The 144,179-nt window shown below is 36.1% G+C and overlaps 3 protein-coding genes and 1 long non-coding RNA gene across 7 annotated transcripts; 2 read left to right on the plus strand and 2 right to left on the minus strand.

Moving 5' to 3' along the window:
• The first annotated feature begins 658 nt into the window (after positions 1-658).
• LOC129738470 (cytosolic purine 5'-nucleotidase) lies at positions 659-97,130 on the plus strand. 3 transcript variants are annotated; one of them, XM_055729683.1, is made up of 7 exons: positions 659-1,499; positions 8,049-8,370; positions 91,439-91,726; positions 91,781-92,054; positions 92,109-92,810; positions 92,870-93,088; positions 96,351-97,130. In XM_055729683.1, the coding sequence occupies exons 2-7, from the start codon at positions 8,237-8,239 to the stop codon at positions 96,633-96,635; spliced, it is 1,902 nt and encodes a 633-aa protein (XP_055585658.1). In that variant the 5' UTR covers positions 659-1,499; positions 8,049-8,236; the 3' UTR covers positions 96,636-97,130. The 3 variants fall into 3 exon arrangements, with proteins under 3 accessions (XP_055585658.1, XP_055585657.1, XP_055585656.1); XM_055729682.1 differs by lacking the exons at positions 659-1,499; positions 8,049-8,370 and adding an exon at positions 26,978-28,122; XM_055729681.1 differs by lacking the exons at positions 659-1,499; positions 8,049-8,370 and adding an exon at positions 68,282-68,861.
• Positions 97,131-110,642: 13,512 nt separating this feature from the next.
• LOC129738474 (transferrin) lies at positions 110,643-112,720 on the plus strand. The gene is made up of 2 exons (XM_055729690.1): positions 110,643-112,130; positions 112,193-112,720. Exons 1-2 carry the CDS (start codon positions 110,701-110,703, stop codon positions 112,668-112,670), a joined length of 1,908 nt encoding a protein of 635 aa, XP_055585665.1. The 5' UTR covers positions 110,643-110,700; the 3' UTR covers positions 112,671-112,720.
• Positions 112,721-115,822: 3,102 nt separating this feature from the next.
• LOC129738478 (programmed cell death protein 4) lies at positions 115,823-140,822 on the minus strand. Its single transcript, XM_055729694.1, has 4 exons — positions 139,043-140,822; positions 137,977-138,413; positions 137,655-137,905; positions 115,823-116,822 (listed from the first exon to the last, which is right to left on the minus strand). Exons 1-4 carry the CDS (start codon positions 139,734-139,736, stop codon positions 116,747-116,749), a joined length of 1,458 nt encoding a protein of 485 aa, XP_055585669.1. The 5' UTR covers positions 139,737-140,822; the 3' UTR covers positions 115,823-116,746.
• On the minus strand, positions 122,121-122,994 carry LOC129738492 (uncharacterized). 2 transcript variants are annotated; one of them, XR_008735523.1, is made up of 3 exons: positions 122,729-122,994; positions 122,568-122,669; positions 122,121-122,464 (listed from the first exon to the last, which is right to left on the minus strand). It is a non-coding gene; the product is annotated as an uncharacterized LOC129738492 (long non-coding RNA). The 2 variants fall into 2 exon arrangements; XR_008735524.1 differs by having other exon boundaries at positions 122,733-122,993.
• Positions 140,823-144,179: the final 3,357 nt, after the last annotated feature.

A 144,179-nucleotide genomic window follows, 5' to 3' on the forward strand; every position in this document is an offset into this window, starting at 1 on the left:
TCTAGTCGTTCTAGAATACGATTTCTGCATCGACACTCGATAAACTAACGTGTTCTGGAAAGCTGTAAAATAGAATGAATTTAGAATAATAGAATCATATTAAATTAAACGCTTTTTACCATACTTTGTTTTCGGTACAACTGTTTTTTTTTTTTTGGTTACAAAATGCGGGAGAAAAGGGAAATTTTTTTGGGGTGATAAGTTCGAGCTCCGAACTTTAACTTTGGTGTATTGAGAACACCCCAAAATGAAGAAAGACAGCTGAACTTAAGTTTGGTGCCCTGGCAAAGTCATTTTTGGGTTGTTTTGATTCTGAGTATCGTTCTTTTCCACCTTCTCCAAGGACTCGATTTTCCTCCAACCACCCACCAGGCTCTCTCTCAGCAGCAGATGATGAAGCAAAATCCTACCCAACAACAGAGAGCGAACTGCGAACCAAAGCAAGGGGGCACTCTCCCTTTGTTTACATTTTTTCATCCCATGAATTTTTCCTCTCATTCAAACAGAGAGTAACTAAACGATAAGTTTTTATCGTTTTTACCCTTTGCGAGAACGGTGAAGGAAAACCCTCTCTCGCGATTTATCTCAGCCGGTTGCACAAACGGAGAGAGAAAATGGAAAAAGCAGCAAAACAACAGCCATATTTTTGACAGTTCTCCAACAAACAGAACCCAATGATTCCGGTGATTCCGGGTGCCGCGTCGATTCTTTGAAGCCTCCAAGTCTTGCTTGTGTCGTGTCGAAAGTGTCGTAAAAAGTCTTTCAAAACAACATTCTTCCTCCTAGTCGAACAACAATATCAAAGTGAGGGTGAAAGAAAACGTCAAAGCAGGCGTGAATTTTCTCCATCATTGCGTTGTTTGGGTTGGGTGCTTGGAGCGAGAACAAAAAAAAACAGACCCTCCTTCGTTCCAAATACGAATGTTACACACACTCGGTTGTGTCGGGAAATTTTCAGTGGAGATCGCGTTCGGTTCGATAAATTGCCATTTGTGTAAAAATTCTTGTTAAAGAGTCGTGCGATTTCAGGACGTGTCGGTTGTTATTGGTGACAAATTGCACACCATCCAAGTGTATCTGAAAAATAAAAAGGAAAAAGCTTGTGCATGTTGGTTGGGGCAAAATTTTCCTCACTGTTGTCGGGGTTTGTGTGAAAAATTGCAAATGTAAAATCAATTCTGTGATCCGTGTTTTCGTGTGGCTATATAAAGAGCCGATTTTTTTACGAGTCCGGTTGATGAAAATTTGTGGCTCCGGAGAGTGATCCAGCAAAGGTGACATCATTTCACTTCCGGTGAAAATCGGTTTTTCCCTTCGCCACCCATCGGCACTGAAATCATCCAGCAGCTGCACCTCCAACACCTTCACCCACATTTGCTTCCTTTGTGGAAACTTTCCACAGCTGCACCTTCTTCGTCCAATCGTCAGTCACCTTCCGTCGTTAGAGTCTTCCGGAAGCCGTCAGAAGTGCACGAAAATCAGCAGTCGGATTGCGAAAGGTAATAATCAACAATATTCATAATTACCAAAAAAAAATGATTCGAAAATTAACCAATTGCTTAATCACATTTAAGCCAATTAGCCTTTTTGATAAAACGGGTTAAAAAATTCCACATCTCACCTACCTAATGCCATATAACTGATGGATGACAGCATTGTCCACATTGGGGTAACAAATAGCGCATCGTCGTCGGTTGTCGCGAGTCACGACGTTTTATCTTATCTGTTTGACTTAATATTCAAAACAGGGCTCAGGCATTCTTTCTAAAGTACCCACCTACCTACTTACCCTATCTGGGGGTAAATGGAATAAAATGATTAATTTAATGAGATAATTGAAATCCAATTGCTATGATTTGAGGTAATTTTCAGATTTTTCTTAACTACTTAACTTGAAAGTCATTAAGAAAAAATCATAGCAAATCGAAATTTAAACTGACACCGAATAGAAAACTAATCGAAAAGTTTTTTTTAACATGCAATTCAAAATTCGAAAAAAAAACTGTATTATAAAGAACTTTTTAGACGATGTTTTACCTCAGTAGAAACACATATCTAACGCTTCATACAAAAACAGAAATTGTCTTCAGTGTTTACTCGAAATTTTGAATTCTTTCAAAAGTATCTGAAATATACCTTCCAGGAGCTTGACTCAAACTGATGTTCTATTTTCCAAAACTTTATATGACGAATAACAAAGTTTGATGACACTAGCTTTTGCTTTGATTTAGTTGCTTCATTGATTTTTGTTTACAATTCACATTTTTCCTAACTTCAACCAGGATGTATCATTCTTTTTGAATAGGTAATGAGAATACAAAATTTCAGGTTTTTCATTCTAAAGCTTAGTTCTTTTAGAAATGGGACACTTTCTATCGCTAATAACTCTTTAACTAGTAATCGGACATTCAAAATTATGACAGCGTTTTGTTGCCTGTAAAAAGTACTATCTGACCTATTTTTTTCAAAATTAAAAGTTTACTCGTTTTTGAGATATTTACAATTCAAGAGAAAGAGAAAAAAATAATTTTGCACAGTTTCCTTCAAAATCCATCATTATCAAATTGATAGCTGAACAAACCGTTGATTATTCAAAGAATAACTGTGTGTGAGTGGTGGAATAGTATGCAAACACTGTCAAAAATGTCTCCAAAGTTCAAATCATGCATTGGAGTGAAGCACGTGATCAACAACTACGGTTAAGGGTCATCAAGGAAGTCATGTCTCATACCAGAATTTTTATTTTTAAGTAAACGAAGAACTAAGTTTAGATCGCTGAAATGTCCAACATTTTTTTCTCTGAGAAGCTCAAAGTGTTGCCTAGTAATGAGTGATTCAAACCTAACCTTGAACATCCATTTTTTGCTAGTTTCAGAGCTCGTAACCTGTATAGCCAGTACCGAGGCTATGGGACAGATGATTTCTGATGAACGCAAAACTTATGAAATACCCTATTTTAAAAAAATCCAGCGTTTGAATCCTATACCATGCCTGCTCGTGGCAAGGTCCCGGGTATATTAAAGTATGTATTTTCTCGTTATTTTGTACAAAATATAATTATTTGCCAAAATTCTTCTCCTGTGGAAAAAAACTACAATTTTCAAAACGAAAATTTTTATTTTCGCTGTTTTTAAAAGCCTTAAAAGAGCAATCTTGAATGTACCCTTCGCAACCTACGATCTATACTAACCGATTATACTTTAAGTTCAATCTCATGATGGTTTGACTTCGTTATTGTCAGATTTTGCCAGCAGAAATTCCACTTAAAACGCTCGAAAAGTGGCTCAAAAATAATGAAATTTGTTAATTCCGAAACAGCTGTATTCACTAAATTGCCCTCAGTTTCTTTTAAAAGAGAAGTATTGGACCGAAAAGTAGCGGAAATTGAAGGAGGAGGATGTAGCCACTTAAAAAACAAATAAGGCGAAATATAAGTTTGAAAAACTGATCAATATCATGACTGAAAAATGTGTGCGCGGGCCGATGGGAGGTATAAAGAATGAAGTAGAGATTTTTCTTACAAAAAACGATAAATATTTTTTTTCAAATTTTTTCATGAATTATCATAAAATTACTTTCATTTCATTCATAGAAAGTATTTTGATCAAACGAATGGTTTTTGAGATACACGCATTCGTAACTGTCCCATTTCTAAAAGAACTAAGCTTTAAAGTGAAATAAACAAGAACCTAAATTATTCATTCAACAGGCCATAATTTTTTTACCATTGGGTAAACATCAACCAAGTTTTAGACACTTTCTCTGGGGACTTTCTGATATTAGTTAGGTACATGCTATCAAACTCGAAGTCGTGTTTTTCGATTCAACGAAAATGGAGGTGAACCAACGCGAGTCGAGAGAACAAATTCTTTCCAAACACCTGGAATTTCCTGACCTGTCGCACCGGCATTTGGGAAAAATGTTGAACATTCACCATTCAACCGTCTCCTGTGTGTTGAAGCGGTTCCAGGAGCGGTTGACTTTGGACCACGGCAAAGGAGCTGGAAGAAAACCAGAACCGGAAAACAAAAAGACGGAGGGAAAGGTTAAACGGATGATTAAAGCAAATCTCAACTTCTCAAGCCGTGATTTGTCTAAAAAGATTGGCATGTGGCAGAACTACATCCAGAATGTGATAAACAGAGTTGAACCACATACATACAAGGTACAGAACTTCCCAAACCGCGATGAGCGGCACCAATCGACGGCTGAAACTCGGGCACAGAAGCTCTACGAGAAGATGCTGACAAAATATGGCTGCTGTGTGATGGACGACGAAAAGTATATGAAAGTCGATTCTAAGCAAATTCCGGGGTTGGAGTTTTTACCGGCAAGAGCAAGTTCGATGGGGACGACGAATTGAGGAAGAACAAAATGTCGAAGTTCGCATCCAAATATCTCATTTGGCAGGCCATCTGCTCTTGCGGACTGAGGAGTGAGCTTTTCGTGACAAAGGGCATAAGTAAATGGCGAGATGTACAAATCGGGTGCCTCGAGAAGCGCCCTGTGCCATTATTGCAGCAGCACGACGAAGCTCCGCTGTTTTGGCCAGATTTGGCATCATGAAACTATTCTAAAAGTGTCCTGGAGTGGTATGAGGCCAATTTTGTCCATTTTATTCCAAAGGACATGAACCTGTCAACTTCGGGAGAGCAAGAAGACAGTCAAAGACCAGAAGGACATGTTAAGAAAATTTTAAAAAAACTGAGGAACTGGTACAGGATTTTGGAGTTTTTATACACATTCAGAACTTTAAATACGTTTTTCCTATCTGCAAAGCTTTCTTATGAAAAATGAAGAGTTGTGAAAAATATTTTGTCCATTTTATCCAATGCGATAGAGACAAACATAAATCCTACATAAGGAATTTTGCCGAAAGGTTCGCCAGCCAGGAATTAGGAACTTTTCTAGCAAACACAACTTTCTTTTTTATGTCCTCATCTGGAAATGCTTTAAAATAATTAATTGAATAATGAAATTTCAGTTTTGAGTCAACTCATAAACTTAGCACGTTATCTAGACAATTTGGATTTGGTGGCCAACGTTTCCCCACAGTTTTTCAAAATCCAGAAAAAATTACTTTTTTTTAAACAGTCAGAACTTGCGAAATTGATGTATTTAAAAAATAATAAAAAAAAAGCCTAATGATACCTTAAAAATGTAGAAAACCTTTCCATTGCATTTTTTTTCTTGTTATCTCTTATAGTAAAGAAGTTATACAGCAAAGAAAAAAAAGTGGCCCATATACCCCACTCTCCCCGATGTATAAACTACCCTAAAATTTTGGTTTGATTCTAAACATTATAAGAAATTGGCATGACATTTTCGGTGTCGCAATAATTTCGTGTTCGCCTTTTATCAAAATATTGAAAATGAATATCTGGCATAACATTACAAAAGGGGGAAACTGCCAAATATAAACGAATCGAGTTAACGGTCATTCCGGATGTACGCGTTGCATTTTAACTAATAAACCCGGTTTAATCTTAAAATCACTTAAAACATTCTAAAAATGAAATTCATGAATCTTTCTTTTGATGCATTTTCGTTGGAACTTGAAGTTACGCCTATTCAAAATGGGGTTGCATTTTCTATTCGTGTACACGGACAAAACAAAACTACCCACTCTACTACTCACTGCTGGGTTGAATAGCGTTAAGCCCAAAGTACGTAGTTTTGGGTGGGTAGTTTTAATTTACTTGAAGGTTCTTACATTAAAACCCAAAAGCAGTAATAAGTACCCACTCATACATATTTGACAGCTTTTGAGCTGTTTGTTTTATTGTCCGACATTTTTTTTCCTGAGTAAGACGCGTTGTGCCGGGAAGTTTAATTTTGTTTACCGCCGCAATCCGTTCATTCCTAAAAAAAAGGTACAACGTTGTGACCGGATCCCGGTGGAACACCGGGACAATATTTCGGGTAAGTTTTCTGCTGGAACATCATCACCAGAAATGACTTAAGTTCCGGCCAATCTGTGTTTAAGGTTATGGTTAATTTTTTGAATATGCCCTACTGAGAAAATGTTTTTTTAATTTTGTTCTTCTGTTGCAGGTTGCAGCCGCTGCGTATCTGCCGAGATGATAACCCAGCTGGTGCTTCTCGCGAAATATGGTGACTGGAAACTTTCCCGATTATCGTGTGTAAAACGGAAGATATTCCGGCTGCCGCACCATACCGCAGTAGCGTTCAATCAGCCGCTAGAGAAATCGGGGCGAACAACGCGGAGAGCGTCCGAAAATGTTTTTGCTTCAAGGAGACACCGGGCCGGAACTACCTGGACCATCGTGTCAGTCGAGAGCAGCGTGACCGGGACCGGGAAAAGAAACTGGAAAGGAAACCAACCGGAGAGGATGGGCAGAAACGCGAAAGAACAGGCCGCGAAGTAAGTTAGTTCTTAGTCAATTTGGTTTTTTTTTTCATGTAACCAAAAGACAAGACGTTTAAAATATACATAATTATACGAAAAAATGCACAATAATTACAGTACCTCTGAATAAATAAACTATAAATATCACACTAATTGTTTTTAATACATGATTTCATGCTAACAAAGCATGCAAAAAGTTGAAAATAGCATTCAATTATTAATTTTACAGCTTTTTACCATTTTTTTCGATTTTTTCCCAAAATTAACGAAGTACGTCGTTTTCACCCACTGGTACCTTAATGCACAACTACCTACTTTTAGGTTGTTGTGCTTTAACCTACTAGTAAGTTCCTGCACTGAAGTGGCGTTTTACGTCAAAAGTACCTAGAGTGGGTTGTTTTTTTCTGTCCGTGTAGGGCCGTGACCGTGTGTGACAAAACGTTCTAATTAGTTTTTTTTCGTGTAGGACCAAAGGGCAAAACCCAGAACAAAAACAGCCGATCAATTGGGCGAAACTTGCAGCCATAACTGGAATCGGAAAAAGGTGAAACTCGAAAATTTCTTAAATTTAGTGAAAAAAGTTCAAGTTCTTGATAACCAAAGAACCACTTATTGTAAACATAATGCACATTTCGTGATATTCTTGAACAAAAAGTGATCGATTTGTCAAATAGGATTTGATTAGATGTTCCGAAATTTCAAATGCGTTTTTCTCGTTTCGTGCTAACTGCTAGTTTCGCGGTTTTGAAATGTTACTCTAGATACGCTAAAAACGCTGGATACAGAATTCAAAAATAGAAATACCCAAGTAACATTGCAAGTTTTATAGCAAGCTTCTAGAGAAAGTTAAGGTTTTATAAGAGGCTTCAAGAGTGTTACAAAACAATTGGTGTTACTCGGGTACAACTTTGGTTATAGGAATATGGAACCAGAACCTCCGAAACGGGTTGAATTTCTATGAACAAGTGGGAAAATTTGGAAAAACTGTAGCAGAATTTGGGATTTAGGATGGGTTTTTGGAGTGTTGGCATTAGTTTTTTGTCTTGATTGTGGCTCTTAAATAACCTTACTAATGATTGTGCTTGATTCAACAAAGCAACTGTATCCTGAAGACCTAAAAATTTCAGGGCTTCGTACGAAGTCTTGCAATTATGTGCTGTATCATGATCCACAAGGTCGTCACTTAAGACCACTTATTTTGGAACATTTTTCAAGCAACGCAAATAAATTGTAAGATATTTTGAGTAATTCTTTAGTGAACAACTTAGTGAAGTATATTTTCCATATTGGTTTTTAACATTTTCATGTCGATAAATATCCCTGTCTATTGTGCTTTGCTATATATCTGATCGAACTTTCCTCGTCTCACCTTACGGTAAACATGATCCCTGTAAAGTTATTTGTATGGTAAACAGATTGCTGCCGGCAAATTGTGCCCCAATCTGTTTCGAGGTATTTTCGATCCTATAATCAATGCGTCAATAAGCCGGAACCCTTTTTTGAATCCCCGGCAAATCCCTTCTCATTGATAATGTAAACAATCTTTTTTTTCCTTTTTCACAGTCAACCTAATTTCCGACCCTTCCTTCTCTTGCGATGAAGTAAAACGGTCCACCAACAATATGGACAAAATCATACCCTAATCTGCATCCTTTTTTTCTCGTTTTACCTTCCGCAGGATCATCATCAATCACCCCCGGCGTTGGCAGCAATAATCGGCCGCCGAGATCAAATATCGATCAACTTTTCCGATCGATTTACACCACCAGAAGAGCCGTTGGTCAATCTGACGATAGTAAATTAACCGGCCAAGGCAAAAGTGAACTCACAGTAGTACCGTCTTCAGTTGATAGAAGTAGGAAAAAAATGTTCTTCGACGGCATGATGGAACCCCCGTCTCCGCTGTCGGTAGCTGTTCCGGCCAATGACAACGGCGAAAATGGTTCCAACTCATATGTGGACCCGTTCGTGAAGAAATACTATCGCAAGGCAGAGCACAGGTGAGCTTTGGTAGATTACATTAAGCGTAAATTAAGCTCATTTTTGCGACAACTGCAAGAAGGCGCCTGCATTTATACGATTCGATAACCAAACCGAGATCCATATGGAATTGATTCAACGCCTGGGGATTGATAGACATTCAATTGAGTCGAATTCCTAGACAGAAAATGTAAATGTCTCACAATTTATGCTATGCCACTTATCGAGCAAAGTTAAAGAAACTAGTAAAGTGAAACAAATGATCTAGGGAAATGGCTTTAAGAGGCGAAGGGAATCGGCAAAGCTCCCCAAAATGTTCTTCTTCGTCCACGTTCAATTATCCTTGAAAGATTTATGTACCCCTTTCCCCATCCAAAAAAGACGAGTTGAATTCGAACGAGTGAAGGAAAACCCGAAGCGATAATTTGGATGTGCCGTCACCAGCCAGATGAGAAAAGTTAAATGATTTGCCATCACAGAAGAAGTTCGCTCGCACCTCAAAGGACTTTCATAAAAGTCGAATGGTGTCGTCTTGGTCGTTCGTTCATTCGTGTGTTCAAGCTGGTGCCTCCAAAATTTGGCGGCCCGTCGCAAAAGAGTTTGGCTGCTGTTTGAAATAAATTTGAATTTACGATCTCGAGGATAGGAGAAGGCAAAAAGTAGCATAGGAGTATTGGGAGGAAAATTGGGTGGCTAAAAAGTTTCGCTGCCCATTTAGACAAGTTGGTAATTTAATATGCCAACAGATTCCGTGACACAGCGCACGAACCGTCACACGGATGCTGTTGCTGATGCTTGTTTAATCAATTGAAAGCCTCTTGACTGAAGTTAAACAATTGAGGGATCAGTTTTCAAAAGCGAGGTGAGGTACCCGGCCATTCAAAAACTGGCTCTCGGAAGTTGAATGGCTTTTCAAACAATATACAAACGTCATTGGATGAACCTTGAAACTAATTTTAGAAAAATATAATTCCAAGTATGATTTGAAGTCAGATAGACAAAAGTTTATTTTATAACCAAAAGTTTTAGATTTACGGGTCTAGACGAGCTAGATTCAGTCTTCAAAAACGAAATTGTTCTCATTCCGCTTTACAATTGAAAAACTTCTTTAGACAAATGTAGGGTGGCCACAGAACATTTCATAAACGCCTTGAGTGATGTTAAGAAAACTGGATGAAATTGTCAACATCAACATTTGTTGTTGTTGACAATTTCATCCATTGTTTTCTATTTTTGTCACTCTTGTCATTTTCGTCTTTTTGTCATTCTCTTTTCTTTGGCGTTTTTGCAATTTTTGTCATTTTATCCTTTTTTGATTTTTGTCATTTTTGTCACTTTTTTCAACTTCGTCCTATTTTTCATTTTTGTAATTTTTGTTTAATTTTTTAATTATTTTTCAAAATTTTTGTCATTTTTTTAATCTGTTTGTGCTTTTTTTTCGTCACCTTTGTCGTCTCAGTTATTTTTGTCATTTTTGACACTTTTTCCAATTTTGATTTAACTTTTTTTATTTAAATCATTTTGTGTTTATGTAGGTTATCATTTAAGGTTTTAGTATTTTTGTTGATTTTCGGCTTTTTTTCTTTTCTTTTCAAATATGTTATTATTTACTTCTTCCCTTTTTTTAATTTCATGTGTCATTATTATTATTATTCTTATTATTGTAATTTTTGTATTTTTTTTTTTAATTTTTGTCATTTTTTTTCCACATATGCGCTTTTTTTATTGTTTATATTTTTCAAATTTTTTTCTATTTTTGTGTCTCTTGTCATTTTTGTCTTTTTTTTATCATTCTGGTCAATTTTTCCATTTTTGTTGTTATTGTCACTTTTGTCATCTTTTTATTTTTTCTATTTTTTTTTTTTTATTTGTCATTTTTGTAATTTTTCACCATTTTCATCATATTATCCATTTTATTTAATGTCTTTTAAGTTATTTTTGTCATTTTTGGACTTTTTCACATTTTCCATTTGGATTCAATTTTCTAATTTTTGTCTTTTTTATGGTTTTTGGTTTGGTTTATGGTTAATTTTCGACACTTTTGTCGTTTTTCTAAATTTTTTGGATGTATTTTTTTAATCAATGCATGGTATGCAGGGTAAATCAATAGAAGTACTGCTAAAAATGAGTTACCTCGAACTTCGTTTTCTGATTAATTATAAAACTTTAAAAATGTTCTAAACCAAGGTTTTTTTTTCAAAATCAATGCTCAAAAATAATTAATTGGTGAATTTTGAGCAAGTAACTACCGATACATAGCACATCGAATTTTCAATTTTTACGTTTGGATTCGCGCGCGTTCCTCAACAAGTTAACAACAATTGCTATAATTCGAGTAAAATGTGTTGAAAATTGTTTTCTAAAACAGTAACTTGAAAATCGAAAACCGTGGAAACTGAAAATTTCAAACTAAAGTAATTGTGACCCACCCTGAAAAAACGCAAAACCTTTTAGCAAATCAAAATCGCGAAAACGCACGGCTGGTTTCGGACAAAACTACCTTCTTGTCACGAGTTTTGAATTTCAAAAGCCGGATTGGAGAAAAACTTTTTCCCCCGAGGGCAACAGCTTGACAATCAGTCAGTCTCGCTAGGGAGAGCAGAAACGAATCTCGGATTCCAAATCGGAAACTTTTCGGATGACCAACGTGCCCGAAACAAGATAAGGTTCCCCTACTCCTGCGCTTAGTTTCATGAATGGCTTAATTGATTTTTTTTTCTCGGTTCGGGTCGACCTGTTGTGCAATACGAATTTAATGGAAATTTTTCGGTTGAATTTTAATAGAAGCTCACCGAGGCCCACGTCAAGTCAAGTTTAACGAGTTCTGCTGATGAACTTTGAATTAGAGATTAGATACCTTGTTGGGACTTTTTTTTTGTCAATCTGTAGGAAATTTTTGCAACCTGTCTGTGGGGTAAAAATAAATTGAAAGCGTTCCAGAAGTTGATTCATTTGTAATTCTAGCCGGTAAGGCCATAAGGACAATTTATTGATCAAATGGCAGAGGTTAGTAAATTTAAGAAACTTTGCTAACGTTTTATACCTTTATTTTATTTTTTTGGTCATTTTTCTCATGAATAAATTTTCTAGTAAAAAACCTTCAAAATTTACCAGAATTCAAACAATTTTGAAGAGCTTGCGCCAATTTGCCAAAGCTCTCTCGAGTGCCATGCGAAATCATACTTTCTACCCACCTTCATCATTAATGATGCTCGCTCGTTCTGGTCAATGAATTTCCACCCCTCCCAGCCACGTTTCCAGAGATAAATGACTGCAGGCTCAATTCCATCATTTAACATGTAAATTGAAAACATTTCCAGTAAACAATTGACGCCCGCCGCCGGTGCCGCATCACTTTGCATCTAATTAACTACGTGGATAAGTTTGGCTCAATTGAGGGCAAACAAACACTACATATTGATAAAAAATAACTTCGGTATTACAGATTCAACTTTGGAATCGGAAGCACACAAAAAAAACTCCGACGCACCAAAAATACAAAAAATTAAAAACAATCGAAAACATTATGTGCCTGTTCCGGAAAAGTTGCCACCAATCTGGACTGTTGGTCGTCAATCACCATATTTGTTTTTTTTTCTGCTGATGATTGATGAAAAAATCCATTGTAGTGCACCTATTTGTTGATTATGTCAAATTTCAATATCATATTGACCCGAGCTTATGTGGAACGATTCTATTGTTTTTCATACAAATATTTTTTTAATCGAGCTCTTTGGCAACAATTCAATTCAAATATTGCGCCTCGCGAAAACAATCAAGTGTTTTAAAATTTGTGACCTTGTTTTCCTTTATCATTGATACCTGCAGCTTGTATGTCAAATTTTAAATGCATGTCTTCATGAATTCCAGAAAATAATTCAAATCCAACATAACTTCGAAGCAACAGTCACATTCAGTAGTAGTACACGAAGCAGTTTTATACACAACCATTTTCGGACGCTAGGAAGCGAATAACCTATTTTATAATTAATGATTTATGTAGCTGGGGAAATGACATGACATTTTAGGATTTGAAGTCTTTCTCACTTTGAGGAGGAGGGCTTAAATTAGGGTGGCAATGGATGTATAGGAAAAATTTCATCATCGATTTGCTTTGGTTCCCCCTTTGGTGATTTTTGAAGGTCAGAAAAACGATTCTTTGAGGGCTGTGAGGCACCCCTAAATCTAGTCAGAATAAGCTGAAATTTTGCATTTTTGGTTCATTTCAAGTGGAAGGCGTCCTAAAGCATACCTGACGAAACTGCGCTGGATTCGCTCAAGTCGATATCATTGTGTTGTTTGAGCAAACATGAAATCGTATCAGAAATGATAACTTAAGTCGTTTACAATGCTGTTGCGAATCGCAATTCCAACTGCATAGTGGAAAGATCGTATAAAATTTCGTCTGAAGTCAGTTTAAATCGGATATGAAAGAAAGTCCGCTATGTTTGTAAATTTTGCTCTTATGCGGGCTTCAAGGGAAAAAATCATCGTCATGTTCTCTCTGCAACCAGCAGTGCATCCAGATAGCTATAAATCAGATGGGAATTGAGTGATATGGACCAAAAAGCGAACTATAAAATAATGTCACTGGCAATGATTTGAAGGATACGATAAGAGAGCAAAATCTTGCGCTCTCTAGCATTCTACCGATAGAACCGAATAAGGTGTCGGATAGCGCCCAATTGGTGTAGTTTTCGTCGCTTAAGAATGATATGAAATTTATGTATGTATATGGGAGTTGTAACCAAACCTACCTACCTACCTAAGGGTCCGGCGCCGATTGACCGACGCATAGGGCTGAGATAAAAGATCTCCACTACTGGCGATCCGGAGCCAGCGTCTTCACTTGCTGCCAGCCAAGGTTCTCGTCAACTGTGCGGTTTTCAGCGGCTAGACTTCGCCGCCACGAGCTTTCGGGCCTGCCTCTTCTTCGATGCCCATCTGGATTCCAGTCAAGCGCCTGTCTGCAAATCTCGTTTTCATCTCTTCGCAGCGTATGTCCAAACCATCTCCACTTACGTTCCCGAATCTCGATTTCTAGCGCCTTTTGATGACATCGGCGATTAAGGTCAACGTTTGAGATCCAGTTGCCAGGCCACCAAGCGCGGATGATGTTCCGCAGGCAGCGATTCACAAAAACTTGCAGTTTTCGCGTCGTCACCAAACCAAACAGTAGCGCCATAAAGTTCTCCTCACAAAAGTTTAGAGAATTAGGGAAGCTTTCAGGAACAGGCATATAATTAAAAGGAAATTAGCTCCTAATGTTATTTTTAATAGTTATTGGGCAAAATTTTGTCATGAGAAGGTACTTGCAAGACACGCCGACAGAAATATATTTGATTATTTTTACAGAAATTTTCGAAAAATGTGCAAACAGCTCTCACATAAGAGCAGACATTTCAAAAGTGCATTTTTCATAAATGAAATACAACTCTTAAATAAATCTATAAAAAAAAATCGAAATCATTTTTAATCTTCTTCCAATACAAAAAACAACTCAAACACTCCGTTGATTCCAGAAAAAAACATCAAATTTGTTACTTTGTTACTTATGAATGAATTTTTTAGTGAATATATCACTTTTTCATACGAAAACTTTTAAAATACTTAGATGTGTTTTCAATCGCAAGAAAAACACCAGTTTTTGATACTCAATTTATCGCTTAGTAGCTATTAGTATTTTTTCCAAAAAATCTTAAAACACTAGAAGAAGACCTAAAAGTTGATTCAACTAACTTTTTAAGATATCTCTGAAGTGAAAAGCCGTAGTAAAATGAGTTTTAAATTCAAATTTTCACCTTTTCGTTTACCTTTTTTCCTAACTACAAAACGTCAAACATTAACATGGCATCGCGGATTGCCTCCATTTTAGTAGGTAAATATATAGAATATGGCTACAAAAATGTTTGCTGGGAATGTGCGCACGCTTTGACAGAGTATTTCAAAATGCTGATTACTGATGAACAGTAGTCGGCCTTCAGTACATAGATACATCATCGAAGTCGTTAGTGTTCCGGCGCAGAAATCCGAGAGTAGCAAATCTTTTTGCTGCAGTTAGAGCTACGTGCTCGTTAAATGTGAGTCTGTTATCACTCTTCATACCAAGGTCCAGAATTGAGCCCACGTTTTCAAGATTCTCTCCGGAAACTTTGTTGTCAAATTTGAAAATGATACGTACTCGGCTTAAATTGACGACTACATTTTTCACGTTTGCCAGCATTCTATTCACGAGACACCAGTTTTCAAGTCTAGCAATATCTTCTTGCAGGACCAGTCCGTCAATTTTACTGAAAATCTTTCTGAAAACTTTAAGATCATCCGCATAAAGTAGGCTTGCCAGATACTTTTAGAAAAAAGCGGGACATTTCACGAAGAAATAGCGGGACATTGACTATTTTTAATTGTGTAGCCAAACTTATACATACGTGTACCATCAGCCAAACTTGTTCATAGCTGGGGGAGGAAGACTGAAATTTGCTGTATCGTTTTCTGTATCGTTTTTTTTACTGTTCGGCAAAAAGCCAGCAATTGTTGAAAAGATTTGTAATCGTTCAAATTTTAACTTTAGATGATCAGTTTCGTGTAGCGGGTCATGTAACTCAGTTGTTTAGGTGCTAAATTTAGATTCAGCTATTTTTAGAACAACCATTAACCAAACCATTTTTATTTATCAGCTTCAAAACTTTAACGAAATTTGAGCGACGCAATACGCCTGATCATGCAAGAATTTACCAGAGCAAAACAAAACCTGATAAAATCATTGTTTTATGCAAAACAAGTGCTTTTCAGCATCAAACAAGTTTTATTAAAAATCACTAAATGAGAAAGTAGAATTTCGAACCTTCGCACTGGTCGGTAGATTGATGAGAGAAATTTGACGTTTGAAAGATTTTTTTCTTTTTTTATTCAGTCTTCCTCCCCCAGGTTCACAGAAAATACACTAAACTTTTTTTTTAAACGAAGATTGATTATGCTCAGTTTTTTTTACATGATTTCTATTTACACCCTTTTATTTGCCATATACACCGTTCATTTCCACGGTTCTCACGAAATAACACATTATTTGAGAGAAAGTATTTCAAGCCGTACATGTAATTGGCAGATTTTATTTCGTGTGAAAAACCTGTATGTAATTTGTATAAAAATTAGTTTGTTCGAAAATTAGTTTAAAAATTTGAAAACTCACGAAACCTTCATCTTTATATACTTTGAACAATTGAGTTGAAACAGGTGGTGTATAATAAAAGGCAATTTAACTAAGATTCCGGCGAAAAAATTAATTTCTTTAATTCAACAATCTTTAAAAAAAACTTAAACAATATTTTTTAATACATTTTGGTTGAACGTGTTCCAAAAACACTTAATTAAATCAGAATCTTACTGCCATAGCAGCTTTAGTGATATTCAATATTGTCTTATATAAACTATGAAAAATGCTGTTTATTTTGAGAAAAAGACGTATTTGAAACATTTTTTGTTTATCACAGAATTCTAATTGAGACTAAAATTTGATTTTTACCAGTGTTAGTCAGTTAATTTTGTAAAAGTTTCCCGAGAAAAAAAAGCGGGACATTTTAAGGAAAACGTGGGACAACGGGACATTTAACAAAAAAGCGGGACATGTCCCGCTTTTGCGGGACGGATGGCAGCCCTAGCATAAAGTAGCGTGACAGATTGAAGCGCTACACACATGTTATTCACAAAAACGAAAAACTGAAAAGGACAGAGGTGGCTTCCTTGAGGTACTCCAGACGGTGTGACAAATGTCCTCGAGCGTGAATTGTTTATTTTCGTGTAAGTTTGACGGTGAGAAAGATCCGACACAATCAACTCGAGTGACCAGGTTGGAATACCAAGTCTGTCCATCTTCGTGTCCATCTTCATTTTGTGCGAGACTCGGTCGAAAGCCGTCGCGGAGTCAATGTAAACAAAGTCATCTTGATTACCTTTCTCCAGATCCAGTTTACTGTCAAGCTGTCCTGCCGAAGTCATAGTTTTTTGAAACGATTGCTTGGAATGAATTTAAGATGCCTCCTGTTTTTAGAAATCTACATGGAGTTTTTGGAGAATCAGGTGCTTCCGTGGATTCGGGGGAGTTGTCCATGAATTTTTAACATCGGACGCAATTTTTTCGTGCTCCGTGAAAATTTTCTAAAATGATAGTTCAAATAGCCAATAATTCGTTAAATTGTGCATTAGACTGTGTCGATTTGGGGTGATTTTGAAATTTCTCAAACCCTGGGGTCTAAAAAGCTTTGCCTTGGTCCAAAACTCATCCATGATTTTTGCAAAATTTTTAAGTAACGTTTACATGAGTAAATTTGAACTTTTAGGTTTGTATGGGAAAATTAATTATTTTGTACTGAAAAATCAACATCATTCTTGTTTCGTCTATGAAACCGAGCCAACTGATGGTTTTTGTGCCAATTTATAAAATTCCGAAAGGATATTTTTCGTTGAACAACTTTGTTCAACGTTTCAACGTTCAACTTCATATATCATCAGGAAAAAAAGTTATTAGCTTTTTAACAGGGGTATGTCTTTTCGCATTGATTAACAATAAATTCAATTGACATCACTGCTTAAGCCTCGCGGAGTGTTGCATAGAAAGTAATCACGCAATACCTCGCTAGGCACCCTGCAGGGATGTCAATTGAATTTATTATTTATCAGTGCGAAAAGACATACCCCTGTTAAACAACTAATAACTTTTTTTCCTAATAAGATACGAAGTTACGGTCTTCGACAAAGTTGTTCAGCGAAAAATTTCCTTTCGGAATTTTATAAATTGGTACAAAAAACCTCAGCTGGCTCGGTTTCTCAGACGAAACAAAAATGATATTGATTTTTCAGTTCCAAATAATTAATTTTCCCATACAAACCTAAAAGTTCAAATTTACTCATGTAAACGTTACTTAAAAATTTTGCAAAAAATCATGAATGAGTTTTAAACCAGACGAAGCTTTTGAGACCCCAGGGTTTGAGAAATTCCAAAATCACCCCAAATCGACTCAGTCTATTTTGCATAGACATTATAAATGAATTGCAGTGCATATAATTAAAGTGGCATTATCAAGTTAAGGTGTGATTTTTCAACTACAGTTGTGCAAAAACGCAAAAGTAAATTCTGCTGATTCGATGTACTGAAGCCAGTACTGGAACAACGCCCTGCGAGCCTATCTTGGAAATTCCAATCCAAGACGAACGTAGACTTTCGAGATAACTGACGATGGATTTTCAGCTAAATGTTTTTTATGATTTCTATTCATTTGATTTGATTTCTCATGTTTTTGACAAATTTCTGTTAACAAAATATAGCAGTAAGATGATTCTAAACAAGTTACGAAACATTTCATAAGGGATGTTTCCCCGATGAAATTGTGTGCAATTGTAAATTTTTCAATTATATATTTAGGCATTCCCACAGTAAACTGCTTGATTTATGCATATCAAATAATCAAATAATAATTTCAGAAACTGGATGTAAACTAGGTAGTATTGTATTGTAACTTTTTTGCTTGAAAAATATCTTCGAGATTCATGAGCACAGAGATCCTTCATGGACATTTTTCTATTTATAGCTTCAGGATATTATTTCTGTCATGTTACTGTTACTTATCAATAAGTAGCAATTTAGAAATTTATTTCGAAATATAAAGGATGCATTTTATCCAGATATATTTTCAAACGTGTTTTTAAAATCGAATAATTAGCATCTTTATTTTTATCAAACAATTTTGACATTTTTTTCTATTAATTCTCATACATCTAGTTTTAATGTTCGAAATCTTTTTCATCATCTTATAAATGTGAAATTCAACTAATTATGTTTTTTTTACATTTTTTTTCATATTTTTGTCGTTTCGAAAATCAATGATGGTATAGAGATTTTAATGAGAGAAACAGCTTGCTTGTGAGAAAATTGAATGGTTGCTTTTCTAATTATTTGAGTGTTCTTAATTTGTTTTGGATTTTCAAATTAATAACACACCGTAGTCCGTAGGTATCAATAGGAGATTACTCAGGAAATGTCCAGAAGGTAAAATGAAGATCGCACCATTTTCCAAAAGTGGCTCCTGATTCAAACCTCTCCCTTACTAACACAACCCTTCCTGAGATACTTGAATATAGATTCACAGACGTATAGACGGTTTCTATAGCTGGTGATACTGACTTATTATTTTTTCAGAGTTTTTCAAACAAGCTTTTTAAGAAAACTGGAATAACAGATTTATGTGTGATCCTAAAAAGTATCTTACTAACAATCCTTCCTTCATTCCTCATTGACTACTAGAACGTGGCCGGCGCCGTTATTGATCATATTTTAAAGGGAGAGCATGAGTTTTGTGCATTGAGAATGAATTGCTAATCCCAAGCTGCATTCTTTTGGCCCTTGCACAAAATTGATGGCCTCGATCAATCACGGAGTAGCAACCATTGGCGATGTGGAACTCGTTCTACTTAGCAGCGTCAGCGATCATGGAGCTCGAAATGTATTCTATATGTTTTTTGTTTCAAATAATCAAAAAAATAGAATATTAGGATAACAATGTAAGAGAAGCATTTCGGGTTCAATGATATAGGGTGGATATGACTAGTCAAACAAGCTAAGCTCAGCTAATCAGGTGCTTCCGTGGATTCGGGCAAATTTCGGTAAACCCGAGAATGTTGTTTTTCAACTAAATGGAGCGCATGCCATGCCTCGAAACCGACCCAAAGCTGGCTGGAAGAAAATATGAAATTTTTGCCGAAGAATCTTTGGCTTCCGAGCAGTCCATATTTGAACCCCTTTGACTATCCGATACGAGCGTATGTTCGAGCGAAGGTCTGTGTATCCTCTCACCCAAGTGTCGATTATCTGAAGGCTTCCATCTCTGAGTTTTCAATGTCAGCGACTTATATTGCTCCCGATTCAGATCTCGCCTGGAGAGAGTAGTCGATAACGAAAGAGGACAAATCGATTGATTGTTTCTGAATATGTTTATCTGCTAAGGTTTGTGAACACCAATAAAAGTGTTTTTGAACTATGATGACAGATTTTCGCATTTTTAAGCGTCATACTGTATCTATTGCCTACTAGAACGCAGCCGGCGCCATAATTGATGTTCAAAGAGAGAGCATCAGCTTTGGGCATTGTGAATGTTGTACTGTTTATGACATTTTGTGATGCATTTCGGATTCAATGACACCAGGTGGAAGTGAGTATATCGTCAATCAAGCTAAGCTAAACTAAGCTTATTTTAAGAAGAACGAATCTCTGCGATGCAAGACTGCAACAATTTTCAATCGGCTTCTGAGGCTTTTTCAAAATGTTAATTAAAAGCTTTGAGTAGAATTTTAAAACAAAACAAAAACTACTGGCAAATGAACTTAGAAAAAAACAAACAGATGATAAAATTTCAAATTCACTCGAAACTTCTTGTGCACACATTCAAACCGAAAGCAATCAATATAAAAAATCAGACGAGAAAACCGAAGCTCGGGTGCTATCGATTTAACACGTTCCCAACTACAAAACTGCAAAAGTTAATTCTGATAGTATGTGCATTTGTTTATATACCTACAAAGAATTACTGGCGTATCAATTGGCAGTCATTAAAAACTAGTTATGTATTTTTTTAAAGCACTTTACATTGGCCTCGAAAAATCAACATAATCGAGCACTGGAAACCATCCTTTAAAATCGTTTTTGCCCCATAGACTTTTACTGTGCCGGGCGTGCACAAATATTGGAGGTTAAAACAGATTAAACCTGGAATCGAAGCCATTTTTGAGGGCCAGCTTCATCGATTCCTGCGAAAAGAAAAACAAGGCAATTGAGATTGTTTTCCGAACGTCGAATCCATACAGTTTCATATTGGTAGGTACCGGGGAATTTGTGCAAGCTCAGGAAGTGCACTTGTCCCGGATGTTTTGCGATGGAAGTTTCGAAACTAAACTTTTTTTGTTCCCCCAACTGATGCTGCTTTTGCTATTTTCCCTGATTTTGATTCGAGAGTATCAAATTGCAATATTCAAAATGTTAATCGAACTGATGATCGAGCTCACAAAGTTTCCAGTCGGATGATTGTAGAACGTAGGTATGTATTAACGACGAGTACATTTGCTTATCGCATCTAATCGCAAGCTTCGTTGAGTTTTGCAAATTCGAAAATAACCAAACATGTAGAGTATAGGAATAATAGTGAAACTGTTGAGCTGAGCTGATAAATTTGTTGTCCCGTTCTAATGGCCATATAACACTATCAGTTTGCTAGGAAAACATTGGCGTGTTTTGCGTCGACGACAGTGCATCAACCGTTGGTAGTCTCATCATCATCCATCATCATCATCATCATCATCATCCATCAGTTATCGATGGCTCTGTTTGTCAATCTGTCGGCTGTTTTCGATTGTTGCAGATAATTATTAATGTTAATATAAACAAACGAATGAATAGATTCATATGATCGCTTTGCCACTCGAATTTGTGCCTTTCAGTTGAGCATTGATTGTATTTGTAGAAATTTGTAAAGGAAAACGTTTGATTCAAAAATCGACTCATTTTCAAAGGTGCCCTCGTTCTTTGTTTGGTCCTGTATAAGGTAGTCCTTGTGTATTAAGTAAAGAAATTTAAAAATTGAATAGGTACTGATAGAAGCCAATGGAAAAGTTGTAGAAAACGAGCAAAGGAAATTTTTCATCACATGTCAAACTTTCGCCCGTTTTCACTGCAAGCTTACACTTCCGAAAAGAAAAATAAAACTTAAAATGTTTGTCGAGATGCTTCTATTTACATGTATGCAACACACAATCAGGTTACGCTCGACTTCATCGCCCAGCCCAAGTTCACAAACTGCGTAGATTTGGTACGCGGCTTTGTTTTTGTTTACCAACTGCGTTCTGCTGTCACGTCACGACCACGACTTGAAGGTTTTGTGCACGTATGCTGGAACTTTTATTACCATAATCACTATCATCGTGGCAACAAAACTGTAGCGACGGAGCGCCTGTTTGAAAACAAACCTGACTCTCGGATTGACCTTGCCTTGCTGCACTATTGGAATCAAATGTCTTCCCTTACATACATTCATATGCAAGTAGGAATTTATGTAAACTTAAACCATGCCCTGCACCCGATATGGTTGTGGTTTGGTTTGTTGGTGGCGTTTCGAATTTATGCTCGAGCGTTTTATGTTTGTTTGCGAATGCAAATGCGCATATCATCGTGTCACAGCGAGTTATGTTCGGTTCATGAATCACCGAGAGCGTCATTGCATTGCATTGGCTTTGAAAGATCATAGTGTTACCTACTTGTAAATATTGAAACGTATCATCTTCTTCAATTGATGCTCTCAGCATTTTGCCGTCTTTATCGCCAATTTTGGATGATAAACATTTGTTTACACGCAGTCAAGTTTGAACCAAAACATTCCAACGAACGATTGGAACAATCGTACCAATTCATACAAAGTATTCAAACAAAGGGTGCTTCTTTTCGACAAAGAAATGAGAGAAGAGAAGAGCATAATCAACTTGGCGAATATTTCGGAAATAACTGCGTTTAAAATATTACCTCTAGTGGTGGGCGTTCCTAATTTTTTTTTATTATAAAGTTATTTACGCACAAACAACCCAAATTATATCTTCTTCGTTTGAAACGGCTCTTTCCATGAGGCTTTAAGCAGCCAAATTCGTTTTGTATGTTTACAATTATTTGCATGATCTAGATCATCAGTTTTTGATTAGAGCAGGAAATAGATTAGGAATTATGAAAATGAAAAGCATTATAGACGAAGACCTATAGCTTTTAGGAAAAGGTATATTTCGAACATGTAATCAATGTCTTTTGCAGCTATAAGGTAAGGTATAATCTGAATTGCCGGACTTTGCGCTTAACCCCTGCCATCAGATTTTTTACAGCCACCTTGTCCACCTTCTTCGCCGCAGAAAGCCAGTTTGCCTTGAACTGCTGCTCGTCCTTTGCAGTTTTTTTTTTGGTCTTTGTTAGGTTCCGCTTGACAATAGCCCAGTATTTCTCAATTGGGTGGAGCTCTGGCGTGTTGGGAGGGTTTTTGTCCTTGGGAACCACCTGCACGTTGTTGGCGGCGTAACACTCCATGGCCTTTTAACCGTAATGGCAAGATGCCAAATCTGGCCAAAACAGTACGAAACAACCGTGTTTCTTCAGGAAAGGCAGCAGACGTTTCATCAAACATTCTTTCACGTAAATTTCTTGGTTGACAGTCCCGGAAGCTATGAAAATGCTGCTTTTCTAGCCACAGGTACAGAGGGCTTGCCAAACCAGATATTTCTTCGCTAACTTTGACAGTTTCATGTGCTTGAAAATATCTGCTACCTCTCCCCTTCCTTTTGCCGTATAAAACTCCTGTCCCGGAAGCTGCTTGTAGTCGGCTTTGACGTAGGTTTCGTCGTCCATCACAACGCAGTCAAACTTCGTCAGCATCGTCGTGTACAGCCTCCGGGATCGCGCTTTGGCCGTCGTATTTGTTTATCATCGCGATTTGGAGTCACTACCTTCTTGTAAGTCGATAGTTCGGCTCGTTTTTTGGCTCGATGCACGGTTGTAGACGATATACCCAGCTTAGTTGCGGCATCTCGGAGAGAGATGGTTAGGGTTTCGCTTGAAAGTACCGGCAACTCTTTTTGTTGTCTCAGCGGCTTCCGGTTTTCGATTTCCCCCCGATCCTGACTTCCTGGCTGTCGACAAACGTTCCCCAAACACTTTAATTACATTTGTAACGGTTGATTTGGCAACTTTTAGCAATTTTGCCAGCTTTGCGTGCGAGTAGCTCGGATTTTCGCGATGCGCGAGCACAATTTTGATACGCTGCTCTTCTTCCTCGGACGGCATTTTGACAACTGAAGAGTGAATTCCAAAATCAAAATAGGGGCAACATTCTACACACACACACCCCTTCAAAATGAGGGGTGTTCAGGTTTTTTAAACGCAAAATTGAAAGAAATACGTCAAGTTGATATTGACCAAATGTTGACCGTATCACCTTTTAGCATTAATAGGATGCTAACCATTATATCCTTGAAAGATGTACGTTTTAGTCTCAAGTAGACGTGATACTAAGACTTGTTCTTCCAAAATACACTTTCATCAACCAGGGTGGCTAGCGAACCGGGAAAACCGGGAATACCGGGAAAAACTTTGGAATTTCAATGTGTCACCGGGAAACCGGGAAAAAAACGGGAATTTCATCACCTCACCGGGAAAATGGTCATGTTTGAAAATTTTTCATGGATTTTCAAAATTATTTTTAAATTAATTTCGAAACGTAAGAATAGTTTTTGACAGTCTCGACATTGATTTACCTCATAAACGCTTATTTTTGTTCATTAGTAAACAAACGGAGTTTAAATCGCTTTTTTAACTAATTGCTGTGCAAATATGAGATATCTGTTTTTTCGCTCTCCGCAAATGTGCTACACTCACAAGCATAACTGAAATGTTACAAATTTGATAATGAAACTATAATCGCCAAAATAAAATAATTTTGGTAATTCAATGATATCAATTTTGTACAATTTGGTTTGGTTTCTTAAAAATATATAAAGTGTCGAATTTCTGTATTTCTCGTCACTGATTTTTTCGCGGTCTTTAATGTGTTACCTACCTACTGAATAACCTTTTATGTTATCTAGTTTCCGACTACCAGTTTTAGTTTTCAACGTCATGTCATGTACATGTTTCATAAAATTATTATCACCAGAACAATATATATTATACGGTTTTATGTTGTTGTTGTGAGTTTCGTTTGAATTGGCCTGAGGAACAAAGCCTTACATTGCAAGTGTTTTGTTTTTCATTTTCCTACTTTAAACTTTTTCTTAAAGTTTCCTACGCTGGAATATACGTCTTATGTGAAAATTGTGTCGAAAACAAGATCCTATCAAAATTGAATGTCTTAACCCTGAAACAAAATAATATCTTAAGGATACGGTACACCTCAGGTGAAATGAAAATGAAAAATCTTTTTTCGACAATTACTCAAAAAATCGGCATAAGTTGGTTGTAACATGGTGGAATCGATGGGGAATAGTAAAAAGATGAATTTCGAACTGATTTGGAGATCAAAACCTCTTCAAAATGTTTTATTTTCGATTCCCCCGATTTTCACCGCGAAAATTTCCTCATATTGTGGGAATCAAAATTAAAACATTTTTAATATGTTTTAAACTCTGAGACTGGTTCAAAATTTATGTTTTAACTATTCCCCATTTATTCCATCATGTTACAAAGCCAGTATTTATCGCTTTTGTGAGTTGTTCATAAAATAAGATTTTTCAATACCATTTTCACCTGAGGTGTATCGCGACTTTAACATTCATACGATTGAAATTTAGCTCTGTCTTATTCACGATTTTCTATATTTTCACGAATCTTTAGTTCAAGTACCTAGGGCACTACTAAAGTTATTTATGTTTTGTATACTAAAAACTATTTTTTTCCTAAACATGTGTTTAGATTTGTACAAAAAAATATAACTGCACTTTTAAAATAACTAATTTTTTTCCTGCAAACTGGAGATTTCAAGTTTTGTAAGATGAATCCCTATTCAAGTTGATCAGCTGATTTTATTTTATTTTATTACAACTCTATACAAATTCCAAAAATTAAAATGTTTACATTGGCTCGAAAGAACCACATTATAATTTCAAGATCTTGTTTTTCCAAAATTGTTGAAATTGTGGCCCATTTCGTTGGATTCGTTCCAAAAATTAAAAAACCCGCAATTTACACGAAAAGACCACGAATTAAAAGACATCAATGTAAATGTCATGATTTCTTACCGATTAACAAGTTTTGGGAAACAATAGTTTAAAATTTGGGGGCCTTACATTGATTTTTTTCACCATGATTTCAACTCGATGTAGTCAACAGAATTATAGAGCTACAGCTTGACTTGTTTACATCTGACGATTGGGCCTCTAATTATCTCTCCGACACCTTCCAGTTACGCTTGGGCCTGCTGAAAACAATAAAGCTTGCTCTTTAGCAGGGCTGGAAAACAGAAAAAAAACGCTTAAACGTAAAACTGGTCTGATTAAATCACCGACCAGTCAGCAGGTAACAAATTCTGTTTGATTAGAATGATCATTATTAAAACTTTTTTCAGGACGTTAAGAGAGTTTTGCATTGAACTGGTTTACAAATTTCACCAAATTAAGAATGCCTTATCTATAAAACAATAGATTTGTTGATTTTGTTTGGTTCCGGCACGAGTTTTCATCTTAAACGATTACAACTCTTTTCAAAAAGTGCTCAGTTTTTTTGGCGAAAAGTTAGAAAATGCTGCAAAAATGATGCAGCGAATTTCTATTTGCCTGATCTAGGCTCTTTACTCTTACACTGATTTCCATATGAATAACAGCTAGTCGTAGTGAAATTGGAGTGAAAGCGATTGCTTTCTCTGTTTAACGCATGAGAAATCGTATACCGGGATAGCGAGCGCATCCATCGCCTCTAGGCCAAATGGTCAGATTAAACAAGTCAAGTTGTAGCTCTATTAGGTATTCAGTTGACTTCATCGAGTTGAATTCGGCAACCTCGGTCTCAAGTCTCAGTCTAATGTGGCTGATGTCATGTCCGCTGTCTAAGTTCTTATGTCTTAGATCTCTGATCTCAGGTTTCAGATTTCCATGTGTCAAGTCTCAGGTGTTAGGTTTCTGATTAAGGTCAAGTGAAGTTTCAGATGGCCTGTGACAAGCCTTATGACTCAAGTCTCCCTAGACCCCGGTCTCAATTGTAGGTTTCATGCCTCGAGTCCCAGTTCTTAAGTTACATGTCTAGTTGTCTCAAGTTCCAGGGCATGTTTTTTACACGGTAGGTAGGATTTCATGTCAGTTTCGAGTTGTGAGGGCTATTCAATGTAAAACGGTATTATGCATACAGGATTTGAAGATAACCTAAGTGTACTTCAGATTATTGAACCACCATTGAATTCCTGATCTTCCTGATAAAAAATCCCGTGCAGGTCATCTCAGATTATTATCTATCAAAAATTTTCCTAAATAAACCAACAACCGTGTTCGATTTGTTCAACTAATTTTTGACGGTCGCCATGTAACTCAAAGTGTCAATCAAAAATCTATTACTTGAGTTTTGAATTTTCATTCTGAATACAAATTCTTAATTCTAATTCTTTGTAAAAATAACGCATCTCAAATTTTTCTTCGTTCCAAAGTAACATGAAAAGTCGACAACAGTGCCCACCACTGACTTCCAGCTAAAGTGCAACCGATGAATGACGACGTTCATTCTCCGGCATATGCGTTTGAGCGTTTTAAATCGTTGGGTGCCGACTGCTGCGTGCTTGTACGAATGGCGTGCTCCCTTCACGAAATCGCGCCACGTCCAAACGAGAAGACTCTTCAAGAGACCATTTTCTGTTCGGGTGCAGTGTGCGTTTTCATCATTATGTTTATTAATCACTGACCGATTGAAGAGTGCCATAAGCCTAGTGTGAGACTTTAATTTAATCAACTAACATCTAACCGCGCTGCTGCAAGGGAGCAGAGCAATCTCTTGGAGGAAACTCTTAGTTTGGCTTGGCTAGGAGTGTGTTGATATGCAGCTAGCTAGCTGACTCGAACTGAGCCAAACCAGCCCGTTTGGCTCAGCTCAGCCCCGTCAGAGTCAATCAGTAATCGGTGGAGCGCTTAGCAAGAAACAACGACGTGGTTCGAGTTCGGTTACGGGGTTTCGTTCATTGAAGTATCTGTACATAATTTACAGAGTTTGTGTGTTTTGATTTTCGAAAATTGTTTTCCAATTCTTGTGGGTTAGCGTGTTTTGATTCATCTTTAACCTTCGTCCTCATAGGGTGTGGGCTCAGGCAAGTGAAGTGAAGTTAAGTGAAGAACGTCGAACGATTTTAATCTGTTTTGTAGGGTAGTAACAGTGAATTCGTTTTTACATTTTTTCTTAGTCGAAGTCATTAGTTTTGGCTCCGATAGTGCAGTTGTGGTCTTCACTCTCAGTGCACCAGAAAGTCGTCGGGAGTTTCACACGTGTGTTTCGCATTTGTGAGAGCATCCATTTGGAGGATACGCTTCGTTTCACGCGAGTTTGGCTGCAGCGCGACTAGAAAATTGGGTTAATATTCACACAGGTGGGGCAGAAGCGAAGTGAATTGAGTGAGTGGGCGAGTGAGGTTGTGATTCGTAAATACCTGCATTTTGGACGAGGACGGCGACACGCGTGACATTGTTTATTTACCTTAGAAAAACAAGTTTCAGCGCCAAAGTTGTTTTGGAGAGAAGCTACAGCTTCAGCTGAGTTAGTCCAGCTGGTTTTGAACCAAAACCAAAATACATAAACACAGTCAGTGACTGTAAGTGAGTGAGCGTGACCTTGCCCCCGAAGATATAGACACACCCCCAGTAAGGCATTCCATTCCCGAAATCATGCCGGAGCTATCGCAGGACCAGTTTGAGGCCAAACTGCCGCACAAACCGCCGGCAACGGCCGAGGAGCTGAGGCTGCGTGCCAACTCTGGTGGAGCCGCTGCCCTGGAAGCTTCCAGACGGCGGCTGAACTCGCTGAAGTTGGCGGCAGCTGCCGGGGCCAATGGTTCCGAGCAGCCACCGGCAGAAGCAGCTCTAGGAGAATGCAAAAGTCCCCGGCGACCCCGCAAGAGTAGTGTCACGTTCCAGGATGAAACCGTAGATGCTAAGAGCGGACAGCAGCGGAAACTGTACCAGGGCGATAACAGCTTCGTGTACGAGTTTGGATACAAGCGCGAGATTAGTCACAGGTGAGGCCCTCAGGTGCAACGTTGTGAAATGCATTCAAATTGCCGTTCGGCGCGAATCGGAAATGACTAGCACGTATTTCGTGCATTATCTTTCGCGTAGATTTGAATGGAATATGCATTTTATTATTTTTTTATCTTTATTTTTCGCTTCAGTAATTTTTGGGATGCTTCTAACTTCACATATCGAGTATATTATTCAACTTATTTTCGTAACCTTTGACACAACTTCGATCTGATGTTTTTTTCTGAAAAGTGATTTGGAAATGTTGTGGTATATTATTTATTCTGAAATTCATTTCCAATTGTGAATTGTGGTCGAAAAATTTTATTTCTAAATCTAAATTTAACTCTGAGATAACAAAATAAAATACGATTCTGAACTTTGGAGCTTTTGGAACTCTACTTTCCATGATTTGCTCTTGAATTTCAAGCTCTCATCCTAGATTTTGGAATTTATTTAATTTGAAACGAAAGGAAATTTTACCACTTCGTTTTGAATAGTAATAAATTTACAACAAAGACTATACGAATAAAGTGAACAATTGTTTTTATTCTTTGAGAAACACATTATTTCCAATGTTAAAGAAATATTGAAAAATAATGACATGAAAATTCCATTTCTGATACAATGAGCGAAACAAGAATAGTGCCACTATGTGTTTTGCTTGTTAAAATATAAATGGTTGAAAATCACCAAAATTTTCTTTTACAACTTGTTTTGAATAGCTCAACGGATAAATCAATCATAAGTTAACTTTGGTTATGAAGCGATTGGCGTTGAGGACCAAAAATATGGAAGAAAGTGCGGAATAAGAAAAGTACCATTAGTGGTTTCTAAAAAAGTCAAGATTATTTCTTAAAATTAACTGTGTAAATGTTACTAAGAATGCACCTACAAATTATTTGAATAGAACCCTGCAATTAAGACGTTTCTCAGCATTGCAATGGATTTAAAGGGGTTTTTAAGAGATGCTCCACTAGTACTAAGGAATTTGAAATTTGAGCTGTAATACTTTAGCAAACTGCTTACTTAATTCCTTAACACGACGTGAAATGATGAATCAAACATTCTGAGTAAATTTTAAGTCAGAAAAAAAATAACAAAAAATTTAAAAAAATTACGAAAAAGATAAAAATGACAAAAGTGATAAAAATGACAAAATTGATAAAAATGACAAAAATGAATATAATGCCTAAAATGATGTAAATTACAGAAATGGAAAAAAAATACAAAAATGACAAAAATTACACAAATTACAAAAACGACAAAAATGACAAAAATTACTAAAATTAAAAAAATTACGAAAATGACAAAAATGACAAAAATGATAAACATGTCAAAAATGTCAAAAATGACAATAATGACAAAAATGACAAAAATGACAAAAATGGCAAAATGACAAAAATGACAAAAATGACAAAAATGACAAAAATGACAAAAATGACAAAAATGACAAAAATGACAAAAATGACAAAAATGACAAAAATGACAAAAATGACAAAAATGACAAAAATGACAAAAATGACAAAAATGACAAAAATGACAAAAATGACAAAAATGACAAAAATGACAAAAATGACAAAAATGACAAAAATGACAAAAATGACAAAAATGACAAAAATGACAAAAATGACAAAAATGACAAAAATGACAAAAATGACAAAAATGACAAAAATGACAAAAATGACTAAAATGACTAAAATGACTAAAATGACTAAAATGACTAAAATGGCTAAAATGACAAAAATGACAAAAATGACAAAAATGACAAAAATGACAAAAATGACAAAAATGACAAAAATGACAAAAATGACAAAAATGACAAAAATGACAAAAATGACAAAAATGACAAAAATGACAAAAATGACAAAAATGACAAAAATGACAAAAATGACAAAAATGACAAAAATGACAAAAATGACAAAAATGACAAAAATGACAAAAATGACAAAAATGACAAAAATGACAAAAATGACAAAAATGACAAAAATGACAAAAATGACAAAAACGACAAAAATGACAAAAATGACAAAAATGACAAAAATGACAAAAATGACAAAAATGACAAAAATGACAAAAATGACAAAAATGACAAAAATGACAAAAATGACAAAAATGACAAAAATGACAAAAATGACAAAAATGACAAAAATGACAAAAATGACAAAAATGACAAAAATGACAAAAATGACAAATTGACTAAAATGACTAAAATGACTAAAATGACTAAAATGACTAAAATGACTAAAATGACTAAAATGACTAAAATGACTAAAATGACTAAAATGACTTGAATGACTAAAATGACTAAAATGACTAAAATGACAAAAATGACAAAAATAGCAAAAATTACAAAAAAGACAAAAAATAACAAAAATTACATAAATGACAAAAATGACTAAAATGACTAGAATTATAAAAATGACAAAAATGACAAAGATGTTCAGACTGACAAAAATGACGAAAAAAGCAAAAATGACAAATATGTCAAAAATGAAAAGAATGACAAAAAACTACAAGACTGACAAAAATTACAAAAATGGCAAGAATGACAAATATGAAAAATAAAAATTACAAAAATGACAAAAATGACAAAAATGGCAAAATGACAAAAATGACAAAAATGACAAAAATGACAAAAATGACAAAAATGACAAAAATGACAAAAATGACAAAAATGACAAAAATGACAAAAATGACAAAAATGACAAAAATGACAAAAATGACAAAAATGACAAAAATGACAAAAATGACAAAAATGACAAAAATGACAAAAATGACAAAAATGACAAAAATGACAAAAATGACAAAAATGACAAAAATGACGAAAATGACAAAAATGACAAAAATGACAAAAATGGCAAAAATGACAAAAATGACTAAGATGACAAAAATGACAGAAATTACAAAAATGACAAAAATGACAAAAATGACAAAAATGACAAAAATGACAAAAATGACAAAAATGACAAAAATGACAAAAATGACAAAAATGACAAAAATGACAAAAATGACAAAAATGACAAAAATGACAAAAATGACAAAAATGACAAAAATGACAAAAATGACAAAAATGACAAAAATGACAAAAATGACAAAAATGACAAAAATGACAAAAATGACAAAAATGACAAAAATGACAAAAATGACAAAAATGACAAAAATGACAAAAATGACTAAAATGACTAAAATGACAAAAATGACAAAAATGACAAAAATGACAAAAATGACAAAAATGACAAAAATGACAAAAATGACAAAAATGACAAAAATGACAAAAATGACAAAAATGACAAAAATGACAAAAATGACAAAAATGACAAAAATGACAAAAATGACAAAAATGACAAAAATGACAAAAATGACAAAAATGACAAAAATGACAAAAATGACAAAAATGACAAAAATGACAAAAATGACAAAAATGACAAAAATGACAAAAATGACAAAAATGACAAAAATGACAAAAATGACAAAAATGACAAAAATGACAAAAATGACAAAAATGACAAAAATGACAAAAATGACAAAAATGACAAAAATGACAAAAATGACAAAAATGACAAAAATGACAAAAATGACTAAAATGACAAAAATGACAAAAATGACAAAAATGACAAAAATGACAAAAATGACAAAAATGACAAAAATGACAAAAATGACAAAAATGACAAAAATGACAAAAATGACAAAAATGACAAAAATGACAAAAATGACAAAAATGACAAAAATGACAAAAATGACAAAAATGACAAAAATGACAAAAATGACAAAAATGACAAAAATGACAAAAATGACAAAAATGACAAAAATGACAAAAATGACAAAAATGACAAAAATGACAAAAATGACAAAAATGACAAAAATGACAAAAATGACAAAAATGACAAAAATGACAAAAATGACAAAAATGACAAAAATGACAAAAATGACAAAAATGACAAAAATGACAAAAATGACAAAAATGACAAAAATGACAAAAATGACAAAAATGACAAAAATGACAAAAATGACAAAAATGACAAAAATGACAAAATCGACAAAAATGACAAAAATGACAAAAATGACAAAAATGACAAAAATGACAAAAATGACAAAAATGACAAAAATGACAAAAATGACAAAAATGACAAAAATGACAAAAATGACAAAAACGACAAAAATGACAAAAATGACAAAAATGACAAAAATGACAAAAATGACAAAAATGACAAAAATGACAAAAATGACAAAAATGACAAAAATGACAAAAATGACAAAAATGACAAAAATGACAAAAATGACAAAAATGACAAAAATGACAAAAATGACAAAAATGACAAAAATGACAAAAATGACAAAAATGACAAAAATGACAAAAATGACAAAAATGACAAAAATGACAAAAATGACAAAAATGACAAAAATGACAAAAATGACAAAAATGACAAAAATGACAAAAATGACAAAAATGACTAAAATGACTAAAATGACTAAAATGACTAAAATGACTAAAATGACTAAAATGACTAAAATGACTAAAATGACTAAAATGACCAAAATGACTAAAATGACTAAAATAACTAAAATGACTAAAATGACTAAAATGACTAAAATGACTTAAATGACTAAAATGACTAAAATGACTAAAATAACTAATATGACAAAAATGACAAAAATAGCAAAAATTACAAAAAAGACAAAAAATCACAAAAATTACATAAATGACAAAAATGACTAAAATGACTAGAATTATAAAAATGACAAAAATGACAAAGATGATCAGACTGACAAAAATGACGAAAAAAGCAAAAATGACAAATATGTCAAAAATGAAAAGAATGAGAAAAAACTACAAGACTGACAAAAATTACAAAAATGGCAAGAATGACAACTATGAAAAATAAAAATTACAAAAATGACAAAAATGACAAAAATGACAAAAATGACAAAAATGACAAAAATGACAAAAATGACAAAAATGACAAAAATGACAAAAATGACAAAAATGACAAAAATGACAAAAATGACAAAAATGACAAAAATGACAAAAATGACAAAAATGACAAAAATGACAAAAATGACAAAAATGACAAAAATGACAAAAATGACAAAAATGACAAAAATGACAAAAATGACAAAAATGACAAAAATGACAAAAATGACAAAAATGACAAAAATGACAAAAATGACAAAAATGACAAAAATGACAAAAATGACAAAAATGACAAAAATGACAAAAATGACAAAAATGACAAAAATGACAAAAATGACAAAAATGACAAAAATGACAAAAATGACAAAAATGACAAAAATGACAAAAATGACAAAAATGACAAAAATGACAAAAATGACAAAAAATGACAAAAATGACAAAAATGACAAAAATGACAAAAATGACAAAAATGACAAAAATGACAAAAATGACAAAAATGACAAAAATGACAAAAATGACAAAAATGACAAAAACGACAAAAATGACAAAAATGACAAAAATGACAAAAATGACAAAAATGACAAAAATGACAAAAAATGACAAAAATGACAAAAATGACAAAAATGACAAAAATGACAAAAATGACAAAAATGACAAAAATGACTAAAATGACTAAAATGACTAAAATGACTAAAATGACTAAAATGACTAAAATGCCTAAAATGACTAAAATGACTAAAATGACTAAAATGACTAAAATGACAAAAATGACAAAAAAGACAAAAATTGCAAAAATTACAAAAAAGACAAAAAATAACAAAAATTACATAAATGACAAAAATGACTAAAATGACTAGAATTATAAAAATGACAAAAATGACAAAGATGACCAGACTGACAAAAATGACGAAAAAAGCAAAAATGACAAATATGTCAAAAATGAAAAGAATGACAAAAAACTACAAGACTGACAAAAATTACAAAAATGGCAAGAATGACAAATATGAAAAATAAAAATTACAAAACTGACTAAAATCACAAATATTCCAAAAATTCCAATAATTCAAAAGTTGACGAAAATTACAATTTGAGCAAAAATTACAAAAACGACAAAATTGACATAAAATGACATAAATGAAAAAAAAATTACAATGACAAAAAAATGAATAAAATGACTATGACATTGAATGACAAATGTGAAATCAAATGACAAAAATTACAAAAATGACCAAAATGACATAAATACTCATAATAACGAAAATGAAAAATTTTGAGAGAAATGATGAATTATCGAAAAAAGAAAAAAATGCAGAAGTTTTTTTGTATTTTGACCTGACAGAGAATCCAATTAAAAATCAAATCAAACCTATTAATTACCCATTTTTTTTGGTCATTCTAAATCACAATAAAAAGTGAAAGTTGAATGAAATATTTCCACTTGAAGGCTGCACTAGATTTCTCAATGTCAAAAGCATGCAGCTCACATACGTTTGAACGTAGCTAGTAAGCCTCAGTAGGGTAGTAATAAGTAATCGAAATCTATCGAAGCGTGGTGGCCCCTTATCAGTACAAGAAATGATGACGAAGGAGGAATCGGGCATTCGATTTACTCACTAACTAGGTAGTTACAATTTTGTTTGGGAAACATATTCACGCTCAACAACAACAGTAGGGAATGGACGATGACCATCCGAATAAGGCGTCTCTGTTTCCGGGCGTCCATTGAGCGTCGTGATTTGTGGATTGATAATTAATTAATGAAAGCCAAATAGGTTGGCTTTCACCCTTCAATTCAAACGAATCCTCACACTTGTTCAATGAACTGTGAATGAATCAACAACACAATGAACAAGGTCGTTTCCATCCATACAGGTCTTCAATCACTCCAGCTAGAGCGTCCAGCCAGAGGCCTCTCTGTTCCAGATAGCGAAATTGTTCCTTTACTTTCTTTTCATCGACAAGGTTCTTCAACCGAAAAAGAAAAAAATAGTCGTAAATCGCCTTTCCCCGTTTGGTATTCTGTTTGTGTTGCCATTTTTTTTTTTTTTTTGCACACAATCAGTGCAGAACACACGTTACTACCTACCCGTTATAAGTGAAGACAGATAAGAGTAAGGAGCAAAAAAAAAACGAAACACTAAGAGAGGGCAGCACTTTAATTGGGTGAAGGTTACGCACGATTCTCGATTCTAGCGAGGGGACTGGGGCCTTCGACCGCAACAGCAACAACAAAGTGAGTCAATCGGATCGGATTTCCTACAAACTTATGTACGTACGTACGAGACATTTCTGGTTTCGGGATCGAATTTCCTCCAGTCCATTGTCCATGGGAAGGACCCCGACGTTTTGTGTTCAAACGACAAAGACTCGTAACTTTTTCATAGAATTTGATATCTTTGGCGAAGGTTAAACGTTTTGAAAGATGAGATGTTGGAAGTTTAGGAGCATTTTGAGCAAACACGAGACAAATCATTATCAAATAATTTTGTGTATTGACCAGAAAGTATAAAAAGTAGGTGAAAATTACAATATGTAGAAGAAAGTCCGAAAAAAATGTCAGGTAGAATTTTACAATTTTAAAAATGTAACAAATTCATTTTTTTACAAGTTTTGACAGTTCGAAAAAATTCGAAAATTTTGCCTATTTCGTCTACACTGAAAACTGACGAAATTTTTGTCCATTACAAATTTCTTCTAAGTATCTCCCCACAAGCAGTCCACATATTTTGCGCACGATTTGACCACCGGATTATGTATATTTTACCGGTGGGCAGCTTTCCCACCTTGAAGAAATGAAGCCAGGCCTATTTATAAGTCAGCTAGACGAACCAGTCAGAAAAATTTGACTTTTTACTACTTCCTCTATTCATATTTTCAGATTGAGCTTGAAAAAACCTCTCACATTCTTCTCGCTTAATGGAATTAATGATATTCACTTTTATAAAATTTTTAGCTAACTATTGGGTCCTCTAGGACTTTCTCAATGATGTACCATGTGAATTTTGCACGAATAGTTGATTTCCAGCTGTTTTCGGGTCTCCCACTGGGAACTTTGTCTATGGACTTCAATAGTTGACGCTATCTCAAAAACCACTTGACAGATTATTTTGTACACATACACATTACATCACCAGGTAGTTTCACTGAAAATTTCATCAAATTCCATTCATGCATTCAAAAGTTATTCACTAAATAATGAGTTGTATTTTTTTGGAATACTTAGTTTGTTGTTAGCCATACGCGAAAAATCGCCACTGATATTTGTAAGTAAACATCGGTTTCTTTAATAAAACGTATCCTACAGTTAAATTAAAGCCTATCGCTGACAGAACAGAGACGCATTTTATTTTGACAACAACACTCATATTTATAAATTAGACTAGCTGACCCGGTGTGCGTTGCAACACCTTCAAAAAATAAATGAAATTTAAGGAATTTGTTTAAATTTTGTTTTTTTGTAGGTATCACAAGTGCTCGGTTTATGCAAAAAAAACTTGTATAAAGCCCCCTTTCCCCTTCCCATCCGCAAAAGCTGGAAGGAGATATGAGTCCAGTTTTTTCGTAATCAAAAACTCACATATCAAATTTGGTTATATTGGTTGATAAGTTTTGAGCGATACATCAACATTTATATGGAATCCCCTCCGTCCTTCACCTCTCCACACTGCAAGACAGAAGGGTTTGATTATTTTTGCTAGATTACTTCTACACCAAGAAAATTGTATTGGACCCCCTTCCCATATCTTATGTGCTCCCTGGGAAAAAGATGGTGTTTCAAACAATCATAAAACCATTTCTTGTACTCAAATGATTTCCCATGTCATATTTGGTTTCATCTGTTTGATAAGTGCTTGGTTTGTGCAAAACAATTTTCCTCTTTCCTAACTTAATCCCCAATCAAAGGCGAAAGGAGTCTTGAATAAGTATATTACCATTTGCCGATTCCAAATGCCCTCCCATGTCAAATTTGTTTCCATTTGCTCGATTAGTTCTCGAGTGATGCGAAAAATTGTAACGGAGCCCCCTTCTCTCCTTCAAATCACCCCACTGAAAGTAGGCAATAAATAGTACCAAATATTCATAGAAACATTCCTCGTAACTACTCAAATACCCTACCAAGCGAAATTTGGTTCCGTTTGCTGTATAAAATCTCAAGTTATGTAAAACATTGTATGAGTGCACTCTCCCACCTTAAAATTTCCCTACAGAAGGGTTCCCAAAATGTCATAGGGACATTTCTCGTTCTCAAGTACCATCCCAAGAAAAATTTAGATCCATACACTCTAAAAGTTTTCCCATTATGCTGGAAAATGTGATGGAGCCCCCTCCCCCCTTTCTATCTCTCCACAAAAAGAAGAGAAGGGTATCAAATATTTATGCAACCGTTTCTCGTACCCAAATACCCCTCCAAACCAAATTTAATTCCATTTACTCGAATAATTCTCAAGTTATGCAATAAATGTATAGAAGCTGCCCCCCCCCCTTCCTGCCTTTATCCCCACTGAAAAGGGGAGGGGTCAAAAATAACCATAGAAACATTTATTGTGTTCCAATGCCCTCCCATGCCAAATTTATTTCCAATATCTTGATTAGTTCAAGAGATGTGTAAAAAATTGTAAGGTAGGCCCCTTCCCCCCCTTCCTATATCCCGATTGAAAGTAGAGAGGGGTACCTAGAAACATTCCTCGTACCCAAATACCATCACATGCCAAATTTGATACCATTTGCTTGATTGGTTCTCGAGTTATGCAAACATTTATCTTTTGTTTGGGAGGCTTCTCCCCCCTTCATGAGATAGGGAGGGGTCTCAAACCGTAATAGGAACCTTCCCCTGCCTTCAATACCCCCACCTGCCAAGTTTTACGCAAATCAGTTTCCGAGCCTATAGGGAACAGACAGACAGACAGACAGACAGATATATTTTTTATATATAGATAGATTAAAGATATAACTTTTTTTTTCAAAATTTGGACATCTCTAAGTCAACGAAAGTTTCCCTTAAAGGCGGATTATAACTCACACATTGTATTGTTGTCATAATTTTGGAACTTTTAAAACGAAATAACAGCTTTCGTCCTTCGAATAAAGAAACCCCCCTAAAGGTTTGTGTTCAGAAAGAAATTTATTGAGGGTATAATTTTCTTCGGATGCCTCCTCCCGTATAGTACTTGGTTGGTAGAGGACAGATTCGGCTTTTCCTTACCAATGCAAATCGAGCCTGAGTGGCGACAAAAACCAGTACAAATATTTTCCGACAAAATAGCAAAACCTACTTCCATCCGGTCGGAAGATTTTACAACGCCGGCAGCAATCAACCATCATCCGGTACCCGATTTTATTCCTTCTCCCGGCTACCCCTATGTTAAAATTTTGGCAAAAAGTAATGCCGATGGTTCCTTCCGAACTTGAACTGTTGAACTTTAGGACCAATCTTCCGTCCGACAAACGACCAACAACCAAAAGCCGAGTATAAAATTTAACTGACCATGGTCGAATGGTGTGTATCCAAAACTTTAGATCGAAACGATAAACCGAACAAACCATTTTTGTCGAGTTGAAAATAATGGGATAGTTGTTATGGTACATGCAAAAGTATCTTGGTTTAATTTCGTCGCCCGTAGGTACAATTTAAAAGTGCCCAGAGATTTGAGCTTTAATGGGAAAACAGAAATTGGTTTGTTGAAATATGGAGTGAAATGTTTTAATCAAGTTGCAAGAGCACGAGACCACTTTTCCTAACCCATAGAAAAATTAATTCAAAAATCTACAAAGGAAAGAAGAAAAAGTTGAAAAATCCCATCATACACATATTTAAAAGATAAAGTTTCATCCTTCACGCTACGCTGTGCTTTAACAAAATAACTTTTTCACCCCTCGTTCGTTCACTATATGTCAGAATGTATCAGAATGAAAAATGCAGCAGCAACATGCTGGAAGAAAAAGCAGAATGTAAATAAAATTTCACACAGCAACGCGCTTCCTTGTTTCGCGTACCTATTCATGGCATAGCCTTTAACGGTGGTGTCTTTTGCTCGCAGGGATATTACCATGTGCCGAGGAGTGTTTAGAACTGACATGAACAGACAAATGTAACCCTTTAAGTGTACTCTACTTATGTTTCTTGGAAGAAAAAACAAAAATTTTATTTTTTTTTCAACTTTTCCGAAGAGTCGCTAAGAGTACGCTACAATAAACTTTGTTGAAACTTTTTCTAGGAGATTGAGATGAAAACTCCTGTTTTTGCTGTTGAATCACATATCATGTTTCCGAGCCTTCAGGAAAGATTTTATTTCAAGATTTTTGAAAAATGGGTACCAACGTCTAGACAAGTCATTTCATCTTAAAAACATCCCCCGAAGTTTTTCACTACATCATGGAAATCGTATCAATTACACCAAAACGATGAAATTCTAGAGAGATTAAAATATTAAAAAAAAAAAACAAAACATTTGGCGAAAAATGACAAGAATGACAAAATTAACAAAATTGACAAAAATATCAAGAAATTTAAAAAAAAGAACAAAAATAACAACAGACTAAAATTAAAAAATAACAACAATGACAAAAATGACAAAAATGACAAAAATGACAAAAATGACAAAAATGACAAAAATGACAAAAATGACAAAAATTACAAAAATTACAAAAATGACAAAAATGACAAAAATGACAAAAATGACAAAAATGACAAAAATGACAAAAATGACAAAAATGACAAAAATGACAAAAATGACAAAAATGACAAAAATGACAAAAATGACAAAAATGATAAAAATGACAAAAATGACAAAAATGACAAAAATGACAAAAATGACAAAAATGACAAAAATGACAAAAATTACAAAAATTACAAAAATTACAAAAATTACAAAAATTACAAAAATTACAAAAATTACAAAAATTACAAAAATGACAAAAATGTCAAAACTGACAAAAATGACACAAATGATCAAAATGATAAAAATGACAAAAACGAAAAATAGACAAAAATGACAAAAATTACAAAAATAACCAAAATTACAGAAATGACAAAAATTACAAAAATTACAAAAATTACAAAAATTAAAAAAATTACAAAAATTTCAAAAATTACAAAAAATACAAAAATTACAAAAATTACAAAAATTACAAAAACTACAAAAATTACAAAAATTACAAAAATTACAAAAATTACAAAAATTACAAAAATTACAAAAATTACAAAAATTACAAAAATTACAAAAATGACAAAAATTACAAAAATTACAAAACTTACAAAAATTACAAATATTACAAAATTACAAATTACAAAAATTACAAAAATTACAAAAATTACAAAAATTACAAAAATTACAAAAATTACAAAAATTACAAAAATTACGAAAATTACAAAAATTACAAAAATTACAAAAATTACAAACATGACAAAAATTACAAAAATTACAAAAATTACAAAAATTATAAAAATTACAAAAATTACAAAAATTACAAAAATTACAAAAATGACAAAAATGACAAAAATGACAAAAATTACAAAAATGACAAAAATGACAAAAATGACAAAAATGACAAAAATGACAAAAATGATAAAAATGACAAGAATGACAAAAATGACAAAAATGACAAAAATGACAAAAATGACAAAAATGACAGAAAAGACAAATAAGGCAAAAAAGGCAAAAAATACAAAAAAGACAAAAATGACAAAAATGATAAAACTGACAAAAATGACAAAAATGACAAAAACAACAAAAATAACAAAAATGACAAAAATAACAAAAATGACAAAAATAACAAAAATGACAAAACTGACAAAAATGACAAAAATGACAAAAATGACAAAAATGACAAAAATGACAAAAATGACAAAAATGACAAAAATGACAAAAATGACAAAATGACAAAAATGACAAAAATGACAAAAATGACAAAAATGACAAAAATGACAAAAATGACAAAAATGACAAAAATGACAAAAATGACATTTTGAAAAACTGTGGAAAAATTGGGCCACCAAATCTCAATTGACTAGATCACGTGCAAAATTTATGTTCACCCAAAACTGAAATACTAAAGGGTGATACGGTCAAAATTTGGTCAAGGAAAAACGCGTGCAAATAGGTGAAATCGTTTATTTAAAAAATCAAATTATATTTTTTTTCAAGTTTAATAAGTATAAAATTCAGGAAAAATATTCAGTTAGGCTTCCGCTCTTCCAAATCCGAATTGCCGGGCCTTACGCCTAACGCTTTCGGCCATCAGATTTTGTACAGCCACCTTGTCCACCTTCTTCGCCGCAGAAAGCCAGTTTGCCTTGAACTGCTGCTCGTCCTTATCAGTTTTTTTGGTCTTCTTTAGGTTCCGCTTGACAATAACCCAGTATTTCTCAATTGGGCGAAGCTCTAGCGTGTTGGGAGCGTTCTTGTCCTTGGGAACACCCTGCACGTTGTTGGCGGCGTACCACTTCATGGCCTTTTAACCGTAATGACAAGATGCCAAATCCGGCCAAAACAGTACAGAACAACCGTGTTTCTTCAGGAAAGGCAGCAGACGTTTATTCAAACACTCTTTCGCGTAAATTTCTTGGTTGACAGTCCCGGAAGCTATGAAAATGCTGCTTTTCAAGCCACAGGTACAGAAGGTTTGCCAAACCAGATATTTCTTCGCGAACTTTGACAGTTTCATGTGCTTGAAAATATCTGCTACCTTTCCCCTTCCTTTTGCCGTATAAAACTCCTGTCCCGGAAGCTGCTTGTAGTCGGCTTTGACGTAGGTTTCGTCGTCCATTACCACGCAGTCAAACTTCGTCAGCATCGTCGTGTACAGCCTCCGGGATCGCGCTTTGGCCGTCGTATTTTGTTTATCATCGCGATTTGGAGTCACCACCTTCTTGTAAGTCAATAGTCCGGCTCGTTTTTTGGCTCGATGCACGGTTGTAGACGATACACCCAGCTTATTTGCGGCATCTCGGAGAGAGAGGTTAGGGTTTCGCTTGAAACTACCGGCAACTCTTTTGTCGTCTCAGCGGCTTCTGGTTTTCGATTTGCCCCCGATCCAGACTTCCTGGCTGTCGACGAACGATCCCCAAACACTTTAATTACATTTGTAACGGTTGATTTAGCAACTTTTAGCGATTTTGCCAGCTTTGCGTGCGAGTAGCTCGGATTTTCACGACGCGTGCAAAATTTTGATACGCTGCTCTTCTTCCTTGGACGGCATTTTGACAACTGAAGAGTGAATTCCAAAATCAAAATAGGAGCAACATTCTACACACACACCTTCAAAATGAGGGGTGTTCAGGTTTTTTAAATGCAAAATTTAAAGAAATATTTCAATTTGATATTGACCAAATTTTGACCGTATCACCCTTTATAATTCATTTAGTCATTTTACAGCAATTTCAGATGAGGACCAAATATTTGTCACAATTCTTTATTTGGCATAAGACAACTTTGCAGGTAGGAAAAAACATTTTTTAAGTTCTGAATGTGTATTAAAACACCAAAACATAGGTGGCCCAAGATACCCCACAAAATGTGGCCCACGATTCCCCATAAACTATTATTTGCAAATTGGTTGCGTTTATGAGACTTATTGATGTTTCATCAAAAATTTCCTTTTCCACGTGAAAAATCATTACAAAACTAATTGGATTGAGATTTTTATCTCAACACACAGCTGAGATGTTAAGAGTGGTCCACGTTTCCTCATGGCTCACGTTACCCCACACTCCCCTACGAATCGTAGCTTCATAAACTTTCCATTCAAATTTGCTCACATTAATGCATCATTAGAGAAAGAAAATGAAATACGCACTCTGTGACTAAATTAATTGTTATCTTCCATTTTACTAGAATATTCTGGTATGCCGAAAAAATTCTTTTATTCAAGTTATATCACTCAAAGGGTTAAGTTGTTTATGCATGGTTAAAAATCGTCGTTGTCTCCGAAAAAAAAATTGGAAACAGTAGAAAAAATGGAAGCACCCATTGAGAGTACGTAACAAGAGCATCTTTTTTGTGTTCTCAAACTCCATACGACACAACGACGACGACGACTAGAAGGAGGATGTTCATGATGGTGATGATGATGACGGTGATGGGGATGACGATAATAATACTAATAATAGTAAACTATTCTGTTGTAGAACACACATAATTCTCGGTTACATTTTTTCGCATTTGCTGCGGCAAGGAAACAATGAATTTTGAGGACATGGGGTATGGAACAAACTCTAAGGTAGGTAGCACAAATAAACCGAATCAAAAAGGGGGAAAAAAGACACCAACCAAAGCTCACAGCTTCAATCGAAACGTGGAAGGTGCATCTCTCAACCGGAAGCTGTTTCTTGTCGCGTGAATGAAACGTATCTGCTGTGGAATTTCCTGGGAGACTGAAAATTTCATTTATATGGATATTTTCAAATTTCGAATCGCATTTCCTCGTTCGTCTCGTTTCATTTTTCGGGAGGTAGTTTCGTTTTTTTCCGGTGCATTTGAATTGCATGGAATTTCTTGAAAGAGTTTTATTTCGGTGTGTACCTCGCCTTAACATCGATGTTGATTATGTCGTTTGCAGACAGACTCCGGTACGTTGTCAAACAATACTCGACTTGTCGGAGGATAAGTTTTGAAGTCATGCAACTGACATCGCTCCACATATTACACAACTCACTCAGTCAGTCACTCACTTAGAACCCTGAGGGCTGTTAAGCCGATGATATATACATATCATACCTGGAAATTTATTGCCAACCATTAATGATCAAACAACCTGTCGGGCAACCAAATGGGACAATATCGAACTCGGTAACTCGACATTTGAATGTCACCTTCTGGCAATAATCAGCCCGGATGTATGCTTAAGCCACACTCAAGTAATGGACGGCTCATATTTGGGTTTGAATTTGACCAAACATCAATAACTCGGAGCGACAGAGCTTTTGATGATAACTCAACGTCATACGATTCATTGGTTTGATTTCATTGGTAAAGACAAGTTAACAATGAGTGATTTAATCGAAAATCTACCCTGCAGCAGTAAATAATCAACAACAGCATTCTGCAGCAGAGAGGTAATCGGAAATGTTTCTCCTTTGCATAATGTAACTGGAAAATCAATCAGCCTCTGCCGATTTGAAATATAAATGGGAATTGGGTTTCATTTTTTAAGGCTCGGAGTCAAGTTGATTCCATATCAAACATTAATCTATCCGGAGGCCCAAGTCTCAAGATTCACCCATCAATTTAAAAATCGTTCTTAACTGATTCAGAGATTTCAACAAACGTAAAACCTGAAATACGAATTTTTGTTCCAAACTTTATGTACACACATGTACAAGAATATATAAATTCCTGAAATTAAATCTGCGACTGGAATCTGATCTCGAAATCAGACGATTTAATCTGAGCTCTGAATCAAAGCTGAATATGACTGAAAAATCAAAAACTACACAAGAACAGATAACCTATATCCACAAAATGAACTAAAAAACGCAAATGAAAAAAATAGAACAGACAATAGAAATAGACATTTTTGAAAAAAAAACTGTATTTAAAACATTGCAAAACTGTCAAGAGGCGCTAAAATAATTATTACAAAAATTACAGTAAAAAAAAACGAAAAAACGGGAAAAAATTAATAAAATAACAAAAGTCTCAAAAATGATAAAAATGACAAAAAACAAAAATTAAAATAACAAAAAAAACCAAATTTATAAAAATTACAAAAGAGACTATTATGATGAAAATGACAAGAATGTCACAAATTACAAAATTGCCAGAAAATTTTAAATATTGCGCCATTTTTTGTCACTTCTGTCATCTGTGTCATTTTTATTATTTTTGTTATTTTTGTCATGTTTGTCATTTTTGTCATTTTTTGAATTTTTTTTCATTTTTAACATTTTTGTCATTTTTAACATTTTTGTCATTTTAATCATTTTGTAATTTTCGTCTTTTTTATAATTTTGGTCGTCATTTTTGTTTTTTTTTTTTTCATTATTTTCATTTTTGTCATTTGTGTAATTTGAGCCATTTTTTGTCATTTTTACCATCTGTCCTATTTCCATTTTCCTATTTTTTTCAATCTTGTCAATTTTGTCATTTGTCATTTTTTTCATTTGTGTCATTTTTGTAATTTTTTGTCCTTTTTGTCATTTTTGCCGTTACAAAAATTATTGTTAATTGTTGTAAAGTTTTGACATTTTTGTCCAATTTGTCATTTTTGTCATCTGTCCTTTTTTCATTTTATTATTTTTGTCGATTTCATCAATTTTGTCATTTGTGTCATTTTTGCCTTTTTGGTCATTTTTGGAAATTTTTTCTTTTGTGTTACTATTTCATTTCGTCATTTTTGTCTTTTTGGTCGTTTTGGTCGCTATTGTCATTTTCGTCATTTTTGCCACCTTTGAAATTTTTCGTTTTTTGTCATTTTTGCCATTTTTTTTTTCATTTTTTGTCATTTTTATTATTCTTGTCTTTTTTATCCTTTTTCCATTTTTTTCATTTTTGTCATTTTTATCATTTTTGTCATTTATGCAACTTTTGTCATTTTTGTCATTTTTATTAATGTTGTCATTTTCGTCATTTTTGTCATTTTTGCCATTTTTGTCATTTTTATCATTCTTGTCATTTTTATAATTCTTGCCATTTTTGTTATTTTTGTCATTTTAGTTACTTTTATCATTTACGGCATTTTTGTCATTTTTTTAAATTTTGTCATTTTTGCCATTTTTTTTCATTTTTGTCACTTTTTTTCATTTTTGTCATTTTTTTTTCATTTTCAAATTTTTAAATTTTTATCATTTTAGCCGTTTTATTATCTGTTTTTTTTTTTCTTATTTTTTATCATTTTTGGCATATTTTATTCTTATCATTTTTATCATTTCTGTTATTGTTATCATTGTTGTCATTTTTGTCTTTTTTTGCCACTTCTGTCATTTTTGTCATTTGTGTCTTTTGAGTCATTATTTTTATCATCTGTCTTTTTATCATTTGTTTTTTTTTTTTCATTTGTTTCATTTTTGTCAATTTTGTCATATTTTTCATTATTGTCAGTTTTGTCAGTTTTGTCAATTTTGTCAATGTTGTCAATTTGGTCATTTGTCAATTTTGTCATTCGTCGATTTCGTCATTTGTCAATTTTGTCATTTCTGTCATTACTTAATCATTTTGGTAATTTTCGTCATTCTTGTAATTTTTGTTTTTCTTTTGTCTTTTTTGTCATTTTTGTAATTTTTGTAATTTTTTTTGTGTCATTTTTATTATTTTTGTCATTTATCATTTTCGTCGTTTTTGTCAGGTTGTCATTTTCGTCATTTTCCTCTTTAATTATCTTCTTTTTTTTCATTGTAATCTTTTTTATAATTTTCCTGATTGTTTATTTTTTTATTTATTTTTTTTTTGGTTTTTTGTAATTTTTGTCACTTTTGTCATTTTTGTCGTTTTGGCAATGTTGTCAATTTTGGCCATGTTGTCATTTTTGTCATTTTTGTTATTTTTGTCATTTTTTTCACTTTGTCATTTTTCGCATTTTTATTATTTTTGCCATTCTTGCCGTTTGTGTCATTTGTCCTTTTTTTTCATTGTTATGATTTTTACCTTTTGTGTCATTTTTTCAATGTTTTAATTTTTTTCATTTTTGTCATTTTTTTATTTTTGCTATTTTAATCATTTTTTCATTTTCGTTAAAAGTTTTTTAATGTTGAAAGACCATTTTTGAAAGAAAAAATAAATAAAAAGAATTAAAATAAATCTATTTTGAAATTTTAATTTTCTACAAATTTCACTCAAAGCGATAGAAAAGGGCTAAATCGTTTGTTGGAATTGCAATGAAGAGTCGACTTTTGCACGAGAAATGAGGATCTTTCAAAGGGTCTTTAAACGTGTGAATAAGTATTGAAAACTAACTAATTTTGGATTTTTTTTCTCGAGTTTAAAAAATAACCTATCATCGATAATTTCACAAATTTAAACTAAACAATTTCGTCATAAAATAATTTTTTGGTTTGCACCAATCCTAGATATGACAGTATAAAAGTACAAGTTTTTAAAACTTGCGTATAACTAACGAAAGCCTCCAGATACAAGTTTGATTTCTGGAAGAAAAATATGCGCATTTTCATTTCATACAAACGCTTAGATAGAAGACATTTTTCTTGTATAAATTCATCCACAAAAGTTAGAGCCAGAACACTGTTATTTTCGACACACCCTAATATTTCAAGATGTAAAAAACCATAACTCGCTAGCGAATCGTCAGATGTATGTGGTGTCTTCGATAAAGTTGCTTGAAAAATCGCTTCCATTTTTTAGAACAAAGATTGACTCTATCATTTCCCTGGAAAAAGTTTTTATGGTAAATTATGCAAAAGTGACACAATCTAATATTTGATATAAAACTATCAAAACGCATGGTTTCATGAGCATTTTTGCTGAAGACACTATTTGTCTATCTCTCATAGCATCTTCTAAATAAATTTTGGCACAATAAAGTTCCGTCCTGGACCACTGTGCATTGTTTTCATTTTTGTGATTTTTTTTTCATTTTTGCTATTTTTATCATTTTTGTCATTTTAAATTATTTTTGTGATTTTAAATCATTTCTGTGAATTTTGTCACTTGTGTTACTTTTGCCATTTTTGTCATTTTTATCTATTTTGTCGTTGTTGTCATTTTTGTCATTTTTGTCTTTTTTTCATCGTTGTCATTTTTTAATTTTTTTTTAATTTCTTGACATTTTTGTCAGTTTTATCATGTTTAAAATTTTTGTGTTTTTTGTCATGTTTGACCTTTTTGACGTTTTTGTCATTTTTGAATTTTTTTTTCCATTTTTATCATTTTTGTAATTTTTGACATTTTTATAATTTTTATCATTTTTGTCATTGTGGTGATTTTTGTCATTCTTGTTCACTTTTGTCATTTTTATCTTTTTGGTCTATTTTTTCGTTTTGTCATTTTCGTCTTTTTTGTCAGTTTTGTCATTTTTTTCATTTATGTCATTTTTTTCATTTATGTCATTTTTTTTTTTATTTTTGTCATTTTTTTTTTCATTTAAAATTTTTGTCATTTTTTTAATTTTTGTCATTTGGTGTTGTTTTTTCTTTTAAGAATTAATTGTAATTTTTGTGATTTCTGTCTAAGAGTGGTTCTTAGAATTTGGTGAGAAGTTCCCTAGAAATTCGTTTGGAATTATGTTAATTCATCCTCATCATATGAGTAAGCTTTAAACATTGCCCGAAGTAGGAGATTAAAACTCCACTCAAATGAGGTCTCAAAATTCAAGTTCAACCACGGTTAGTTAATTGAAGGGGCAACTTTTTCTCGCTGCCATGGGGTGTTAAAATTATAATTTAACTAGCTAGACTTCCATCGACATCCATCCAATTTTCACGCCAAAATTCAACACGCCGAAAACTTTCTCTTGATGGCCGACACACCGTGAGCCTGAAATTTCACTGTTTAATCTTCCTTCCTCTGTCGGAAAGTGCCGAAAATTGTGTCGGTTTTGTGGCGCACAAGTGCACGACATTTGCTGTTGAGGTTTTACTCGAAAAGTTTTCATGTTCGATGTAAATAAAACCTGTTTTCCCGCCGCCAACATATCACAGCATAGCACCATCATGATTAGCGCCAACTGTCACGCGAATCACCATCAACCCAGCTCAAGTGTTTGTTTGTTGTGGTCCAAGGAAGAAGAAGTTTAATCTTGTTAATTATTATTTCAATTGAAGCAATAAAAACAGGACAAACTCCTGGCCGAATAGATTAAAAGTTGGCAAAATTTGAACCATCCGGAAAATAAATAATTATTTTTTTTTTTTGTCTTTTAATTTTATTTCAGGTAAATCGGGCGTCATCCACTTGTTTTCCTCTCATTTGAATGTTAGCAGAGAAGTGGTCTCTGGATTGGTAAGTCTACGAATATTAAAAATAGAAAAAATTAAGTGTTTTTCTCACCCACTGCTAATTTTTCTTTCCGCAAATCAAAAACAAACCGTGAGCAGTCAGATCATGGAGTCAGATTCGTGTTCGCGCTTTCATCCAATCGTCGGAATTGCGTCAGATTGTATTTGTCCCTCTTCAAATCTGATTCGAACACGGTCATAAATTTAGATCGCTCGGAAGCATCTCGACATTCTACGGGGTCATGTTTAATACCTTGAAGATGATACTTCTTGACAAGAGTGACACAACGGCCATCGGTTAACCGTGGCAGATGGGACAAAATTTTATTCCCAGCCCAGAAGGCGAGATGACGAACTATAAAACGCTTCATCATGTGGGTATAAATCTTTTTAATGGCATAATCGTTGTCCATTCATCATCGCATCATAGACCCGCACCCGGTGAGAACGAATGCTATTCAAATTTTCACTTCGTTAGTACTTTGCGCTTTGACATTCTGGAAATTGCTGGGTCAGTCACTTGACAACAGCACAGTACAGGAACTTGGTATGATATACTGACGAAGTGTACTTTTTTGTACAATGAGATCAGAAACTCGAGCTGAATCAGTTTTTTTTATCTACCGACATAACAGAATTGATAAAACCTGACAGTTTTCACGCTTCCAGGTCCGGGAGAAAAATTTAAATCTAGTAATGTAGGGCTTTAATACCTCCACATAGGTTTCAAGACCCTTTTTTATATCGTGTCGTAAATTCTTGGTTTGAAATGAATACTATTTTATTGTATTTTTTTTTATCCAATCAAGGCCACATTGTAAACAATTAGATTCTTCCGTGGATTCGAGCATACTCCGATGAACCCTAGAATGTTGCTTTCTCAACCTACTTGATAATCGATTTCATAAGATATTGAAGCTGTCTTCTCGATTCGTCATTCAATTTCAATCTCGCTTGAAATTTTTATCGATAGGTTCAGGCTGTCCCCTCAACTCGCCTTTTTGTTTCAAACTGTCCTCTAAACTCGCTTAAAGTTTCCATCGATACGATCAGGCTGTCTTTCAACTCACCTTTAAGTTTCAAACTGTCTTCTCCGAGCGCTTGAAATTTCTATCGATACGTTCAGGCAGTCCTCTCAACTCTCTTTTTAATTTCAAGCTGTCTTCTCAACTCGCTTGAAATTTCTATCGATACGTCCAGGCTGTCCTCTCAACTCTCTTTTTAATTTCAAGTTGTCCTCTAAACTCGCCTTTTAATTTCAAGCTGTCTTATCAACTCGCTTAAAATTTCTTTCAAAACGTTCAGGCCTCAACTCGCCTTTTTGTTTCAAACTGTCCTCTAAACTCGCTTAAAGTTTCTATCGATACGATCAGGCTGTCTTTCAACTCACTTTAAGTTTCAAGCTGTCTTCTCCGAGCGCTTGAAATTTCTATCGATACGTTCAGGCTGTCCTCTCGACTTCGCTTGAAACATCTATCTACTTTGGGGCTCTCTTCTCAACTCGCCTTTCAGTTTAAAGCTGTCCTCTCAACTCGCTTGAAATTTCGATCGATACTTTCAGGCTGTCCTCTCAACTCTCTTTTTTATTTTAAGCTGTCTTCTCAACTCGCTTGAAAATTCTATCAACATGTTTAGGTTTTCTTCTCAACCCGCCTCTTAATGTCAAGCTGCCCTCTCAACTCGATTGAAATTTCTATCGATACGATCAGGCTGTCCTCTCAACTCTCCTGCTATGATTCAAGCTGTCTTCTCAACTCGCTCGAAGTTTCTATCGATACGTTCATGCTGTCCTCTCATTTCGCTTTTTTGTTTTAAGCTGTCTTCTCAACTCGCTTGAAATTCCTATCGATACGTATCAGGCTGTCCTCTCAACTAACTTTTTTATTTCTAACTGTCTTATCAACTCGCTTAAAATTTCTATCAACACATTCAGACTGTCCTCTCAACTTGCCTTTACATTTCAAGTTGTCCTCTAGACTCGCTTGGAATTTCTATCGTTACTTGCAGGCTGTCTTCTCTACTCCCCTTTTAGTTTCGAGATGTCTTCTGAATTCGCTTGAAGTTTCTATCGATACGTTCAGGCAGTCCTCTCAACTCGCCTATTAGTTTCAAGGTGTCTTCTCACCTCGCATGAAATTTCTATCGATACGTTCAGGCTGTCTACTCAACTCGCCTTTTAATTTCAACCTGTCCTCTCAATTCGCTTAAAATTTCTATCGATACGTAAAGGCTGTTCTCTCAACTCGCCTTTTAATTTCAACCTGTCCTCTCAACTCGCTTGAAATTACTATCGATACATTTGGGCTGTCCTCTAATGCTAGAAATCATCAAAATTGAAAATTCTAACTTTTTTGTTTCAAGAGATAGAGCTTTATTTTCCAAAATATGAAACTTTGTTGGAAACATCTCAACCCTATCTCTGTTCAGAGCAGAGTTCTTTAAAGTAGTTGTTTATACTTAGCCATTGTTAGATGAGGATTTACATGAATTTGATGTTCTAAACATTTGTTGAGGCATTCAAACTAAACGATTTGCGCAAGATTTCAACATTCTACGAGGTTTCCTAGTTAACTTATTGCAACTTTAAATTTAAACTTTGCAAAAACGTGCCGTGCCAATCCACTTGCACGTTTTTAGAATAAAAGCTCGTGAAGTTGAAAGAAATAAAACTGAAAGTGGCACGTTGAAGAAAGTTGAAATTTTGTGCAAAACTTGAGATTTGAATGCCTCAACAAATGTTCAGAACAGCTTATTCACATGAATCCTCGTCTAACAAGTTAAGTTTAATAAGCTTTGTTAAAGAAACTTTTAAATAACGTTCATGAAAAAAAAACCTCTATAACTCTGCTCTAAACATAGATAGAGTTTTGATGTTTTCAACAAAGTTTAATATTTTTTGGCATTCTACTTTTTGCCCTTTCGGACAACTGTGGATTGGTCCAACCAAATTTCAAAATTGATTATCTTGCAATTAACCAATTAAGTCTAATATTTATAAATATTTTTTACAGTAACTATTCTGAATTTCTCAATAAATTCTTTTGTTGAAATTTTTAAACTAAATTTATAAATGTGGTTCCGTTAGCTAAAATGAAAAGTTGAGGGATTTGCTTTCAAAATGCCACTAAATTGCTGATTGTTTCCCCGGACTCGAACTTTAAATTCCAATGTTTGCATCATCAAAGGGCCACAATTTAAACAGCCCGGAATGTCATCGATGCCCTTGTGTTTCACACATGAATGATTGTGATTTCCAGTGGAAAAAAAAGATTTCCTACCATGCAATCATGCAATTAATTTACCAACTTTCATCCGGGGGGTAGACCAAGTTTTAAGTGTCCCACACGATTGGTTTGTTTACAATTCGTTGAAATCGCTTTAAAAAAACGGCGAATGAGCACCAGTGACGGGATGAAAATAATTTTCCCAATAAAGCCGAAATTAATTGACACCGAATGCCGCCATCATCAGAGGGTTAGTAGAAAGGTAGTTCTGATTGCAATTTGATAAAATGGAAAAAAAAGGAATTGAAAAAAAAACCTGAAATTTGGCTCGAATTTCCAGGGTGCCATTTCAACTTGGCTGCAGTTTAAATTTTGGGTTTTACTTGTTTTTGCATCCTTCCGGATTAATATGCCAGTCAGAAATAAATATTCGATAGATGTCAAAGGTCGATGATAAAAATTCATAAGCTGTGCTTTGACAAGAGTGAATTTATAAAACACTCGGTTGAAACCTATATCTTCAATAAATAGAGAAAGTTGATTTGATATAATAAATGAATAAAATAAGTGTTAACGTTAGTACCAAAAATTAAAAGCTGTGAACAGTGAATGTCATAACCAGTGATGGTAAATTTCGCCCGTCACGCTTGACTCGACTAGTTTTGTTTCATCAAACGACTGGCACTGTTCTCAATTGACGGAGCCTCACTACTCGCATGACGGATAAAGCACGACAACAATCAACATTTCTCCATCATCGACTGGCGAAGCTCCTACACATGGTCAAAATTTCTCCTGAGAGTGACTGGCAAATCTCTTCACACTTCGATCGGCTGCTGACGGCAGGTACAACTAATTGAACGGCTTGCTGGCAGAGAGCAACAATAGCAATAAAAAACTGAAAACGAGCTTGCTGGCAGGAGCAACAATAACAATAAATGCTGTTCTTGTTCGTCTTCGGTCGTCTTCGGCTTGCTGGCAGGAGCAACAATAAAAATAAATGCGTTTCTTTTTCGTCATCGGTCGTTTGAATGCGATTGCTTGACTAGGTTATTATTTTAGCTTCAAATGAATGGGGAATGAATGACTGGCAAACGAAGTGACTGGTCGTTAAGGAACAGTCAATTGAGTTTGACGGACCAAGAGGCTTCACAGTCACAGCTTCACGCCTCATGACGATGACTTTTGCCAAGCCTGGTCATAACCAAAAGCTTTGAGTCAGACTCTTCGTGAGCAATTTTGACATGTTAAAAAATTTTTTATAATTTCTATATTTTGATATTTTTAAAATTTTACATTTAGAGAAATTTTGAGAATTTTGACAACTTCAACATATTTTCCATTTTCAGCTATTTTTGCTGCTATAATATTTTGACGTTTAGAAATTTTGATTATTTTCATAACTAGTATATTTTACCAATTTTGACCATTTTGTTATTTTGGACAAATTTGACAGTATTGACAAGTTGGACAATTTTGTAAATTTTACCAAATTAACATCTTTGATTATTTTGACAATTTTGAAAATTTTGAGAATTTTGAAAATCTTGACAATTTTTAATTTTGACCATTCTGACGTTTCAACAATTTCGAAAGTTTTGACAACTAAGACAATCTAGACAATTTTGATAATTTTGACAAATTTTGACCACTTTGACAATTTTGACAAATTTTGAAAATATTTTGTCAATTTTGACAATTTTGACAACATTGACAACATTGACAACATTGACAAAATTGAAAAAAATGAAAAATTGACAAATTTGAGAAAATTCACAATATTGACAAAATTGACAAAATTGACAAAATTGACAAAACTGACAGAATTGACAAAATTGACAAAATTGACAAGATGGACAAAATTGACAAAATGAACAAAATTGAAAAAATTGAAATAATTGAAAAAATGGACCAAATTGACAAAATTGATAAAACTGTTAAAATTGACTAAATTTGCAAAATTGATAAATTTGACAAAATTTACAAAACTGAGAAAATTGAAAAAAATGACAAAATTCACAAAATTGTTAAAATTGACAAAATTTACAAAATTGACCAAATTCAAAAATTAACAAAATTAAAAAATTTGACAAAATTGTTAAAATTGACATAATTGACAAAATTGACAAAATTGACAAAATTGACCAAATTGACAAAATTGACAAAATTGACAAAATTGACAAAATTGACAAAATTGACAAAATCGACAAAATTGACAAAATTTACAAATGTTGTCAATATTTTTAAAAATAGTTGAAAATTGCCAAATATGTCATTATTCTCAAAATTGTCAAAATTGTTAAAAAAAAACTTTTGATAATTTTGTGCAATTTCGATAGTTATTTTTTAACTCAATACAAAAAGCTATCAAGACTATTTTTAATATCACTTGAATGCCACTTATCAGCTGAATAAGAATGGACAGCATATTCACTTCCATCATCCCTCGTAAAGGTACGCGCTCAAGCACGTCAAAATTAGGTTTTTGTTTGCTAAATATAAAGGCAGCAGGAAGTAAGTAGCTAAGTATCTGACATAACAAACTAGAGCTAAAGCCGAAATAGCGAGTCCCGTTTTAATTTCTGTAAACAACATTCAGAAAAGCCAATTAAGCGTGATTTGCCGAAATCCGAAGCAACCTTTATTGGATCCAATCCAAGTTGATTTCCCAAAGTTGAGCAGAGCACACCTCCTCATATAATATTCTCCTAGCTAGATTGTCGGAAGTCAGCATCAAATCACATTTCTCTTTTGGCGTGTTTGGTTCTGGTGGACTGATCAAATTGAAGTAGAAAAAAACGCATTCGAGAAGAGATAAAGTTCACGAAATATCAGCTTGAGGACTGGGAAGCACAGCAGCTTCAAAGAGAAGATGTCGCTGATTCGGGACTTCCGCCATGTTTTATGATAAGAGGGAAGAAAAAAGACTTTCAGTTTTATGATTTACTTCCAGCGTTTCGTTGAGCGTTGGTGGGAAAAAATATTCAATTCTGGGAAACCAAACGAATCTACTGGATGGATGATGACTTTCAAAATTCTAAAAAGTCTGTCTTTAAAAATAACTCAATTTTAAAACGATTTTTTTCTAACTTAAAAAATTCAATTCAACTAGAAAATTCCAAAGTCAGTAGAATTTTTTTTTTCATTATATGGTTGGCATACCTTCCGGAACGGTAGCAATTTTTCAATTTGTTTTGATTTCGTTTCTGGACAGTTTTCAAATTGATGACTACATATTAATCGGAGAATACGTGTGTCTCGATCTATTTAGAGTGGAATTTGGTAGGGTGATTCGACAGTTTGAGCACTTCGGATCAAATTTAGTTGATAGCATCCGTTTTAATGAAAGAAGACGACGAGGAAACAAAATTAATTCCTTGTGTCATTTCATGACATTTCAAAAACCAATTCTAAACTCCTCTTAAAAAAACCAGATTAATAGGAAGTATTTTTCAGAAAAATTTAATCCATTTTTGACCTGTCAATCATTGGAAAAATATCTTGTTCATGTCACTGGCACGAATTAAGCTGCCAATCATGCCTTCCGGTGGCATGCATGGGAAGAGGTGCATTTTGCAGAGTTTGAGAGAACAAATAGCAAAAAAACACGGTTGTACCCATTCATCATCATCCGCTTTCCTTTTCAATGTCACCTGCATCATGCCAACATCATCTACAGAAGAAAAAAAATCAACAACAGCAAAAATGGCTCGGACATTTTTCCAAGCGACGGCGACGGCGGTCAACAAACTGACCTACACGTCTCGTCGTTTAGTTTTGCATATTTGTGTATTCATGTGGTGTGTGGACCGAGGGAAAAATCCTCGAAGCTCTGAAATTGATTTTGCCTAACGAAAAAGAGAAACTGATGTTCAAATTTTCCACAAAAACAAAATTTTATTCAAATATTTTTTGGAAACACATTTTGAGTTCTTCAAGTGTATTTTTTTATCTTAAAACTTACAAGATGATTTTTTTCAGTGTACCTACCTTTAGAAACTGTTCAGATATGAGAGGTATTTCTTCGAGGGGTTGTGGTGATGTATCCATCGATCTTCCTACATGTTTAATGATCCGGTGTCATCGGTTTTGCAACTGCTTAAATAAATCAATAGAAATATTCATACCTGCCTGACTTCTCTAGACTGTCAGTGGTTCTCAGAATAAGATCAAACCACAAACATTCAAACTACAGTTGATAGTACTTTATTGTTCCAAAAAAATCAATCATCATTTATTATTGTAAATCACAGAAACTCCGATAGCTTTCGTGTGGTTTGCCGTATCTGTCCTGGAATAATACTGTTTGGAAACCAGATAGATCAGCCGGCTATCAGCCAGACAGCTCCTACATATTTGATGATAGCCCGACAGACAGTTAGTAAAGCCTCCGATGTAAATATCAATTAAACCTTTTGTTGACTAAACTTTCCGAGTCCTTCTGTCGTTGTCCCTCTATCAGGTGTGAGAAAATCCGCATGTTTAAATTATTTACGGAAAAAAACATAGAGTTAGATGTATTTTGAATTGAATTTGCTTCGGAAGTGTACAAATTATTTAGATACCTTACACGGATGGATATCGGTAAATTCTAATGGTAAACTTTGTAAGAATTTTTATAATCAGAAAACAATTTGCGTTAAGATACTGATTCCCAACCAGAGATTGTTTTGGGATTTTGAATTTTTGAATTCATTATGTCAACCCGATAAGCTGACTTATCACTTATTCTTCAATTAATTTTTGCTTGAAACTGGAATTCATTTTTTTTAATCACGTTTGGAGATTAGAATTGTTTGTCAATGCCGGTATTCAAAATATGGTACATGGGTCATTGTTCAATGCTAACATTTATTAAGGGGATCTTCTGTAAAACCATTTTCCAGCCATTTTTCACCCTATATATGGGCATGATGGTCACACTAGGCAAGATGAACACCTTAAATTTTGGGGAAGGGTTTAGTTCACCAGGCTAAACATTTCAATTGGTGATCAAGTTTGCGCAACTTCTCAAAGCCGATCAAATGGAAATATTTCGACAATTTTTATCACTGATGTCACAACTTTTAAGTGCGAGATTTGACCACCGTATTGTATTTACTCATTCAACAATTCGGATTTTTTACCTTTTAGACTTGAAATCCACCATTTTCACGTCTGCTAAGCGAAGTAGGGGAGATAAGGGCATAACGAGCACCCGGGGGATAATAAGCACTCCTCTTTTCTATAAAAGTATGTATTTTCTTAAATAAATTTTCATGAGGATTTGTTTTGTACTTTTTATAGTTTAAATTTTTCATTAAAAAAGAAATATCCTTATCGTTTTTACAGAAATGATAAAAAACCAGCTAGATTCTCAAGTGACGAAAATATTATAATTTTTGAGCTCCACTAATAATCCTTTGTGACCTTTAAATCATCTTGATCTAAAATGATTTGATTTACATGATGTTTCTCAATTTTCACCATCAATAAGTTTTTGTTCTTTCACTTTAATCAATTTTAAAACGCGTTTTAACTTAAATTTGTTGACTCGGGGCGAACAGAGCACTTTCAATTGGGGCACGATGAGCGTTTTCTGTCGTATAATCTAGCAGCAAATTCGACTCGATGTAATCAACTCAATTATAGACCTACAGCTTGACTGGTTTACATCTGACGATTTGATCTATTGATAAGGTGTTCAGGTGTAAGGTAATCAGACTCGAATTCGATTCCTGTTCGGGGCTATTTTTTTCTTCATTTACCATTCATGATCGATTTTTTTTATTGATACATTATACGGCTAGTAGCATCATCCGCCAAACAAAGCACCCGAAACATAATGTATGAGCGTGTTTGGATTGTTAGTATTCTCATTATGCCTCTACAGTGACTGGTTTTCAGCTTTCGGCAAAAATTTTTAAATGCATTTTTAAACGTTTTTGTCTACTTTTTCAAGTTTCAGCCAATTAGGAAATATGTATTGAATTGCATTCTTGATTCAACTGGACACACAATACTGAAGAATCATAAGTTACATAAAATAAGATTTTTGAATTTTACAGATGCATAAAATTCTAAAGACACGTTCACTTGATGTCATGAATTTTAAAAATTCTACCATTTGTCTGGGGCATAATTTTTAAAGATAAGATTTTATGGCTACATAAATTTCAGTTGAGTTCAGCCTCAACCTTCTGGATTGTGGAAAGGATAAGCTAAATCAGCGGAATGCCGATAAGCTTGATAATTTTATGAACATTTATTTCTCTTTACTTTATTATTTCAAAAGCTTTTGTTTGCTGAAGAAATTATAGATAAATAATCTTTCACTTGAACATCATGTAAAGTATTCTTTTAAGCTTGATATGGTTTTATAATTTTCTTGACACGATATTTGCCAACACATACAATTCAAGATAAATTCAAATCATGTTCAGGTATCAGGTATCAGAAAAGGGTTAGGCTTAAAAGCGGCACGTTATCCAAACAAACGGGAAAATTGTGCATAGCCTTTTGTTTTGCAGATTTCATATACCTGAGCAATCTGAAAACCTATAAAAAGGATAGGAACATAAATTCAATGTATTAACATGGTATGTAGCCTATCCACATGGGAATTCTTGACAAAATATGGCATAAGGCCTATCCACATAGTGATTTTGAAGCGTCAAAGCTCATATGGGGTGAAGAGTGACAAAATGTTACTTTTGTTTAAATTCTTAGAATTAGATTCAATTATTACATGATAGGCAGAGTACAGGAAAGTTATAAAGCGAACGAGAGACAGTTTTATATAAGTTGGAAAGAATCTTAAGAATCATAAATTATTTGAGGAGATTTGATTTTACACTGATCAGAGAATGCTCCGACCGTGAGGGCATATAAAAAATCTGATTTAAGTTGGCATTTAGCCTATCCACATAGGGATTTCAAGCATATGCGCTTCTTAAAATTACATTTGAAATGGTTTTTTTTCTTTATAACTTTCTTACTTAAATTCAGACATACCAATGAAATGAAGTCAGACAAAAAAGAGTAATCACACACTAGGTGGAAGGAAAATAAAGGTAATACCTACTACCTCGGAATCATAGTTAAACCGAACAGGAGATTCATTACACAAAGTTTGAATTTTTTTTACAGACCAGTTAGTGCTCTGGTCAGATAGCTACTATGAGTTTCTTTAAACTGAAATTTAAAATGCAGCTTTGAAAAGTGCATAAGTAGGTGAATTTTGATACATAGCCATCCGATGTGACAGCAAGGCTTTTTTATTACCTTGCGATATATTTATAAACTGGACGTTATAAGTGATTTTCAAGCCCTTTGGCTATCTGTGCAGTAACAAGTAGTTTTGAATATTATTTTTAATTTAAGCGATATTTACGAAAGCACATGCGATTGCACGAAATTAGTGCAGTAAATTCCAGAACCAGGACTGGCGTCTCATAACGAAACATCAGAAAATGAAATGAGAGGAGATTCAACGCTCCTAAGCCATACATTTAACCATTCTAAAGCTAAAGTGAACTTGTCATATGTGTCAATACAAGAGTAGTTACACATATTTGGTGAAACAGGAATAACTGTCGACATGCGATATTAGTTCTGACTTCCAACAATAAATTTGAAAGCCTTTCCGCTACCTAAGCCAAAAACATATTTTTGAACATTTGTTACTTGAAAACGACATTTGTACAACTTGCCTGATTGCAGTACCAGGTCAGTTGTTTTTTAAATTAAATATCTATTTGTGAAAGGCCATTTACTTCCACAAGAGGGTGTTATCAAACTGGAGATATAAGGCACTGAACACTTGTGTTAATACAAAGAAAATATGAAAAAATATTTGATGTCACAAATATTAGGGTTGAAATTTATGTAGGTAGATCAATTTTTTATAAAATTTCAACTTAGCCAATCTTAACAGATTGCCAAAAAATAAAGAAACTCTAATTGGACTGCAAGCGATGTGTACATAGAAGAGATTTACATGTAAGAATCACATGTGTAGAGATTTTATTGAAAAAATTACCAAGAAAGCAAAGAAATTTGTTAAATAATAGTTCATTTTTCAAATTGACAAAACAAGAAAATAAATATGGAAGAAGAAAATAGGTCAAAAAGTTCAAAAATATTAGCAAAAATTCAAACCCGATTCAGATTCAAAACATTGGCTTACACAATTCCGAACTGAAAACAATTCTGAAATCAGCATGTTAAAATTGACCTTGACCTATTTTCTCCCCCTTCCAGATACAACCCCATTGATTTCCTATAAACAGAAACATGAGATTAACGGATCTGGGACGTACTGGATAAATCGCTTCGTACGACCTGGACCAGTATCCCAGTGGCAGTATTCTTTAGGCCGCTGCCACACAGCTAGATAAATCAGAGGAATGCCAATAAGCTTGATAATTTTATGAAAATTTATTTCTCTTTACTTTATTATTTTAAAAGCTTTTGTTTGCTGAAGAAATTATAGATAAATATTCTGCTTATGTTAATATGCTCAAATCTTTCACTTGAACATCATGTAAAGTATTCTTTTAAGCTTGATATGGTTTTATAATTTTCTTGACACGATATTTGCCAACGCATATAATTCAAGATAAAATCAAATCATGTTAGAAGAATGCTTGTACTTATTGGTAATAAAAAACAGATTTCTAAGAAATATCCATAAGTTAGAAAAAACTCTACTGGATTTAAATTTATTTTCGTAAAACTAATTATCATTAATACATTTTTTTCCTTTTATTAAAAACAAAAACAATAAATCATTAATGTGATTATTTCAAACTCTGAAATTTTGAATATTGGAAGTTTTTGGCTCTTCCGATTGAAAAGGTTGCCAACCATTATGCTAGGGACCTTGTCATGAGCAGATATGTAGTAGGGTTTCCATTTTTACAAATTACGGTGGTGTTTTAAATTTTAAAAAAAATTAGTCTTCGACAAAATTGTTCAGCGGAAAATTTGGAAATCAACTCAGTCTAATTTGACAAGAAACCTAAGAATAAACAGGACCTGCTCTCTTATTATCCCACACTTCCCCGTCCATGTGCGTGAACTAACATCAGAATTTCACAACCACGGCATGTTTTAAGGCTTTAAGGTCATAAATAACGTCGAAATCAGCAGTATTTCGGCGCAAAAATCCAAGAGCTGTGAAAGCTTTTGCAGCAGTAAGCGCAATGTGCTTAGAAAATGTGAGCCTGCTATTCACTTTAACACCTAAATCAACAATAGACTTCACGTTCTCCATGCTCACTTAAGAAAGTTGGTACAGTAATACCTCGATATAAAGCAACTTCTTTTTAAAGCAACTTCGATATAACGTAACCCAATATTAAGCAACTTTTGCCTCTATATTACGTAACTTTTAAAAATGTTTCTAATTTGAATAAATATGTTTAATAGCAATACTTTTTTGTCATAAAAATATAATAATGTTGTTTATGAGCCATGCGTTAAATTCTCAGAGGCATACAGTGCGAATGAGCGCAAGCGTTAAAAATGTAACTCCAGTACTTTCAGTACAGTATTGTTCCGATTTTGTCAGCTCCCGATTTTGTCTACCCCCGATTTTGTCTATCCCCGATTTTGTCAGCTTTTTATCCCGATTTTGTCAGCCTTTAAATTTAGTTGAAATTTTCAGCTTTTGAACTAAAATTCCCAGTCATTTAACACTGGAGGTTGAAACTTGACCACATTTTGATCACATGGTTTATGGATAGCCCTTAGGGATCATCCATAAACCACGTAGACTTCAGGGGGAGGTGGGGGGGTTGTTGACCAAAGTCTACGCTCCATACAAATTTTCGAAATTTTATATGGACAAAAGTATACAAGGGGGGAAGCGGGGAGTCTGAAATGACCAAAAATGGGACTACGTGGTTTATGGATAGTCCCTTAGGGAACCACGTGGATTTGTCGTTTTTCATGAAACAAGTATTTTTTCTTTTTTAATTCAGAAAAATAATGGACGGTTCAAAATAAAACATTTATTTTTGTAAATCCATAAAAAAAAGTGATGTCATCAATCGAAAGGGATGATTCTTCTGCCCAATCGATGATTTTATCGAACATTCCCACCGCTTCTGCATGGCTGGTTGTCCCTTCATACGATGACTCATCCATTCCAGTGATGTGAGATGCACTCTGGTCTGGTTCCTCAGGATGCTCTGCTTCTTCATTTGTCGCTGATTGGTCTTCCAGAACAAGGTTTAGGATTTCTGCATCGGTGTATACCTTGCTCGCATATCGTTCTTCCAAATTATGGGCAATCATGCTATCATCGCGATTGTTCCTTGTACACATCAACTGCGCCAGTGGAATGTTGTCTTCGTGCACAAATTTATCGCCAATCACCATGCCAATCTTCTTCCAAGACTGCTGAATGACAACATCACCTAATTCGATCCTGGCCTCATTCACCCAAAAGCAGACTTCCTTCAACGAAACCTTCTACAAACATCCATCAGTATTATCATTATCATGGGTCATCACATACAGTAGGAGCTTCTCCATGTATCGCAGCTTGAGGTTTTGGATCACATTCTGATCCATTGGCTGGATAATTGCCGTCACGTTAGGTGGAAGAAAAAACACCGTGATTAATCCATCATCATTCTGCAGCTGGTCATTCATATGATGGGCTGAACAGTTTTCCAGAAGCAAAATGGCCTTGGGTGGGATCATGTTGGCAGCTGCAATTCGCCGTACTGCAGGAACAAAATCATTGAAAAACCAGGAACGGAACAGGTCCCTGGTCATCCATGAATTTTTGGACGCAAGGTACGTTACGGGAAGTTTAACGTTCTTAAAGGCTCTGGGATTCCGAGATTTTCCGAATACGACAAGAGGGAGCTTATGGTCTGCTCTGACATTGGCGCATGGCATAAAAGTGATGCGCTTTTTAATAATTTTACGCCCTGGAGCACTTGCCTCTTTCGAACCACCAAGTGATTCTGTTGGCAACATTTTAAAAAACAATCCCGATTCGTCCGTATTATATACCATCTGAGCAGTAACCTCTCGATGAAGTTTTTCCTCGTGAAAGTTCTCAAAAAAACCCTCAACACTTCCTATATCGCTCGACAACGCTTCGCCACATATCTTAAGCATGCGGATACCATAGTGGTTGGAAGCCAAAAAAAGGTTGTTGAATATTGACACCTAATCATGAAGCATTTCTCTAATGTTGGCAGCAGTGAGCTATCAACACGTGCTGATATGTTGAACATGTATTAAGTTTAAAGCGATCTAATTTATGTGATCAACAAAGTCAGCTGTTTTGCAATTGCATATCAATCCTGCAGCTACGCACCAACGATTTTTCAAATGACATGTACACAATCCATTATATGAAGGGTGTTTATAAGCAATCACTTAGGGTTGAGTTCTTGAACAGGTCCTCCATTTTGCTATTTGCAAGACTTTTTGACGCCTCAAGAACTCAAATCTGTAAAGCGGTCATCGAGAAACGTATGTGACATTTTTTTGTAACATACACACACATACACACATACAGATATGTTTCGATCTCGACGAACTGAGTCGAATGGCTCTGCGGGTCTTGGATCGAAAGTTGGTTTTTCAAGCGACATGTATACCCTTCTTTGTAAGAAAGGTAAAAAATAATGAAAAGGGGTCAATATCACCCCTTATCACGGTATTGACATAAAATATCGAAATAACAAGTAAACGGACAGTTATCAAATCAAAATTGAAGTTATTTTCAAGAAAATTTTTCTTCCCGATTTTGTCAGGTACCCTGTTTTGTCAGCCATAAATTCAAGATGGGGCTGACAAAATCGGAACATTACTGTATTGTGATTAGTCGCTTTTGTGCTTTTGAAAATCTAGCCTAGAGCATGTTTCTCCACTTAAAAACTTAATGACTATATTTGCACCTACAGATAAGTTGCTTAAGCTGAAGTGAGGTTAGGGCATGTAGTCTTTTATTCAAATAAGTTTTTATGATTGCTGAAAGTTGATCAATCACTGTACAGACTTCTGTACCATCGCGAATGCACGGATTTTATCACTTGCTATGAAAATAACAAAGAAACATTTCTGATGTTTCTGAGCCGTTTTGAAAATACACCCTCTTGGGATTTTTGTTTGGTTTTAATCGCCTATCATATCAGAATGTCATTATTTGGTGACATTTAAAACAATTATTAAACGTCAAGGAATGCATTGAATTAATATTTAAAAAACAAAACTGTCTGAAGATGGCCAAGGTTTTTAATGGTAAAAAGTATTACCGAAAAGTATTAGCGAAACTTGCTCAGACGGAAGAGATCGACAAAGAAGATGCTGAATACGCGACGTTAAATGATGACGAAATCGTTTCTATCCTGCATCCTAATCATCCAGACGAGGATAACAATGTGGAGGGTTCGCAGTCAACAATAGACGATCCACCGCAGTCTGTAAGTTTCTAAAAATCTATTTTTTTATCATTGATGTTATTATTAATAATAATGGTAATTTACATCTCCAGACACAATCGAGTGAAGAGGACCATTATTCACGAGAGTCAGAGCAGTCTGCTTTAAACGGTTTTGATGTGGTTATCAAATACGCAGAGGAGAACGGTTGGCCGCTTAATATGCAATTTCATTGCGGCAGATGCGGTCAAAAGTTATGGACAAAATAGTAGAAGAACAGATTTAACTTAATTGTTAAATTGTGAAAAATATGTATGTATGTTGGAATCTTCACTTTAATTGTTTTTGAAAATGTTTGTTGAAATTAAATCAACAAAATTGTTGAGTTTGTGACAAAACTATTATTTTTTTTACGTTTCTTAAATCCGTACAAACAGAATTAAGAATCAACTTTTTCACATTTACGATCACTATCGATGCTCCAAAGGACCATTTTAAGTAGTGTTTCGATATAACGTAACTTTGATATAAAGCAACGAAAAAAAATTTCGTTGCTTTATATCGAGGTATTACTGTAGTCGTAATGATCGTGAGAAATTTACCACTTTATTTTTTTGCGTTTGCTGTCATTCCGTTTGAGTAGCACCGGCCCTTTAGTATGGCAATGTCGGTTTGTTAGGCGAGGCAATCAAATTCACACTAAGCACTTTCCCAAAGAGTTTTAGATTGTCGGCATACATGATCGTGTCAGATTGAAACGTTGCGCACCAGTCATTTACAAAAATGATAAATAAAAGAGGTCCGAGGTGACTACCCTGTGGTACTCCAGACAGCGTCGCATTCCTCGAGCGTGATTTTGTTTAGTTATTTTTGTGTTTGCTGACGGTGAGCAAGGTACGACGCAATCCACTCAAGCGCCCAGGTTGGAAAAGCGAGGCGATCCATCTTTGCTATCAGTATTTGGTGCAGGACCCGTTGACCTTTTTTTGACGAAACCATGTTGCGAATCAGCGATCAAGGGTTTGACGGTAGCATACGGACGTTAATGCAACAAATCTTCGTAGACTTTGGAGATTGCAATTATTAAGAATCGAAATATGTCTATAGTTCTCTACACAATGTGCGTATCCTGGTTTGTAAATCGGAGTGATAGCCGCAATTTACCAGGCACTAGGAAATGTCCTTTCTCTGAGTGATCGGTTGAACATGTGCCAGATATGTGGGTGTAGCTTAACACGCAGCGCATTTATTTAATACTGTAGGAGATATATTGTCTGGTCCAGTAACTTTAGATGGGTCGACTGTCGACAATCTTTCGAATATTTCCTGTTTAGTGAGAAATGGTAGAGGTAAGTTGACGTGGTGAGATTGTATAGAGGCGAGGCTATCTGTTTCAAAGTCGGTGGAACTAAAAATGCTTGTATCATAGCAATAGTTAAATAACAACCTCGAACATAACACAACTTAAAACAAATTGTAGAGGAATTTTTTACAATTGCCAACTATTCATATTTTAACAAAAAAAACACAGAGTGGTACTATCCTTGTTTCGCTCAGTTCATTAGGAAATTCAAGGCATCACTTCACAGTTCACACACACCGTTTAAAATAGAAAACATCCAACTTTGGTCCTCGGATACCCATTCACTGTTGAGAATCACTGGCCCATTCGAATTTATGGTTGTAAGTAAGTAGAATCCGGGTGTGGTGGTTCTACTTTCCCCTTTTGGATATGTCTAGAAGGAACGTGGAATTGCGCTCTCTAGTAGAAGCAAGATGTTCCACTAGTAGCGCTCCACATCTCACCGTTGTCGCTAGATAGTGCCATAAAATTTCTCAAAGCCAAAAAAAATTAACTAAATCCTCTGCCACTATCGTCTTCGCTGGTTTTGTGTTGTTGACCAAGCGTGTGCCGGCAGTCAAGTTGACTTTAGTTAGTGCTTCTAAACAATCTACATACTGTAGGGAAGACGATACACTACCCATCATATGTTTTTGTAACAGATAAATCATTTTTTATGAGGAAGAATCCATCGGCCTCACCACACGAGAGAAGAGATGGTTAACGACGATATAAAATCGATGCAATCGGCGTTTTTTCTGTGCTTCTTCCTTTGGTTGAATCTCATAAATAATAGGTGAAGTGAAGTGACTACTGAACTAGTACTATACATATTATATAGTGGTGAATAGTGCAGATGGGCCATAAATCATAAACCATACACCGTACTCGTGCTTGCTTCAATAGTTTAAAGCCCCGATAAGAGTCTAGCCAACGAGAGAGAACATCAGCAAATTCAGCAAACTGCATCGAGCTGCAACTGACCATTTGTTGTGAATCGGTCGAGTGAGATTGCAGTTTGGGAAATCGGTTCCAGAAATCGTTATCCAAAAGGTGATAACTAGCGAAGCAGAACTAACTAACCTGCTTCTTTCTGAACTGCTGACATTCGGGGAAAAGGCTAAATTCGCTCTCTGCTTTCTTGGAACTCTAGCTGAGAACGTTCCTTCAGAATGGTGTGAAAATTTCGGGAAAAACACCGAATCAGCTGGTCCATCTCGAGAGCACTGACTGAGTGTGTGAGTAAAGTGAGCTGGCGGAATAGTCCGTGAACTTCAGACCGGTCCGAGGCGTGTGCTAGTAAATATTTTCACGTTCACGGTCACGGGTCAGGGTCGTCGTCGTGAGTGAGGGCTTTCCCCGAAAAAAAAGGATAACAAACTATCTACTATCCTGAATACAACATATGTGCTACCTACAATTTAGGGTACGTCAGAGTGTGGTTACGTTTTGTGAAAGATTGTTATGTGCGATTTCGGCGTGCGTGATACGAACCCATTTTTGTGTTTTCAAAGAAGATTTACATTTCGGTGAGCTTCTCCGACTTCGGTGAGCTTCTCCGATTGTGGGAACCTGTCATGTGGTTGTGCTGCTGTTTGTTGCAAGTTGGAAAGTGTGCAATAAATGGGTGGATGTTTTGGGTGGGTGGTTGCATTGGAAGTTGCATAACCCTGACCCCGAAATCGGGATGGGTGTGGGTGGGTGGAGCGATTCGATTGCATTCATTGTGTGAGTCTGTCTAAATCCACATCTGATTGGGTGGAAAATCCGTCGATGTTTTTGTCTGGGAAATTCCCGGTGCAGCCGAGATTTGTTGCAAAACATTTGCCCGTTTTGTTTTGGTTTTTTTTCCTCCCCATATCTAGATCGAGATCGATAAACATCATCCTGCTAGTTCCCGCTTTCAAAAGGTGGGGTCTTATTCTGGGGACTGACATACCGGGCAAAGCTGAAAAAAACTAGAAAAATAGACTATTGGAACTAACCGCTTAATTCGGGGAAAACAAATCAAGAGTGGTGGTTTTTTAAAGTTGGAATGATTTGTTTTATTGTTTTTGAGTGGAATTTATTCAATTATTTCCGATTCTTCTGAGAACTTTATTCTGAAAGTTGTTCTACAACGTTTTTATGACAATGTTTACTATTTTGAAAATTTTACCAATTCCACAATTTAACAATTTGGATATATTGAATAAAAAAATGGTGACACTTTAACAATTTAGCCACTTTGAATCGTGAAATTTGATAAAAGGCAATATTTTTTTATAATTATTTTCTAATTACGAGTTCAGTGTTTTGAAAAGCTTAAAAAAAAGTAATAATAATTTTCAAATTCAATCTTGAGTAAAAAGTTGTTATTATGTGATTAAATTCACAGCTTTGTATTTACCTATTTTTAAATCAAATTGCCCCCGTTGAAGATTTCGCAGAGGGGGTGATTGAAGCAGTAATTTCGCGATAAGTTGAGAACTCGATAAGACGTGCTCGTGCTCGACTAATTTACAACATAACAACAACAACATCGGTCAAATCGCGTGCTCGTTAACTCGCTCAAGCAAATGGAATAATCAATAATTCAAACCCAAAAGAAGAAAAGAAAACTAGAAAAAAAAAAATAAAACACATTATTATGGCAAGTGACTCAAGTACCAGCAGCAGTAGCAGTGAATCGAAAAGTGCTACACTTTGTCCAACAATCGCTCATCAACCTGCTCATCTACAGAATGGCAAACAGCAACAGCGAGATTGTCATCAATCGACAACCGGTCCCGAGAATGGTGGCAGTCTGAAAAATGGAGGAGAAAACTTCACCAAACAGCATCTTGAAGAGGAAGATCAAAAGACGACGCCGATGCGCCCATACAGTCGTTATCGATTCGCGAATTATCGCAAATCGATAACCGCCAGTTGTTCTTCGTCCTCCTGTTCCAGCTTCGAGGATGACGATTTGTGTCTTTACAAACAGCTGCCGGCCGCTCATGAGTAAGTTTTGTTGATTTCAAAAAAATTTAAAAACATTAAATATAGAAAAATTAACTTTATTTCCACGGTTCTTTTTTTAATCAGCAGAATTTAAATTTCATTTTCAACATTCGCCAATTGCCAAAATCGCCAAATCGACGAAATCAACTCATCAAAATTGTTACAATTGTCAAAACTGTAAATCGTCACAACAAAAATCTTCCAATTTTTCCAAAATTGTTAAAATTGTCGAAACTATCAGTATGATAAAAATATAAAAAATTTCAAAACATTCAAATAATTGACAGTTTTGCCATCTTTGACAATTTTGCCATATTTGACAATTTCGACAGTATTGACAATTTTGACGATTTTACATTTTTTTTAATTTTCAAAATTTTGACAATTTTGAAAATCTGGAAATTTTGAGGATTTTGAAGATTTGAACTATTTGAACAATTTGAACTATTTGAAAAATTTTGACAATTTCCACATTCTCACATTTTTGACAATTTAAAAGTTCTGACAATGTTCACCATTTGATAGTTTTGGATATTTGGATAAGTTTTAAAATTTTGAGGATTTTCACAAGTCAATCCGACAATTTTGACATTTTTGACAAATTTAACTTTTTTTTCCAATTTTTGCAACGTTGACCATTTTGACAATATGGATTGTCCATATTGAAAATTTTTGGTAATTTTTTCCACTATAAAATTTAAACAATCTTTTTACAATTTGAGAATTTTGAAAATTTTGACAATTTTTTCAACATTGATAGTTTTTCCAATATGGACAATATTTGGCATATTTTGCAACCGTTCAATTTTAACAATTTGAGAATTTTGACAACTTTAACAAGTTTAACAATTTCAAAAATAAAAAAAAATGGAAATTGTGAAAATTTTAAAAAATTTGACAATTTTGACAATTTTTGTAAATTTATCATTTTTTACATTTTTTTGCAAATTTTAAAATTTAACATTTTTACAAAATTGACAAAATTGACAAAACTGACAAAATTGACGAATTTACAAAATTGACAAAATTGTCAAAATTTACATAATTGACAAAATTGACAAAATTTATAAAATTGACAAAATAGACAAAAATTGAAAAAAATTAACAAAATTGGCAAAATTGACAAAATTGACAAAAAGGATAAAGTTGACAAAATTGGCAAAATTGACAAAATTTACTAAATTCACAAAATTTACAAAATTGACAATCCGTAAAATTGACATAATTCTCACAAAACCGAAAAAATTGACAAAATTGACAAAATTGACACAATTGACCAAATTGACAAAATTGGCAAAATTGGCAAAATTGGCAAAATTGACAAAAAACTGACAAAATAGACAAAATTGACTAAATTGACAAAATTGACAAAATTGACAAAATTGACAAAATTGACAAAATTAATAAAATTGACAAAATTGACAAAATTGACAAAATTGACAAAATTGACAAAATTAACAAAATTGACAAAATTGATAAAATTGACAAAATTGCCAACATTGACATCATTGACAAAATTGACAAAATTAAGCAAAATTGACCAAATTGACGAAATTGACAAAATTGACAATTTTGAAAATTTTGACAATTTTGACAATTTTGAAAATTTGGCAATTTGAGCAATTTTGGTAATTTTTACTATTGTGTATATTTTTATAATTTTGATAGTTTTAACAATTTTGACAATTTTGCTAATTTGGCAATCAATTTTTACAATTTTGAGAATTTCGAGATGTTTTACCGTTCAGACAACTTTTTAAATTTTGATAATTTTGAAAATTTCAACGAGTTTGACAATAACGACAATTTTTAAAGTTTTGACTCTTTTGAAAGTTTTGACAACTATAACATTTTTAATAAAATTGACAAAATTGACAAAATGACGAAATTTATAAAACTTTTAAAAATTTCCAAAATTGTCAAAATTGATCGAATTGTTAAAATTCAGAATTGTAAAAATTGTAAAAATTTGACAAAATTCACAAAATTGACAAAATTGACAAAATTAACAAACTTGACAGAATTGGCAAAATTGACTAATTCGATAAAATTGTCAAAATTGACAAAATTGACAGAATTGACAAAATTGACAAAATTGACGAAATTGACAAAATTGACAAAATTGACAAAATTGACAAAATTGACAAAATTGACAAAATTGACAAAATTGACAAAATTGACATGACAAAATTGACATGACAAAATTGACAAAATTGACAAAATTGACAAAATTAACAAAATTGACAAAATTGACAAAATTGACAAAATTGTCAAAATTGTCAACATTGATAAAATTGACAAAATTGACAAAATTATCAAAATTATCAAAATTGACAAAATTGACAAAATTGACAATATTGACAAAATTGACAAAATTGACAAAATTGACAGAATTGAAAAAATTGACAAAATTGACAAAATTGACAAAATTGTCAAAATTGTCAAAATTGATAAAATTGACAAAATTGACAAAAGTAGCAAAATTGACGAAATCGACGAAATTGACCAATTTAACAAAATTGACAAAATTGAGAAAATTGACAAAATTGACAAAATTTACAAAATTCACAAAATTTACAAAATTGACAAAGTCCGTAAAATTGACATAATTCACAAAACAGAAAAAATTGACAAAATTGACACCATTGACACAATTGACAAAATTGGGAAAATTGACAAAAAACTGACAAAATTGACAAAATTGACAAAATTGACAAAATTGACAAAATTGACAAAATTGACAAAATTGACAAAATTGACAAAATTGACAAAATTGACAAAATTGACAAAATTGACAAAATTGACAAAATTGACAAAATTGACAAAATTGACAAAATTGACAAAATTGACAAAAATGACAAAATCGACGAAATTGATAAAATTGACAAAATTGACAAAATTGACAAAATTGTCAAAATTGACAAAATTGACAAAATTGACAAAATTGACAAAATTGAAAAAATTGACATAATTGACTAGATTGACTTAATTGACAAATTGACAAAATGGACAAATTTGAAAAAAATTGTTAAAATTGACAAAATTGACAAAATTTACAAAATTGACAAAAGTGGCGAAATTGACAAAATTGGCGAAATTGATAAAATTGACAAAATTATTAAAATCGACAAAATTGACAAAATTGACTAATTTGAAAAATTGACAAAATTGACGGAATTGATAAAATTGACAAAACTGACGAAAATGACGAAATTGACAAAATTGTCAAAATTTACAAAACTGATAAAATTGATAATATTGATAAAAATGAAAAAAATTGACAAAATTCACAAAATTCACAAAATAGAAAAAATTGACAAAATGGACAAAATTGACAAAATTGACAAAATTGACAAAATTTTCAAAATTGACAAAATTCACAAAATTCACAAAATTATTAAAATCGACAAAATTGACAAGATTCACAGAATTTACAGAAATTTGACAAAATTGAAAAAATCGTTAAATTGACAAAATTGACAAAATTGAAAATATTGACTGAATTGAGAAAATTAACAAAATCAAAAAAAAAAAAAACAAAATTGACAAAATTGACAAAATTGTCAAAATTGACCCAATTATCAAAATCGACAAAATTAACTAAATTGACAAAATTGACAATATTGTCTAAAAAGACAAATTTGACAAAATTGGCAAAGTTGACAAAGTTTACAAGATTTACAAAATTTACAAAATTTACGAAACTGAAAATTATTGACAAAATTGACAAAATTGACAAAATTTACAAAATTTACGAAATTTACAAAATGCACAATCTTGACAAACTTGATCAATTGGATAAAATTGACAAAATTTACAAAAATTACAAAATTTACAAAATTTACAAAAAGATGTCGAATTGGACCAAATGATGATGAAAAAATTTAACTTGACGTAGTTGTCAAAATGAACTAAATTGACTTACTTTACAAAATTTACAAAATTTATAAACAAATTAAAGTTGACAAAATTCCCAAAATTTACAATATTCTCAAAATTGACAACATAGACAAAATTGACAAAACTGAAAAAAATTGCTAAATTGACAAAATTGATAGAGTCGATGGCTTAAAACTAGATAAAATTTATAAAATAAAAAAAGAATTCTAATTCAAAAATTTTCAAAAAATATAGAATTAAATTTTTTTAAAAAAAATCTAAATATTCAATATGAGGAAAAATTCAAAATCGTAGAATTTACAAAATACCACAAAGTTATAGCAAGAATATTTTTGACAAAATTTGAAAATAAACTAATAAAAAAGGTTCAAGTGACTTTAATTAAAAAAAATTACAATAAGACAAAAAGGAAAAAAATAAACAAAATAGACTTTCTATGTTACTATTTTGCTAATATCGGTCTTCGGCAGACCATTCACGCAATTGAAACTCGGAATCGACAAACTGACATTCGATAGCTATGTCAGAAAAGACTCAAATATGGCTCATATATTGGCTCAACCATAAGCTCGAATAACGAAAAAAGCACGTATCAAATTTGGTGATATGATGCTAAAGGCATCTTATAATCTCAAGAAGCATCACAGCAAAATATTGCATTATAAATGTAAACTGTTTCGACTTAACATTAAGGTACAACTTATTACTAAGCACCTGTCATCCTCGGTACCGCTGCCAATAAATCAGCTTCCCCTGCTTGCAGTCGACGGGGCCCCGGTCTCGAACACTCGTCCAAACGGCAACGTGCTATCCGCTTACACGCGTGAGCGAATGTAGGATGCGTGCAAATCCTATGCATGCGCGCCCACTGGCTCGGCTTTCTTTCACACACTCTCACACGGCTCCGTCACTTCTTCAGGTACTACATGCATATATGCTAGACTGTCCATGCAATCATGCGCAAGTCTCAGCCCAACATTCGATGACGATGATTTCCAGTTGACAATGATGATTTCGACTCTCTCCGTTCATGCTTCGTTCACAATGTTGCAGTGATACGCATGCTTAAGTCCTCCCTGGAGAGGTAACTTCGATAACAACAAATTGCGCCACACGCACACGAGTGATGAGGGGTTTTGCCACAGTTGATCGTATCCAAGACGAGTCAGATGTTGTACTGTCGTTGCAGCCTTGCAGGCGTTTTCTGTGAGAGTTAGAACCGATTCAAAAAAGGTCCTCAGTTGAGGACCTTTTCAAATCCACTGGTTCCCGTGCGGTGCTGCTTATGCTCTGACGACACCCAGCCTCAATTTCCACCTGGTTGTTAAGGACCATGTATTTATCTAGGCTGTTCAGGAAGTCTGATCTTCCCAGGATGCGACGTCGGTTCACCCTGTAATGCGGTGGATTCTGGCAAGACTCTCTTTACAGGTGAGCCGGAATTTGATGCTCCTCTGCCTATCGTGTCTAGGTCGTGATGGTTCCGATGCTTCCCGTGTTCGGTTAGATTGTTTCCGTCTTGATGAGGTTAGGCACACTGATGATGGTGTAATAAATTATTCTTGGCCAGGTTTGCAGTTCTGTCTGCAGGATCGGTTTCGATTTCGGAATCGGTCGGAGAGTGCTTCAGGTGATTCTTGCACGTTCTTTAGGAACACTGTAGCAAGAATTGTTGGAGTGATCTCCTGAACAGGAACTATATATAACCGAACAATTGTTTTTCACCGATTTTATCGCACATCAAGTAGCGGCACATATTTATACATCATTTGCATGAGTTGAACTTATAACCGGAAACGGACTTGATGGATGCAGTGACAGTTGAGAAGCTCGTGAGTGACGGTGAGTGTCGGTGATTCTTTGCGGTACAGCTGAACTTCGATTTTAGAAACTCTACACGAATGTTTCTTCTCACAACATGTTTGTTAATTTTAATCGAATCCAAGATGATGTAACATCTAATGAAAGGGCAGAGCAGTACGATCGAAGATGAATGATTTCCACGAAGAGTAGATATACGGTACCATTTTATTGTATTGACAGTAGGCGCCTCATCAAAAATTCGGGTCCCATCATCAATGGTTTACGTTGTTGGCATTCTGGCATTCGACCGATACCCAGCCCATTGTTTGTTTTCTCATCTTCAACCCACTTGCCACCTTCTTCACTTCTGTTTTTATTTCAACATTCGGGTTTTCCTTTTTCCAGACTACGACGAAGTCAGAAAAAAAAATGGAAATAAAAATCACCAAAACGCAGCTGGGGCAGTAAAATAGTCGAAGAAAAATAAAAAAAAAAATACACCACACACAACAAATTGTATCGGAAGCCATTCTTCCGTCGTCGACTTTGCTCCTCCGTATTCGAAAGAATTGCAACATTTCGGTTCGAAGATTGTAGCGACTCCGTCCCATTATTGATGGACCAATAAATTTAATAAAAATTGATTTTTATTTCCCACTCCCAGGCTGCCGAATCGAGCATAAAAAAGTTTATTAGCAATTATTCACTTTAGAATGGCTGGTGTGATAACCTTGAATGTTGTTCGGCTACAATGGCGACCGTCATACAGTCTCATACTTACTCTAAGCTGTGTGACGGTCGCCATTGATTTCCCAGGTGCAGATTGGTGAATTAATGAAGTTGTGGACGAATTTTACCCTGGGTGGTATTTCATTTAAAAAATATAGCATTATTACTGTTTCTGCTTTTAAGCATTGTCAGTTTGGAGGAGGACAATTTTCAATATCACAACATAACCATAATACTTGCCACAATATGTATCGTCTCAACATTGGGACGACAATGTGCTTATCGTTTTTGTGCTTCTTCACCTGCCTTCGACGACGTCAGGATGTTGTTACACATAAAATCATCATACCCCTTTTCATGTTTTGCTGCTGATGCCGGTTTCTGCTCCAATCTGCTCCAATACCAAAAGATCTCAAACGATTCTCGTCTCGCTCGTCGATGATGACGATGGTGGTCCTCTTTTCTTGTGCATCTATAAGCACACTTTTGTGGTTCGGTTTATGCTTCCTCGAAGATGTCGATTATTTACAATCTGCTTGTTGGAAGAATTTTACGATCAACCAGCACACGTTCCCTAGAGCTGTTGGAATAAATGACACGGCGACACTTCACAACAACAAGCTGAAGCATATCGTTATTATCAGGACTCTACATGACCCCATAATCGGTTTAGAGATTTCAATCCCCAACAGGGCTTTAAGCCATGAAACTGTCCTTCCTTATAAGATCATGAATTCATTTCTATGCAAATGGATTATTTATTTTTGCTTAGAAATTGTCAAAATAATCCCATTTCTTAGAATTGTAAAAATAGTGTAAATTCACATAAACCATTTTCTCCACGCTCAAAGTGAAAAGAAGACGGAGTGATACGGTCGTATTTTTCCTTATAGATTACCTGGAAGGGCCTTCGTACCTTCCCCGATACGATTACGATTACGGCGGCACCGGAGACCCATTTCATTTGATGATGTTCCCGGAAATCGGAAACGTAAATCTTCCAACTGAATGAATCAACAACAACATGACCCCTTTTTCCTTACAATGAAGAGTGTCCCACACCACGTGCTCACTGAGAAAAAAAAACATAACATAGTTTAAAGCTTTAATCAGAAAAAAATCCTATTTCGTTGAGATTTTTCTTATTAAATTCTTTGTAAAAAAAAATAAATATCTACTAAGTATTCTTTTAAATTCAGTTATCTTAAATTTCAACTACACTTCTAATTAATGAATTTTAATTTGTTCAGTTAAAGTTCTACTTAGATAAGGATTTATGCATTTTTTTTTTTCATATGATCATCAACGAAATTCTTAAGGGGGGAGTAGGGTCTAACGGGTAAAAAAAAACAACATTTTCACGATTTTTTTTAGAGCTATCGCTCAAACAAATGTATTCAAATTTTTTGCATTATACAAAGCTTTGTTAAAAGAACATTTAGTAATTTATTCGTAGAAAAATATTGAAAAATGAGCCGATGACGGAGCACTTTCGAGGATGCCTTTTAGAAAACAGGATTTGCGGTGGACACTGTATCCCAGCACAGAATCATCTGAAGTCAAAAAATCAGAGCAAAATATTTTTAATAGATGTTTTTCTGGACCCCAATGATTTAATTTAACTTACAAAAAAAAATTTTTTTGGAATTTTTGTGGCTGTTTAAAGTAAAAACTACGATTTTTCACGAAAAAACCCGTCATTTTTTATCTGTAAAATCTCCCCAAAGTAAAAAAAAAAAAAAAGAAAATCGTTGGGGTTTGGTATCTTATATGTAGAAAATATGTTCCAAAATTTGAAAAGAATCGGTGAAGTATTTTTCAAATGACGATGTCCACTGACTTTAAAAATGTGCTTTCGAAAAAAAAACGCGTTTGAAGAGATCGGCGCCGAATTCTTGCAGTATTAGATAAGAGGAGATAAAGGCCTATAATTTCTACAGTTTCGTTTCGATTGACTTGAAAATTTGACACAACATTCTTGAAATGTTTTACAATAAGAAAATAAAAAAAATCAATTTTTTGGAAGTGTTAGAAGGTTGCCAGATTTTTTTCCACTCCCATCCGGGCCTAGCAATTCCGGACATTTTTTCAAAAAAACCTGGCAAAATCCGCGCATGGATTTCAATTTTTCAAATCCAAAAACCGGGCAAAATTTAGGTGTTATTATATATAAAAGGAAAAAAAATGCAAAAAAATGAAATTAATATTTTATTAATGTAATTGCAGACTTCCAAAAACTTTTTGGAACACTTAAATATTTAAAGGTTTATAAAAGTAAATCAGCGAAATTATTTGAAAAAAAGCGTTGAAAATTTCCATACCATTAATCAATTTTGCTGAAACTTACTCAAAAACTTTGATTTTTTATTGGTTTTTTTGTGAAAATTGTGAAAAAATCCGGGCAATATCCGGACTTTTTTCACGATATCCGGGCAACCGGGCCGGACCGGACTTTCTCGAAAATTTGCATCAAATATCCGGACAAACCCGGACCCCTTTATTTTTTCGTGATATTTGACGTTTTTTTATGATATACTCGTTAATTTTGAATTTTTCCAAGCCTGATTTCACATTTATGAATTTTTTCATTTTCGGTTATGACAAAATTGATAATAGTAAAAATTGTCAATTGACAAGAATTGTTAAATAAAAACTAACAAAATGACATAAACAACTAAAAATTAAAAAAAAATGTCAAAAATGTCAAACATACAAAAAATGTTAAAAATAACAAAGAAGTATTCAATGTAAAAAATATCTTCAAATATTTCTGAACGTTCAAAAGACAACTATGTCAAAAATAACAAAAATGAAAATCTATTTAAAAAATATTAAAAATGTAAAACCGATCAAAATGACAAACATGGCAACAATGTCAAAATGTTAAAAATGTTAAAAAAAATCCCAAAATTACAAAATGTCAAAAAAATTAAAATTTCAAAAATGTTAAAAATTTCAGCATTATCAAAAATGATGAAAAAAAAGTAAAAATTTTAAGAATATCAAAGGTGTCAAGGGTGTCGAATAGGTCGCAAATTCCAGAAATGTTGAAAATGTCAGAAGATAACAAAAACGCACCAATACACATAATAATACATCAAACACACAAAATACAACGAACTCACAAAATACAACAAACATCAGTAGTGGCTAGGTGGAAAACAACATCCAAAACAGTGAAAATTATTTTTATATCCGTTTTCGTTTTCAAAACTTTTAAAGTGTTATTTCCATCTCAACCAGATCAATAGTAAGTAGAACAGATTCCAAGGAAGATTGCATGCAAGTAGAATGCTCAACTTTGAATATTTTTGTTATATACCACAGACAACTGGACTTACATTTCCCGATTAGACAGTTTAGCAGATTCAAAAAACTTTTTGGACAATTAAATCGAGATATTTCAGTCAGTACACAATATATTGTAACACCTTTTCAAACACATCATTAATAATGTTATGTTAATAGACTCCTTGAAAAAGGCATAATAAATGCTGAAACGTCGGATGAAGAAATAAAAATCGTTTTATGATTTTTTCGTGACTGAAATCGCCGAAAATCAATTTATTCATATAATAAAAAATTATTAGAAAATGTCAAAGATGTGGAATATATCAACCATGTCAAAAATTTCAGAAATGACTATAATCCCTCTTTTCGTCAATTTTGTAAATGTTGTCAATATAATTTGTCAATTTTGCCGATTTCGTCAAAATTGTCGCTTCTGTTACTTTTTTAAATTTAGTAAATTTTGTCAATTTTGTCGATTATGTCAATTTGAACAATTTTGTCAATTTGCTCAATACCGTAAATTTTACCATTTTGTCAATTTTGTCCATTTTTCCAAATTGTGTATATTTTTCAACTTTGTCAATTTTGTCAGTTCTGTCAATTTTGTTAATTTCGCCAATATTGTCAATCTTTAGATTTTTTCAATTGGGACGATTTTTCAATAATTAATATTTTGTGCAATTTCGTCAATTTATTAAATTCCGATCATTTTTAAATTTAGTCTATTTTGTCAATTTTGTCAATTTTTCATTCAACCTATTTATTTTTATTTTGTCAAATTGGTCGATTTTGTCATTTTTGTAAATTTGGTCAATTTAGTCGACTTTGCCAATTTTGTCAATTACGTCCTTTTTGTCAATTTTGCCAGTTTTATCAATATTGTCAATCAGGTTATTTTGATAAATTTGGTAAGTTTGATGAATTTAGTAAATTTTAAAATTTTGTAAATTTAAAAAATTTGTCCATTTTGTCAATTTTGACAATTTCGCAATTTAACTAAATTTGTCAGTTTTGACAAGTTCGAAAATTTTGTATTTTTTTTCTATTTTGTCAAATTTTTGAATTTTGTCAATTTTGTCAATTTTGTCAACTCTGTAAATTTTGCCAATTTTGTCAAATTCGTCAGTTCGTCAATTTTGTCATTTTTTCTATTCTGTCATATATGTATATTTTGTCAATTTTTTTCAATTTTGTGAATTTTACCAACTTAGCCGATATTTTTCAATTTAGTCTATTTTGTCAATTTTGTCAGTTTTATCAATTTCGTCAATCATTTTATCAATTCAATTTATCAATGTTGTCATTTTTTTATCAATTTTGTCTAGTTTGTCAATTTTGTCTATATGGACAATTTGCTAACTTTGTCAATTTCGTCAATTTTGTAAAAGATATAAATTTTTTCAATTCTGTATTTTTTTCAGTTTTGTCGCGTATTGCGTATTGCGAAAACTCGATCAATTTTATGAAATTTGTCAATTTTGTCAATTCTGTCAATTCTGTTAACATTGCTTATTTTGCCTATTTTGTCAATTTTGCAAATTTTGTCAATTTTGTCAATTTCGTCATATTTTGTCAATTCTAAGAATTTTGTCAATTTTGTTATTTTTTTCAATTTTGTCAGTTTCGCCAATGTTGTAAATTTTTTCAATTGTGTCAATTTTGTTAATTTTGTCGAATTTGTAAATATTGTCAATTTAAGTATTTAAGTAAGTTTTGCCAATTTTTTAAATTTTGTAAATTTGGTTAATTTTGTCAATTTTGGCAATTTGATCAATTTGTCAATTTTATCAATTTTGCCAATTTTGCCAACTTTGTCAATTGAGTTAATTTCGATAATTTTATAAAATATGTCATTTTTTCATTTTACCAACTTTGTCAATTTCATCAAATGCAAATGTTGGTTAATTTTGGAAATTTTGTCAATTTTTTCAACTTTGTCAAATTTGCCATTTTTTTTTTTCAATTTTGTCAATTTTGTCATTTTGGTCAATTCGGTCAATTTTGTCGATTTTGTCCATCTTTAAATTTTGTCATTTTTTTCAATTCCATGAATTTTCCAATTTTGTTATTTTTTGTCAATTTTGTCAGTTTTGTCCTTTTTTGTCAAATTTTTCAATATTGTCAATTTTTTCCGTTTTGTAAAATTATAAATTTTAAAAATTTCGACACTTTTTTCAATTTTTTCAGTTTTGTTAATTTTTTCAATCTCATCAATTTTGTCATTTTTTTTTAAATTTTTTTCAATCTTGTCAATTTTGTTTATTTTGTAATTTTTTTTTCAAATAGTTGATAATTTTAACAATTTCGGTAAATTGACAATATTTTGAGTCTTTTTTTTTGTGTATTCAGACTTCCCGAGGCCCCGAATAACAAGAATAAAAGAAAAAAAAGTCTCATTGTTTAACATACTAATCGCAATATGCACGATGTAACTCCTTCGTTTGTCTACAAATTATTTTTGTATGTGTCATGTTTAAAACACATGATTTTAAATTGTTTTAAATTTAAATGATCATGAAAACTTAAAATTGTACAGTTTTAAGCTGGTTTCAAAAAATGGGTTATAAACGAAAACTAAGACACATTCAAAAATACTTTTTTTTCATTGTAAGAAGAATGCTTGGTTTCAGTATACATTTGAAATTCAATGCTAACGCGCTATTTGATTATAGGGCTCCCTCAGAATAGGTGGTCTTATGATATTGTGTCTTGTTTTAACGTGTTGAAAAGTATTTGGCCGTATTCTACTTTTATGGCGACCTTCAATATTTAGTATAACAGGGTTCAACAAGAATCGCGTATAGAGTATCGTAAATTTATTTTTATCGCTTGAAACCAGCGCTATTTCTACCTGAAAAATGATTTCAAATCTTCCAAGTCAGTTACTCAACATTTCTTAAAAATAAAATTCCATGAATACACTAAACATCGCGTGTCATTTAATAGAGCTATTGCCATTCTTGACGATAATTGCCAATTTCCGATATCATGATTTCGGGAGAAAGATGTCATACAACATAAATAATCGGGTTGATGTCAACGGATTCCGAAGAAAGCATTCGAAAGCCAAATGATTCCGCCAGCCGTTCGTGTGTACACCTACATGTATTAATCCGTTCCAGGATCTGGTTCAAAGCCAAACTCTCCAGATGACTTTTCACCTGAATCTACTTGCCGGGCAATCCCCCACCCCTTTCTTTGAACTTTCCGTTCTTCGAAAAACGGAAGGAACAAAGTAACGAATATGATGCTCGTTTTTCCCGTGAATCCAATCGGCTGGATCACAGACAGCATAGCAGAAATGACTTTTCGCTCTTAAAATTTCATTTTTTTTTTTTGAAAAATCAAGCCCCAACTCTTTGTGATGCGTAGGTAGGTAAAGGGATTGGATTACTCGATTTAGGATAACACACATCTTGCCCTCGGGTGTTTCTAAGTCAATTCCTGGCCTGACTCACGGTTAAGACGAAAATGACGTTCATCGTCTAAAGATGAATCTCTTCGATTCTTTCCCCTTTTAAGCTACAACAGAAGCAGATGGTAGCTTTCCATTTACCTTCGTTCGGGACTGATACGTGAAATTTCTGCCCACGACGACGACCTATCGAAAACGTAACATGTGCCAAGGATTTTTACAAAAACACCTCGCGCGCGCGATTCAACAAAAGCTTCCCCAAGAAAAAGCGATGTGTGTGGGAATGTGTTTTTCGCGAGGTGTAGCTAAAACGAAATTGTTCGAAAAGAAGCTTTAGGCTTTTCCGATCCGGCACACGACTCCATCTACATGAATACCCAGTCAGGACTCAGGACAAGGCCCGATTCTTGAAAGGGTTACACTTGATTGGATCTGACACGTTTGCTGGCTGGCGGCGGATTATTGTTGATAGGATATTTACCATCATGAGACGGGTTGCCCTTTCTTGAAACGGAAAGTCTCGAGAAAAGGTGAAGGTTCACGTTGATAATTAAAAAAAATCAAGATAGGGTAAGAGACAATGAATCGAGGCAATAGACTAAGTGGATCTGAGGTCTCTAAAAATCTTCGTTTTTATTAAAAACTCATCCATGTTTTTTTCCAAAATTTTAAAAATTAGTTACTTAGTAAATACTTAGTAACGTTTACATGCATGAGGAAATTTGAACTTTTGAAAAATAAACCTCATTTTTGTTTCTTTTGTGGAACCGAGTCTGCTAATAGTTTTTGTGCAAATTCATAAATTCACAGTAAATTTTCCGTTGAACAACTTTGTCGAATATTGTAACTTCGTATCTTATTAGGCAAAAAAGTTATAAGCCGTTAAGAGATGTACATATGTCTTTTGGCATAGGAAAACAAAAATACAATTGAAATCGCTGTTAGGTGCCTATCGAGGTATTGCATGACTATTTTTCATGCAATACTTCGCAAGGCAGTAGCAATGATGTCAATTGAATTGACAGTTTTTCAATGCCAAAAGACATACCCCTGTTAAACAGCTTATAACTTTGTTGCCTTATAAGATACGAAGTTATAACCACGGAACAAGTTGATTAGCAAAAAAAAATCCTTTAAATAATCAACAAATTTGCACAAAAACCATAAGCAGGCTTCGTCCCACAGAAGAGACAAAAATGCCTGCCTTTTTTTACAGATTTCATCATATACCTGAGAAACCTGAAAACCATAAAGGGATTAGAAAATAAATAAATATTTAGGGCATGAAGCCGATCCCCGTAGGAATTTTGAAGCATTGAAGCTTATAACCACATTGGGTGAAAAATGACAGATTGATATTTTAGTTTAAATTCTTAGAATGAGGCACACTTATATCAGGATAGGCGAGAGTACATAAAAGCTTTCTAGCAATCGAAAAACAGGCATATATGAGCTAAAAGAATCATACATTATTCATTCACAACTACAAAATTCAGGAGATTTGAGTTTACAACGATTAGAAAATGTTCTAACCAGGATGCTACCATGAGGGCAAATAAACGATTTTATAATGGCAAAGTTGGCATTTAGCCTATCCACATAGGGATTTTTAAGCAATGAAGCTTTTTTTCAATCAAAATATTGGAAATAAGTACATTTTTTTTAAACTTCCTTTGTTAAATTCTGACATACATTAAAAAAAAAAAAAGAAGTCGGGCAAAAGAGGGACATGTACACACTAAGTGGAAGGTAAATATAGGTACAACAGTACCTCTGAATCATAGCGATTATTGCAAGTGGAGTGGATTGCCAACCATTGTAGGTTTCTTAGGGTTGGATGCCTTCTCTCGACGAACCATCGGCCGTGGAAGCCCTAGAAGTCAATTCGAAGGCCAAGCCACACAGACATAGGCTGGACCTTGCTACCGATGGGGGAATCATACATACATACATACATACAATAGTACATCTGAATCATAGCTTAACCATAAAGCAGATTCAGAGCACAAAGTCTTGATTTTATATATTTTTAAAGTCTGCTTCATTTAATATTGGAACAAATTCTTTTGCTCATTGTGGCGCTCCTAGTGGACGGATTTGGAAACTTTTTTCACCCACGTGTCGGGAAATTCATTACCTTTCACCATGTATTTATGTCATAACACCAAACGATAGCATTTTGTAAACAACCGCCATGGAAGCCGAACGGAGAGATCAAATTGTGCACAGTTTTCTTACGAGAACGAGTACGAGAATTTCTTCGAAACAGCAATGATTTTTTTTTTTAATTTTTTTTTATGAAAGAGTAAAGAAAATGCTACATTTGTATGAAAAACTAATTATGAATTCGTTAATAAATGACTGAACTACACGCAATTGTTTGTGTTCCAATATTAAATGAAGCAGACTTTAAATCCGTCGAACTTGGTCAGCACTTGGTCGTACAGCTTTCGAGCACGGATTCTGGCCACATTGTTCTGCTTCAGCGTCCGATTTGGCTGATTGCTGGCTTGGAATGACCTTATTCCTTCCCGGAGACGAATTCGTCGCACCGTACTGTGAGCGGCCTGGAACTTATTGGCCAAATCGCGGTCTGAAAGATTGGGATTCCTCTTGACGGCCATGATGACTTTCCCACGCAGTTTCCGGTCGACAGTTCCACTCCGACGCTTCGAATGCGGCTTCTGAGCCGTCGTCAATGTTTCCTTGTACTGCTTGATAACACGCCATACGGTATTTCTGGGCATTTTAAGCTGTTTAGCTAGCTTCGATGCCGACAACAATGGATTTTCAAGAAAACTGTGCACAATTTGATCTCTCCGTTCGGCTTCCATGGCGGTTGTTTACAAAATGCTATCGTTTGGTGTTATGACATAAATACATGGTGAAAGGTAATGAATTTCCCGACACGTGGGTGAAAAAAGTTTCCAAATCCGTCCACTAGGAGCGCCACAATGAGCAAAAGAATTTGTTCCAATATTAAATGTAGCAGACTTTATTTAACTGACCAGTTAGCGCTCTGGTTAGAGGACTTCAATGAGCTTCTGTGACGCCAAATTTGAAACAGGCGATATTAACACTGCACGAAGCTGTAGCAGTGGATTCCAGAACCAGGATTGACGTATGATACGGAATATCAGAGTACGATATTAGAGGAGCTTTGACTCTTCTTAACACTATACCATTCTAAAGCTAAGGGAACATGTGTCAATACAAGAGAAGTGACATATATTAGGTGAAACAGATATGACTGTCGACATGCGGTACAAGTTTTGATCAAAAACTTGATTTAATAGGGAACATTGAGGCCTTTAGGCAACCCTAAAAAAAAAAATATATATATTTTTTTGAAATTTTTTTTTCCACGGAAACGATATTTGTACGGCTTCAATGATTGAATAACCATGATGCAATTTCTACAATTTAATATCTTTATACAAACGGACGTTTATATCCACAAAATTCTGTTGCCAATCCAAAGATAGAAGGGACTGAATACTTGTCCATTATAAGGAAAATACACTAATTTTGCGCTTGACGTAACAGATATAACTAACGTAATTTAGATCATATGCTTCTATGATTTCAAATCGGTTAATATTAACAGATAGCCAGAAGCAATGGGACCGTAAGAGATTTTATTGAACGGAGTTACTAGGAGAGCAAAGAGATTTGTTAAATGAAAAATCATATTCCAAATTGGTAGAACGAGAAAATATGGAAGAATACAGCTTGTGCAAATGCAAGTACTACATATGCACTATTGGCATACCCTTCTCGAGAGAAAATACGTACAAAGGTTAAAAAATACTAGCAAGAATTTAAAACTGATTCAGATTCAAAACATTTCCTTCCAATGTTTTGAACTTGAAAAACTTCTGAACTCTGCATGCAATAATTGACCTTGACCTATTTTCTCCCCCGCCCAGATACAGCCTCATTGATTTCCAATAGACAGAAATATGAGATAAACGTATCTGGGAAGTACTGGATAAGTCGCCTCGTACGACATGGACCAGTATCCCAGTGGCAGTATTCTTTAGGCCGCTGCCACACAGCCAAAAATATATATAAGCACTTTGCATGACCATAATAAAACCGTCATAAAACGAGCTGCACAAAAAAAGCCATAATAAAACTTCCTAATGCTAGTTGGTTTAATCTGAGTTACTTGGGACGCTTGCTGTTTTTTTTGTACGTTCTGCTGAGTTCAGTTTGCGGTTTTCGTTCTTAGTGTATGTGGGGGCATTCCAGAGTCTACCGCAGGACCGACAAGACCATCTAATTTTCTCGTCCCGATGTATTATTGCTTTTTATTAGAATAAACAATGTATTATTGCGCGCCAAAAGCGCACAACCGATATGGTTCACGACCAGCATTGCCGTATCTACGGATTTTAGGCACTTCTACGGATCGATGCTCGAAATCTACGGATTTTCAGCATTTCCTAAACGAAAATTCTACCTGACGACCAAAACAAAAGGTCATCAAGTTTCATTTTGCCAAAACCATTGCGTTTTTCCTCAAACCTACGGATTTGAGCGATTTACAGATGAAACGCTGCCCACGACAGACGAACGAAATGGACATGTTTGGGCAATGTCCATTGGGGAGGAAGAGAGGGTTAGAGCGAAAAAGATATCAATCGTGACAGATCTAACAATGCTGGTAAATAAAGCTGCCAGTTGCATTGTTTGACTAAATTGAACATTTGACAAGATTCCTTAACGTATATTCCACAGAGTAGAGCCCAAAACTGCTTGTTGAGCTTGGTGGAAACTGCGAAATTTTGTTCCTCAACATGTTTTTTGAAAATTTTATTACGCCTTTATGCACTCCCCCATAAACTACCGAAATTTGATTCGAGGGAGAGTTCTTTATCACACCTCTAAATAGAAACTTCAAACGCTTCAGAATAGATGTTTGAGAAACATTTTAAGGCTCTCATTACTGTTCCCTACACAATAGCTTTGCTCCTTGCATATGCATAACATTCTTCCAATAACAGAACTTTGTGACATACAATTATACAGGGAGCGAAATAAGAATAGCACCACTATGTGTTTTGCTTGTTAAAATATGAATGATTGAAAATCACCAAAATTTTCTTCTACAAATTGTTTTGAATTGTTTAACGGATAAAGCATAAGTTTACTTTTTTTGGACGTTGCAATTGGCGTTGAGGACCAAAACTATGGAAAAAGTGTGCGAAATAAGAATAGCCCAATTGTGTTTTTCAACATAAACAAGATTATTTCTTAAAATGTACTGTGTAAAAATGATTAATAATGCTTCTATGAATTATTCGAATAGAAAACTGCATTTTAAGGAGTTTTTTAGAATTCCAAAGGTTTTCAAAGGTTTAAAAATGGTGTTTTAAGATATGCTCTTCTAGAACTAAGGAATTTGATATTTGAGCTGTATTTCTTTACCAAACTACTTACTTTCTTCTTTAAAATGACGTGAAATGATGAATCAAACATTTTGGGTTTATTTTGAATCAGAAAAAAATCAGGTTGGAATTCATAAACTTAGATTTTTTTCAGTACACATCACTTTTTCCAGTTTCAAGTCATAGATGGTAGCACTATCTTGCCGTTAAAACCAAATTAAGTCTGAATATTGATTTTTCAGGTTTATTTAGGCCCATATTCATCATTTCGAGGTAGTTTTCCAACACAGTTTTGTTGGAGTTCACGCTGCAGAAATCTTTTCCGGATTTGCAAAAAAAAAAAATCACCAGCACGAGAATATACCACCGCCAAAATTGCTGCTCATCTCAACTCCCGATTCAATTTCAAATCATACCAATAATACTGCTAGTTATCTGGTTCATCAAGCTCCATCGGAAAGTACAAAATTATTCTGATTATCGGTCCAAGAAATTCACTTTTATCGGTCCTTGATGAAATTCTTATTTTGTGATATTGTGATCTTAGAATTTTCAAGGCGATCACACGGTTCAAAGTACTTATTTCTTGACCAAAATTATCCAGCACACCTGAACTAATCCCAGATATTTGAAAATGGGCATCAATTCGGTTTAATTGCAAGACAGTGCTGCCATCTATGACTTGAAACTAGAGAAATAGCGTTTGACTATTTAAAAACATTAGTATTTTTGAATTTGCAGCCTGTTTTTGTTATTCAAATTCAGCCTCAAATCTATGTTTCGTCAATTTGCATCATACTAATGAATGATAATGAAGAAATAAAGCAGTTTAATAAAGTATTGCAGCTCAAGTATCAAATTCCTAAACGCTATAGGAGCATCTCTTAAAACCCCCTTTTAAAACCTTTTGAAATCTTTGAATTACTAGAAAACTCCTTAAAATACAGTTATCTATTCAAATAATTCGAGATGCATTATTAGTCACTTTTACACGGTAAATTTTTAGAAATAATCTTGTTTTTGTTGAAAAACACAAGTGGTGCTATTCTTATTTCGCACCCTTTTTTCATAGTTTTGGTCCTCAACGCCAATTGCAACGTCCAAAAAAAGTAAACTTATGCTTGATTTATCCGTTAAACAATTCAAAACAATTTGTAGAAGAAAATTTTGGTGATTTTCAAACATTCATATTTTAACAAGCAAAACACATAGTGGTGCTATTCTTATTTCGCTCACTGTATATGAACCTATGTTCATGATAACTTACACTCTTGTGTCGATCTATTTATTACATCTTTAGGGCTCAAAAAATTCGATTATTGGACCAACTAAATATAACATGTCTAAAACCAAAATGATACAGTTTTTGAAAGAAGAAAAAAACCGTTAAAACAGTCAATTATCATGAAAGCTTTTTTGCATTTGTAGCGCTAATAATGTAAATTCTTAGTATTTTTAGTTTTTAGGCTTTAACATCGCTTTTCTATTTTAATTATTTTTGTTTCTTCTTTATACTTAGTCAATTTAAATTCAGCGTAATTTCCTCAGAATAAATCTCCTCGAAAGAAATATTTTTCATAAAGATTCTAATTGTTATCTATTTATTTATATCGCACATTTCCTCGCACTACACAATATTACTTTGTGTTTTCAGCATGACTAACCCTCATCCGTCCCTGAAATGTTTATCCGTTACAGTCCCTGGAGTCTCTTGTTTCTCAACTGATTTTTACAAAATTTATAGTTTTGGAAACCTCGTAGCTGATATGGATATATCTACAATACGAGTATTGAGTGAAAGGGCCTAAATAGTAGGAAAAAAATTTGTTGCTTGACGCCATCATTCAGCCAAGATTGCGGCTTCCACTTTTTTTTTCAAAGCTGTAAATTACTGAAACCTTCACAATATGGTTATTCGGTGAAAGTGATAAACGATTAGAAGTCAAATTTCGTTCTCCGTCGCCATCTTCAATTCTAAGATGGCGGCTACCACTCAACTTAAAAATACTGTAAATGTCTGAAAATCGCATAAAACCCTTACAATAACGTCCATATGAAATACATCAACCAGTAGAATTCTAATTTCTGACGCCATCTTAAAATCCAAGATACCGGCTTCCGCTGGATTTTTCAAAGTTGTAAATGACTTAAGATCTCATGTAACCCCAACAATATTGGTATTGAGTAAAAGGGCTAAACGAGTAGAAGTCGAATTTGACTATCTGATCTTGAAATCTAAATAAGAAAAAATCGATTTTTTACTTTCCGACGCCATCTCGAAATCCAAGATGGCGACTTCCGCTGAATTTTGAAATGTTGTTAATCACTGGAAATCGCATGAAAGCCCCACAATATTGGTATTTGGTGAAAGGGCTAAACTAGAAGAAGTCGAATTTCGCTATCGGACGCCATCTTGAAATCCAAGATGGCGGCTTCCGCTGTGCACTAAAATGCTGTTAATCACTGAAAATAGCTTGAAACTCCCACTGTATGGGTATTGGGTGAAAGGGCCAAACGAGTAGAAGTCGAATTTCGCTACCAGACGCCATTTTGAAATCCAATATGGCAGCTTGGGCTGAACATTAAAATAAATTTATCACTGAAAATCACTTAAAACTCTAACAATATTGGGTGAAATGGCTAAATCAGTACAGATCGAATTTCGCCAGCCGACGCCATAATGAAATCCAAGATGGAAGTTTCTGCTGAACTTTCAAATGCTGTAAATAACTAAAAATCGAATGAAAGCCCCACAATACTGGTATTGACTAAAGGGCTCAACCAAATGAAGTCAAAATTCGCTATCAGACGACATCTTTAAATCCAAGATGGCGGCCTCCACTGAACTTCAAAATGCTGTTAATCACTGAAAATCGCATGAAAAAAACGGTTTTGATTTCATACAGGTTCTCAAAAACCAGAATTGTTATGCTTCTCAAATGCCGCCAATTTTTAACCGTATTTAATTGTGTTTCCTCTGTTCTGATATGGGGACTTTTTGTATAGGTACCGGCAAAATCTGGCTCTTGCAGTCAGAATTCTTCGTTTTTTTTCGTTATATCAATGTCGCAGAATAATCTAAAATTTCTCGAAACATTTCAGCCACCTGCGATATCGTTAAATCCCGATAATCATACGGCGGGCAGGTTGAGATGAGTTTTTTTTTGTCGTCGTAACTGTGATACACTCAATAAACACCAGATAAAATATTAGTATTTTACCTCAGTTACAGAGTGTGTATATGCCATCAACCTTCAAATCCATTCTTCAAATTGTTAAGCTCCAATTTCCAATTTTTTCTTCTATAATTTCTAGAATTCAACTAAGCTTCCGAAGAGCTTGTTTCAAGTGTTTTAGTAATGACTAACAAGCAATAGAGACAATTTAGAGGGTTGACAAATTAAGCCACTCCAATCGGTGAAGTTTCCCATCCTAAATAAGTTATCTCTTCGTCAGTTGATCCCACGTGATGAGAGCTTACTTATGGTGCTACTTCTACTGATACGCATTTATGTGTTATCACCCCATATGTTGCCATGTAGCCTGTTTCGGAATAACCACCAGTATTCCGAAGGTCCTAGAGTGTATCCTTATTTTAGGACAATCATTAAGTGGAACGAATGAAACTAACCTTGGCACACGATGAAACACACAAACACATCTAGTTACATAGAGACAAATTTCTTCGAACCCATGAACATGTCAAAGACACGCTCAATGACTGTTTCTCCGGTAAAAACCATTGGATCGTGTTCCCCTGATAGGATTATCAGATTTTCTTCCGATGTCTCTCTTCCTTTTTCTGTCTCTTTTACCATGAGTGGGTGGAATTTAGATCCTGCTAGTTGGAAGATTGGCTTGGCGCCAAACTCCCTGCTGCTTGGTTGAGTTATCAACGGTGATACATTTTCTTTTCGTGGAACCGGATTGAAAAACATATGTTTGGTTTATTGATAGCATCTTATAAAATTGAAAAAAACACATCTTTTAATGTCATAGTATGAACTCAAGCTGATTACCTTTTTTTCTCCTCTGTCTTTTCCCAGAATCTTCGTCAACCGGTCGCTCCATCTGGAGAACATCAAGTTCTATGGCTTCGATATGGACTACACGATTGCCGAGTACAAATCGCCGCAGTACGAGCAGCTCGGCTTCAATCTGGTCAAAGAACGGCTGGTCGCCCTAGGTTATCCGGTAGAAATCCTTCAGTTTGAGTACGATCCCTCGTTTCCGGTGCGTGGCCTCTGGTTTGATACCCTCTATGGGAACCTCCTGAAGGTAGATGCATACGGAAACATTCTGGTCTGTGTCCACGGTTTCGAGTTTTTGAAGCAGTAAGTACTCAACCGCCATCTGTTGATCGATAAACTGATGAATTTTTCTTTCAGTTCCCAGGTATACGAGCTATACCCGAACAAATTCCTACAGCTGGACGAAAGCCGAGTCTACGTGCTAAATACGTTGTTCAACCTGCCGGAGACTTACCTGCTGGCCTGCCTGGTAGATTTCTTCACCAGTTCGCCGCAGTACGCGGAACAGGTCGACAAAACTGGCGTCAAGTACGGCGAACTGTTCATGTCTTTCCGGTCGATCTTCCAGGACGTTCGCGGTGCCGTCGATTGGGTTCACATCTACGGCGATCTGAAGAAGAAAACCCTTGAGGTTTGTCTAATAGCTCCCACTTTGTAACCTACTCTAACCCTAATATCGTTTCAGAACCTCGACGAATACGTTAAGAAGGACGAACGTCTACCGATGGTCTTGTCCCGCATCCGTGAGTCCGGAGCCAAGCTGTTCCTCCTCACCAACAGTGACTACAACTTCACCAATCGCATTATGACGTTCCTGTTCGATTTTCCGCATGGAGCTCAACCCGAAGATCCGCACCGGGATTGGAAGACCTACTTCGACACGATCGTCGTCGATGCCCGCAAGCCACTGTTCTTCGGCGAGGGTACAATCCTTCGCCAAGTGGACACCACGACCGGTGCCCTCAAAGTGGGTACCCACATGGGTCCACTGCAAGCCAACCAGGTCTACTCGGGCGGCTCCTGCGATGTCTTCACTAAACTGATCGGCGCCAAAGGTAAGGACGTCCTGTACGTGGGGGATCACATCTTCGGTGACATCCTCAAGAGTAAGAAAATCCGAGGCTGGAGAACGTTCCTCATCGTTCCGGAATTGGTCCAGGAGCTGCACGTCTGGACCGACAAATGCCAGCTGTTTGCCGAACTCCAACGCCTGGACGTCAAACTTGGGGACCTCTACAAAAACATGGACTCCAGTGCCAAGGAAAAGCCGGACATTTCTTCCGTTAGAACTGCGATCCGCGATGTGACGCACAAGATGGACCTGGCCTACGGTATGATGGGCTCCCTTTTCCGTTCCGGCTCCCGTCAAACCTTCTTCTCTAGTCAGGTATAACTTAATCTCCCCTTTTTACGAAAAACTTTTCTAAAAAAACCTTTCAATTTAAGGTCTCCCGCTACGCCGATCTGTACGCCGCCACCATCCTGAATCTGATGTACTATCCGTTTTCGTACATGTTCCGGGCGCCGGCTATGCTGCTGCCGCACGAGTCGACGGTGGCGCACGAGCAGCGCTTCACGCTCGATGCCCCAATGATTCAGCGGACCCGTTCGAGGAACCTCGGTACCCCGAGTGCCGAACAGCAGCAGCTGCAGGATGAGATCAGTGTAAGTGTTGTATTGCCGCCCCAGCTCAATTGTGTGTTTTTGGACGTTGAACGTGTAGAAAGTAAAGAACAAGCACCATAACGAGATTGTACGAGGGTGTTCCCGTCTTCTACGAAGACGCACACTTTGAGAAACAATCTTCGAGAAAGATAAACAATGATGAGGACTACGGAGTGAACAGAGAGAACAAACGCAAACGCACGCAAATTGTGGTAATTTGTGCGGGAAAATGAGAAGATTTGAGGATTTGAGTTTAAATGAGAGAAACCAGTGCTCGGAGAGAAAGAAAATTCGCAAATTGTTGGAAATTGTGAAGCAGTTGTGGTATTTTTTTCATAATCACTCTAAATGCAAAGAATTCTCTCTCTATTGCAATCCCCCGAATGCACCGCGATAGACTAACCATCGTCTTCATATCGACGACCATCCTTCGGCCCACTCGACGACACCAACTTTCCTTCGGTTCGCAGCGTCCTTCTTGAGGCTCGATAACATTTCTCGCGGCTCTATTGAGTTCCTGTGACTCAAACCTCTGCGCCTCGATGCTTACCCTGAGGACTGACGCCTTCCCGACGAACTTTCATGGCTTTCCGGTCCGACGCCCTTCCATGGCTTGACAACCTTCCGTGGTTCCCGACTTGTAAGTCATGCAGAGGCTCCTGGTTCGATTACCACCATCTGGCTTCTCACTTCTGGCACGACGACCCACAGTGATTCCGGTCTGCTTCCAATGGCACCAGCCCAACGACCTTCCAAAGCACCTGTCCGTGTCTCTTGGCTTCCCGGTTCGACAATACACCAGTTAGCTCCCGGTCCGACAAGTTTACACGGTTCTGTCTCGACGACCTTCCTATGGATTACCAGCGCTGGCTCGTCTTTCCATTGGCTTCCTCTTGGCCTTTTGGTGCTCACGCTGAACTGCGTGTGCTGTATTCATACGCAGGAATCGTTTATCAAAGTTGCTCATTGTTCCCAGAGAAGCAAGATGGGGAAACGACGAAAACACCTTTTTTTGCGGGGCCCTGCCAGCAGGTTGATAGAATACTCGCATGAGTGTCGGAGTTATAGTCAGGCTAGCACAATGTCGGAAACGGCGTATTGTCTATTTGTCTATTTATTTCAAATCAACGGAACATATATTTGTCAAAATTGGTTTTCTTCGGAAAGCATTTCTCGCAACATCGAAGTCGAAGTGCTCAGAAAAACGGTTGGATGTTTTCATAACACCGGTGATACCGCTATTAGCTTTGTAATTGTTTGATCGAATGGGAACATACAATCGAAGATCTTGGTTTCTAGGTCACATATAGGAATAGCTTTCAGTAGCGTGGGGGTGTAGGTTCGCGATGTCAAGAGCTTGGCAAGTGAAATGGGTCTTGCCAAGGCAGATGTCTATGGGCAAACCACAAGAAGAGCCGCTGTATAGCCCCGAACCGTTCGGCTCTATTCTGGTAGTTGAGACACCAAACAGCTGATGCATATTCAAGGATAGAGCGAACAATAATGCAATTCAAACTTTTCGAGTGATACACATCCTTGAAGTACTTGGACACTCGAAATCAGAATCCAAGACTTCTGAAGGCTTTGACGACAACGTAGTTTGTGAGTGTCCTGAATTCTAGCTCCCGGTCTAGAATTACGCCCAGATCATTGATGTATTCTACTCGTGCGATTGACTCATCTCCGAGGAAGTACTCAGCGGAAAAGGCTGCCGCCTTCTTGAAAAACTGAAGAATGCACGTTTACTGCGACTCAATGGCAGGCAGTTTATGTCACACCAGTGTGTGCGGAGAGGTTAAATTAATTTTGTAGGAAATCAATATCGTCCTGGACGTTGATGTTGTGAAATAATTTTAGGTTGTCAGCACAGCTTTGGGCTGTCGGGAAATGAGAGCGCATCGTTGAAATAGATTTATAAGATAATCGGTCCTAAATGGCTTCCCTGAGGCACACCAGAAGAGGCAGAGAATTGTCTGGAGAAAGAGTCTCCCGTGCGAACTGTTAATTTACATCCAAAAAGGTAGCTCCGGAAACAGCCAAGAAGAGTTCCACAGAAACCCAGGCGTTCGAGCTTTCTAATGGCGTGGTTGACTTTGTCGAATGCCACAGACAAATCGGTATAAACTTCGCAGCGAAACTTTCGTGCACGTAAGAAGTAAAGGTCAGAAGGTTAGTTGTGGTGGAGACTTGGGCATGGATCCGTGTTGATCGTCGGAAAAAATAATTTTCCAGGGCAAGAAAATCGGATCCAAGCTACTGCGCATAAAGCCGAGATTCTCCTGTAGTTGTTGACATCTCTCCTGTTGCTTTTTCTATATAAGATTCCTTCCACAGTGAAGGGAAGCCGTATTGTCATCCAGAAACATTTGGATTGGCAGACCAGGTTTATTCCGCTGACTTTTAACATGCTTCCAAAACAGTTTAGGTTTGGACTTGAGATCACGTTAAACTCGAACAAGATAGTTTTGGTAACAACGTTTACTGACTTCAGTCGTCAGAGTTCTGTCGTGATCCAAGGAGTCCGTATATTCTCTTCAGTAGTGTGTTTTCGTACGTGGCAATCGATAACGTAATTCAAGATGTGCGAGAAGGTTTCGTCGGCAGCGTTGGGATCAGATAGGTCGAGCTCAGATTCCCAATCGATGGTAACCAGTGACATCGAGCGAGACCCTTAAAGCAGGATTATGGTGTACTGCTTTTGCGTACGGAGAAGGTGCAAAAACAATGGAATTTGGAAGTCCGTTCAACATTCAGTCCACAGCAGTCCCTTTTTCTTAGGCGTAAGACCTCTCTACCGTCTCTAATGCTTCAACGTTAGTTTTCTCGTCCTCTGTGTATTCTATTTCGAAGGATCATTTCACGGCAATCCTCTTAAGCTTGTCTAATCCAGTCTTAAACTATTCAACTGCTGTGGTCATCTCCACAAGGCAATATCTACAAACTAAAACTAGAGTTACATACGAAACTCCAATCTTAGAGGTCGCTAGTATAGAGATGATCTTTGAAGTCACGTTTCTACATGACCTGGGTTTACTTTACCATACTCGGCCTTCCTTGGGCCAGTACTGAATTCAAATCAACAGCTTTCCCAGTACGGCCATTATGAATATATACGAATGCCGTTTGGTTCGAATATCAGTCCGAGCAGTTTTCAGCGAATTATGGCAACATTTTCCAAGCACCTTCAAAAGTGGCTCCAGAGAGTTTTGAAATAAAATTTACTTGTATCGTACCCCTACTGATAACTCGTTTCTCCTTCCAGGCCATCACCGAAATCAGTGAACCAACCGGGGGATCCAACAACTTAGCCACTGGCCATAATCCGTCGTTGGTCTCAATCGGAAGTGGTGCTTCCGCCACTACGGGTGGAAACGTTTCCGTCCCGCACACCCGACCCGAAACGCCTCGCTCGGTGACGCACACCCACGACGAAGATTACTCGGACGAGGACAGCGACGATCAGAAGAAACTCTCGCGGCGATCGCTCAGCGAGGATGGTTCCAAATGTCCCTCGGCGGAACCGACGGCGCCAACTGGCAAGGAGTAGTTGCCCGGCAATGTTGAACCATTTTTCTTCGATTCGGATAGACCGAATTCTTAAGTTTATATTTAAGCGAATTTCATCAAACTGTAACCGTAAATTTGATTTTAAATGTGGCATTTATGTGGCTAAAACTCAACAAAATAATTTCGAAACTCTATGATTTTTTTTTAATTTTTGTTAGTTAAGTACTCCATAAGAGATCTATGGAAAACAAAAGTAATAGATACATTAAGTTCTCAGACAACCGGAATGCTCAAATTGTAACTTCAAACAAACATATGTAACTTCCAGTCAATTTGGTTGTGCGTGATTCTGAAGAATCACAAATAATGTGGATCATCTGTCATAGAGTTTGTAAACTTTCTTCCATCTGCGATCTAACTCAAAAAACGTTTCCAATTGGCAATAATGTTTATGTAAAAAATATCTTACAAGATTCGATGTAGCCTTTAAGTTGTGTTAACTCGAAAGAGATAAACATTTGAAAAAAAAAACAAACATACGCGAGTGAGGCTAGTTATTTTGTTGTTTTTTGTTAGTAATATAATTTTTTTGTTAGCAATTTGTTTAGCGCCGTTTAATATTAGTTGTTGAGATATAGTTTTTATACATTTTTCTTCGTAGATCGTACAAACTTTTCTAAAAAATATCAGTTGTTGTATTTTATCATTATTTTACGTAATCACTCTAACAAAAGTTAAGTCAAATTTTCCTAAACATTAGCGTTCAAAAGCTAAAATCAACAAAAACCATTTGAGATTAACATTTAATAAAAGTTAAGCTTAACAAAAACAAAAATCAAGAAATTTTCAACCAACTATCTACTGTTCGTTCTATTCGTCGTTTGAAAGTTTGCTAAAATGCGCTGCTACATTCGTATACTCGCGATTCCACTGTTAAATTAGCATTGTTCTTTTCCACTCAACTCAACTGCTACCTACTAAATTTTTCTCATAAACAAATGTTCGAATCGTTAATTTCAACAGCAAATCCGAAGTTAACACAAGTAAGCGAGTATTCGTAGATTGTTGAATAACCCTTTGATATGAAAAGAAAAAAAAAAGCAAATCAACTTAGATTAGAGTTAAAATAAAACATAAACAAATTTCAAAGCACAGACTCAATTGATAAGGTTATGAAAAGTTGAAAAACAAAACATTTAGAACACAACTGTTAGTAGAACGCAACAAACCTCTGGGTTAAGAACTGTAACAAGTGCATTCAAAGATAGATATTTTTTCTAGAAACTCTAGAGAAACGTTTGTAGAAAAGCGTCAACGAATTAGGAAAGCCAATACCTTCAAAAACAGCAAAAAAAATAAAAAAAAATGTATGCCTTTACAGCGCGCTCGATATATGTAGATTTGTAAATTGGATTGATTTTTATCACCAAAAATGTAGAAAGTGAGTGAGTAGGCATACTGTTGGACGTTTGGATAGAGATAGAGGCCCTTATTCTGCGCCTCGAGTGACGTGACGATAGTAGAGTCACCCAAGTCACTCTATTCCAGCAGTCGGTTTAGGTGAGGAACGTCACTTCGGATGAACTTTGTGAGTTCTTACCCTATTCTTATAGTCACCGTGGGTGAGAATCGTCGCATTCAGGTGACGATTTTAGGTGAGAATTGTCGGTACCTTTTGAGGTGGTGACGAGATAGGAATTGAATCGAAAATTTATTTAAATCAGAATGTTAGGCTCTAAATAGTTAATTATACTGATGAATGTTGGTTTTGGAAACAAAATAAAACAAATTTATTAGCAAAATAATTTTTAAATATATTGAATATTTTTCATTGCTATCTAAAATATGTAATTTGAATTAAAATACTGAATGGAAAGTATGATCTAATGAAATCCAAAATTCAGTTTAAATTGAAATTTGATTTGCGAAACGTTAAAACGATGAAATGACAAAAACTTAGAAAATCAAAATACTTTTAATTTTTTTTCCACTTTTTAACCAAAATTATAAAGGTGAATAATTATTGAAATAGATTCGTGCAAAAATCTGGCTTTTTTCAATGAAATCCGCCCAACCGGACCAAACCGAACTATTTCCATATTTAGTATTAAATGTGTGGGCAATAATCTTGAATGCTAAGACTAGATGCTTAACAGATTAAAATTTAAAAAATAAAACTTCTTATTTTATTAGAGTTTGGTATTGGAATTAACATATTTCGAATATATTTGAATATTATTTTTAACATTGAAGATACCCATAGATAATTATTTTAAAAATGTAATTTGCTCTGAAAACGACTCTTCTTTCCTCCATGACTAAAAGAGATTGCCGCATCTTATCACCTTTAGCATATCCGTATAATTATCGGGAATCGTCCTTCAAATTCCAAAAAACTCCTGTCCTTTTGGCTAGCACAAAAGTCCCTGACCTGGAAACCTCAATCCACGGCTCGATGCCCAAATCTGTTTTTTCTCCAGCAGCTTTTTCAAATTTTCAATTTTCAGGAACTGGAATTTAGATGATAGGTTCCTACCAGCAGCGTTAGTCTAAAATGATATTTTGATTATTTGTTCTTCCTCTGTCGCTTCCGCATATTACTCACCCAAAAAAGCTGCTGAATTTGGTAAAAAGGTTCTGAATTTAAATCCTCCTGGTCATCGGTTGGCAGGATATTGCCGATGACTTCTGCCTTCGTTGTTTTTTCATACAACTCGGGACCAGCGGTGCTTGTTCCATCCAATTTGGAGCTTGTTAGGCTCAGTTGTGATTGCCGAAATTGTATCCTAGGACGTAAAACTTGACCGTTTTGTTGTCCTGAGCAGCTTGCTGGCACTATAAAATCTTATTGCCGCCCTTCTCTGACCGAAATTCAAACTAATAATTTTTAAATTAATTTTTAAAAATCCGAAGTGTAACAAAACCAAAACAGCACTGAACAAATTCGACCATTTTGACAGATGTGTTCATTCGGTCACTCACCTTGAATGAACCTCTGTCACTTTACCCACATCGACTTCGGGAATAAGGTGACAAATCTCACGGTGACTCCGAAGTGAGGTGACAATCATCACGTCACGCGCGGCGCAGAATAAGGGCCAGAGATTGTGTAGGCAACCTGTGTACCTTTTTTTCCAAATGATTATTTTGTACTTGACGTGGTTTTCTGTGCAGGAATTGATAAAGCAGCAGAGAGAAAGGTCAGATGATGTGATGGGAAGAATTTATAGCAAACTAAAACTGAAAAAGTACCTAGATATTAAAACTGTCAAAGGATTGAAACATACAAAAAGAAAACTAACCATAAACGCCACTAGAGCAACAAATGTTACTTGCACTTTATATCGTAGATCTGTTGTCTGTGTGTTACTGTAAATGGAACAAAACGAAACAAATCCTGTCTGAAGATCGAGGGACCTGACCTTCTAACCACAACTTGCCAGTACTGTAGCTGGATTGCCCATCAACATCACCACTAAAAGAATGGAACGCCTGCTGGCCTCTTCGGCTTCTAGATTCTCGAGATGTTGATTCGGAAATACGAAACTAAACATAGTGGCAAAAGATCAAACAAGATGGCTGCACCGATAGTCACTAACGAAATCAAGGATTTACATGTAGAAATTTTCGGAGCACGGGTTATTGTTCAAAACAAGGTAAGTAAAAAGTCATCCTTCCTCGAGGGTATTTCACGGCAACACGACAACAGGATGTAATGTGTTAGCAAAATGATCATAGCAACACAAAATGTCAATCATGTGTATATAAATATCCTTAGGTTGAAATAAAGTTCATTCCTTTTCTGACAATCATTCAATAAAGATTTAACTTCAAGAGTTAACAATTGGCGATGAGAATTTCAAATGAAACTCACTTGCGCCTCCATTCAAGATGACCCAACCTCCAATCGAAGGAAGTTTTGGAAGCCTAAACCGCATGGAGGAAATTTTCAAGATGATCAAGATGATCAACGTTTGATGGCAATCCTGGAGCGTTTCGCCAATCAAGCCACCTTCCATCAGCCAGCAACCTCCAATCCCTTCCATCGAACATCCGGGAATTCTGCTATGTGGCCTGACGATTGACCGCTAGTATTACAAATACGAAGATTTTCCTCCAGGATAGTTCCGAACGATGTAGCCATGGTTCGGTTTTTGGTCTCAAGCCGTCACTTTCCAGGCTCGATAGGTATCTTCATTTTACCTTAACACCTGAGGGAAGTCAGCTTTGCCGAGACAGTTGAAAAACTCAATCAGCATTTCGGAGCTGGCAAGATCACACCGGATCAATCTTCCACGTATGCCGACGTCCGTACACGCCTGCTGACCAAGCTTGAAACAGATGGAAAACTGGAAACACTCATCACCGAGTGTCAACATCTTCAGAATCTGAAACAGGATACCTACGGCTTTGAATGAGCGCAAGCAGTCGTCAGCGGCTTTGATCTGTGCTCTCAAGCAGAGAAAGCAGCTGTCGAAATCACCGAATCAACCCCCGAAGAAAGGCAACTAATTAAAACACCATGCTGGCAGTGCGGTGCTATGTCCTACGTCCGTGACTGTATCTTCACCAAACATGTCTTCAATTCCTGTGATAAAGTTGGTCGCAAAAGAGATGTTGCGATTGTTTTTCGGTAAAGCAACATAAAAAATCCAAACTTTTTTTTTTTAATTGAATGATTAATGGCATTTCGATGAAGCATACATTCTAATAAGAAGAATATCAAATGAAAGTAATGAAAATTATAGACGGACAGATTAGATTAGGAAGTATGAAAGGTGTTGGTGAAAGGTGTGATATCCCCGAAACAGGGAAGGCCATTTTGACCGAAAAATTTGGCAAGAATGGGCCATGGGCGTCAATGGTTTGAGTATTCAACAACGTCAACGTCAAATAACATACCAAATTATCAAAACAATCGTTGTTCGTATTCGCACTTCTGGTATCAATTTCAACATGCTTGTTTTTATGAGCAAAAAGATTCCCAATTGAGCATTCAATAGATGATTTTGTTGAAGTTGAGACGAAAACTAATCATAGCAATCTTAATTTAAATTTGAATTTATCATAGCAATTCTGCCTTTCCTAATTTACTATAAAACCACCTCCAGATTGTAAACTCCATATTTGGGAAGAATGACCGTGTTGTTAAATTCCCGAAAAAAAAGGTAAACTCCATCCATTCTTTAATAAGCTGTTGAACTTATAACAAGTGTGTTAGTTAAAAGTTGTCCACTAGGTTATGGGTCCAGTAGTTTGAAGCAATGGCCACGAACGCGAATCCTGGAATCGAGCATCTGGTAGGACGAAAGAATTGGATCACGTGGAAGTTTGCTGTTCAAACTTACTTGGAAGTCGAGGACCTATGGGAAGCGGTGGAACAAGAAAGCCCGAGGCAAAATCATCTTATTCTTGGAACCCGTAAATTATGACCACGTGCGGGAAGCAGCCACAGCTAGGGAGGTGTAGACAAAACTTTGCGATGCCTTTCGTCTCACGAGGGAAGTGGGATTGCTGTACAAATTGATTCGGACGGATCTGGAAAGCTGCGGTACGATGAAAAATTACGCCAACCAGATGATATCCACGTGTCACACATTGACCGAAATTGGTTTCCCAATTCAGAAGGGGTTGTCGGTGTGCTGTTGCTGGCTGGTTTGCCGGGAAGTTTTCAACCAATGTTCATTGGATTGAAAAATTCCGGAACATCGATATCCGGAGATTCGAGTAAGACCATTTTGCTGCAGGAGGAGTCGTTGCCAGGGCATAAAACAGCGCTGGTAGCCAAGGAACGTTTCGACAAGAAAAACGGTTACCATGTCTAAGCCAAACAGAAAATTTTTACTTTCAAGCTTAAATGTTATCCTTGCAATAAAGTAGGCCATATTACAAAATTCTGCCATGCGACGAAGAAAAGCAGCGAGGCGTTTTGTACGGTGCAGTCTGCTTTTACCATGGAAAAGACACGTGGTTGGCGGTTGGTACCTTGACTCGGGCGCAACGAGGCACATGACGAACAGCCTGGAGGTGTTGGAAGAAGTGCGAAGCTCTCATGGGACGGTGGTTACAGCTAATAACAGTTCGATGCAAATCGAGGCCAGCGGAACGACGAAATTCTACCCGAGTTGTCGAGAGAAACAAACTGCGGTTCCGGTCCATGATGTCCAGTTCATTCCAGAACTATCGGCGAATTTGCTGTCTGTTGTGCAAATTGTGAAACGTGGTTATTATGTGACGTTCAACAACGAAGGGTCGAATTTTGAACCAGGATAAGCAGTTTGTGGCAACCGGTAGCATCAAGAACGACTTATTCAAGTTGGATCAGCATGATGTTTCTGGTGTGGCGATGGTTGGTGCGTGCGTGTCGTTGGAAACGTAGCATAAGCGAATGGGTCATCTCGGAGTGGCCAATGTGAAGAAATTGACCAACGGTGTTGTAGCTGGTGTGGTGCTTGAGCCTGGTGATTTCGGTGACTGCGCCACGTGTGCTAAAGAGAAACAGACAACAAGGTTCGAGGACGCAATAGTTGCTGGAGGTGATTCATTCGGACACCGCAGGTCCGATGGAAGAGTGTTCGCTAAGAGGAAACCGATACTACATCACATTCATCGATGACAAATCTCGGCGGATTTTCGTTTATTTTCTTAAAACGAAATCGGCTGACGAGGTGCTAAAGTGTTTGAAGGCGTTTCATTCAATGGCGAAACGGCAGTGCAGTCGAAAAATGAAAATGTTGAGGACCGATAACGGCAATGAGTACACGAACACCGCGTTCCAGCAGTATCTGAAAGGTTTGGGTGTACGTCATCAGACAACGAACGACTATACTCCTGAGCAGAACAGGCTGGCTGAACGAGCAAACAGAACTATAGTTGAACGGGCCAGGTGTATGTTGTACGAGGCAAATCTAGGCAAGAAGTTTTGGACCGAAGCAGTGTCGTCGGCGGTTTACCACATCAACAGGATATGATTTGACACCGGAGGAGGCATGGAGTGGCAGGAAACGTGATCTGTCGCACGTGAGAGTCTTTGGTACGAAGGCAATGGTGCAGGCACCGAAACAAAAGCGCAAGAAGTGGGACCCTAAATCACGTGAGAGCATTCTTGTTGGTTTCGGTGCATCGAGAAAACCAGAGAGGTGTCCTTCATCAACGAGGGTCCAAGCGTTCCTGATAATCCGACAACCAAGCCTACGACGAGCAACGAGGGTTCAAGCGTTCCAGTTATCCCAGTAACTTTTTCCGATGACCAGGGCGATGCTGATGATGTTTCTGTTGTTGGTGAACCGGACGAGGATGTCGTTTCGGTTAGCGATTTTGAAGAAACCGATTACGAATCTGCAGTTGGAAATACATCAACTGACACCGTAACTGATGTGACTGTGCTCCCTTCGGAAAACAACTCAAATCCACCTGGTCACAGGTGTTGAGGCGCAGCGGTCGGGAGCACAAACTTCCAGGCAAGTATGCAGATTATCATGGGCAAAAGTATTTTCGTTTCCCATTCTTTACAAAACCAACCGATTGTTCCGAGCGCTAGTGCTATCGACAGTGAGCCAGAAGCTGGCTTCAGTGGCACAGCTGCTGTTTCTGTGCGCATTCTGGAGCAGTGTGAGGCGCCTTATGACCTACAAAGAAGCGTTGGCCTCACCGTATGCTGCGAACTGGAAGATGGCTATGGATGAAGAACTGGCATCCATCCGAACGAATGGCGCCTTTGCGTTGGTTGACCTACCACCTGGCCGAAAAGAGATCGGCTGTGAGTGGGTCTTTGCGGTGAAACGAGATGCAGCTAGAAACGTCATCCGATACTAGGCACGTCTTGTTGCACAGGGCTTCAACCAGCAGTTTAGTACGGACTATGAAGAGGTCTTCGCGCAGGTGGTTCGGCAAAATACGTTCCGTACGTTGATGGCGGTGGCAGCGAGACGAAACATGACGGTGAAACAATTCGACATCAAGAATGCTTTTCTTAAAGGTGACCTTGAGGAGGAGTTTTATATGAAACAGCCGTGTGGGTACACGGTAAAGGGCAGAATCAGAACCTGCACATTTTGGAGAAATCTGGCTATCAACGGTGCCAATCGGATCCGTTCTTGTACCGGAAGTGCCACAACAAGCTTTGGTGCTACGTTCTGGTATACGTAGACGACCTGGTGGTGGCAAGCGAAGATGCTGAGATGGCCGACGTTCTGATTGGAATACTTCGGAAGTCCTTCGAAGTGTGCGCTCTGGGTGATATTCACAATTTCCTAGGTCTAGAAATAGAAAAGAAAGGCGGAGATTATTTCCTGAATCAGCGTCGGTACATCCACGAGGTTATTGTTGACAGTGGTTTAGGCGATGCGAAGGTGTCCAAGCTTCCACTTGATCCAGGCTACGTCAAGCAGGCGAATAAAGGTGACCCACTTCCGGACAACAAGGAGTACCAGAAGCTTATTGGTAAGCGTTGCGGTCAATAGTCAATAGGCGGTCAATAGGCCGGGCATTGTGAGTGCTGTTTCGATCCTGAGCCAGAAAACAAGTAGCCCATCCCAAGTCGACTGGAACGAACTCAAACGTGTGGGGAGGTATTTGAAAGGGACGATTCAATACCGACTTCGTTTATCCAACTGCAGTGGACCAGAAGGAGTTGTCGGCTACGCGTATGCAGATTGGGCTGAGAATCGAAACGATCGAAAGTCCAACAGCGGCTTTGTAAACACACATTGGTTACCATGGCTAGATGCATGAATCTTGGCCCTTATTCTGCGCCGCGCGTTACGTGATGATTGTCACCTCACCTCGGAGTCACCGTGAGATTTGTCACCTTATTCCCGGAGTCGATATGGGTAAAGTGACAGGAGCTCATTCTCTGGTGAGTGACTGAATGAATCCGTGTGTCAAATTTGCTCGGTTTGCTTTTATTTTGTTCGCGTTTTCGAAATTTAATATTAAAAATTTAATAAACTAGTGCGAATTTCGGTTCGAAAAAGGCATCCGTCGAATTAACCGGTGTAAGCAAGCTGCCCAAGCTGCACTTGGAGCTGAGGACCAAAGCGGATGTGAAAAAAAAGGAAAAACGATACGGAAAGATGCGGTACCTTAGCTCAGTTGGATTAAAAGCCGAAAAATTGACAAATCCGGAAGTCTACGGCAGCGGTCTAGGCCAGTCAGCGCAAAAGTGGATTCAACTTGGAACATCGGTGCCAACATCTGAAGCTTTTCAGGTTAGTATAGAAGCATTAATGATTTGATTGCAGATGGCAAAAATATCTTACTGCATGTGAATTGGTTTTGTTTCAGCACTTTATGAACAAAATGAAAAGCGTCACGCTGCTGGGAGGAACCAATTATTTCTCCAGTCTGCTGGGTCCTACCAACATTGCCGCAACAGATTCCAACTGGAAGCGCATCAACCGTACCAACATCGGCATTTGTCATTCCGGAAAGACATGAAGAACTATTTCAATACAGAACACATAAATTCAGAATTTTTATGTTGTTTTTTTTTTATTAAAATTTAGATTTAGTTGGACAGTTCTTTAACAAAAAAATTGTTATCAAACCACTATTTAATAGGAGAAAATAAATTTAAAATTAAAATATTGGGTTCATGGGAAAAAATTAAATTTCAATTGCCACCAGAATTAAAGATTAAAATACAAAATTCTGGTTACATGGGAAAATTTGACGTCTTCCACATTTTTTTTTATAGAAATGCCTTGTGTCATATATTGATACTTGCGTTCTGCAATGTATGAAATGAATTCCCTTGCTGATACATTTTACCTTGTATTAGAATTTGAAGTGAATCATACATGTAATTGGGTTCGTATTTAATGCATATTTGAAGCCATTTTTCGACTAATTTTCTAACTCGTCGCTACCTGTAAAGGTACCGACAATTTGTAATTCACATTAAAATTAAAGATTTTCGAATTTTTTTCTGATTTTTAGAAGAAAAAAAGTGGTTTTAAATGGAGGAAAAACAATTTTAAAAAACTATTTCTGTTTGTTTATATCTATTGTGTTACAATTTATTGTTAAAATGCCGCTTTGTTGACGATTTTGCTTAGATTTGTTCTTCGTCGTCACCTGAAAAGGTACCGACAATTGTCACCTAAAATCGTCACCCGAATGCGACGATTCTCACCCACGGTGACTACGAGAATAGGGTAAGAACTCACAAAGTTCATCCGAAGTGACGTTCCTCACCTAAACCGACTGCTGGAATAGAGTGACTTGGGTGACTCTACTATCGTCACGTCACTCGAGGCGCAGAATAAGGGCCCTTGTTGCCGGAACCCTTAAGATGGCGTCACCAACATCAAAGGTTCATATAGAAGAATGATTGTTCGTGGCAAAGCCTTATTCCTTATTTTGAACTCAAGGTATCTTTGCCCGTACGTCACATCAAAAATAATAACAACCAAGAACTATATCAAGTAATGCCTGGGTAATTCGACTGTTCACAAGCTTATGAGTCATATTCAAGGAGAAGTTTGGCTTATGATTAAAGATTTTCATCAAAAAAGAGTGTAGTGTTGGGTAGGACACAAATAATGATACAGTGTACCAAATAAAATTTAATAAAACAATTTTTTTAAATAATTTTGAAAGTATGCTTATAATTTTTGAAACAGTCTTTACGTGCCGGAATGCATTAGGCGATCCATTGTTCAAAATAAAGCCTTAACTATCAGAAGGAAAGAAAATGTAACGAATCACACCAAAATTCAAATTTTCTATTGAAGATCTTTAGGCTTCGATTCTTCAACGATTTTTAACGAAATGCACAGTTTTACGCCCTTTTCAAAATCCGATTGCCGGAGCCAATTTGTTTTGCATTTCCAGTATCTCTAAGCCGCAAGGGGATTTTCTCCTAAGGGTATTCCCCCGATTTTATTTTTGTAAAGGTTCAATTCGGGCACATCTCACCACAATCGGATGGGGGCGCGTATAGGCGTCTTGTGTTTGGGTTGCACATAATTTATCACCATCAGGGTGAGTGAGTTAGTAATCGCCATATATTTATGAGATGATGCAAAAAGGCTAGGTTAAATGACAGTTGTGACGTCAATTGGATCGTGAAAAGGTCGTGAAAGATGTGTCTGGAACAATTCGTTCACATTTGTCTGAAATCTGGAACTTTTTTTTTCAGGATCATACTTTAAAAAACTTTGATATTCTTCTAAATCTATTTGGGAATACAAAAACTTATCTATAACTCTAAATTTATCAGAATACAGAAATATGTTCACGATGCACTTACCATATTTTAGCGTGAAGCAAGAAAGTATCAGCTGCGAACAGAATATAAATATGAGTTCCACGCCGAAGTAAGTGACCGTTTTGTCCCGACCCCTTCGTTTCTTCCTCAATGATCTTCAGCCGCCTGTTTCCTTCTGGATTGGCGTGACTAATGGTCTGGAGAATAGTAACTCGCATAAACAATTTCTTTTCTGAAATTTACATCGTTCGGATGGTCTTCACTTTTAAAAGACTTTTATAAATTTTTATTCAAAATCCTAACAAGGTCGTGCCGAAACGATTCAATAATTTGAACGCGAACTGGACGACTGGACATTTGTTTTTTTTTACAATCTCAACTCGTTACTACCGCCGGTTGTGCTAAGTCGACTCACGTTTTGATTTCTTTTTCTTACTGTTTTGCATAATTTCAAAGATGTTTATTTGTCGTTTTATGGTTTAAGTTTAATTTAAATCGTATGGTGCTGGTTCCTTTTGTTGGAATATTTATCCCTGAAATATGATTATCATTATTGATCGACTTTATTTATCTTAATGTCTTCTTGAAGCATACTGGATAAGTGACATCTACTGAAAGTCTGCAATTTAAAGTTGTAGACAAATTTTCAATTGATGAGATTATCCTACTTTTATTAAAATGGTTGTTCATACTACTAAATATATGATCAAAATTGTTTCAATTGTAAAACACACCAAGATCGTCAAAAGTGCGAAAATTAAACGAACTCTCAAAATGATAAAAGTGGTCTAAATTGAAGTTCTCTATACAAAATGCCTGAAAAAAATTTCAAATTGACAAAAAAAACTTTCAAAGCTGTAAAACAGATTAAAGTTCACATTTTCATACATATTGATAATTTTGTCAATTTAAAACTTCTTCTAGACGTTTTAGAGATATTTTCCTTAGGTATTGCAAAAATTCGTAATTTAAATAAGAAATTCAAAAACTTTACCAATTTCAACAACTCCACAGTGTTCTGAATATCACTCATTTTCAATGAATGTTTCTGATTGCACTTCGCACCTGAACGTACAGCGGTCGGGTTTCGTTATTGATTGCTACTGGACCTACCCGATCATCGATCGTTCAATTCATCGCTAAAATACAGATCACCTCGCACGATGCTTGCTGTCAAAACAGTGCAGCACCATCATCAAATTGGAATATCACCAATGCGCAATGCATATGGCGAATCTTGTTGGTCTTCGATCAGGAGTGAATGGATCAGGCAGTGAGTGAATGATACATGAAGCCGATCATTAGCGTATTTTGTTTGATTTGATATAAAGCAAATTAATAAATTTATTTGTTGTTATAACGTTTTTTAACATCAGTATGATCAAAATCAAATTGCAGTTGTGTTTGTGAGGGAAATATGTTCACTTTCGCCGTGTTTTTCAATTTTTACAAGTTCTCTTATTAAAATGTCGTACGTCACGTTAAAACTACTGAGAATTTATGGTGTCCCGCACAACTGTTTGATTTTTCTCGTCCTGCAAAAAATAATTTTGAATTTCATATAATTCAGGCAGATACTGAGTGAGCTATATTCAGAATGGATCAGTTTGTATCTCACTCATCTCCGATATACGATGTTTGCTGAACCGATGATTCTGAATGATGCGACTCGGTTTGCATAGCTGATAGGAGCGCTGATCGAGATTGCATACCAGCCAGGCGAAGCAGTAGCGAGAGGCGCTATCCCATTATACAATCGGAATGTTTCCAACAGGAAACGCATCCTGAGTGTTTGTTTTGATTGATTTTCGGACCATTGCAACTCCAATAGTTTTGTTTAAACATATTTGAAAATTTATCGGTTTTGTCAATTTGAGCAGTGTCGACAGATTGAGCATTTCGAAAAAATTAAGAAAATTCCATAACATTCACAGTTTCTACGACAATGGGCAATTTCAAAAATTGTTTCAAACATTATTTTCAAAGCTGTCATTTGCCATTATCATTTCCAGATTTTCACGCAGAGAAAGGACACATATAATTGATGCCTGTTTTTAGACGATAATGAGATAAAATTTTGAGTAAAACATAAATCACAATCTACCTTGTGACCCTTAAAACCATTCAAAAAAAAAGTGACATGCACAATTTGAAAATAATTCCAATAAAAGAGAGATTAATCTTAATGAGCTTATGTATCCTGAATATGACGATCGTCTTTTTTTTAAATTATTCAATCAGGTACCAACTTAGACGTTCATTCTGACTATCGATGAAATTGTTAATATTTCTTCAAATCACATAAATAAATTTCACAGAAACTCACTATCTATAACGTCACGGCAATATTTGGGTAAATTTTCAGTTACTTCTAGGGATTTTTTTTTGTATTCTCAGCTGATAATAATCCAGACATCGCTGACGGTACCTTGAACCTGCCCCAAGAACATGGTTGAGCCATCCACAATCCAAGCATCCAAACTTTGTTTCCACACCCTCGGCTCTGCTGATCGTAACGAGAGAACAAAAAAAGGGTGGGCTCCGTGGGGCAAAACTCACTCCCGAAAGATTAGTCTTTGTACTGATACCTTAATTTGAATCTAAAATCTGGAAACATTCTTATCGAATCACTTATTCACGTAACTTCATCAAATCTTCATTAAATCTATAAGTTTTTTTCCAATCTTTTTAATTTTTATGTCCTGCATTACCCCATCAACGTTTCATCTTCTATTCCGTCAGCCGGAAAAGAACCGCGCTGCTCGAGAGAGAGACAACGAACGCGAGAAGATGATCCTCCTCATATATAAAGTCCTCCGGGCCGGTCGGTGATTAGGTAGTTTCATTTTCGGACACCGAACCAGTTGGAGAACAGGATTCGCCAACATTCGAGATGAGGAGCTTTCTGTGCGTTATCGCACTCGCCGGCACGTTGGCCTTGGGCGTTCAAGGTCAGGGTCAGCGGGAGGTGTTCAAGCTGTGCGTACCGCATCAGATTGCCGACGCCTGTCGGGATTTGTTGGGCGATGGGGTGACCGGCGAGGGTTCGGTTGAGGTCCAGTGTGTTTCGGCCCGGGATCGTATGGAGTGTTTGGAGAAGGTGAACCTGAGGGAGGCCGATTTTGTGGCGGTTGATCCCGAGGATATGTACGTAGCGTACCATATGGCCAACCAGGACTTTAGCGTGTTCAGTGAGTTCCGAACGTTGGAGGAACCAAAGGCCGAGTTCCGGTATGAAGGTATCGTGCTGGTGAGAAAGAGCGATAACTTTGGTGGGACTGCCGATTTGAGGGGTAAGAAGAGTTGCCACACAGGATATGGAAGGAATGTTGGGTATAAAATTCCTATCACGAAGCTGAAGAAATTGGGCTTGTTTAAGTTGGCTAATGATCCGGATATGGCGCCTCTGGAGAAGGAGCTGAAAGGGTTGTCTGAGCTATTTTCCAGCTCTTGTCTGGTAGGCAAGTACTCTCCGAATGATGAAGTTAACCGACAGTTGAAGAAGACTTATCCTAATTTGTGTGCTTTGTGTGAACGGCCTGAGGTTTGTGATTATCCGGACAAGTACTCCGGATATGATGGGGCAATCCGCTGTTTAGTTGAAAATAACGGTGATGTGGCCTTCACCAAGGTCATCTATGTGAATAAGTACTTCGGTCTCCCGGTAGGAGAATCCCCGGCTAAACCGGCCTTGAATCCTAATGCTCGCACCGAAGATTACGTCTACTTGTGTGAAGATGGAACTACTAAACCCATCACCGGACCAGCTTGTTCTTGGGCCCAACGACCCTGGCAAGGCTACATGGGCAACGGAGACATCAACGGACGCTTCCAGCGGCTTCAAAAACGACTCCAGCAGTTCTACACTGAAGCCAAAAAGTCTGGAAACAGTGACAAAGCTAAGAAGATGTGGGTCGATGCCAAGAACATCCTATTTGATCGTGGAACTCCAGTTCTGCCCGGAGAGCATCTGAACAAGGCCCAGAACAAGGACGTGATCGAGCGTGATGGGCCGTTCGAGTACAAGGTCAAGCTGTGCGTCAACAACGAGCTGGAGCTGCAGAAGTGTGAAGTTCTGCGTAAGGCTGCCTTCTCCCGAGATATCCGTCCGGAGATTCAGTGTGTCCTGAAGGCCAACGAAGGTTGTGTGGGCGCCGTCGAACGAGGTGACGCGGACGTTGTCGTGCTCAAAGGTGAACAGCAACACGGTGCCAGCGCAGGCGCCTTGAAACCCATCCTGTTTGAAAAGTACGACGAATCCGATGTCATGGTGGCCGTTGCCGATAAGGGTATCTCCAGAGATGAACTCCTGAAAGCACCAATGTAAGTATTAAAAAAATTTAAAAACTCTCAAGAGATCTCACCTAAAATTTTTCCACCAACAGTCAATTCGACGCCTCGGATCCTCGAGCCATCTCAGCGGCTCTGTTCTTCAACGACAAACGTCAGCGCAAGACTTGCCCGAACCAGCTAGCTTCCTCCCCTGAAGCCCCAATCCAGATCATCTCAGCCCAAGATCTCGCGCGACTAGGTTCCAACAAGGTGCTCATCTGTCCGAGTCTTAACTTCGAGCCGATCGCAAACTACGCTTCCTGCAACGTAGATTACACCTTCCCAACGGGGGTATTCGTCAGGAAGACCATTGCCGGACAGCTCGAAGACAATATATCCCATGCCTTCGTGGCGCTGTCGGATAAGTTTGGTCATGGCGCTGCTACTGAGATTGTATTCGAGATGTTTGGCGAGTTCAAGCCTGGCTCGAAGAATGTGCTGTTCCACGATCGGGCTGCAAAGTTTGGGCAGGCTGATAATAAGGTTACCAATGTTGACGCTGCCTATTATAAACAGTTGATGTGTTTGTAAAACATGAGTTTGACGATATGTGGTGAATAAAAAACGCTGACGCTCCTGAATTGTTTTTTGTTACCAAATCATTCAGTGAAGGTCGATGTAGAGAGTAGGAACTTACGGAAATAACTCTTCAAAAGCCTCAGAGTCGACTTTTCGTCAATTCGTCAATTTCGAACTTCGGTCGCCCACTTTTATTCCAAACTTGTCGACTTTTCCAACTATCCTCAATGACAGTAAAAAAAACTCTCCTACCATGAACCTTTCTTCTTGGCTTGTCTCCTCGGAATTGTCAATGGAAACACCTTTGCGGCTTAAGTGGGTTTGTAATGACGGACTTCGGTTTGGCGGGCTGAAGCTTACCAAGCGGCTAGGGTTCCTCGGAGGCACTTCTGGTAGTCATTCGTAGGAGGTTGCTGGAATTCGCATTGCAAGATAGAGGGAAGTAAAATGGTGTCAGATTTCAGCGGAGTTGTTACGATACTTGGTCGGTTTCGCACGCACATTCAAATTTTCAGTTCACGATGCGACTTAAAATCAGATTCACTACGCGTTTTATTTGTCTTTACACAGCTTAAGGGATGGTTTTTCTGGCTTACAAACAGTGATCAGCACCCAACCTTGTTGCCTCAGAGTCGTACCACGAAATGACTATTTTGGTTTTTTTTTGGTCAATGCCCCTCATACTCGACCGATGATCGCCTCTCCCTACATCGCTGACAATTCCTGTTGCCTCCTGCTCTGCTAGCACGTCCATTCTGCCATCTGTTGAATGCTAGCTCCTGCCTGTCATGTTTATGTTGTTGGGCTGCGTTCGGGATGTTTGAGATTTAAAGGCTGGTCACATGATTACAAGGGGGCTAAATGCACATATGGAAAATACGCAACCGCTGAAACAAACGTCAACAATGTATTCGGCCGAGCATTCAACCTAGAATTTGAATTTTCTGTGACGACTGGGTGCATCTTGTCGGTCGTAGCATGGTTTGACTTCCGGTTCTGGTTAGGCCTCTAGGGAAACGGACCAGCCTTTTAAGCCAGTATTGATACATTAGCTTCAAAACGAGATCTTTTCGAGTTGTAGTTTACAGAAGAACATTCAATAGTAGCGATACGTGTTACTGACTTGATTTCATTCTTTAACGGAATCGTCGCCATCATGTAGTCCTCTTGCGGTCTTACATGTTTGCCGATAAGCCTCGAAAATATATCAACATTATCAAATTTTGCCATCGGGACGATGGAGTCGATGGGAAAATCATTGTGGAGTAGCGTTAGGTCCCATATATATAATATAATCTCGAGTCTCGAGCCCCTCGCAATCAGATTGGCTGATCATACAGGTTCTGTGAATCCTTACATTTTTGTTTGAGCCTATCACTTCGTACTTTTCTAATAAGAAAATAATCACCTTTATCTGATGAGAACGTTTCGTGAATTTCCAAGTGATTAATACTTTAATCCGACTCGTTGTGATGAACGTTCTCAGACCGATGTTTACGGAAAATTCCTCTTAGTACAACATTTATCCTTTGTTTAATTCCAATATTATGAGGGATGTCTTGTAAACTTTTTTTCTATTCCAGTTTTTCCATGTGGTTTTCATAGGAAATCATGAGGGGGATTTCTGTATCTGTTGAATCTGGATCACAGGGATTCATAGGATTCTACCAATTACTGTTTTAGAACGAAAGTTCCTATTCTCACACCTGAATAATCTTGTTCAAGGACATTTGCTGTCTTGCTTTCATGGAATGGGTAGTTAAGGTTATTTTGGAACTCGTTTCCTTTTATAGTCAACTTCCGACATTTCCAAGTCCTTTCATTTTAGCCTATTGAAATGCCTGTTTTCTGCTTTTTGCGTTTTTTCAACTTCTTCGCTAAAAAAAATTTGACATAGATTCAGTAAACAATTTAACTACACTGAAAACCCAATCAAAAGTATTATTAAATATTAGTTATTCAATTACCTTCAATGTTTCACAATGTATAACTTCAATTTTTCTCTGAATCAATCTTGATCGGTAAGGTGATATCCACTGCCGGCTGAAATCAGCAACACTTCCAGAGTTTTAAATTTTTCATCATGCTCGATAATGGCATTGTGTATTTATTTGTTGTTTTTTTCTTCGTTTGTTTACTCAAACTTTTTTTCTTAATCTTTTTCTTTTCTTCTTTGCAAGGTTCCTATAGCCTATTCTCTTAATTTGCTCAATATATCATCAGTACGTTACGTTAGGATTACACAACTTTAGTCGCTCTAATGCATTTTAATTGTAATAATTTTTCTTACCCCTTTCGGTATTTTTCTTTTTGTCTTGTTTTTAACATTTAGTGGTTTCATCATCTCTGTCGTGAAGCATATGTTTTTTAAATGTATTTTTGTAGGTTTGTTTGGGTTTTGTGGCATCCGCGGGGTACACACTCGCTAAAACAAGAAAGCGCAACGCTCTTCTTACTCTCATCACTGGGGGAGTTTGTTTATTTTCCTTGTTAATAATTAATTTGGGTTTTGAACTAAACGTTTTTCTTTTTTATTACTCAAACATGAATATTTAATTCGTAGGACTAAATTCTTCAACAAGCGGGCTATCATGTTATCATTACCGGGTTATATTTAATTGTTTCCCTTAAAGGAAACTGTTTACGGTCTATAGAAATCCACTTTTATAATAATATACTCTCACTGTCGCCGTGTGTCTACAAAACGATAAAACATTATTAGTCATTACTCAACTAAGCTTAGAGTCCAAAATCTATCTGCGCTTTGAGTTTTGCTTTGCTCACTCGGTGAACGAAATGTAAGGAAAAAGAAACAATCGAACATGAGGCCTTCGCTAGGTGACTCTTTTGTTTTCAAACATTTGTGAATCGGAAGTTAATTTTTGAAATAAGGACAATGATAAACTCTAACAGCCGATGGAAGAAAGTTAAAAGTTGATGTCGGCAGAAATTCCTCCTTCTTTTCAACGATAAATTCAAGCACAGCATCCGCGATAAGGATTTTAAATCTTTTCACTTCAAAACGAACAATGGGATTCAGGTATCAAGTATTAATGTGTTACATTTTTTTTTAAATTTTGTCAACTTTCCCTAGACGCACTTCCAAATTTTTGTTAGTTAGTTATTAAGTATTTCTAACAGGATTATATCGAAACGCAATCGAATTATAGTCGAATAGAAAAAAATATAGTATCATTTTATTTCAATCGCCAAAGCTGCGATTTAAAAGCAAAAAAAAATGAATAGAACAAAAAATATTACATCATTATCATTTTAGGGTCAATTTTCAAAATACAATCTGGGGGGGTTTTAAGCTACCAACTACTTTCTACTACAAACCGATTATGGAACAATGAAACGAAAGTTAGTGGTCGCGTGTAGCGTAGTTTCAAATTCAGGTTTGTTTGCTAACGTCCCTATTTTTTTTATGACGGTGGCCTTATTTTTTTTTTTTGTTAAACTGAACCAAAACTGATTCTACTTTTTCCTGGTATGAAAATGCAGTTACTTTTCTTGTTTTTCTACGATCGGAATTATGAAAATGTTATGTTTAGTATGCGTATATAGTTGATTAGGATTTTTTTATGTTTTGTGTTTTCCTCTTATGTAGTATTTTATAAGGTGACCCTTTTCAAAATTGTTCTTGACAAAAACGTACCTTTCTAAAAAATTTCAATGCTTCCGTAAGGTGATAATGTTTGCTTTTGACAAAAAAAAACTTTCATCACGCTCTTTTATCGGTAGCTGTTTGTTCGAAACTAAAATCCTTTCCATGCTGGCATCTATCTCAGTAAAAAAAAATAAACGAACAAAAATTCTTCGGAATTGATTCGAAACATCAAAACGAATTTCCCGGCTTTCTTCACGTTGGCTGGGTAGTTCAAAGATTGGCCTCAAATACGGTTGCGTTCCAAGTCTGCTGGTGGAAACTTAACAAAATGCTGCTGCTGCTACTACTGCTGTTGCTTTTTTTGCTCCCGTTAATTTCCAGGAGGTAATTTGGGTCAGCCAAAACCCTCAATATGTGTTACGGTTGATCTTGGGTGGTGTGACCCTTTTCTGGCCTCGTAATCTGTTGACTTGGTCTCTTAAAAATCACGTGCATTCATGTTGACCGGCTTGAGACGGCCGCCATCACCTTCTGATACGAAACGTTTGCGGCCCCTGGAAGTGGAAAAATGAGAAAATAGATTAGTACAAGTTTGACACATTGCCTATGACATCAACAGATGAGAAGGATTGTATTAGATCATCAGACAAAGTCTACATCTAGAGCAAACAACTGAAATGTAGTGTATTGAAGTCCATTGAGGAATGTTTGAAAACCAATTATGTTACTCAGACATTTGAACGTTGTGCATTTTTATCACTCAATGTGCTGGTAACTGATGCTTTTAAAAAACAAGCAAGTTCATTAGAGTATCTGGAAGCGTCTAAGTGATCATTTTTCGGTCAATCATCTTTACAGAATCTTTACGATACTTGTGATGGAAAGCATTATTTCGATTAAATGTAAGTTTTTTCTTTGTTCTTGAAAAGGCAGAAAGAAGCATAAACAAATCCGTAAGAATGCGCATTTCTATTCATTCATCGTAGATGTCCAAACGTGCCGGAGGAGTGTTGTGCTCATTACTATTACACTCATGCCCACTGTTTATCGGGAGGCCAATGCAAATTCAACTAATGCTGCGCCCTGGCGTTGCACTCTCGAACGATTATTGTTGCCCAAACCGGCATCAATTTGTACTTCGTTATGGTTCTCTCGGCGGTCAAACGGACAAATGATGGAGGGGTGTGTCACACACAGAGGCAGGCCTCCCTTCTGTCCTGGGGCGCGCTCCAAAAGCGACCAGACAACCGGCGAATACGACGTTGCCACGTTTTCTTCAGCTTGGCGATGTGTCGCATCGCGGTGACGTGAGGATCATCGTCGATCACGCTCGACTCGGTCGGTGGTTGGTGGAGAACGGTGGTCCCCCATTTCTTTTCCATTTCTCCGACCCAGAGGAACGTAGGATAAATGATTGGGGAAAGGGGGAACGAACCGGTCGCGTTTCGATACTACAATCGTCTCGCAACTTATCGATCCCCTTTCATGCCTCCGCGTTTGCTCAAAAAAAGGTGTAACTAGTTTTGTCTCTTCGGAGTACAGTGAGGAACAAAATGCTGGAATATCTGGAGTTTACCAAAATCTTTTAAAAATAGAATTAAAAGTTTAAGTTAATTCATTCTTTTATTATACTTGTTACTGATTATGGTATAACTATGCCTGGCTCAGATCTTAAACGCTGGATGTTGATCCTTAACCCAGATTATAAATAAAGGGTGTCCACGATGAAATTGCCACACTATGAAATTGCTCTAACTTTTTAACCGTTGGGTAAAATTTAATGAAAATTTGGGTGGATTTAGTAGTGCATTGTTTACATCCTGCAAGTTTTAAAGTCCTGTTATCAAAACTCGTGGAAATGGAGTCGAAAGAACAATTCCCTAATCGCGACGAGAAGTAGAACAAGTCCGCCAAAACCCATTCCACAAAAAGTTGTACCTCAACATGCTGACGAAAGTTGAATGCTGCATCATGGACGAAGAAACATATGAGAAGGCCGATTTAAAACGGATCCCCTGCAACCTGTTTTTCACGGCCAAGGATAAGTTCAGCGTTCCGGAGCATGTCCGCACTAAGAAGATGTCCAAATTTGCGAATCAATTCCTGGTTTGGCAAGCCGTTTGCACGTGCGAGAAGCGGAGTGCACTTTTCGTGATCCTGCGCTGAACGGACAGGTGTACAAGAAAGAGTGCCTCCAGAAGCGGCTGCTTACTCTCCTGAAGGCCCAAAACGTCCCAACAATCTTCTGGCCGGATTTGGCCTCATGCCACTACTCCTATGACGTGCTGAAGTGGCATGCAGACAATAAGGTCAATTTCGTGCCGAAAACACTCAATCCTCCGAATACTCCGGAGCTCCGCCCATGACATTTGACATTTGATGACATTTTTGTTAGATTTTTGTGAGCAGCTGTTGCAAACAAATTATCCCCAACTGTTGGTCGATCGAATGCTAATTAGCTTTTTGCACTAACGCGCAACTCCCACCCGCATAGAGGCATACTTAACACATCATCAAAACTACTGTATACTACTGTGTCTTACTTGAATCCGAACTCACTCACCGATTTTTCTCTTTCATATGGGACGGTGTGATAAATTTGTCTGACTGATTTAAATATCCCACCAAACCCTACCTATAGGCTAGGACCGTCCAAAACCGGCTAGAAATTGTCGCATGTCTGATCGATTTTTTTTCTTTTCTGGAGGAAATTAACCGGTTTGATAGAGTCTTGTTTTCGGCACAGTCATTTTTTCTCACTCTTAAGGCAAAGAGATGGTAAAAAAAATTGTGATCACATACCTATGCCCTGGGGTGATTTTTGATATTTGCTGCCCATATGAAAGTTATTGTTATTTGTTATGTAGACGATGACTTTAGCGATTCGCTCGTTTTGTTGTTTATTTCGTGTGAATGTTGTTGTTTTGGCCGCCGGTCAGGTTATAAAATGGATAACCTATTACGTGAGATGAATGCCGTTTCCTGTGATAGTTGTTTATCGGGGTTTCTAGCGCTCTATTTTAAGATATAAACTTGGGTAACATTTATCCTAAAAAATATATAATACAGGCTTCCAAATTGTTTGTTTGTGCGTGGGAAAATGTTTGATTCAAATCTCTGGATATTTTTGAGTCATTTATTGCAAAAATCATATTTTTTGTTTTTGAAACATTGCCGCTTTTCCTTCAGATTTAAAATTCTGATGATTTTTTAAGTTTATTCATTGACAAACATCTTGCTGCACCTCATAAAGAATGTTTGACAGAAATTTGGAAAATTGTATTGAAAAAAAAACAATTTATTCAAAAACTATTTGGTAGCTTTTAAGGGTAATAACTTTTATAAGAATCAAAATGACGGCTTCGAACCTGTTCAGTAGTGTTATTGGAATCAAAATTATATTATTTCGCTGTATCAGTACACTCAGGCAAATTCTCATTATAATTTTCATAAGATGCGTCTTATGAACAGCTGTTTAGAGTGCAAAATTGGGTTTCATAAGAGTCTTATGAAATTCTTTCAATTTTCATAAGAAGTTCTTATGAAAAAACACAAGAAGCGGCATTGTGAAAAATAATGAACACATTCATTCCATTAGTCTGTTTTTTCATCGTCATACAAAGGACTAGTTGTGGAGTTATTAGTTTTTGTAATAGTTAAATGTGATTTCGATCTTCTAAATGGTAAGTATGAGTAGAATTTCATTTTTTGTGATTGTTGAAAATATTTATTTACTCAAGCACTTTTTTGTTTACTTTTCAGCATGCTGACCACTGGCTAAAATAATATGATGAAAGGACCGGTTGCTACGGAATAACTTTAGTGGTACCGAGTGTTGATGTGCTGCTGATAGTGATCACGATATAATTTGAAATAAGTCGGCCGAATAATAAAATAAAAGTTTTAAACATCAAATTTCTTGAATTAATTTCATTAAACGTAACATTTCCTGTTTCCATAAGACACCCTTATGAAAAGCGAAAATTTCTTATTGGAGTAGGTGTTCATTTCAGAATTAATTCGCGTCATAAGACAATCTTATGAGTTTCAATGATTTTTCTTATGGCGCCACTTCATAAAGGAATCTTATGGCATATGTAAGAGTATTTTTCTGAGTGTAGTTGATATACTTAATTTAAGAAAAAAGTCATGCATTACAGGGTTAAGTAATTGATACATATTGCTTGCTGTCAATTCTAGACCCTCGTCTCAAGTTATCGAAGACAGATTTGGAACTTCTTAGATCTCGACGACCGGAAACTTTACTTATGCGATGTACGTGCCTTCTGATCGTTCTGATGACCAGTTAGGTAGTAGCTGAGTCTTTCTCGCGCTGCCTCTCCAAAGTTAGCTCAATCTGCTCTCCCGAAGATGACATACTCGTCATGGGTGATTTCAACATGCCTCGCTTGAAATGGTGTCCCACCAAAGGTGGCTTTTTGTACCCAGATCCTACGCGCCCTTGTTTCTCGGCTCCCTGTACGACTCTCCCTCTACGATTACCCCCTGCGACTCAACGCCAGATCAAGGGCTTCAAAAACGAAAACGACCGTATGCTAGACCTCTGCTTCATTAACGAAGGCTTCCGGAATCCTACGATGGAAGTATGTACGTTAAAAATCAGCGGAAAAATCTGGGCTTCCGTCTATAAATTTTCTGAGATGACCACACTGATCCCGAAACCTGCAATCTATTTGCCGAGAACTTTTCTAGCATTTTCACGACTGGATCCATCTCCTCAGAGCAATCGGAGATAGCTGTGAGAAATGTCTCATCATAAGATTCGTCCTTCCCCAGCATTCCATTCGGAGATGCAGCAATTCTGGAAGCTTAAAAATCCTTCATCTACGGGTCCGGACCAGCTATGCAACATTTGCTGACTCTATAAGGCATATTTTTCGAGAGCTTCGCTGGATATCGCAATCTTTCTCTCAAAAAAGTCTTTGTCTGGAAAAAAGAATACATGTACCCTGTTCACAAAAAAGGGATAAGAGAGATGTAAACAACTATCGTGGAATTTCCGCTCTGCGTTCGACTGCTAAATTGTTTGAATTGGTTGTCCTGGATCCCATGGAAGCAGTACTTTTCCATCGATCAGCACAGATTTTTGCCAAAACGATCCACGACCAAAAATTTACTGACTTTCACATCATTTGTGCTGCCTTGAAGACTCAAACTGATGACATATATATTGATCTGTCAGCTACTTTCAATAAAGTAAACCTCGAAATTGCAATCGCTAAACTCAAACGCTTAGGCTTCTGTGGATCTCTGCTGAACTGGTTTTGAAGCTAATTAATGGGAAGAAAGTTATCAGTTAAAAAATTCAAATCTTTGCTTGTTCAGGTGTACCTCAAGGAGGTCATTTGGGACCGATAATTTTTGTTTTTCATTTCGACGAGTTACTCACTATACTTTGACGGCCCAAAACTTGCGTACGCTGACGATCCCTAACTTTTCTACACTATCAACGGCCAAAACAACACTGATTTCTTGTAAAGGCAGGTTGCATAATAACGGCTTCAAACCTGTTCAGTTTTGTAATTAAAATTAAAATTATTTATTTTGCTAAATCAATAGTTGCTATACTCATTCCTTCCGCCCGTGTGAAGGATTTCGGGGAAATGGAAAAAATATGGCATGGGAGGGAATTTGGATGCAAGAAAAGGTTATATGCACCCAAAATAATTTGCACGTCGTGGCTACGTGAAAAACTACATAATTTTTATCCAATTGATTTTCACGTAGCTTCTACGAATAAGATATGTGAACACACCCTAATAGGAATTTGTGCCTCATGAAGTTCACTTACACTTTACGTGAATTTTTAATGAACTCAACGTAATGCGGTATTGAATATTATTATTTTTTTCTGATCGAATCTAAACGAAATAGGAATAAATTTGAATTGGTAATTACATCAAAATAACTAGCTGTTTGGTTCGATTTCATTTTTTCTTTTTATTCTTGTTATTATAGATAATGCTGCTATAATTAAAAACAAAACCTTCCGAATTTTACCTAAGCCGGATCTTTTGATTGATTAAGCCAACTGCTTCCATGTATTCCCGGCGAGCTCTGGGAAGGAAATAAATTGGTCGGCCATAATTTTTGGTTGCTTGTAATCCGGAATTCCTTCGCTTTTCTATTGTCTGGTTTTCCTCATCCTTGTCTGTTTTCTTTTGTTTTTGTTTACCTGGAGAATAAACCGTAATTAATGAAAAAATCATCAAATTAATTATCACTTTTTATTTTTAATTTCACGGGAAACGGGAACATCTAAAAAAAACTATACTAACCTTCACTGATCCCACTGAGATCCATTCCGGAAACCGAATAGCGATTTTTCTTCTAAATTGGATGGGCCAAGCAGGCGCTTTATCCTCCAGAAGCGGTAGTTTCTGGAATTCAAATTTTAATTGCAATTACAAAAAATTAAAGGAACTTTGGTATCACTTACTTACGTGGTTTTCGAGTTTTCCCCTTTCTGGCCGCTTCATGCGTCGAGAGGTGACTCTGTTGCTAATCAGTTCTTCCTGTTGTGGCATTTTAATTTGTTTCTGTTTTTTCCACGCGAAAACTATTGCGCGAAATTTGGTTACTGCACTGCTGTTTGAGGACTGTTGATTTTCTTATAAGAATTTCAGTCTTCATACCAAAACACGCTCAAGAAAAATTGATTTCAAAACATTTTAACCGTTCTCTTAGATTTTACGTGAAATTCCCGAATAAGTTAGGTGGAATCGAAGATGTTACTACACTCGCACGTAAAATCGATCGGATGCTAAGAAAGCATAGTTTACGTGAAAAATCCCGTAGAAACAATTTCTAAATTATTTTGGGTGTGCTTATTTGAGACTCCTTTCTTCTTCAATTGGGAATAAAGTTATGGAAGAGGATACAATTGTTTCGCATAAACCAAAAATTTATCTCTAACATATGGAACATATGGGAAATCATTAGGGTACAGGAAATGGTTCTATGATTATCTGAAACACCACTCTTTTTCCAGGGAGTACACCAGAAGTAGGGAGGGGCCTCAATACAATATTGTTGGTATAACTGGAGTAGTAATTAAGTAATCAGAATCAAATTTGACATGGGAAGGTATTTAAATACGCGATATGTTTCTATGAATGTTACAGACCCTTCTGCCTTGCAGTGTGGAGAAAGGAGGGATATTTAATTTTTAGTGTACAACTTTTTCACAGGACATTTGCTGTACACCCTTATTCCCTTTTACGGCGTATCTGGCTTTCGTCCGAACGGATACTTTCGAACGAATTCGAAAAAGGTATTCTTGTTTTCGTACGAACGCCATACGTTCAATTTTGGTGTTGCCTGATGATCTTCGAAATTGTTGAGCAGCAACCTGGTTGAAAATGACAGTTCCATATGTAAATATTGGAATTAAAAAATGTTTTTTTTTGTGTGTTTTGAGAAAATTTATCGTCCAGAGCCAGGGAATTTTTAAGGGACTCAACCCAAGAGGCAAAATGTGGAACTAGGTCGTGCTCATCCGGTGAATTTGGAAATAAAAAAGAACATCCGCAGTAGCCGGGGCCGATTCCGACATCGTCAGCAGTAGAAACGAACGCCAGCCGATATTAAAGCTGTTAAGTTGCGCCCTAGAAGATCTAATGGGTACATGTGTTTGCGATTTCTAAAAAGTGTCCTCAATGCCAGACGACTGTGGGGATGGTGCTGCTGGTATTGCTCCCTCACCCGGAGTGAAAAACTGGAAGCCGACGACAAGTCTCAATCAAAAATAAATTTCCAAAATGTTTAATAAAAATTTATTTTATTTCAAATCTAATTTAATGTTCCTAAACAATATGCTTATTTGGACCACAATTTTCCTAAAATTCACAAACACTCTTAGTTCGCAGGCTTAAACTTACGTTACGTTTGTTAGCCGGTCGCAAAAATTGCATCAGTCGTATGAAATTTATTCACCGGAAATGTTTGTAGTTCTGTATTCAATCAGCCTGGATTCAAATTTGTTGTATATTCAGATTTGTTGTCTCATTTGTCTCCCAATTTACCGTTTTTCTTCAATTTGTTGATTTTTTGGCCCTATAACCGCATGCCATTCGCAGCTTCAGGCTTGCGTTTGACGACCGATAGTAAAAATACGTTGGATCGAAAGCCGGATTGCTACGTTTTATTCGAACGAACGATGTCCGAAAGATCGAACTGTTCTCATTCGTTCGAACGAAAACAAGAATACGAAACTGCAAAACTTTCGAACGAATCACGGTGTACAATATAATAAGGTGATATCTTCCCGATTATGTCGTCATTACTATCCATCTAGTGATCTACGCGCGCAAACCTTTTTGCCTGGCACGCTATAGGCAGATAGTAATGACGTCACCAGTTTGCATTCAAACGAGTTGTTTACTCGTTTTAGTAGCCTACCTTATATACTTCTACCGTGCGAACGAATGTCATTCGATCGAAAACGAGAATAAGGGTGGTAATAATAAATGAATCTTCGTTAAATTTCAAGGAAAACAATTTAAAATTACAGGTTTTGTTAATTACAGGTGATTTATTTTAAAGGTTGCAGTTTTCAGTGACACGTAATAGTCAAAAAAATTTCTGTGTAGGTTTTTGCTTATGGGATCAATGAAAGTCCCGGCTTACCAACAGACCAATCAGGACGTCCTCCAGGATACGCAAAATTTGTCGGTTGGCAGGAGGACAATGTTGGCTGCCACTCACCAACTTGAGCAAAAAAAGCGACGGTGAATAAACTAATTTCACGCATTAATTTCTTTACAAAAAAAATGGAATCATTTTTGAAACTGTAGCGAAATTTGAAAAAAATTGAGTTGTTTTGGCTCAGATTGTTCAAACGCTCCTTAAAAATGCCAGATTGAAAACAATTCAGAATTCGCTAAATCCCCTACTATTCTTTTCTGAGTTGTGCCATTCTAATCAAAATTGGAGTTTTCCCAGTTTTGGCGCATTTTGAATTATTTTCCATCAAATCTGAGTCAAGGAGAATTAGAGTGCACGATTCCCCATAAGCTATGATTTGCAAATTGGTTGCATTTGTGTGACTAATTGATGTTTCATCAAAATTCCTTTCCCACGTGAAAGAAGAAGACTAATCTAAGATCATAAGCGTGTGAGCATATTTTTGTTATGAACTTTAGGTTCCCCATAGATGCAATTAGCGAGTGCCTGTTCTATTATGTAAGTAATTTTTTTTTTAATGTTTTTTAAGCTTTATAAATTAAAGAAGTGATGCGTATTTAAGTCAACAACATATAGAAAAATATGCTTATGCAAAGCGACGACGATGACAGTTGAGTTCGGATTTTTATCTCAACACACATCTGAGATATTCAACGTGACCCACGTTACTCCACTCTCCCCTACATTTTGGCATAATTCAAGAATCAATGTGAAGCTTATAAAAACAGAGCAAAAATTGCAGATCTTTGAAAACTAATTTAGAGATCAATGTTTCAGAAAATTAGATTAAACATCTTTGTATTGCTCCAGTTGAAGCTCTCATAAAAACCAAATTTAAAAAATTCACAACATTTTCATTAATTTTTGGAAGATGTAGCAAAGCACACCGGGTCAGCTAGTGATCAAATAAATTCGAACGTAACGGTCGTCTGTAAAATTATTACATTAACTAATTTTTCTGTAAGAAATTGAGAGTCTTGAGTTGTATATTTTGTAATCTCTGGGTGTAAAGAATGATGAGAATAAATTTATGACCTTCGAAGTTCAGAAAGTGAAATTTTGTTAAACTTAGATCAATATTTTCTGGTTTATGAGTGCCCAGTGCCCACCCTATCGCAGCCCATGATAATGATAACTTATCAGGTGATTTATTGCTCATTATCAAAAAGCTATCTTCAATTGCTACTTGGTAAACAAACAAAAATTATATCATACGTCTTGAATTGAAAAATTGAAAAAAAAATCGCAACGACTCAAAACAAAAACACATTTACGCAACCGTGTTGTTTTGATTTTATTTTTATCAATCGAGAGAAGAAAAAAACCATCGTAAACAACATTAATTACCGAAAGCAATAGGAATAGTTAGATCAAAACAACCCAAAAGGAAACGACACGGCAGCGCGTCAAATGCGTGCTGTGCTGTGAGTCACGTAGACCAAAAACCAATCATCAAAACAAAACTCGCAATGGAAAATCACCCCCAACCCAAACCAAAAAAATATATATAAAAGGAAAAATAAATTGTGTAGCATACGCTTTTTTCAGGGTCAATCTCCACGTGGTCCTCCCTAGCTATACTGAAAGATTGAAAGACTTTGTCTGGTGGTCCATTCAAAATTTTTCTTTGCGTATGCGTACAACGGAACGTGGCCTACGTGCCACGTTGAGCGTACGCACTTTTGTCCCTAAACTTCTAGCAAGAAAAAAAAACAAATATTCTAAACGTCCACAATCCATAACAGAACCAAGGAAAACAAATGTTACGCAAAACGAGATCGGGGTAGCGATAATGGTCGCCCGTTCCTCACCATTATCGAAATACCTGCTCTGCGAGAGCCGCCAACAGCCTGTAAAATTTATTTGTGTAGTTTTTTTTCAGTGGCCAATTATTGTTTTTGGTTGTTTTGTCATTGTTGTTGTTGTTTTGTTTTTGTCGAAAAACGCTACGACGCATTTTGCGGTCCTCTACGAGCTCCACAGGGGTCATATTTTTATTTTTGTTATTTTATTTTTATTTCCACATACTAAACACACCCCGTTTTTGGTGTTCTTCTTGTTATCGTTTGTCGACGGATTAGTGTGAGTGAGCACGCAGCAACAAAATACAATGCGGAGGCTACGCTTACGCATAGGAAAGGGGGCAGAGGCCCATTTTTGTAAACTGGTATTAGTGACATCCGCAATCGCTTCGAAACCGGCACGGCACGGTCGCCAATTGTAGATGCGATGGGGTGATGCCGAATTGCTGCACATCACATCAACACACTGAGAAATTTCTACTTCACAAATATGTGTACGCTTAAAATTATGTATAGGAATGCGTAGCACCGAACACGAATCATAATATTATTATCGTCCCTGCCTGTGTAGCCTGTTGTATACCAGGCTAGGGCTAGGAAAGGGGCTGCTGTACCCAGGACACCGTTTTCGGCACGGCACAACGGCAATGTTGTTGTCCGCCGATCGACCGACCCGGTAAATGAGATAAAAACAACAACATAGCATCGTTCGTTCGAACTTTTCCACTCCGAACACACCGTAAAATCGGCTCGTCTGCGCAAGTTTTTTACCTTTTTTTTTCAGCACTAGCCGAAGCTGCGATTCTCGCTGCTATCGCTTTTTTCGCCTAGGGGTTTGGTTTGTTTTCGATTCTAGAAATTTCTGTCCAAGTCGGAATAGAACTATTTTAAGGGTTTTAGAGCGTTAATACAAGATAAATTTAAGGGAAAAGTACGTAAAAATGAAGGCATATTCGATGTAGGTTATGAAACTCTTGTAAAAATTGACACTAAAGTAGTATAACTTAATTGACAATTTTCGAAAAAAAACTATATTTTCAAGACATCTTAAGGGAAATCTGTGAAGTTTTCATCTACACCAATTGTGGATGATTGAATAAGATCATTAAATTGAGATTAAATTGACAATTATGTCGATTGACGAGAAATGTTAGATGTTGAGCAACGATTCAATTTTTAAACAGCTAAATTTGTCTAAATTTATTTGAATTTGTTTACAAACTTGAAATCCAGCTTCAGTCAACAGAAACCAGCTGAAAAAATTTATAGCACCACCACCTTTCGGATGGGACGGGACAAAGTTAAATATAAAAATATGGATCAATTGAAGAGTGTTTAATACGTATGGTACACTTTCGCTATCAGCACCAATTGACTGGTGCTACTGCTGATAACAATGTGCAAAGCATCTTATCAATAGTGTCTAAATATATAATTCAATGTACTGAACATGTGCTAGACGTTGTTCTATAAACATCTTGAATGGTGGTTGATTAACCATTAGAAACCAATTAAAACTGGACCACTGTAAGTGGAAGAACACATTAGACTACACAAAAATCTTTACCAATCTCTTAGGACAAATAAATAAACGATTGTTTAATTCAACGTAGTACACTGATTACATAACACTTTGAGTACCTTCTTTCAAGAATTACAAACGATGCGGATCAAAATCGGTCAGGCAAACATATTTATGGCTGAATTGGCTTATTTTCAGCGTTGCTTGAATATACTTCTTCAAGAAACTGTAATGAACTCAAATACAAGGTTTTAGAATTTAGAATGTAAGGCGTTGGCAGTACATGAATTAACAAAAACGCATAAATGTTATTCGGTTTTCTGCGAAGTAAATCGTTCAGGTTTTTACGAATTGTGTTGATTGTTTTCTTGGAAAATGAACGTTTGCTTCGGTTTGTTTTGTTCCTGGTCATCCTGAAATTAAGTTGTATTTTTTAATAATCCGAAACTCTCTAACATAACGGGGGCGACGAGGATGGGATTAAGGTTTACAATAAATGGCGAACACGACATTATTGTGACACATTCAACAGGGCATAACTTTTTTTACTATTGGGTAAAATTCAACCAAATTTTGCACACTTTCTCATTGATGTGTAAACAATACATGCTGTCAAACTCGAAGTCGTGTTTTTCGATTCAACGAAAATGGAGGTGAACCAATGCGAGTCGAGAGAACAAATTCTTTCTCGACCTGTCGCATCGGCAGTTGGGAAAAATGTTGAACATTCACCATTCAACCACTGACCATACCCAAGCAACCAAAAGTCACATATTTACTTGAATGAAGGCATTGAAAGTAACATATTGGCTGACAAAGAGAATCAACTGCCCAATTCCCTATAGTGAACTTTATGTACTCATTAATGAACTTGAAAGTTGCAGAAGTGATTAATATGTACGTTGTGTGTGACTTGTTTTGCCCAATTCCCATGAGTGAACTATATGTGCTCATTAACGAACTTGAAAGCTGCAAAAGTGATCTATACGTACGTTATACGAGACTTAAGTCACATAAAGGGCACAAAAGTGCTCAATACGAGATTTGGTAAGTCACATAAAGGGCACAAAAGTGCTCAATACGGGATTTGATAAGTCACAAAAAGTGCATTGATGAGCTTTCAAAATCAAATCACCTCTTCGAGTTTTAGTTTCAGTTAGAACAACATCAAGGCGTGGTCTCGTGGTAGCGTGTTCGATTCTCACCACGAAGATCGGGGTTCGATCCCCAAGCCGGGCAAGTTTTTTTTCAATAATTAATTTTGTACTTGAGTGACCATTCTGATGCGATATATGTAGGAAATGTAGGAAAGAAGCAATTAAGTAATTTGTCGAGTTTGAAATCCGGCACGTGGCATCATGGCGGCACCGGTACAGAACACAGTAAATAATCACGAGAAGGTGATATGAACCGAAGCCAACGGTTCAGTTGAGATAGAGAGACATTTTTTTGCTCATTTTGCGATTTTTTTGAAGCTGAATTAAGAGGTCGCTGGAAGCTGAATAGAAGATCATTAAGACTTGTTTTGGAACTTGAAAGTATCAATAAGAACTTAAATTTTGAGCTGCATAGAACGCACTTCATATCAATGATGAGGCTGAGTAAGCGTTTTTGTACCTGTTTTATGGGACTTTTGGTTGCTTGGGTACTGACTGGACTCTCGATTTCGTTTGTTGGATAATTTTTCCAACAGTACGCAATGTCGATTCCAATTCGAAATGCTATCCCAGTTAGAAAGTGTCACCCAACTTTCAACAAAATATAGGCATTTTCATCGACAAAATCGGTCTAAACAGGTACATTTTTCCTACAGGGCATTTTTTTGTTACATTTTGCAGGTTCGCCACCTACCGTCGGTATTGCGAACCTGCAAAATTTGACAAAAAAAATTAGCCACAAAATGATCGAACTTTTGTTCTAAGTGTCATGTCAGTGTGATCAGTGATTCAACCGTCCACAGAGTGTTGAAGCGGTTGACGTTGGACCACGGCAAAGGAGCTGGAAGAAAACCGGGACCGGAGAACGAAAAGACCGAGGGAAAGGTGAAGCGAATGATTAAAGCAAATCTCAACGTCTCATGCCGTGATTTGGCTAAAAAAGTTCGGAATGTCGCAGAGCTACGTCCAGAATGCAAAGAAGAGAGCTGGACTACATACATACAAGGTACAGAACTTTCCAAACCGCGATGAGCGGCAACAATCGACCGCTGAAACTCGCGCACGGAAGCTGACAAAATATGGCTGATGGACAACGAAACGTATATAAAAGCCGATTTTAAGCAAATTCCGAGGTTGAGTTTTTTACCGGCAAGAGCAAGTTTGATGTGGACGACAAATGTAACAAGAAGAAAATGTCGAAGTTAGCCTCCAAATATCTCGTTTGGCAGGCCATCTGCTCTTGCGAACTGAGGGATGAGCCTTTCGTAATAAAGGGCACAGGAAATGATAAGATCTACAAATCTGAGTGCCTCGAGAAGCGCCTTTTGCCGTTCTTGCAGCAGCACAACGAAGATCCGCTATTTTGGCCAGATTTAGCATCATGCCACTATTCCAAAAGTGTCCTAGAGTAGTATGAGACCAATTCTGTCCATTTTGCTCCAAAGGACATGAACGCGTCCGGTGGAGCACTACTGGGCAATAATGAAGCGGGAACTTCGGAAGAGCAAGAAGACAGTCAAAGACGAGAACGGCATGTTAAGGAAATGGAAAAATAACTGAGAAACTGGTACCGCATGATACTGTGAAGACTTTGATGGAGGGCATCAAGCAAAAATGCGTTCAATTTTACATCCAAAGCTCCATCGATTAACTTTCCTTTTGATTTTTGAAGTAAATATATGTATAAAACTACCCTAAAATTTTTGTTTGATTCTAAACATTATAAGAAAATTGGCATGACATTTTCGGTGTCGCAATCATTTCGAGTTCGTCCTTTAGCCCTCCGTATTATCCTCAGAGCAATGGACAAGCTGAAAGACTTGCAAGAGTAGTTAAAGAGGTTTTAAAGATTTTTTTATTGGATCCGGACATAAGACCCAAAGATATATTTACAAGATAAATTGGATTATTTGCTTTTCAATTATAGGAATAGTTGTTTGTTAAAGGATGAACATTTTCCTACATCGTAGTTGAAAATAGAAAATTCCCAAAAAGTCGCTGTAAACATCCGTTATGGTCGGAATCGTAGCTTTTTCACAGTTATTGGATAGATTACTAGTAAATTGAACATTCTGCATTAAAAGTTTGAAAATATAGTGCACAGTATTTTTTTAATAGCTATCGTCCACGCTTACCCCAGTGTACCTAATAGAAATTATACAGGAATGTATGGAAAAATTTAAAAATAGGAGTTTTCTAAAAAAACTTCTTATTTAAAAATTCTGAAAGAAATATAAAGATGTTCAACAAAATATTTACAATGTAATAAGCGCTTATACGGATGGAAAAAAAACATTTTTACCTTCCTTTTTTATCAAGTAAAAAAAATTACTTTTCGAAAAATTCCTTATAGCTGACTAGACTGGCCCAACTTTGTATGGGATGATTTTTACAACATTTTTTTCAACGCGGCACCCCCTAGATTGGTGCATTTAGGTGAAAAAATGACTTTCTGAAAGTTTCAAATCATTAGGAAGAGGCACGAGCTGGCGCAAAGGACTTGAAATTTGTATGGAGATTTTCGGCAAAATGTATGAAAAATCGACATACTCTCACTCTTTGTGTTCTAAAATATGTTTCCAGTATGCTAGAAAGCTCAGAATTTCAGGAATTGTAGTTCAAACAATGAAAAACAAGTTTGTAGAAGATTGTGGCGCGATACGAGTTGACTGTGATGAGTTATCCCCCACTGAATGTGTGATTTTTTCGCATTTCATTGATATACCGTGAACGGTGTATGGGCTTAAATCGCACCAACTTAATCGCGTCGTCGCACAATGAAGCAGATTATAGTTTTTCAAACCATTCTTTCAATTTTTTGCAAAGATATTTGTTATAAAATAAGCTACAACTTTGCCGAAGGCACAAACTTTCTATCTGTAATTCTCATTGTGTGACAATGCGATCAATTTAGTACTAATAATCCACCTATATCTACACCGTTCAAGATATATCGATGAAATGCGATAATAATCACACATTCAATTGCGGATAACTCATCACAGTCAACTCGTATCGCGTCACAATCTTCTACAAACTTGTTTGTCATTGTTCGAACTACAATTTCTGAAATTCTGAGCTTTCTAGCATACTGGAAACATATTTTAGAACACAAAGAGTGAGAGTATGTCGATTTTTCATACATTTTGTCGAAAATCGCCATACAAATTTCAATTCCTTTGCGCCAGCTCGTGCTTCTTCCTAATGATCTGAAACTTTCAGAAAGTCATTTTTTCAACTAAATGCACCATCCTAGGGGGTGCCGCGTGGAATATAAAGATTTTTTATGTTATGGGCCAGTCTATAGCTGACACATTTTCATTTTTTGTAAAATCTAAAATGAATTAGCATTCTTTATAAGTTGTATCAAGTCATATTTTAGGCAAATTTTTAACATTACATATAAAAAAGCTTTCCGAAATTTGAATACTTTGCTGAAATACTGCTTGATTTCAAAGAAAAACTGTCTCGTAGTCAGAATATTAGGACTGTATATGGGTCATTCCATGTCAAGTGTGCACAGCGAAAAAAAAAATCTTATCGAAAATTCGCCAAACTTGGCCGAAAGATATTCTGAGGCCTACAAAATAAATCCTCAATTTTTGAGAATGATCCGCCCACCCCTCGTTCCAGGACCCTCCCTTCTTTTTTTCACGATTTTGAAAAATTCATCATTTTTAAAATACTATATCTCCGGACTTAAAAATCATACCAAAATGACAAAATATGCGTTGTGTTGATTTTATTAAAATCTATCAATTGATGTTATTCATTTTTTGAAATTGTGACGTTTTAAACGTCAAAACATAGCTCTAAAAATAAAACGTTATTTTTCGCAAGGAAAGTATATTTTTTTCTTGAATTTTATGATTTCATTGTTTTTTTGAGAAAATTTTACGTAAGAACCAATTAAAATCCCAATATAATATTTCTTGTTTTCGAGATATGAAAGATTTAAGTTGAATTGTCTAACCATTATTTACTCGCAGCACTCAGTGGTTTCACAAGAGTGCACCAATCGTCAAAATTTTTAGTCACATCTTCCATGCTTGAACAGATTTTTTGTTTTCATGATTTGTTTCATAACTAGAGAAAATTTTAAGTAACATTTTGAATGAACGGAAAACAATATTTTCGGTTTATGAAATATTTTTATTCGAAATATAACTATTTTGTTTCTTCTTTTTTTCGTTCCAACTCTGCAAGTTCAATAATCTTGAGATTGTCTTTTCTTTTTGCACACATTGAATATTTCAAATTCCGTGGAGCTTGAAAAAGTTTTCATTCCAATTTTTTCAGCATCTAAAGCGATTGCGGCGTGAAACGAACGAATTCCTTTTATTACCACAGATGCTTCAAACCTGCCAGTCAATGTTATTTTGATTTGAAAGCACTCAACATAAGCAACAATTTGTGATACAGGATACAATTTACCGAACTTGTTAAAATGGTTTTTGAAGACAGACTTTAAATTATGTACTTCTGATCGCAATTTGAACAAATTCCACTCCCTTGAGGTAAAAAGTCGTGTGTTCTTGAAAAATGTATCCACTGAGCATCGCTTATGAAGTTCTTTTCAAATTGAACACGTTGCTTTTGCCATGCTCAGAAAACTATTCCCGACTATTTAGAAGCTTAACAATAAAAGTCACTAAGACAACTCAATTCTAATGCAGTAACAGAAGGCAACTGGATATTTCAACCGCAATCTTCGATTTTAGAAGTTGTATTCATAACTACTAGCAAGTAGCAGCAAGCGAGCAGTTGCGGCAACAATTCGTTAACAGTGGTCAGTGAATCAGTTTAATAAATTGTTATTGTTCAGTGCCATTCGGTGTCAACAAAACAAAATCTGCTGTGCTTACTTTGCATAAATAAAGGCTATTATATTTACAATGAACAAATGCTGTGCGTCAATAGTCAATATTGTTTGACCAGTATCGCCATAATTCATGTAAGTTTAGTAGATGATCAAGTTCATCAGTGTGAATCAAGTGTGAATAAGTTTATCAGTTTTATGGAAAAATGAACCAAATCCTCACATTAATTCATCCGCAGTTTTCGCTAAGGAAACTCTTGCTTAATGATTTTATACAGTGTGATAATGAATAAAATTATTATTCAATAGCAAAACGAATTGAAACAAAAAGTGTTATTTAATTTTTTAAGCATTTTATCTTTACAAAAATTTGCTGCTCACTAGAAGGTAACATCATTTGTATGCTGATTTTAAATTTAAATCGTCCAGAAAATCGTGAATGGGATTACCAAAAGTTTAAGGGGATACTGTAAGAAAATATTTGATGAACAATAAAACTATAATTTTTCAAGAAATATTATATTGGGATGTTAATTAGTTCTTACGTTCGTTTCACGCCGCAATCGCTTTAGATGCTGAAAAAATTGGAATGAAAACTTTTTCAAGCTCCACGGAATTTGAAATATTCAATGTGTGCAAAAAGAAAAGACAATCTAAAGATTATTGAACTTGCAGAGTTGGAACGAAAAAAAGAAGAAACAAAATAGTTATATTTCGAATAAAAATATTTTATAAACCGAAAATATTGTTTTCCGTTCATTCAAAATGTTACTTAAAATTTTCTCTAGTTATGAAACAAATCATGAAAACAAAAAATCTGTTCAAGCATGGAAGATGTGACTAAAAATTTTGACGATTGGTGCACTCTTGTGAAACCACTGAGTGCTGCGAGTAAATAATGGTTAGACAATTCAACTTAAATCTTTCATATCTCGAAAACAAGAAATATTATATTGGGATTTTAATTGGTTCTTACGTAAAATTTTCTCAAAAAAACAATGAAATCATAAAATTCAAGAAAAAAATATACTTTCCTTGCGAAAAATAACGTTTTATTTTTAGAGCTATGTTTTGACGTTTAAAACGTCACGATTTCAAAAAATGAATAACATCAATTGATAGATTTTAATAAAATCAACACAACGCATATTTTGTCATTTTGGTATGATTTTTTAGTCCGGAGATATAATATTTTAAAAATGATGAATTTTTCAAAATCGTGAAAAAAAGAAGGGAGGGTCCTGGAACGAGGGGTGGGCGGATCATTCTCAAAAATTGAGGATTTATTTTGTAGGCCTCAGAATATCTTTCGGCCAAGTTTGGCGAATTTTCGATAAGATTTTTTTTTCGCTGTGCACACTTGACATGGAATGACCCATATGTAAAATTCTCTAACTTTTAGAATCACTAAAATTCCACAATTGTCCTACCTGTTTAAACTTGGGCGATAGAAAGGTTAACCTGGAAGACAGGTTCCTTTATTGAAGACAGGTGCAGGTATTCAGTCATAAGACACTAAAACTTATACCTATTGCAGATGATGTACATATCTGAAGTTTCGGTATAATAGAACGGCAAAATGACCAAAGCTCCACATTCGCACTACAACGCATAAGTGATACACAGAACCATGAACAGATAGCTGCAAGTGATTTGTTTCAAAAAGCGAAGTGAAAAATTCAAAGCTGAATCGACCAAGTCAGTGAGGAAGTAAGTGATTTACCCAGTAATGTCCTCTAACATTGATGGACAAACATTGCGGGACGGTAATTTATCCATATCATGCCTAGCTCGTTGTGTTGAGCCAAATGGTGAGTTCAAATCTCGTATAAGTGATCTTCAATATTTAAGCTTTTCAAACCCAGAACTCTCCAAACCAACTCACTAAGAGTTGGATTACTTTCAAAAGCCATGAGTCTTAAAGGAAAAACAATAATTAAAAAGTATAATTTACTAGCCAAATCCAACCATTTCGCAGTTAATTGAGTACCCATAACAGTCTAGGATTGATGTCAACTAACACCGTTATTTGGGCTTTGCACTCCAAGCCGATGTTAGACGACCGTACGCCTAGTTTCTAGATGCTTCGTTAAGCCTACAACGCAACCGCAAACGACGACGCCTACACAAATGTTCCCTTTTCAAGTCGATTGATTTGTTTTTTCTCCTCGAATCTCAAATAACCGGCTTACTATAGAATAGTAAAATCAGGCTCAATGAGTATTACAATAAAACAAACCAAGAATAGATTTACTATTAGCCGCGTTAAATAAGCTAGTTAATCGCCCCAGCTAACAAAACACACCATCTGTGTATCTGTATATACGACTACGGGAGAAGAATAAACAACCATCACCGCCGCGTTATTGTATAATTGATGTGGCAGTCAGACCAGCCTCCACCCCCTCGTTGTTCTTTTGTTTTGCTCGTTCACTCGAACGAAAGCATGGTTGTTTTTTCAACTTCACATTCGTTGTACCTACCTACCACGTTTAGAATCTTGTCGTCACAGTTCCACAGATGAACTCAGTAGGGATCTATTTTTGAACATCTCAGCAGAGTTTGAACTCAACTTACTAGGTAGGTACTAGAAGCAGCCGGTCGATTTATGCTCAACTTGGTGGTATGCACTCTGAGCCGGTGAAACACCGGCCGGCCGTGAGATTCTATCGCAGGCAAACCGGTTCAAATAGGTGAGCCACATTCATATAAACAAGTGACTGGCGAACGGCGCCACATTTGGTATGAAATCTCATTTCTAGAACGGTTTAGTTGCACACAAAAATTTTTATTGATTGGCGGCGCAAATGGTTTGGCGAGAAGCTCGGAGACCAAACAAACAGGTGCCCCCAACCCGTTACAGAATCTTTCGGATTGCATCACATCCTTCTTGACACTCGCTTAAAGTATTCGAACGGCTTATGTTGGTTTTTCTTCTCTCTGTAGTCTAACATAGTTCTCTGCCGAGTCGCAAAACGAACTGGTTCTACCACATCGAATCCATTCACCGCGTCGAGCCCAGAAAAATGTCGACGATGACTATGGTTCTTGTCTACGTACCTCTCGGGAAACTTCTTAAGGCATCATAGGAAACGGATTGGGGCTTGTTTAAATAAGCTACCACCCACTGTTATTTGATCTGGATTCCCTTATTTGCGCACAACACACCAAAGCATGTTGAGTGGCGTTCAATGGATTTCTTAGTTGAAATAAGCTTCCTATCATGTCATCTATAAACGGTTAAGTTCGAATCACTAACCATACTTTCACAGGCAGAACTTAAGTATGAGCCCCAAATATCTACACGTTTGTCAAAGATCTAATACAATCCTTTTCTTTGCAGTACTCTGCTGTAATAACAATTTTCATGAGGTACTTACCTCGACGGGAGATCCTTGATCACAGCATCCGACAGGAAGCCTGCCCTCTGGCAGCGCTGCACGAACCTATCCAGGATGGAGTAGGCCAGCGGAATGTCCAGCACGATGTCGGTCATGTCATCGTACACCCGCCGGAAGCCGGACTCCATCTGCTCCGGCGTCACGATGCAGGTATCGTCGAGTGATTTGAACAGTGCACAAATCGCCTCCTCGGTCGATTCGTTCAGTGCTTCGAGCGTCATTACGATAGCCTTTCAGAAGAAATAATTTTCAATAATGTAAGTTTGACGCTAGATTTTTCCACATAACACGGTAGTCTTACCTCGTAGATCAGCTCATGGTTGAAGTGCGGCACCTCGAGTTCCTTGATCGAGCGCTGCGCCTCCAGGAGATCACGGGACAGCAGGTACTCCTGCAGCAGAATTGTCATCTGCCGGGTGATGGTTTGGACGGGTCGGAGAGCACCGCCTACACCCCACACGTCGTCCAGATGGCCCCAGCCCTGGTGCATCGACAGTAGCGTCGTGGCCCGGGTCAGGGCGTCTCGCGCCTGCTGACTTACCGTCACGGTGGGGGGACTAGCAGGGCGTGGCTCCGGGGCGCCGTCCCCGGTCGATAGCTTCCGATCGACATTGTAAGCGTACTTTGGCGGTATGCAGTCATCGGCTACGGCGCGCGCGATGAAGTTTCCCAGGATGTGTGGCGCCTCCGGTGTGTCCAGCGTCAGATCTGGCAGGTTGTCCAGAAGCATATCGAAACCTGAACAGTAAAAAAAGAGAGGGTGACAAGGAGAGATTAGTTACCGCAACATCTTTAAATATGGGTCAGATCTAATCAGCACATTCAATGCAAACCGCTTCTGTATGAGAAAAAAAAACCTTGATTATCTTATCGGAAAGCAGAAAGAAATGAAAAGTAGCAGAGCAATTTATCTTTAGTCTTGAAAATGTTGGCGAAAAAAAGTTATTTCAAACCTCATTCAGTAAATACGGGTGTAAGATCGACTTGTTTACGAAATTATCAGTGTATCTTATCTGTCACCGAAAGTTCACTTCTTTATCCAAGAAATGCTACAAGAAGAAACGTAAGTTCAGAGCTCCTTCGAGCCTACATTTCTAGTTTGAAGTTTAGTTACTACTACGAAACTACGTAAAATTTTCAACATTTAGAGTTCAAAATTCTTGAAAAAAAATGCGAACAAAGGACGATAAAAAATAATAATGCTTCAATAGTGTCTGTGATTTATGTAATATTTTTAGCTGCAAATTATTGTTTTATTTGGTTCGTGTTTTACTAGCGTTCAAATTTAGATGCCTGTTTAATCACTAGTGCTTCTACCCTAGAAGTCTTACTATGAAGTTTTCCAAACCTTGTTATTTCTATTATACCTTTGCAGATGTCTCGGCTCGTAATTATCTTGCCGTAGAGATCCGAAATCAACACCGAGGTCATCTCCCGTTGTGATTGTTTGTGTTCGAAGGCCATCTCGACGGCGATCTTCACCACCAGTGGCCTCCGCTCGGCGCGCATTATATCGTCCAAGCTCTCGCTCACTTCGTGGGTATCGCCGTGCTCGTAATACTCCAGGATGATGGGTTCAACCTTCTTGCAGAACTCCTCATCCGTCATCTCCGGGACAACTTCTTTGAGCTCGAAGTTGTGCCGGTTGTACGCATCCAAGTCGAAGTTGGGATCGTTCTGATCCTCTTCGTCTAATTCCTCGTAAATTTCGTCTCCGAGTTTGCCCCAAACGCCCTTGCCTCCGGCGCCACCCTTCTTAGGAAGACCCCGCGAGACACCGTTGCGTGATCGACGGCTGTTCTTCCACTTCCGGTGTGGTGCCACAAAGTTCGGCGTTCCGGCTACACCCAGCACGCCATCTTTGCTATTGGAACGGGACAGTTTGCGGGCCCGCTTCTTCAATTTGTCGTCCAAGGTTCCGATCGGTTTCTTCATCAGCCCATCGCCGTTCACACCGGTCTTGGGACTTCCCACTGGACTGGTGGGGTTCGAACCCCCATTGGCGTGGTAGCCATTATGAGTGGCGTGGGAACCGTTCAGTTGCTCTTCGACCTCCATCATGGTAACCCTTTTAAGGATGTTTTAACGGTAACGGTTACGGATGTCCCAAAGTACTCGTACAGGTAACGTTCGCCTTAGCTTTCGGTCTCTTCAAATAATCTTTCACGAATTTGACCGGCTTAGGGAAACGCAATTTTCACCAACACCACCAAGAACCAGAAGCCGAAAGCTATTTTTGGATCTGGGCCGGTTTAGTGCGTTGAAACCGAATTAAATAATCAAAGTTTTTACGGAAAATCTTTCTCTTTACCACAAGTCTATTTTTGAGTGTCTTTAACAATAGTTTATTGTTTTGTAACGATAAGCCGAAAACAAAATGTCTTCCGGTTTCGTTAATGATCGATGAGAGCAGATGGAAAAGGCCGGCTTGCTAGACTTAACACCGATTCGCAGCTTCCAGCTTTGTCAAATTTTTCAACCACGACAAAAACTAAACTTCCACTGAAACACAACGCCGGTGCTTTCTACAGTTTGCTTATCAATGAAACAAATTCAATATCCACTTTCAGAATAAAAACGAACTAACTCTTTACAAAAAACTTTTTCTTCCGACTCTACTCGAGAAAAGTCACACTCAACTGCAATCGCCGAAAAAATATTGCTAACTGCGTAATATCCGCGAGAGCACACCGCTCCTATGCCAACCAGCCAGCAGTTGTTGTTTTCTTGTCCACACCAGTCTTGGCACTCTTGTTGTTTTTTCTTCCCGCTCGCTTTTCGGGGCGCCTCCGCTCGCTGCTGCTGTTATTGCCCTTTCAAACACCCCACACAGCACAGACAGAATCTACCGGGAATAGCGCGACGAGCACCCAAACAGCTGGACTACTTGGATGATTCTCTCGACCGAATGTGGAAGATTTTCACCACTTTACACAAGAACGGGACGCGGACAGAGAGCACTCCCCACGAACCGCACCACACCTTATTTTGCCTTCCTTCCTACAGAAGAACACAACACAATTTGCAACAAAGTAATGTGTGAGCACAGCACAACTATCAGGATTTTAATCCGTCCTCCACGAAGTAATAACCGCTAAAGCCAAAAAACACGTCCTATCCGATCGACTGCTGCCGAAGAATTGAAGTCCCTGCCAGCGATGCCACACATACCGATTTTCCGGTATTTATACCGATTTTTTAGCAAAATTTTGACCAAGAATCGGTATATACCGATTACCGATTTTTGGCAAAACATACCGATTTCATACCGATTTTTAAGATTCTAACTCAAACTTCATTCCACTTCCACATTCCCACTTAATTCAAGCTATCCTCGTAAATGTCCTCGTAAAAGGAGACAAAGTGCGGTAAGTGATCGTAAGTGGATCTGTACAACTTTTAAAGTACCCTGCAAAGATCTCCACGGCTAACTCTCATAATTCGTTTAGTTGTTCGCGCTGTTTTGTTCCAATGTTATGTCAAATGATGCACTATTGTAGTGCTAAGCCTTAAAGCCAATGGACTCAGCTCAAGGCTGATATTTGACCTTCTGCGACTGCCAGCAGAAGGTAGAAGTTTCTAAAGATCAATCTCAATTGACAATGCTCTTGTCTCCTGAGATGCTAACTTTTCAAGGGAAAATATACACCGTTGGAATATAATTCTTGTTCAACTTGTCGCCAGATGTGGTATGTCAAGATTTGAAGTGCAATCAGATACACGGTTTGTCATATCATCAGCATAATCTTCAATCCTTCTCTATCTTGTTAGGAAATTTAATAATATCACATGTACCTAACTGCAGAGATCGCCAGGCAAAATGGGTATTTTCAGTTTTGGAAAAACTTTGTGTTTTTTAAACATTTTTCTTAGGAACACCTTCTTTTCTCATTAATTTTCGCATACAATTCTTGGGTTTTCATATGAATAATGTGTGATTTTTCAAAAAATACAATTAATTTTCCATTGGCTGAAAAAAAAATTGAAGCAACAACTCTCTCAACTTTCTGCAATCATTTCTTTTTTTAATCGCTAGAACTCGTATCTAATACTAAAGGCTTTGAAAGCTGAAATGACCAGTTTGGCGATAAAACATCGACCAAACGAAGAACATCAACTTGGGCACATATTTACCTCGAACATCAAAAAGCCATTGGATTTGTAAGTGCTTACTAAATTAAAATCCTTTAGGTTGACCTGGTTCTATTGCCTTATCGAATTTATCAAATTTACATCCCACTTTAGCTAAACATCAATTAAAGAATCAGGATTTTACTTCTATAATATGCCTAAACCACGTGTAACCTGAAAGTGATCGCCATGCCCTCATTTTTCTTATCAAACGGTAACTTTTAAATTAGATTTCCATTCAATTATAGTACTGGAAAGGAATACTACACACAAAACTTTCGAGGCTCCACTTAGCAAAAATTAGCTGTTACTTTCCGTTAGCAAAATTTTTTTTTTACTCTCGAGTTAGCACTTTCCCAAATTGTCATGAATTTTGCTCAATTTGAGTAAAAAAAACCCATTGCTACTGAATTCAGTATTTACAGTAGCATGGACTCAAACTATCAGGTGTTTTTAGTCTGAGCTCGAACCACGGTCGTTTTTGTTTTGTTTTTTTTTTTCTTGACTCCAATGCATTTCATTTTGCCGGTCGCGATTTTGGAGCGGAAAATATAGTTATTCGTGTTTTTTGAAGGTTCAAATTGTGTCCGGGTCCGATAAGTTGCGACTCCCAACGGTTCTGGCGACTTTTAAAAGTTTGATAGGTGTAGCCACCAGGATTCCTCGAGTGGCTCAACTTCCTGTGGTTAACCAGCAGTGCCGGATGTGCTATTTCGCCAGACTTCCGGAAGCGGTGTTCCGCTTCAGAAAAGTTTTAGGAAAAGCCCTAGAGAGTTTTCATGTAAGTTTTTAGTGCATTAGTAGAAGATGAAAATTTTACTATTAACTGTTTGTTTTTCTTTAGAAAAGTATCAGCAAAAGGAACTGCACCAGGGAATATTATAATGGAATGGAAGTGGCATCCAGTATCCCTCCTGCGCAAATGTCATCGAGTGGGGTTCTTGCAGGCGTAAAACACAGAGCTGCCCGAATGAGGAAGGATTTTCTCGGTAAGTGTATTCTAGTTGAAAGAATGTAAAGTAAAAGTTCTGAAAAATGTCTGAAAATTAGACATGTTTATATTTTTCTTTCAAACGAATTTTGAAATATTGAAATAAATAAAAAAAAATATTTCAAACTTCCAGGCTTGATAGCTGTTACCCTTGTAAGTTGGCCTATTAGGTGGTATGAATAAGAAAAAAGCAATTGCTTCGATAGCTTTTACTTAGCTCGAACTTTAGAATGGCAAAATTTGAAAGCACTTGCTCAACTAGATATGATAAAGCAGAGTAGAACATTTACTTTCAACCAGATCCAGATTAAAAATATGCATGCCGTTCGAAGTATTTGACTCATAAAACTGCTCGAAAATAGAAAAAGCAATTACTAGAGCTTTATTCATATCAGTCAATGTCATCCTTATCCAGATCGGCAGCAGGGATCCGGATTTAACATTTTAGCCCCTTGGTTGAACCTTGCCAAATGAAGTTCAATGACAGGAGATTTTTTTTCAAATTGCACGATGATGAGCTGCTTGACCTGGCAAACTAACTGTTGGAACATTGTCTCACCCGTGGGGGGCCAAAATATGTGCATTTATTGAGGATTTTGGTTAAGCTTCCTAGTTATGAAGTGAAAACTGAAAGGTATGGTTTTTTCACAAATTTCTTATTTTTTTCATATACTTTTAGAAAAATAAGTCCGTATAATATTAATTACATGTGTATATAAAATTTGAAAGGAACTTGATTATTTTGTTTTTTCAGGTTTTGGCGATGCTGATATTTCCAAGATCATATAGTGATGATCAAAATGATACTGAAAGGCTTGGAAGCGCGATGTTGGAGGAAGTTGAACAACTTGCAAAGTTGGACTTAATGGTAATTAACTATTTCAACACATGATTATGTTTTATAATCTGATTGAACTTCATTTTATTTTTTTTCCAGGAATTCATCTGTCATCAACCGGCTAGCTTGACAATTCTTATAACACTCTCACAAGATGATGGGCGGCAATAAAACTTCCAAAGAAAAAAGATTTTATTCGCGACTGATATCCAAAATAAAACAGGAAATTGATAAGAACCAATCCTCATTTTTTTTTTCATTAGAAATAGAAAACCCATAAATTTAATATAATGAATATTTAATTTTACTCAAATTCTAGCAAACGTGAGAAAAATAAATTTTGCTAAAATTTAAGCAAACAAAGGGTTTTGTTTGCTTCAAAATTAGTAAACATTCAGTCAGGACACATTTTGCTATTTTGCTAAAAGTTTAGTATAAAAAATTTGCTAAATTGATTGCTAAGTTTTTAGCTGGTCAAATTTGAGCAAAATTTTGCTAATTTTCGGCCTCAGAAATTTTGTGTGTAGTTTTGGATTCTCTGCTG

The sequence above is a fragment of the Uranotaenia lowii genome, chromosome 1, assembly GCF_029784155.1.
Source record: "Uranotaenia lowii strain MFRU-FL chromosome 1, ASM2978415v1, whole genome shotgun sequence".
NCBI classification, from domain to species: Eukaryota; Metazoa; Arthropoda; class Insecta; order Diptera; family Culicidae; genus Uranotaenia; species Uranotaenia lowii.

What these genes read in the sequence shown, in the direction of transcription:
- LOC129738478 (XM_055729694.1), bottom strand. Translation starts at nt 139,736, where the DNA reads ATGATGGAGGTCGAAGAGCAACTGAACGGTTCCCACGCCACTCATAAT. An exon ending in GAGCCGAGACATCTGCAAAG is followed by an intron (nt 138,414 to 139,042) that starts GTATAATAGAAA and finishes TTTACTGTTCAG; the next exon opens with GTTTCGATATGCTTCTGGAC. An exon ending in ACCATGAGCTGATCTACGAG is followed by an intron (nt 137,906 to 137,976) that starts GTAAGACTACCG and finishes TTCTTCTGAAAG; the next exon opens with GCTATCGTAATGACGCTCGA.
- LOC129738470 (XM_055729681.1), top strand. Translation starts at nt 68,509, where the DNA reads ATGGCAAGTGACTCAAGTACCAGCAGCAGTAGCAGTGAATCGAAAAGT. An exon ending in GGTTTCGAGTTTTTGAAGCA is followed by an intron (nt 91,727 to 91,780) that starts GTAAGTACTCAA and finishes TTTTTCTTTCAG; the next exon opens with TTCCCAGGTATACGAGCTAT. An exon ending in TGAAGAAGAAAACCCTTGAG is followed by an intron (nt 92,055 to 92,108) that starts GTTTGTCTAATA and finishes ATATCGTTTCAG; the next exon opens with AACCTCGACGAATACGTTAA.
- LOC129738474 (XM_055729690.1), top strand. Translation starts at nt 110,701, where the DNA reads ATGAGGAGCTTTCTGTGCGTTATCGCACTCGCCGGCACGTTGGCCTTG. An exon ending in GAACTCCTGAAAGCACCAAT is followed by an intron (nt 112,131 to 112,192) that starts GTAAGTATTAAA and finishes TTCCACCAACAG; the next exon opens with TCAATTCGACGCCTCGGATC.